Source organism: Nuphar pumila, chromosome 1 (genome assembly GCF_984573655.1).
Source record: "Nuphar pumila chromosome 1, dmNupPumi1.hap1.1, whole genome shotgun sequence".
Taxonomy (NCBI): domain Eukaryota; kingdom Viridiplantae; phylum Streptophyta; class Magnoliopsida; order Nymphaeales; family Nymphaeaceae; genus Nuphar; species Nuphar pumila.
Window position 1 is genome coordinate 51,524,726 of NC_143249.1, and position 144,179 is coordinate 51,668,904.

A 144,179-nucleotide genomic window follows, 5' to 3' on the forward strand; every position below is an offset into this window, starting at 1 on the left:
GCCACAAACAACCTATACTCTTAGGCATTTTAAAAAACCATTACATATTTTCAAAGTTTTTTAAATATTTTATCCTTTTAGAATCAAATGGATTAGATTTAATCCATATTTGTGGCCATAGTAAGGGATATGAGGCGAATATATTTTATCAAAATTCTATAAGGCACATCAACTTTCTTTTTCAAATAATTTTCTAAAAAATTCTTCAGAAAACATTTTTTACAAAATAACATCCATGCATCACTTAGGTTTAGATTGCATCATGAAAATATTTCATAGGGCCACACGCCCCTTATTCTGATTTACTTCACAAATTCATCTTAGAGAAATCAATTTTCTCAAAGTTGCTAGATTTTCCTCAGAAATCGATTTTCACAACATATCAAGATTTCTTCAGAAATCGATTTTCTTTTCTTCAGAAATGTTCTCTCAACATGGTTCATGATTTTCAAGGTGTCCCCTTTTTCAAATATTTTCAATTATTCCAAGCAAACATCATGTTTTTAAATCTACATTTTTTGAAATCCATAGCACATAACTGATTCTTTGTGTATTTAGGACTAGAACATCAATTTAGACAAATTGAGCAAAGCAAAGCACATGATTGATCCTTGGTTCGATTACCTCTGGTTGTGATGCTAGGAACGATTCAACCTCGTACCAACAAGCGAGTCCCATTTTTCAGAAATATCCTGCATTTTAAAACGGAGGTGAGTTATTTTCAAAATCTTTTTCAAAGGTCAGTTTGACTTGCAAAAGTAAAATTTTGCATTGATAACAACAGTTGATATGCGGCTGGATCGATGTCATCCTTGTCAGTCTAACTCTATCATCTGGCAAATCTTGGAGAGTTTATTTCTTGCTCAGATGTGGACTAGTAGTTGATCTGTTGGACGGGTGCAGTTTTCTTGCTGAACCTTTTCTAAACCATGTGAAAGTACGAGTGCTCACTGCAGAATAAGATAAATGATTAGAATCTAAGGATGATGATTTTGGATAAAAAGAATAGAGGAAGAATATCAAGTGAGAATCAGGTCGACAATTTGAAGAATATCCCTTTACTAGGGATGGAATCGTCGCTGGAATTGTGAAAATTGCGTTGCTATTTTTGTAAGGAAATAAACAACTAAAATATGCTTTGTTACCTAGGCAAGGTCGTCGAACCATGATGAGATGAAAAGTTATTAAAAGGAAATGATTTGATTTAATAATAGACTTGACAAAAAGGGGGTGAGCAAATAATCTGCCACCACTCGAGATAATCAGAGGACACTCGAGGACTCAGGAAAATAGTAAGAACGACAAAAGAATCTCAGTTGTATTTAGCAAAGTGATATGTTCCGGACCACTGATAAGACTTCAGATCAAACTCTGTCATAATGCCTGACAATAATCGAGCCTCAATGCGCTTCTGCCTCTGCGAGAGCTGCCTAACACATCGATCTAGCTAGTAATAAACAGAGAAGAATGGTCTGAGTAACTTGAATCGCTTGCCATATGTATAAGTGTATCGAGGGGGTGACTCCTGATGGTCGAAGTAGTCCCACACAATTTCTTCTTCATGGAGGTTCTCGATCAAAAATCTGTACCGAGAAGTAGGTAGGCGTTCTTGCTATTATATCTAAATGAGCTAGCTCGAGTTGGCACATGCCGGAAGAACCAAGACTGCAAGGCGTAGATGCACCTTTCTACTAAGATCGAATCTTTGAGTGCGAAATGGGTCAATCCACGGTATAAAAAGACAAGTGTGGTCCTGGCGATCGAGAGATGGTTGGTCTGCCGACTTCTCCATCTTCACAAAAGTTGTACTAGTCTGATATCAATGTAGTTCTATCCATCCTGGAAGAAGGCTAGCCCTACTGTGCACAAGACCATTGCATGTTGAATCCTTTCTCGCACTGCTTTGGATAAGGAATTGACTTCTTCAAATACTCCATACTGTCGGTATAACTCAAACAAGTTGACACACTGAGTCTCATATACTTTTATCAGCGACTAGGATCTACGCCCAGTCATTTAGTCTAAAGCATTTCGGGTGTCCAATCCCTTGACATTGATAAAAAATTCTTGCTCTAATGGATCCTTAGGCTGACCAGCTGGCTTTGGTAGACCCATAATCTTTGAAAATTCATCCAGTAATAGAGCCATCTCTTCCCACGGGAACCATAAGGTACAGGTGCGTGGATTGCACCATTCTTCCAGTGCTTGAATCAAATTGCCATTAATGATCTGCTCTCCCACTGATGATGCCAGTTCCAATCCGCAGTCGCTCAAATAGTTCAGGAACATACGAGAGAAGTTCTTAAGCCAATAATAGTACCACTGAAGAATGAAAGATTCAGTGTTCAGAGTCTGATGATCAGAAAGACCTTGTTGCACCTCAAAAGAGATATGGCCCTCAGAAAAAACCGAATTGAGTTGACTGGATGCCATCAGGATATACTAGAAACAAAGAGGAAATCAGGACCAGACTTAAGGAAAAACACACGATTTTTGAAAGCTGCAGGCATGATCAAAATAAGGCTGAGAATTCAAGATCTAGACGAACAAAATGATGGGAAATCGCCTGGAGTTTTGAGAAAAAGTAGAGGATTTTTCTGAAAATCATCTAGGGTTTGAAAAGTAAAAAGGGGATGCAAGATATTTCATGAAAAGTAGAGGATTTAAAAATTATCTAGTATTTCTAGAAAATTTATTGAAGAAAATAAAGAAAAATAACTAAAATACATCCAATCACATCCTCCACAATCAAGTATGCATATTCAACATTCCCTAAGAAGCTGACTCTAAATGCATAAATTTTGAAATAGCTATAGGACCCTATCCCTAACTCTAAAGCTTAGATCATCTGTGTCCAATCATGTATGCCGATATTGATGTATGTGGCATAAAAAGAATTTCTCTTATTCTAGGCTCATGTTTTCCAACATCCTTGAGTGTCTGCCAATATACTTTGGACTATGGCCTTCAGTACGTGGCAGGGGGGATCAACCCAAATAGGTGACCCAATTGTGAGGATTTGTCCCGAACTATGGTTCTGGAAGAAAGCCCAACAATATGGTGGCTAGGTAAAAGTAGGTGGGGCTGTTTTTGAAATATGATCAGCATGTAAAAAAACAGAAGGCTCTAATAACCTAAAGAAGTAGAATTTTAAAAATTATAAGAATCAATCATTATTTTCAATCAATTTCTAGATTGAGGAGGATTGTGTGAGACCTAAGTCTAAGTGAGTATGAATAATGCATCCTCAATCGGTCCTACCAAACCATGCCTAAGTCTGCATGCAATCCACGTCAGCTGGGTTTGATTCTAGGCTCCTAGGTTGACAAGAAATAGAGCTGACATTGTAGAACACGATTTTGACAATTTGAACAGAACAAAGCACAAGATTGATCAGGCAAAGACAGGTCCCATCATGGTCGCCAAACCTGTTTTCATTGCAAAATTTTACTTTTGCAAGTCAAACTGACATTTAAAAAGGATTTTGAAAATAACTCACCTCCGTTTTAAAATATGGGAAAATTCTAAGGAATGGGACTCGCCTATCAGTACGAGGTTCAATCGTTCCTGGCACCATAACTAGGGGTAATCAAACCAAGTATCAATCTGGTGCTTTGCTTTGCTCAACTTGTCTAAATCGATATTTTATTCCTAGATGCACAAAGAATTAGGCATGTGCTATGAACTTTGGAAAATGCAGATTGAAAACATGATGCATGCTTTGAATATTTGGAAAATACTTGGAAAAGGGATGATTTAAAATCGTGAATCATATTTGAGAAGTCTTTTTGAAGAAAGGAAAATCGATTTCTGAAGAAAAGGAGATCTTTTAAGAAAATCGAATTCTAGAGAAAGACTTAGAGAAAATCGATTTTTGTTGTGATTGAATTGGAAAACATCAAAGGGTATGGGTGTGTGGCCATGTAAAAGTCTTTTCATGATGCAATCTAACTTAGATGAATGAATGCAATTTTGAGAAAATATTTTTTGAAGAATTTGAGGAAAAACTTTGAAAAAAAAAATTGTGCCTTATAGAATTTAGATGAAATAAATTCTTTACATATCATTGACTATGGCCACGAATACGTATTGAATATATCTCATTTGATTCTAAAAAGGGTAAATACTTCGAAAGTTTGGAAAGTGTGCTATGATTTTTGAAAATGCCTAAGAGTGTGGGTTGTTTGTGGCTTAAAAGAAGATGATAAATCTGGATATTATTCATATTCTGACTATGGCTACAAATACGAACTTAATCGAGTTTATTAACTCCTTAAAAGTGAGTGCACATGCCATTAGTGTAGACTATGGTGGATTTGAATATACATGAATCATCATCCATTACACATTGACATTATTGAAAAATACACTACATGCAATGCAACCCTATTCTAAGCAGAAAATTAAATTATTATTCCAAAGTTTACAATTTATATTAATAATAAATTGAAAAAGAGAAAATGAAATAAAGAAAATACAGTCTTGAGTGTCCCTACAAAACTAGCAAACTTGTTAGTGAAGATATGTCGGCTTTTCTGGATTTATCCAACAATATTGGAAATTGAGAGATTTATCCAGATATATCTTTTTTCATATTTTTCTAAAATAAATATAATAAAAGAAGATGCAGAATTGAATAAGTAATAAAAATAAACAACTTTGAAATTTTGAATTTGGGGGAAAATGACCAAAATGCCCTTGAAAACAAGACTATGGGCTTGAAATCAAGGTTTTTAGAAAAGATTTTTGTAAAACTTTTAATTCAGGAATCAAACGGATTCAAATCAACACCAAATCGAGTGTAGAGAACCCTAGCATGATTATGAACATGATAAAACTTTAAAAATATAAAACTTTTCATGAAAAATTTGGAATATCATAAAAATATCAAATTTTGCCCGTGTTTCAGTTGAATGGGGACTCCAGGGGCATCCTGTTTTCATGATTTAACCAAATAATATGTCAAATGAATTCCAAAATTTACAAAAATCGACATGGACACTTTTAATAACTCTAAAATTAAAGTGCAATCAAAAAAATATATTTTTGATATTATTTTGATATGAAAATTAAATAAAAACCAAAAAATATGTGATTTTGCCTGCGGGCATGTACCTGTCACAGTATCAGATCCAAATCAAACATAAAACAGTAATGAAAAATTGTAACATTTCACATGGAAAAACTAGAAAAATGAACAAAAATAATCCTATTTCTAGATCAGAAAAATCACTTTCGGTTAGGGAGATATTGTTTCGACAATGTATGCTTGATTTCGACGAACACGTAACGGCTCTAGAAAATATAGTTCTGATTTTGGTTCAAGTAAAAATAACAGATAGAGTTCAAAAATTATAAAAATTATAATGATAAAACTAGATATGTTGCTGAATTCGTGGCATCTTACGGATCAGAAAAATAATCTCTAATTAGGGAGATATGATCCGCGTAAGTTGACCTAGGGCTTAAATGGTGCATAACGGTCTCTTTGAAACAAATTCTGATTTCCAACAGAGTAAAAATAGCAAACGACCATATAAAAATCTAAAAATTTCACATAATATACTACACATCCTGATGAATACACTTATTTTTACAGATCATCGATCGAATCTTCGATGAGGAAGATATTGCTGATTCTATACAATATTTTTATGGTACAGGAAAAAGGTTTCGGTTTTTTATTTGTTTAGCAGAGTTACAAATCTAAAAATAATCTGATTTTTTTATGAAAATTCACTGACAAATATATGATTCAACCCTAAAAAAATCAGATTTTATTGATAGAAAAACATATATGAAATAACACTATTCCCGCACACCCAGAATTGAGATTCACATATTATCGATAAAGCACATGATTAACCCTAATCTAGGCATGTAAAATCAGTAAAAAATATGCAAATGATGTAACAAATTATGATTTGATGCTTGAACAAATAAAATAAACATTGATATGATAAAATAAATAAAAAAATATTTAGGGAAATACTATTAGAATTTGATTTAGCCGTTAAAAGAGGGATTCAACCTATAAAAAGGTCGAATCTCAATCTTTTTCGGGCATTTAGCATAATAAACGTATTTTCAATGAACAACGAATCAAAAGTATGAAAACAACCATGGATGATCAGTAGATTATCATCTTAGGTCATAGTGCATGGATCTTGAACAAAAAAAAAATAAAGAAAAAGCTCACACATAGGGACGACAATGATGAAAATCAATAAAAAAATAAAATAAAGCAAAAAGAAGAAGAAGAGAAGACTCACCTTTGTTGCAGAAATGGAGGAAGAGGAGGAACATGGAGGAGAGATAGAGCCACAAATTTAAGAGATAGAGATAGAAAGAGGAGAGCAAAAACATGGTTGACCCCCCTAGAGTTCCCTATTTATAGTTTTTCAAAACCTTCTTAATTAAGGTTAATTAAAGAGTTTATTTTTTAAAACTCTTTCTAATTAAATCAATTAAGAGGGGAAATTTTTTCAGCTTGGTTTGACTTTTTAAACTTTCTAATTAGACTCTAATTAACCTAATTGAGTCCTAGTTAGCCTAAAACAAGTCCAAATGTGGCGCCACCTATTGTGGGCCCACATTTGATTTTAAAACTTTAAATAAAAGCTAAAAACAAAGTTTAAAAATATTAAAATGAAAATGGGGTTTTAAAATCAATTTTGACTTTTCTAAGACTTCTAATCTAACTAGAACACTAACTAAATTTGAACTAACCTATTTCAAATATGGTGCCACCTACTGTGGGCCCCATTTAAGTCTTTAGAAAATGATTTTTTTAAAGTTTGAAAATAAAGGGGTTAAAAACAAGATTTTCAAAAAGGGTTTAAAACAAAAGGTGAAAATCAAAATTCTAAATCCTCTAGAGTCCTAAATGAATTAAAAATCTCTCGAATGTGGCAACAAGTATGTGGTCCCCGTATCTGAGTTTTTGAATAGGTTAAAATAGAGGTTAAAAAAGTTTTTGAAACAGATGAGAATAAAAGCAAAGGATAAAATTCAAGAAAATTAGAGTCCTAAACCAACTGAAACTCTTGGCTAGAGTCCTAAAATTTTGAAACTCTTAAATTTTGGTTTTTGAAAGGCAAATGAAGAGGTTTTGAAAAACTTCTTAGAGATTAGTAAAAATGAACAAAAAGATGAAATCAGGGTCAGAGTCCTAATCAACTGAGACTCTAGAATAGAGTTCTAAAATTTTGAAACTCTTATAATTGAACCTATTTTCAAAAAATAAGTTAAATAAAAGTAAAAAGAGGAAATCAGAGTAGAGTTCTGAACCGACTGAAACTCTGGGGCAGAGTCCTAAAATTTTGAAACTCTATAATAAAGTCCTGAGATTTTAAATTTTGAATTTTTGAAGGATAAATGAAGAAGTTTTTGAAAGATTTTCTAAAAAATGAAGTCAGGGTTAGAGTCCTGATCCAACTGGAACTCTGGAACATAGTCTTGATCTAACTAAAATTCTAAAATTTTGATTTTTTTCGAAAGATTTTGAAAGGTTTTCTTGAAAATGGCTAAAAATAGGGATGGAAAGTAGAGTCATCATTTAACTGAAACTCTGTAATAGAGTCCTAGTCTGACTGAAACTCTAAAATTTTGGTTTCTTTTAAAAGATCTTGAAAGATTTTCTTGAAAGTAGGTAAAAATAGTAATGAGATCAAATCCTAATCTGACTGAAACTCTGTGATAGAGTCCTAGTCCGACTGAAACTCTAAAATTTTGGGCCAAAATGAAAGAAATTGATGAGGGATAAGACTACCTCTGGCTTAAAACCAAAATAGAATTTTGAAAAAGATTTAAAAAGTAAAAAGATAAAGTCCTAAGTCAACTAAAACTCTGAAATTTGAGAAATTTAGATGAAAGAAGGGGTCCAGAAGCAACACCACCTAGATGGGTCTCATTTGAGAATTAAGATCAATTAAAAATTGAGTTTAAAATGAATCCAGATTGCTTTCTAAAGAAAATATTTTGAAATAAAGGAATATAATATCCTGAGGGTTGGTAAATAGTAAATATTGATCTAAAATCAGGGTTTTTGAAATTAATTTAGAAAGAAAAGTTTTAAAACTCGAATCTGGATTTAAAGATTTTGAAAAACAAGAGTGTTGGATCTCAGAAATGATATGCAATGCAATGAAATGATGCGAAATGATACAAAATGAGATGCAAAAAGCAAACCCTGAATGAGGGATTTGAAGTCCTGAACCCCTGTCGGAGACAAATAATTGAATATTTCTGTTTGTGGGCAAAAATTGATGATTGAAATTGAGCCAAAATGAAGATTGAATTTTGAAATATTTGAATTTAGGGTAAAATTCAGGCTCTGAATAGCCCTAGCTCAGATGCCGACTTATTGGTTTCTTGAAGGACTTAGAGAGTGTGCATTAGTGGCAAGAGAAAAGGGTTTGTGAGTGAAGGTGGAAAATTTGGGGTGTTTACAGTAGGCTTACCTAGTGGGGCAAGTGGGTTCCTAAGGACTACGTTAACTACAAAGAAAATTGGTAGTAGTATGCAAAAAAATGCATATAATATGGCATGGTGATGTATGATCAAATGTTTTGATTAGACTCTTTCTGATCAAGCTGGTCATGAAGCAAGTTCTAAAGATGAACTTTTTGACTCATGAAAAATCATTTTTTTGAGAAAACAATCCAATAGATACATGAACTTTGCTTTCTTCATATAATAATGATAGTTTTGATGAACAAATGATTGTTGACAAGATGCATTGCCAGATGGTCCTCACTCTTTGGTTCAATGACTAGCTGTTCAAGGTGGGAGGGTCTTGTTGATGATCAACCAGCATTCTCAAGATAAAGTAAGTAGGAACCTTGTTTTACATGAAGACCCCCCCCGGCTTGATAAAAACCATTCAAATTGAGAGGTCTTGCCGACGAGAAACCATCAATCCCAAGATGAAACAAACAAATAAACAAAATACATTAAGGCAATGACATATTTTAAAAAATTAACTCAAAATGACACTTCTTGCAAAAGCTATGACAATGATTGATAAAGTGAGAAATCCCAATTTTACATAAAATTAGTAAAACATTACAAAAAAAAATATCAAAATAGACTTTGTTGTAGGATCAACTTATAGAACTCTATAGGGTTAAATGAGGCAACTTAAATGATTGACTATAGTATGAACCCTCTTAATAATATAACCCAAACATGATTTCAAATAACTTTATGCAAAACAAATGACAAGACAAAAATGACATGATAATGGTGCATGGCATAATGCTAAGTGCCAAAGTGGGACTTATGAAATGCATGTGAATGATGACCTAAGTCTAAAAATGATTCTCCAAAAAATTATTTTTTTGAAAAGAAAAAAGAGCTAACCCTTGCTAAAAATTTTAAAACAAATGTGGAGAATGTACTTTTCATCACTTGATCAAATGCTTGCTAAAAAAGTGTTGCAAACATGAGAGAAGTGAGCACAAAATGAGTGTGCAACTTATATTATTTAGCAACAATTTGATTCTTTGTCAATGTTGATTCAATATCATTATCCAATTTTTGTCCTTAATTGAAGTCATCATAAAATAAACAAGCTCACACTTTTTCAATAGGATAATTCCTTTATTTGACCCTCAAATTTCAAAACAACATCTATAAGTTCATGCTTCAATAGCTACCAATCTAATGCCACAAAGATTGAGACTCTGAAAACTTTCAAATGAACAAGACTCAGCCATCTAGGCTCGAGAATGAGAGCTCCAAATATACAAAAGTCTAGGACTTTTCATTCTGATGAACTTTAACCTCCTCGTTTGAAGTTTGAATCAAACTTATCCATATTGAATATTTTTAAGTGGCCAACCATTTTTCAAATGCTTTGAAGAAAATAATAGGATATAGGTCATTGGACTAGGAAAATAATGGGAATAAAATGGTAATGAAGATGGTAAGAGATGAAAGGGTAATGCCAATCTCTTTGTTTTGAGGTAAATTAGTTTTTTTTTTAAACTTTGGGTATTATGTGGCTCAAAAGAGATAACAAAGAAAGTTGGACACAACATTTTTTAATGTGAGGCTTAAGAAAAATCAGGTTGGATACAACAAGCTAAAGAAGGCTTTGGTGGGCTACAAGAACAAAGAAGCATGGTTGAGTAATTGGCTCTGTGAGAGATGTGCATTTCTAAATTTCACACAAAGAAAGAAGTGCAGATCCTACAACAATCTTTGGTCTCATAATAACCCAAATTTGGTGGAATGTTATTCAGCAATCGCACCCAAGGACAGATCTCCAATTTATAGAATGCATCATGATAAAATGATTGTGAGGGCTACATATAACAGGAATACTAAAGGGTGACCAGTTCAAAAACCTTATCATACATCCTCATCATTCAAGGGGTGGGCAAAGCCCATAGGGCTTAGGAGTGTCTGATGATTTATACATTGGTCCCATTCCCATCTTGCAAGGAGGAAGGTTGATCCATGTAAACAAACAATTTTCACATCGAGTAAGAGAAGGAACAGGGAAGGACATTGTGATCACATCCCCCATCAAGAATAGTGCAGCTGAGTGTATGACCTCATCAAATGAAGCTAAACATGAAGGACCCCTGAATGGGGAACTGCTCGTGGCCTCTTCTTCAGAGACAGAGGTAACACAACTACATCTCGTATTTTTTTGTTAATGGTATCACCGAAAATGGTGCATTTTAGTCGTTGAAAAGATGTTTTTTTGACAGAATGATTAGCAGCCAAGGGGTGAGGGGCCCAACACACAAGGTTTGGTTCCCTAGAAATCCCATTATGGCAATCTTTGAATTGCCAAGGAGGATTCTGATTGGGTAGGTGAAGAGGTAGTTTTGAGTCCCAAAAAAGTGTGTGTGTGTGTGGGTGTGTGGGGTGTGTGGAAGAGGAGACATTACAACTCGTTATCCTATATCTTTTGTTTACCCAAAATGCAAGTTTTCTTGAGGGAGTGGGCCATGCTATGCTGACGTGGAATCTCTCATGATGCTAGACCCATATTTTATGGTGAACACTCAACTCGGATCAACTTGTGCCTATTCTGAGGATTTCCCAAATCTCTCCTCTCGTCAGGAACAATTTGGGAGAGCCTATCATGTTCCTCACTAACGTCCACTATAGCATCCTCACCCAACCAAATTCGATGCGGTCATGGAAGTGAATTTTAGTGATGAGCATTGGGTGGACATGGATGATCATATTCCTCAAGTGCCCCAAGTGACCATATACCAACAACAATGTACTCTGATCTCATCCCTTTGGATCAATCTAGGCCTCAAATCAGATCTTATCAAGGGACAACAACATGCCCATGTGGCAGCATGGGTCCCACAATCTCAGAAATTGGCCTACCAAACCCTATCAAGGACCTGCTATCATAGGTTGGCAGTGTGCTTGGTATACATTTGACCCAATCTACATCAAATACAATGTTGGTTGCCTTAAAGCCTCAAGTTAAATATATAACGGATTTAGCTCTCGACAAGAGAATAAACTAAGGTCGATGACTTTGGATGAACATCTACAAGTGTTACCATTGTTATCATTGCAAAATTTTACTTTTGCAAGTCAAACAGACCTTTGAAAAAGTTTTTGAAAATAACTCACCTCCGTTTTAAAATGCAGGAAAATTCTAAGGAATGTGACTCGCCTGTCGGTATGAGGTTCAACCGTTCCTAGTGCCATAACCAGGGGTAATCGAACCAAGGATCAATCGTGTGCTTAGCTTTACTCAATTGTCTAAATTGATGTTCTATTTCCTAAATGCACAAAGAATCAGGCATATGCTATGACTTAGAATTTTTTTGACTGAAAACATGATGTATGCTTGAAATATTTGGAATTTTCTTTGGAAAAGAGGACACTTTGAAAATTGTGAATTGCATTAGGAAAGTACTTGTGAAGAAACGGAAAATTGACTTTTGAAGATAGCCTAATGTTTTGAGAAAATCGATTTTGAAAAAAACTCAAATGACTCTGATAAAGTTGATTTCTGTGAACTTGAATTCTGAAATTGAGAAGTATTGAAACTTTGGAGAATCATGAATTGAAAGATTGAAAATTTCTTGAAAAACCAAGGGTTTTAAGAAAATCGATTTTGAGAAAAACTCAAGTGACTAAGAAAACCAATTTTTCTAAGATAGAATTGGAAAAAGGGATGGGCATGTAGCCCTGTGAAATCTTTTCATGATGCACTCTAAACCTTGATGATGCATGAATGCAATTTGAGAAAATATTTTTTGAAGAATTTTTTAGAAATAATTGATAAAAAGACTTGGTGCCTTATAGAATTTTAATAAATTCAGCACAATATTCCTGACTATGTCCATGAATATGTATTGAATATACTCCAATTGATTCTAAAAGGGGCAAATACTTAGAAAACTTTTGAAAATACAATGATTTCTGAAAATAGCATAAGAGTGTAGGTCGTTTGTGGCTTAAAAGAAGATGATAAATCTGAATATTGTTCATATTCTGACTATGACCACAAATACGAACTCAATCAAGTTTATTAACTTCTTAGAAGCGGGTGCACGTGTCATTCGTGTAGACCATTGTGAATTTGAATATGCATGAATCATCATCCATCATACAATTGATATTATTAAAAATAAACTATATGCAATGTAACCCTAATCTAAGCAGAAAAGTAATTTCTTATTCCAAATTTATAATTTACATTAATAATAAATTGAAGAAAGGAAAGGAAAATAAAGAAAAACACAATCGTGAGTGTCCCTTCAAAATTAGCAAACTTGTTAGTGGATAAATATAGACTTTTATAGATTTATCCAACAATATCTAGAATTGAGGGATTTATTCAGATCTTAGCCTTTTTCCATGCTGCATTGAAATAAAAATCATTAAATAACATAATGAATGATGTATAACTGAATAAATAACAAAGTTAAACAACTTTAAAATCTAGAATTTAGAGAAAATTGACCAAAATACCCTTAAAAATTGACCTTTATTGCAAAATAGGGTTTCTCAGAAAATATTTTTGTAAAATGCTTAATCTAGGGATCAAACGAATTCAAAACAACACCAAATCGGGTGGAAAGCACTCTAGCATGATTATGAATATGATCAAACCCTAACAATATCAAGCTTTTCATGAAAAAATTGAAATATTTTAAAAAAAATCAAAATTTTGCCCATGTTTCAGTTGAATCAAGACTCTACGATATCCTGTTTATATGAAATAACTAAATAATGCATCAAATGAATTCCAAAATTCATAAAAAATGACATGGATACTTTGAATAACTCTAAAATTAAAATAAAATCAAAAATATAATTTTTGGGATCATTTTGATATAAAAATTAAATAAAAAACATGAAGATATGCGATTTGTCTGCGATCATGTACCTGTCACAGTGTCAGACCTGAATCAAGTATCAAACAACAATGAAAGTTTTTGAATTTTGACAATGAAAAACTAGACAGATGAACAAAAATAACCCCATTTACATATCATAAAAATCATCTATGGTTAGGGAGGTATGATTCTGACATTACGTACCTGATTTTGGCCTATACATAATGATGAGAAACAGATAGATCTGGTTTTGGGTGCAGGAAAACATAACAAATAGTATTAAAAAATTTATAAACTTTTATAGAAATATACTAGAGATTCTGATAGAAATAACCCTTTTAACGGATCATCTATCATATCTTCGGTTAGGGAGAAATTATGCTGAGAAGTTGGCTTTGATTCTAAATAATGATTGATAGTTGCAGAAATATAGATCTGATTCTTAACTAAAATAAAATAGCTATCTACCATATAAATTTGTAAATATTTCACAGAACAAACTAGAAATTCATACGGAAACAACCCTTTTTACGGATCATCGATTGGATATTGAACAAGGGAGATATGACCTCGGAAAGATGCTCTTGAATTTCCATAGTGTTTTCCTGACTCGGAAAATAGGTTCCGAATTTGTTTTTTGAACACAGAGTTACATACCTTTAAAAATCCCAATTTTTTTATTGGAAACCATATACATATGCATGATTTCATCATAAAAAATTTAGAGTTTTTTAATGAATATAAACTAGTGAAATAAATATATTAACAGACGGCCAGAATCACAAATATCAAATCTAAAACCCTAGAATGAAATAACATGGATTATTTATGATAAAAATATAAAAAAAATGTGTAAATAATGCAATGAATCATGATTTGATGTTTGAACAACTAAAATAAACATGAATTGAGTCCTAGTTTAACCTTAAAACCATTTCAAATGTGGCGCCACTCCCTGTGGGCTCACATTTGGTTTTAAAAAAACTTAATTACAAAATTTAAAAATGAAGTTTTAAAATACCAAAATAAAGGTAGAGCTTTAAAATGAATTTTGACTTTTTCAAACTTTTAATTTAATTAGGACACTAACTAAACTCTAAACTAACCTAAATATCTTCAAATGTGGTGCCACCAACTGTGGGCCTTATTTGGTTTTTCAGAAAATGATTTTAAAACTTAAAAATAAAGGGATTAAAAATAAGGTTTTCAAAAAGGGAGTTTGGAGCAAAAGATAAAATTCAAAGTTCTAAATCAACTAGAGTCCTAAATGAACTGAAAGTCTCTCAAATGTGGTGCCACCTATGTGGGCCCCACATTTGGGTTTTGAAAATGTTTAAAATGATGGTTAAAAAGGGTTTTTAAAATAAGGTTAAAATCATCAAATAAAAATCAAAAGTTTAAACATAGTCTTAAACTAACTAAAACTCCAGACTGGAGTCTTAAACTGACTGAAACTCTGAGATAAAGTCCTAAAACTTTGAAATTTGGTTTTTTGAAAGATAAATAAAGAGGTTTTTGAAAGATTTTCTGGAAAATGAAGTCAGGGTTAGAGTCCTAAACCAACTGAAACTCTGGAATAGAGTCCTAATTTGACTAAAACTCTAAAATTTTGGTTTCTTTTGAAAGATTTTGAAAAGTTTTCTTGAAAAAAGGTAAGAGTAGAGGTAAAAGATAGAGTCCTAAACAGACTGAAACTCCAGGATAGAGTCCTAATCTGACTAAAACTCTAAAAAAAAGGCCAAAATGAAAGAAATGAGCGAGGGGTAAGGCCACCTTTGATTTAAAACCAATAAAATGAAAGTTTGAAAAGGTTTTAAAAGGTAAAAAGACAAAGTCCTAAATCAACTAAAACTCTGAAATAACTAAAATTTGAGAAATCTAAATGAAAGAAGTGATCCAGAAGCGACACCACCTAGATGGGTTCCATCCGAGTATTGAGTTTAGTTAAAAATTGAGTTTAAAATGAATCTTGATCACTTTCTAGGGAAAATATTTTGAAATAAAGGAATATAAGATCCTGGGGGTTAGCCAAATGACAAATGTTGATTTTAAACCCAGGTTTTTTGAAATTGATTTTAAAATAAGGTTTTAAAATCGAATCTGGATCTCGAGAATGACATGCAATGTGATGTGATAAAATGACATAAAATGATACGAAATGACATAAAATGATACGAAATGATGTGAAATGAACCAAAATGATTATAAAATATAAACCCTGAATGAAGGATTTAAAGTCCTGGACCCCTGGCAAAGACAAAAAATTGAACATTTCCGTTTCGAGGATGAAAAATGGATTCAGATCTATCATTGGATCCTATTCAAATATGAAATGGGTCTCGAATATAACTAAGATTCTTAGAAAAGGAATTGATTTGAGCCTAGACTGGGAATTGTACCAGCTGGGGGAATGATAAAATGGATTTCTGGACAAGAATGATTTGAGAAATAATTTTGGCCTTGAAGGCCATGGAGTGACACTGAAAACAAGGTTTGTAAAGGTCTCAAATGGTTTACATTGAATCTTAAGGTTTTTGAACTTAAAGGAACTAAAATAACACTGACTCAATCAAATCCTAGGTTGGATGATCGAGAAATGGTACAATTCTCAAAGAAATGGTGAGAAATGACCACTAGAGTGAAGTGGGTGACAAAAATATACTAGGTTTGAGCTAGAATGAAGGTCAGTAATACTGAGATAAACTAAATTTGAAGCTCAAACACTAGCTCAACTGATTGGATTTAGCTCAATTTCAGCTGAAATGGGCTAAAATGGACTCCTAGACTGCGGGAAATGAAATTGAATTGAAATTGGAGCAGTTGAACTCCTGGTGAGATCAAGCTAGACTCAAGGGAATAGGATCGACTGGAATTGACTAACTTAGAGACAATCAACTACAATTCGACCTGGAATTGAACTCATTTATGAGGTAATAAACCAATTTTAGCCAAAATGAATAGGATTCGCTCATCGTGAGCTTAGGTGAGCTAGAAACAAAAAACATTTTAACTGTTCTGAACTTAAAAATGAGCTTGGTCGACTCTGACTGGCAAGGATCTAAGGTGACCTAGGGGTAAAATGAGAATTTTCTGACAAAAGAGGAAAATGACACCTAAACTGGACTGACTTAGGGTTAGACTCCTATACTGACCTACAGGGGATTGGCGTCTGCTGAAAGGGGGTGTCTAGAAATGTATGAGAAAGATTTGGGGTGTATATAAATGCCTCTCTTTGCTACTAAGCTGGTTGAGAGCCGAGCTTAGTGGCAAAGAAAAACACACCAAATTTGGGCTATGAAAATGCCCTGGTTAAAAGAATCTGTCTGGGTATGAAAGAATTAACTCTGGTGACAATGGTAGATATGAAATGGAGAACAGAGAAGAAGATTTACTTCATCGAAATGAGGCTCAGGCTTGACCCTTAACCTGAATGGGAAGCTAGAGTGGAGTCCTCAGTAGTAAAGATTGAGGAAACCACGAAAAATACCTCATAGAAAAATGAGAGACTACAAAGAAGGCAATGAAAATGGGGTTCCCTAAAAGCTTTGGAAATGAGAGTGATCTTGGGCACCTCGTGACTAAGACTAAATAGCTTTTAAAAGTTGGCCTTTTTGCAAAAGATGATTCAGGTTTAACCTTTATCCTGAAAGGGAAAAAATAACTCATAGAAGAACGAGGTTCATGCTTGACCCTTAGCATGAATGGGGAAAATACCTCATGGAAGAATGAGGTTCAGGCTTGACCCTTTACTTGAACTGGAAAATGGAAACCTTGAAAATAAAAACCATGATGGATCCTTCGGATTTTGCATAATAAATTCAAGAGGGGTTTGCAAAAGGAAGAAAATGGGGTTCTCTACAGCTTCAAAAAGGAATTGATCTTGGGTGCCTCATTGCTGAGACTAAATAGCTTTTGAAATAACCTTTTGCTGGAAAAATAAATGTTGGCTCGACCTTGAACTGAAAATAAACAAAAAAAAACTGTCTATGGTGGGACAATAGGGAATATATGGAAGTGTGCGAGTCTGAGAGCCCAGGCACTCAGATTAAAAGGAAGGGAAGGATCTTGAAAACTTTTGTTATCAAGTCCTAAAGAGGGATAACAACAATACCAAGATATATCAAAATAGACATCAAGCTCTCAGTTCATGTCAGGATAACTTAAAAAGACTCCCAATAAGATAAAAGTTGTAGTTGATTCAAAATGATTGAAAATAAGCATATTTGTTTGAAAGATAAATTTTCTCTTCTACCTAGAGTATTACCTCCAACTAGGCTAACTCTGTAGAATCTAGAATCAAAATCAAATTGTTGCTATTGAGTTGCTTCAAAGAAGCTATCATTTTCCTTGATATGAAAAAAAAGGAATTTGTTCTCAATGTCATAAAAATGACTTATGAAAGGATATTAATAAAAGAATTTTACATGAATAAAGATAATTGTTGGCCGTTTGGTATCTGGGGTTTACCCGTGATGATCTTTTGCACTCTCTTTGAGAGATAGAGATTAAGCTTTCTTGGAGTTTGGCGAGAATTTCATTGCATCAGCCTTCAACTTGGTGATGTTCTGATTTTCCCAAGAAGGACATGTCACAAGTTCCTTAACTTGGAGATGATCTGAGTCTTCTTTGGTCCAAAGAATTATATTAATAGTATTATCTCTTTTATTGAGGTCTCTTGATGATCTATTGCACTCTTTTGAGAACTAAAAAGTAAGCTCTCTTGGGATTGGGTGAGAATTTCATTGCATCAACCTTCAAACTTGGTAATGTTCTGATTTTCTTTGGAAGGACACGTCACATGCTCCTTCAACTTGGAGATGATTCGAGTCTTCTTAAGTCCCAAGAATTAAATTGATAAAATTGTCTCTTGGGTTGAAAATCTCTTGACGATAACAGTGATCAAATATCTTTTAGGGATTGACGAGAGGCTCACCACATCAGCCTTCAACTTGACGATGATTTGAACTTTCTCTAGAAGGCCACATCACCTATCCTATCAACATGGAGATGATCCGAGTCTTCTTTGGCCCCGGGGGTCTAGACCCTCCATCAATCTTCAACTTGACAATAGGTGAGAGATCCCTTTTGCAGATAGTTAATTACAGCTTGATTGATTGAAGATATATGAAATTGAGTGAATTCTTTTTATCGCCCAGGATATTTCCACTGCCTTATTACTAAAAGAATGATCTTTAAAAATATGCCATAGCTATGATCAATATCAGTTCACTTATGACTTTTCAATATCATTGAATTTTTTCTTTGTGAGTCATATCGAAGATTTTTCTTCATCCTTTTGGTTGACTATAAACACCCCAAATTTTCACTCTCATTCAGTGTCTACATTTCTTGTGTCATTGCATATCACTGCATGACTTCGGCATACCATTTCATTGCATTGCATAGCATTGCATGTCATTATATCTCATTTTCGAGATCCAGTACTCTTGTTTTCAAAATATTCAATCCAGAATTGAGTTTTAAAGCTTTTCTTTCAAAAATCAATTTCAAAACTTGGGTTTTTATTTAACATTCTGTCATTTTCTAACCCCAGGACTTTATATTTCAAAATATTTTCTCAGAAAACAATCTGGATTCATTTTAAATTCAAATTTCAATGGATTTCAATGCTCAGATGAGACCCATTTAGGTAGTGTCGCTTCTGAATTCCTTTGTTTATCAAATTTCTCAGAAATCTAGAGTTTCAGTCGGATCAGGACTCTGTCCCGGAGTCCTAATTCAGTCAGGAGTCTATTTTGAAGTTATGTTTTACTTCCATTTTCAATCTCTTCTATTCATTTTCAAAATTTAGGTCATTTTACAAAGTCCAGTTAATTCAGGACTCTATTTTTGAGTTTCGGTCGAGTTAGGAGTCTAACCCTGACTGTATTTTTCGAAAGGTTTTACCAATTTCTGATAAATTCTTTCAAAAACTTTTCATTTGGCTTTTAAAATCCAAAATCTCAGAATCCTAAGAGTTCAGGATTCTAACCCGGAGTTCCAGTTCGCTTGAGACTCTATTTTCAAAATCTTGAATTTCAATTATTGATTTTAACCCCTTTTCAAAGCTGTTTTTAGTGTTTATTTCAAAATTTTCAAAAATCGATGTGGGCCCACTCAGTTGGCACCTTTTCTAGAGGAGTTCTGACCCAGTTAGAAACCTATGCCATTTCAAAAAATTTAATTTCAAAGTTTACTTTTGAAAATCTTTTGAAAACTTTCTCAATTTCAAGTTTTTAAATCGTTTTTTTTTTAAAACTCAAATAGGGCCCACTCGGGGTGGCGCCATATTCGAGTAAGTCAGGGCTAGACTAGAGTTAGTCAGTGTCTTGGTGAGTGTTAGAGGTTTAGAAGAGTCAAAAGTTATTTTAAAAACTCATTTTGAAGTTTGGATTTTAAAACTAGTGTTTTTAAAGGTTTTTAAAGAACTTTAAAAACCCAAATGTGGAAAATGCCAAGTGGCATCACATTTGAGGATTTTCTAGGATAGGCTAGGGGTCAATTAGGCATTAATTAGGATAATCTAGGCTAGGAGTAGTTAGGTAACTCCACCCCAAAATCGCCCCCCCTTGTTAGAGTCCAAAAAATTCAAAATTCCCAATTTTTAAACCTAAAAAAATTCTATAAATAGTCTCCATACGGGTGTCAATTTTCCCAACTCTCTCTCCTTTGATTGTTGGAGCTTCTCTCTCCTCTCCAGCCCCTCCTCCATTGCAGCCACCTCAAGGTAATTATTTGTTTTAATTTTTAGCTTTTATTTCATGTTTTTAATAGTTTTAAATCAATTTTAGCCATTAATACCATCTATTCCATTGATTAAACCATGGATTCAAGTCCAAGAACCTCAAGAGAGGTTCAAGAAAGAGATCTAACTCTGTTTTATGGTGTTTACAGGGATTCTAATCCATTAAAATCAATTTTAGTATTGGTTTTTACATTATTAACCAATAAAACATGTGATTTACCCTTTTAATGGGCTAAATCCATGCTTTTAAAGGTAACATCAAATTTCACCCATTGATTCCCTGATCTTTATTTATTTATTTGTTTATTCATGTTTATTATAAGTTTTTCAGCATAAAAATAATTTTTATTTTACTGTTTTAGTGTTTATTGTATTGTGTTTCATTAGTTAATGCATGATTTCCTAAGTTTCTTAGATTTTTGTGTGTATTTTATTTTAGAACAGAAAAGAGCATGCTGTTTCAGACTAAAATATTTACTGTTAATTCTTGATTTTTTTATATGTGATACATGCATATGTAATTGAACTACTGTAAAAAAATAAGAGGTTTTGGGATTCAGATTCTTTGTCAGAAAAATCAGACATTAAATCGGGGTTTTAAAACTTTAAAATCGTTGTTAAAATCAAAAGGGTAATTTGCTGTTATGATATTTTTCTCATCCTATATCCGATTTAAAATCTGTCAAATGCCATAGATTAATATTGATTAGATCTATGTACTGTGAAATTTTGAGATTTTTTGATATCTGTCTATTATTTTTTGCTTTGACAGAAAGTGTGATTTTAAATTTAAAACTTGTTAGGGTTTACCAAAACCCTAATCAGATTTGTGTTGTTCATAGATCCCAAACCACAGATCCGATTCATAATCTGTAAAAAGTGAGTATTGTTATTTTCATGTCTAATATTTACTTCTAAAATTTTAGAAATTTTTGACTAAGTTTGCTATTTATGTCTGTATTTTCAATCTGAAGTAGCTGTTTTAACCCCTGTTAGGTTTGTTAGATTTTAGTTCAGATTGTCGGAAGGGTTTCTCCCTAACTGAAGATGGTTTTTCCGATCTGTAAATTGAGAAATCTCAATTTTTCTTCCTAGTTTATCTCTGTAAAAATGTAAAAGTTTTCATGGAGGATTGACCCCTGATTCGGGTCTAACTTTGAAACTGGTATGTAGCCTAGGTTAAAAATAGCTTATTTTAGGTTGTTAATGCAATTTTTGGATTAAAATAATGTCAAAAAATTATTTTTGCAATTCCAATCTGATTTTAGGGTTATAATAAGTGTCTTTGCCAATTTTTATGAAATTTAAAATTCATTTGATGTCTGAATTAATAAAATTGCAAAACGGGATACTTGAAAGATCCAAAAACACTAAGAAAATCACAATTTTGGTGATATTTCTTGATTTTCATGCATAAGTGTGTAGTTTTAGGGTTTGTTCATGTTTAGAATCATATTAGGATGTTTCATGTTTGATTTTATGCTTATTTCAATCATAAATCTCAAATTTTTATCAAAATCTATTTTAGAAAACCCTGATTTCAAGGCCATAGTCTTGCTATCAGGGGTAATTTGGTCATTTGACCTCAATTTCGAAATTCTAAAACCTAGTTTTCACATTTTTAAGCATGTCATATCATATTTAGTTTGATTTATTTTCATTTTAATTTTAAAACTTGCATTTTACAAAATATCTTTCTGAAAACCTTGATTTCAAGGCCATAGTCTTGCTATCAGGGGTATTTTGTTCATTTTAACCCCAATTTCGAAATTTCAAATTACATTTTCATGTTTATTCTATCTTATTTCATATTTTATTAAGTTTATATCAGGGAATCATGGAAAATGGCTTATGTCTAGCAAAATCCAGTAATTTTTAGATATTACTGGATACATCTAGAAAAGCCAACATATTTTCACTAACCACTTTTTCTAGTTTTGCAGGAACATTAAAGACTTTATTTTTCTTTATTTCCTGTATTTAAATTTTATTAGTGATGTAAATTAAATGTAAATTTGGAATAAGAATTTCAATTCCTGCATAGAATAGGATGCATTGCATATAGTTTTGAACTTTGTTACATAACTGTTATGCTTGTCATTCATGCACATATTTCAAATTCACTATGGTCTACACGAATGACACGTGCACTAGCTCTTATGGAGTTGACAAACTCGGTGGAATTTGTATTTATGGCAATAGTCAGAATACGAATGAGACCCAGATTTGTGATCTTCGTATTAGCCACATTCAACCTACACTCTTAGGCTAACTTCAAAATGCACTGCATTTCTCAAAAATACAAAAGAATTTTCTCAATTCCTCAAAATCAAGTCTTTCAAGTTCATATTCATTCATTTGCAAGTTCAAATTCCAAATTCAGAGAAATCGATTTTTTCAAAATTTTTTGTCTTATTCAAAAATCGATTTTCTCAAAATATTGATTTGCCAATGATATTTCAAGTATTTCTCAAGTTCCAAATTCGATTTTCTAAGTTATATTTTCAATTTCAAAGTTTGAATTCAAAGAAATCAAGTTTTCCAATGTTATTTCACATTTCTCAAAATTGATTTTCATAAAATCCTTATATTTCTTCAAAAATCGATTTCCACTTTATCAAATACAGTATCTCAATCATGATTCATGATTTTCAAAGAGTTTATTTTCCAAATATTTTCCAATCTTTGAAGCAAACATCATGTTTTCAATTATGCATTTTCAGAAATTCATAGCACATGGCTGATTCTTTGTGCATTTAGGAATTAGAATATGGTTTAGACAAGTTGAACAGAGCAAAGCAATAGATTGATCCTTGGTTCAATTGCCCCTGGTAAAGGCGTCAGGAATGATTGAACCTCGTACCGACAGGCGAGTCCCATTTTTCGGAATTATCCCGCATTTTAAAACGGAGGCGAATTATTTTCAAAATCTTTTTCAAAGGTCAGTTTGACTCGCAAAATTAAAAATTTTGCGATGATAACAGGTTTGGCGACTGAGATAGGACCTGTCTTCGCCTGATCAATTGTGTGTTTAACCTAGTTTAAATTGTCAAAATCATGTTCCATGGAATGTCAGCTTTTATTTCATGATATCATGTGAACCTAGGAGCCTAGACTTGAACCCAGCTGACATGGATCTCATATAGACTAAGTATGGTTTGGTAGGACCATATTGAGGAGGAAATTTTCATGCTCACATAGACTTAGGTCTAATACAACCCTCCTCAATCTAGGTTTGATTGAAAACAATGTTTGCTTCAAATATTTCAAAATCTCTATCTCTTTAGGACTTAGAGCCCTCTGTTTTCTTGCATGTGCTCATATTTCAAAAATCACCCTACCTATATTGTCCCGGTCTTCACGTTGCTGGGCTCTCTTCCGGAACCATAGTTCGGGACAGAGCCTCACAACTGGGCCACTTATTTGGGTGAAAACCCCCCTGCCACGTACCAAGGGCCATAGTCCAAAGTATATCGGCAGGTGCTCAAGGATGTTGGAAAACTTGAACCTAGAACAGGAGAAATTGATTTTATGCCACGTACATCGAGCCTTGGCTCGAGTATATAGGCATAACATGATTGAACACAGTTGATCTGAACCTTAGAGTTAGGATTAAGGTCCTATAGCTATTTCAAAAATTTGTGCATCTAGAGTCAGCTTTTGGAGAATGCTGTATGTGCATACTTGTTTGTGCAGGATGTGATTAAATATGTTGTAGTCATTTCTTTTTATTTTCCATATTTTCCCAATTTTCCAAAATATTGGATGATTTTTTCAGAAATCCACAATCCATTTCCATATACTGTCCACCTTGGATGATTTTTTTCAAATACTTCATTCTCCATTTTATGAAGTATTCCTTCATATTTCATTAAACCCTGGACGATTTTCATAAAATTTCTCTATTTCCTTCAAAACTCCAGGTGATTTTCATCCTTTCGTTCTTCTGCATCTCGAATTTCCAACTTCATTTTATCCTGCCTGCATTTTTTTTTAAAATCTCTATATTTTCCTAAGTCTTATTCTAAATTTTTATGTCTTCTAGTCTGATGGCATCCAGTCAACTTGATTCAGTCTTCCTTGAGGGTCACATCTCCTACAAAGTGCGACAAAGTCTTCCCGAGTATCGAGTCCTCAGCACCGGATCCTTCTTTCCCCGGTGGTACTATTCATGGTTCAAGAACTTCTCTCGTATGTTTCCGGACCACTTGGACGATTGTGGGTTAGAACTGGCGTCCGTAGTGGGAAAGCAGACAGTTAACGACAATTTGATCCACGCACTGGCAGAGCGGTGGAATCCGAGCACTAGTACCTTCTGGTTCCCATGGGGGGAAATGACTTTATTGATGGACGAATTCTCGGAGATTATGGGATTGCCCGAGCCAGCCGGTCAACCTGGAGATCCATTGGAGAAGCAGTTTTTGATTAATGTCAAGGGTCTGGATCCCCGAGACGCTTTAGCTCGCATGACAGGACACAAGTCCTGGCCCTTGATCGAAGAGGATGAAAATGAATATGTAAACCTGCTCGAGATCTACAGACAATATGGACCATTTGTGGAAGTCAGCTTGTTATCCCGAACAGCTCGAGAGAGAATCCAACATGCGCTGATCTTATGCACTGTGGGATTAGCTCTCTTTCCAGACGGACGGAATTACATGGATATCAGGATAGTTCAACTTCTGCGAAGGTGGGAAAGTTGACAGACTAGCCGCCTCTCCATAGCCATGGCCGCACTCGCTTTTCTATACCGAGGGTTGACCCACTTCACACTTGGAGAATCGATTCTAGTCGAAGGGTGCACATATGCATTGCAATCTTGGTTCCTCCGACATGTGCCAGCCCAAGCCAGCTCATTCAGATACAATGGTGAAAAGCTCCTTCCAGTTGCGCGATACCGGTTCTTGATCGATAACCTTCAGAAGGAAGAAGTCGTATGGGACTACTTTGATCGTCACGAGTCACATCCCAGATATACTTATGTATACGGCAAGCGGTTCAGGCTACTTGGTCCTTTCTTCTGCGCATACTACCATCCAGAGCGGTGTGTTAGGCAGTTCTCTCAGAGACAAAAGTGCGTAGAGATCCGTCTATTATCAGGGATCTTGCCAGAGTTCGATCTCACATCAGATCAGTGGTCCGGAGCATACCATTCTGCCAGACATGGCTGGGATTCCTTTGTCACTCTCACTATTTTTTTCCTGGTCCTCAAGTGTCCTCTGATTATCAGGAGTGGTGGAAAATTGTCTCTCCCCCTCCCCTCTGTCAAGTGTATTATTAAAATCATATTTTCAATAAAATCCATTTAATCTTCATTTCACCTTGGTTTAACGACCTCACCTAGGTAACAAGGCATATTTTTAGTTGTTTATTTTGCAAAGAATAGCAGCGCAATTGCGTAACTCCAGCGACGACTCAATCCCTAGTAATGGGATACTCTTTCAAATTGTCTACCAAAATTCTCAACAAATATTTTTCTCCAATCAAATCTCTTTCAAAAGCCTAACCATCAATTTTGCCCTGCAGAGAGTATTCGTGATATTAAATGGTTCAGACAAGGCCCGGAAAGAAAACTGCCTCAGTCGAAGGTATTGCATATCCAACAACTTCAGAAGAAAAATGGACTCACCTCGATCAATCCAAAATTAGAATCAGCAAGCGGATGATGGCATCAATCCCCAAATGTATGTCATGTTCAAAGAGATTATGACCAAAATGTTGGCAGAACAAACCGAAGTTAGTACAGAAAAGATTCAGGTCAGGCAGAGGGCAAAAGGCCAGGCAGTCAAGAAAGTTCTGAAGCTATCCAAGAAACATATCCAGCAAGAGGATACATCTAATGAATCAGGATCGGTAGGTGACACTGATGAAGAGTATGAAGTTCAACAAGCACTTCAAAGATCCCCTCATAGACAAGGGACAACCTATAAATTGAAAAATCAAGCAATGTATGATCCAGTCCAAATACAACTGAAGAAAAGGGCAAAGAAGATTAAAGTTTTGCAAGCCCACGACAAGAGCAAGGAGGTCTTCAGGAGCAAAGATTTCTACAAGAGCATCACCCCCGTCAGGAATAATCAAGATTCAAAGAAGAAGATGAATTCTACCTTCTTCGTCAATGCCAACCGCGATGGGTGCAAAGATAACAAAGGAAATCATACAAGTCAGAAAGAGAAATCTTTAAAGCAGAGTGGAAAATTGAGTCAACAGAAAGAAAAGATAAAGCAGGATGGCTGGGGTTGCGATCGCCAGTTTACTCCTCTCGAGCAGTCTCTCGATGAAATCCTTGAATATATGTTGGCCAAAGAATTGGTAAAGCTCCCAAGAGTCACAAATCCTTCCACAATCATGGGAAGATTCATGGACCAGTTCTGTAAATTCCATAGGGCAGTAGGACATGATACCGACCACTGTTTCGTCTTCAAGAACATTGTCCAAGATTATATCGACAAGAATTTCTTCGTTGAGAATAAGAAAGAATACCAGTCGACTGTCTTACCCAAGTCTCAGCAGAAATCAAGCACTCGACAAAAAGTGCAGCGTGATGATTTGAACCAGGATTGCAAGATGGCCCCATTGGATCAAATACTTGAGACCTTTTTGGAATATATGCTCACAAAAGACACAGTCGGATCTCTGAAGGCTCACTCCACATTTTCTACCAATTCCACCAGAAATAGCAATGAACAAAACAAAAGAGGAGGTAGAAAAAATCATGCTGGAGGTTTGGGAGACCCAAACCCAGAGAGAAATGACCTCGCGAGTCGAAAGGATAAAATGGATAAGCGAAATGGCAACTCTTCCTCAAGTGTCCAATTAGAATTAAAATTCCAAGGAAAACCAAAGCATGATGGTTGGGGATACGATCACAATTTTACTCCCTTAGAACAGCCACTGGAGCAAGTTTTGGAATATATGATAGCCAAAGGGACGGTTAGACTCTCCAAGATAGCGGATCCTGCTGTGACCATGGGAAGGTTTAAAGATCAGTTCTGCAAATTTCATCGGACAATGGGTCACGAGACCGAGCATTGCTTTGTCTTTAAAAATATTGTTCAAGACGGCATTGACAAGAATCTCCTCGTTGGAGATGAAAAGGAGGACCGAAAAGGAGGACCGATCATCCTGATCACGCTTTTCCTCAATCATTCAAAAAAATTTATAATACTAGTGCTTTTCCAATTTCTTGTCTTGTTTTTATGGGATGATACAATTCTGTTTGTCTTTCCTTGAGTTGTCACTTTCCTTCAATATATCAATAAAGTTTTCTATTTTTCCCGCAAGCTCGGTGCCACTTTTATTCTCCTTCTCTGCAAAATGTTTTTCAGGAGGAATGATCCTCTTTAGAGTCTCTGAATCAATCAAAAGTCAGAAAGCATTCTTCAAATATCAACTACTTATCCTTTCATCCAAACTCTCACTCCCCAGTTATACTGGGGCATTATTTTGAAAATTGGCTTCAAAACTTTTTGTATGCAGGCAGGATCAAACAAATCTCTCATTTTGCACACATATGCACCCACTTACATTCATTTGCATTTGCATGCATTCATTCACATTCATCTGCATCAATTTGCATTGAGTTACCCATTCAGGATAAGGGATAAATCCTGAGGCCCCGACAGTTGTCCAAGTCGTCGTGTGGGTGAAGACTGAAAATCTTCTATCAAAATCAATTAGTAATTCTTCAAAATCCAGTGTTCGTGCTGGTAATTTTTCAAAAAAAAAAAAAAACAGTGTTCATGCTAGTAATTTTTTAAAAAATCCAGTGTTCGTGCTGATAAATTCCCAAAACCCAGTGCTCGTACTGGTAACCATTTAAAATCCAGTGCTCGTACTGGGAATCTTCCAAAACCCAGTATTCATACTGGTAATTTTTCAAAACATAATGCTTGTACATTTTCAAAATTCGGTGTTCGCACTGGTACACTTTCAAATTCAGTGTCCACATTGATCTAGTTTTCCTTCGGGATTCGAGTTCCGACTCGAATTTTCTTTCCTTCTATTTAATCTAGTTTTCCTCCGAGATTCGAGTTCTGACTCGAATTTTCTTGTCTTCTAACCGGTCTAGTTTTCCTTCGGGATTCAAGTTCCGACTCGAATTTTCTTTCCTTCTATTTAATCTAGTTTTCTTTCGAGATTCGAGTTCCGACTCGAATTTCACTTGCCTTCTATCCGGTCTAGTTTTCCCTCGGGATTCGAGTTCCGACTCGAATTTTCTTTCATTCTAGTTAATCTAGTTTTCCTCCAAGATTCGAGTTCCGACTCGAATTTTCTTTCCTTCTAAACGATCTAGTTTTCCTTTGGGATTCGAGTTCTGACTCGAATTTTCTTTCCTTCTAGTTAATCTAGCTTCCCTCCGAGATTTGAGTTCCGACTCAAATTTCCTTTCCCTCTAACCAGTCTAGTTTTCCTTCGGGATTCGAGTTCCGAATCGAATTTTCTCTCCTTCCAAGTTGATCTATTTTTCCTCCAGGATTCGAGTTCCGACTCGAATTTCTTTTCCTTCCACAATGGACCTAGTTTTCCTTCGAAGATTCGGGTTCCGACCCGAGTTTTCTTTTCCTTCAGAGTTGGTCTAGAAAATTAGAGTTCCGACTTGAATTTTCTTCCAAATTCAATCCGCCTAGCTTTCCTTTAAAAGTTTGAACTTCTACTCAAACTATCCTGCAAATTGGTCTAGAAGATCCGAGTTCCGACCTGAACTCTCTTTCAAAATCCAATTCATCTAGTTTTTCCTTAGAGACTTGAATTCTGATTCGAATCTTCCCTCAAAAACCCAGTTTAGCACTTGGTTCATTCAAAGCTCACAAGTTCAACTCTTCCTTCTTAAACTGTGATCCTTAGGTTAAATCCCTATGAAATTGATAGTTCGTAGGTCGAACCCCTGCGAAACCGATGTGATCCTTAGGCTAAATCCTTATGGAATTGATAGTTCATAGGTTGAACCCCTTTTAAACCAATCTCATTCTCAAAAATTCGATCTATAGGTTGAATTCCTATTGATCCCTGGTTCTTAGGTTGAACCCCTTTGGAACTAATCTCACTATCAAAAATTTGATCTGTAGGTTGAAGTCCTCTTGATCCAGGTTCTTAGGCTGAATCCCTATTGAACCCATGTCGTTCCCAGTGAACCAATGTCGTTCTTAATTGAACCTATGTCGTTCTTAGGCTGAATCCCTATTGAACCCATGTTGTTCCCAGTGAACCAATGCCGTTCTCAATTGAACAAATGTCGTTCTTAGGCTGAATCCCTACAGAACCCATGTCGTTCCCAGTGAACCAATGTCGTTCTCAACTGAACCAATGTCGTTCTTAGGCTGAATCCCTATTGAACCCATGTCGTTCCCAGTGAACCAATGTCATTCTCAATTGAACCAATGTTGTTCTTAGGCTGAATCCCTACAGAACCCATGTCGTTCCCAGTAAATCAATGCCGTTCTCAATTGAACCTATGTCGTTCTTAGGCTGAATCCCTACAGAACCCATGTCATTCCCAGTGAACCAATGTCGTTCTCAATTGAACCTATGTCATTCTTAGGTTGAATCCCTATTGAACCCATGTCGTTCCCAGTGAACCAATGTCGTTCTCAATTGAACCAATGTCGTTCTTAGGCTGAATCCCTACAGAACCCATGTCGTTCCCAGTGAACCAATGTCGTTCTCAATTGAACCAATGTCGTTCTTAGGCTGAATCCCTATCGAACCCATGTCATTACCAATGAACCAATGTCGTTCTTAGGCTGAATCCCTACAAAACCCATGTCGTTCCCAGTAAACCAATTCACAATTTTGACCTCCAGGTCATCCAATTTCCAATTTCAAATGTCGACCTTTTGAGTCAATCAATTTCCAATTTTTAAATTCCCAATTACCAAATTTCAAATTTCCAAATTTCCAAATTTCCAATTTCCAATTTCCAATTTCCAATTTTCAATTTCCAATTTCCAATTTTCAATTTCAAATTTCAAATTTCAAATTTCAAATTTCAAACCTCAAATTTCAAATTGCCAATTTCGATCTTTAGGTCAATCAATTTCCAATTTCAAATTTCAAATTTCAAACTTTCAAATTTCCAATTTCCAGATTTCCAACTTCCAATTTCAAATACCAAATTTCAGAATCCAAAAATCAAATTTCCAATTTTCAATTTCGAACTTTTGGTCATCCAATACCAATTCCAATAATTTTCTCTTGCGAGAGACCCTTTGTATAGGGAGAGTTCGAGGGAGCTCATTCTTTTCGCATGTTATCCAATTCGTTCACTTAGCCCCTTTCCAGAGAGAGTTTGAAGGGACTCGTATCTTTGTGAACCGTTTGCAAAACAAAATTCCAATTTCATACAAGGAACCCTTAGTTCAGGGAGAGCTTCGACGGAAGTTCGCTTTCCTTATGACCATAATTTCAGAATAGGCCATTTCATCGGGAAGGACCCTCTTTTCAGGGAGAGTGTGATGAACAATTCACTGACCTCACCAATACCGACCCCCTTTCCATAAGAGAAGCCTAATGTTAGGAAGTTTTGACGAAAGCTTAATTTCTCTTCGAAAGTTCATTTTGCAAACACCTCCTCTTCAGGGAAGAGAGGAGTAATTTCTAATTCCAATTTCTAAATCTTCTCCTTTGGGGAAAGGAGAAGAGAATTTCTGTCATGGATGTGTTGCGTTGTGCCTCAAATGCTCGCTTTCACAAGGGATGTCAAGAAACTTTTGCCAATTTGTCATCAAATATTTGTTGATTTCAAAAATCTTTAGTGCAAAAAATTATTACCTCAGAATACCCTCAGTATTACTTCCGAAAGGACAAAGCTTTCGCGAAAAAAGATTCAAAATTCAAAATCTTTCTATTGGCCAACCAAAAGGATGAAGAATAAATCCGCGATATGGCCAGCAAAGAATATTCAATGTTGTTGCAAAGCCATGAGTGATTGATATTGATCCCAGTCAATGGCACATTTTTAAAGACCATTCTTGAAAAATAAAGCAGTCGAAATATCCTGGGTGACACAGAAAAATCCATACCATCTCTATATCTCCTCAATCACCTAAGCTGCAATTAAATATCTGCAAAAGGGATCTCTCAACTGTCGTCAAGATGAAGGCGAATTAGGCGAGTAGACCCCCGGGGCCAAAGAAGATTTGAAACATCTCTAAGATGATGGATTTTGTGACGGATTCTTCCAGGGAAAGTCCAGAGCACTGTCGAGATGAAGGCAGATGCGATGAGCTTCCCGTCAAACCTTAAAGGATATTTAATTTCTGCTATCACCAAGAGATTTTCAACCAAAGAGCCAATAACCATCAATATAATCCCTGAGAGAAAAGAAGGATCGAAACATCTCCGAGATGAAGGAGTTTGTGACGTACCCTTCCAAAAAAGAAAAGAGAGAAAAGTCAGGACATCTCCAAAATGAAGGATGATGTAATTCCCGAAAAGTCCAAGAGAGCTCTAATTCTGTTAAAAAGAGAGTGCAGAAAGATCATCATGAGAAAAGAATCCCAGGATATCAGACTGCCGAATCTATCAAGAATCTTTTTTAAATTTTGTGAAATTCTTTTATCAATATTCTTTCACCAATAGCTCTCTCAATATCAAGAATACTTTCTTTTCTGCTCATATAAAGGAAATTGATAACCTCCTTAAAAGAAAGCCAATCGCAGACAATTTGAATTCGAATCTTGATTCTACGGAGTTAAGCCCAGTCAGAGGTAATACTTCAGGTAGACAAGAAGAAATATTTTCGCACCAATGTGCATCATTTTCCAATCATTTTGAATCAACAATAATTTTCAACATTTTGACAATATTTTCTAGCTATCCTGGCATGAATCGAGAGCTTGAGGTTCATCTTTAGCGCATTCTGACATCATCCCTTTTAGGACATGATAACGGGAGTTTTCAAGATTCCTTTCCTTCTTCGGTATAATCTGGGGCACCTGGGATCTCATATTCGCACACTTCCCTGTGTCCCCACTGTCTCACCATAGACAGTCCAATTTCGGCTTGAGGTTAAGCCACCAATTCTAGCAAAAGGCAATTTCAAAAGTTATTTAGTCTCAGCAATGAGGCACCCAAAATCAAACCCCTTTTTAAAACTTTAGGGACCCCAATTCCATCATTTTGTAAAACCCCTATTGGATTTATTGTGCAAAATTCGAAGGTTCCATCACGGTCTCTTCTTTCGAGGATTCTGTTCATTTTTGCCCGATCAGGTTAAGGGTATAAACCTGAGCCTCCTTTGATGAGGTATTTCATTGCCCGATCAGGTTAAGGGTATAAACCTGAGCCTCCTTTGATGAGGTATTTCATTTTTCGGTCAGGATAAGGGGTTAAACCTGAGCTTCACTTTGATGAGATATTTCATTTCCCGGTCAGGTTAAGGGTCAAACCGAAGCTTCGTTTCTACACGAGGTATTTTCTGTCTCATCCAGGTTAAGGGCAAAACCTGAATCTCACTTCTTTTTGAAGTAAAATTTTCTCCTTATTCTCTATTTCATATCTACCATCATCACTTGGAATAATTCTTTCATACCCAGTTAGATTCATCTAACTGGGGCATTTTTATAATCCAAATTTGGTGTGTTTTCTTTGCCACTAAGCTCGGCTTTCAACCGGCTTAGCAGCAAAGAGGGGCATCTGTAAACACCCCAAATTTTCACTCTCATTCAGTGTCTACATTTCCTGTGTCATTGCATATCACTGCATGACTTCGGCATACCATTTCATTGCATTGCATAGCATTGCATGTCATTACATCTCATTTTCGAGATCCAGTACTCTTGTTTTCAAAATATTCAATCCAGAATTGAGTTTTAAAGCTTTTCTTTCAAAAATCAATTTTAAAACTTGGGTTTTTATTCAACATTCTGCCATTTTCCAACCCCAGGACTTTATATTTCGAAATATTTTCTCAGAAAATAATCTGGATTCATTTTAAATTCAAATTTCAATGGATTTCAATGCTCAGATGAGACCCATTTAGGTAGTGTCGCTTCTGAATTCCTTTGTTTATCAAATTTCTCAGAAATCTAGAGTTTCAGTCCGATCAGGACTCTGTCCCGGAGTCCTAATCCAGTCAGGAGTCTATTTTGAAGTTCTGTTTTACTTCCATTTTCAATCTCTTCTATTCGTTTTCAAATTTTAGGTCATTTTACAGAGTCCAGTTAATTCAGGACTCTATTTCTGAGTTTTGGTCGAGTTAGGAGTCTAACCCTGACTGTATTTTTCGACTTGTTTTACCAATTTCTGATAAATTCTTTCAAAAACTTTTTATTTGGCTTTTAAAATCCAAAATCTCAGAATCCTAAGAGTTTACGACTCTAACCCGAAGTTCCAGTTCGCTTGAGACTCTATTTTCAAAATCTTGAATTTCAATTATTGATTTTAACCCCTTTTCAAAGCTGTTTTCAGTGTTTATTTCAAAATTTTCAAAACTCGATGTGGGCCCACTTAGTTGGCACCATATCCAGAGGAGTTCTAACCTAGTTAGAACCCTATGTCATTTCAAAAATTTTAGTTTCAAAGTTTACTTTTGAAAATATTTTGAAAACTTTCTCAATTTCAAGTTTTTAAATCATTTTTTTTTAAACTCAAATAGGGCCCACTCGGGGTGGCGCCATATTCGAGTAAGTCAGGGCTAGACTAGGGTTAGTCAGTGTCTTGGTGAGTGTTAGAGGTTTAGAAGAGTCAAAAGTTATTTTAAAAACTCATTTTGAAGTTTGGATTTTAAAACTAGTGTTTTTAAAGGTTTTTAAAGAACTTTAAAAACCCAAATGTGGAAAATGCCAAGTGGCATCACATTTGAGGATTTTCTAAGACAGGCTAGCAGTTAATTAGGCATTAATTAGGATAATCTAGGCTAGGAGTAGTTAGGTAACTCCACCCCAAAATCGCCCCCCCTTGTTAGAGTCCAAAAAATTCAAAATTCTAAATTTTTAAACCTAAAAAAATTCTATAAATAGTCTCCATAGGGGGGTCGATTTTCCCAACTCTCTCTCCTTTGATTCTTGAAACTTCTCTCTCCTCTCCAGCCCCTCCTCCATTGCAGCCACCTCAAGGTAATTATTTGTTTTAATTTTTAGCTTTTATTTCATGTTTTTAATAGTTTTAAATCAATTTTAGCCATTAATACCATCTATTCCATTGATTAAACCATGGATTCAAGTCCAAGAACCTCAAGAGAGGTTCAAGAAAGTGATCTAACTCTGTTTTATGGTATTTACAAGGATTCTAATCCATTAAAATCAATTTTAGTATTGGTTTTTACATTATTAACCAATAAAACATGTGATTTACCCTTTTAATGGGCTAAATCCATGCTTTTAAAGGTAACATCAAATTCCAGCCATTGATTCCCTGATCTTTATTTATTTATTTGTTTATTCATGTTTATTATAAGTTTTCCATCATAAAAATAATTTTTATTTTACTGTTTTAGTGTTTATTGTATTGTGTTTCATTAGTTAATGCATGATTTCCTAAGTTTCTTAGATTTTTGTGTGTTTTTTATTTTAGAACAGAAAAGAGCATGCTGTTTCAGACTGAAATATTTACTGTTAATTCTTGATTTTTTTATATGTGATACATGCATATGTAATTAAACTACTGTAAAAAAATAAGAGGTTTTGGGATTCAGGTTCCCTATCAAAAAAATCAGACATTAAATCGGGGTTTTAAAACTTTAAAATCGTTGTTAAAATCAAAAGGGTAATTTGCTGTTATGATATTTTTCTCATCCTATATCCGATTTGAGATCTGTAAAATGCCATGGATTAATATTGATTAGATCTATCTACTGTGAAATTTTGAGATTTTTTGATATCTGTCTAGTATTTTTTGCTCTGACAGAAAGTGTGATTTTAAATTTAAAACTTGTTAGGGTTTACCAAAACCCTAATCAGATTTGTGTTGTTCATAGATCCCAAACCACAGATTCGATTCATAATCTGTAAAAAGTGAGTATTATTATTTTTATGTCTACTATTTACTTCTAAAATTTTAGAAATTTTTGATTAAGTTTGCTATTTATGTCTGTATTTTGCAATCTGAAGTAGCTGTTTTAACCCCTGTTAGGTTTGTTAGATTTTAGTTCAGATTGCCGGAAGGGTTTCTCCCTAACCAAAGATGGTTTTTCCGATCTGTAAATTGAGAAATCTCTATTTTTCTTCCTAGTTTGTCTCTGTAAAAATGTAAAAGTTTTCATGGAGGATTGACCCCTGATTCGGGTCTAACTTTGAAACTGGTATGTAGCCTAGGTTAAAAATAGCTTATTTTAGGTTGTTAATGCAATTTTTGGATTAAAATAATGTCAAAAAATTACTTTTGCAATTCCAATCTGATTTTAGGGTTATAATAAGTGTCTTTGCCAATTTTTATGAAATTTAAAATTCATTTGATGTCTGAATTAATAAAATTGCAAAACGGGATACTTGAAAGATCCAAAAACACTAAGAAAATCACAATTTTGGTGATATTTCTTGATTTTCATGCATAAGTGTGTAGTTTTAGGGTTTGTTCATGTTTAGAATCATATTAGGATGTTTCATGTTTGATTTTATGCTTATTTCAATCATAAATCTCAAAATTTTATCAAAATCTATTTTAGAAAACCCTGATTTCAAGGCCATAGTCTTGCTATCAGGGGTAATTTGGTCATTTGACCTCAATTTCGAAATTCTAAAACCTAGTTTTCATATTTTTAAGCATGTCATATCATATTTAGTTTGATTTATTTTCATTTTAATTTTAAAACTTGCATTTTACAAAATATCTTTCTGAAAACCTTGATTTCAAGGCCATAGTCTTGCTATCAGGGGTATTTTGTTCATTTTAACCCCAATTTCGAAATTTCAAATTACATTTTTATGTTTATTCTATCTTATTTCATATTTTATTAAGTTTATATCAGGGAATCATGGAAAATGGCTTATGTCTAGCAAAATCCAGTAATTTTTAGATATTACTGGATATATCTAGAAAAGCCAACATATTTTCACTAACCACTTTTTCTAGTTTTGCAGGAACATTGAAGACTTTATTTTTCTTTATTTCCTGTATTTAAATTTTATTAGTGATGTAAATTAAATGTAAATTTGGAATAAGAATTTCAATTCCTGTATAGAATAGGATGCATTGCATATAGTTTTGAACTTTGATACATAACTGTTATGCTTGTCATTCATGCACATATTTCAAATTCACTATGATCTACACAAATGACATGTGCACTAGCTCTTATGGAGTTGACAAACTCGGTGGAATTTGTATTTATGGCAATAGTCAGAATACGAATGAGACCCAGATTTGTGATCTTCGTATTAGCCACATTCAACCTACACTCTTAGGCTAACTTCAAAATGCACTGCATTTCTCAAAAATACAAAAGAATTTTCTCAATTCCTCAAAATCAAGTCTTTCAAGTCCATATTCATTCATTTCATTCATTTGCAAGTTCAAATTCCAAATTCAGGGAAATCGATTTTTTCAAAATTTCCTACCTTATTCAAAAATCGATTTTCTCAAAATATTGATTTGCCAATGATATTTCAAGTATTTCTCAAGTTCCAAATTCGATTTTCTAAGTTATATTTTCAATTTCAAAGTTTGAATTCAAAAAACTCAAGTTTTCCAAAGTTATTTCACATTTCTCAAAATCGATTTTCACAAAATCCTTATATTTCTTCAAAAATCGATTTTCACTTTCTCAAATACAGTATCTCAATCATGATTCATGATTTTCAAAGAGTTTATTTTCCAAATATTTTCCAATCTTTGAAGCAAACATCATGTTTTCAAATATGAATTTCAGAAATTCATAGCACATGCCTGATTCTTTGTGCATTTAGGAATTAGAATATGGTTTAGACAAGTTGAACAGAGCAAAGCAGTAGATTGATCCTTGGTTCAATTACCCCTAGTAAAGGCGCCAGAAACGGTTGAACCTCGTACCGACAAGCGAGTCCCATTCTTCGGAATTATCCTGCATTTTAAAACGGAGGCGAGTTATTTTCAAAGGTCAGTTTGACTCACAAAAGTAAAAATTTTACGATGATAACATTGACCAACAAAAAAGAGCTTGAATTTTCTTCTTTCTTTGCAAGAGCTTTATCCTTTTTGGAAAGAAGATTAAAGGTAATTTAAGGTAATATTTTGTGCAATAAAAGTTTTGAAATCAACAATTATTTTTCATGACAAATTGGCAAAATATTCTTGAGATCCTTGGTGAAAAAAATCGCTTGACATCCAATCGACACATCCATAACTAAATTGTCCTCTCCTTTCCCCAAAGGAGAGACTCAGGCTTGACCCTTACCCGAATGGGTAATAAAAAGATACATGTCTCTTCCCTGAAGAGGAAGTATTTGCAAAACAAACTTTTGAAGAGAGTAAGTTTTTGTCAAAACTCTCTAACTTTAGGCTTCTCTTATGAAAAGGTGGCTGATTGGATAAGGTCGATGAATTGTCATAAAGGAGTGAGTCCCTCATACTCTTCCCAAAAAAGGGTCCTCGATGACGGGATGGCCTAACAAAAGACATTGGGGGGCCACAAAGGAAATGATCTTCCATCAAAACTTTCTCTGCAAACAGGGTTCTTTGTGTGACAATAAAAAATTGTTTTGCAAATTATTCACAAAGACACGAGTCCCTTCAAACTCTCCCTGGAAAAGGGGTTCAGCGAACAAACAAAAATTGCATGTGAAAGGAACGAGCTCCCTCGAACTCCCCATGAAAAAAGAGCCCTTCGCAAGAAAAATGATTGATAATTGATATTCATCCAATTGGCATAATAGTTCGACATGAAGGTCGAATCTTGAAAGACCATGATTGGCAAAAGTGACCCGTAGGTCAGAAAATGATTGACTTTGATAGAATTGGTAACCTAAAGGTTTGCTTGATAAAATTGGTTGACCCGAAGGTCTATCTGACAAAATTGATTGACTCGAAGATTTGATTGGTAAACATGGGTGACTCGAAGGTCTGCCTGACAAAATGATTGACCCGAAGGTCTAAAAATTGGCATTGAGTCTGAATCTTGATGCGAAATCAGTATAAAGATTGGATCAGAAAGAGCAACCAGTACGAATACTGAATTTGGTAACAGAACCAACGCGAAGTCAGATTTGGTAACAGAGCCAACGCAAAGTCAGATTTTGTAAAAGGACCAACGCAAAGCTGGATTTCGTAAAAGGACCAACATGAAGTTGGATTTTGTAAAAGGACCAACATGAAGCTAGATTTTATAAAAGGACCAACACGAAGCTGGATTTTGTAAAAGGACAAACACAAAGTTGGATTTTGTGGGACCAATTCAAAAATTGGATTTTAAAGGACCAGTGTTAGAACTAGATTTGGCAGGACCAATTCAAAATTTGGATTTTAAAGGACCAGTGTTAGAATTGGATTTGGCAGGACCAATGCTAAGCTGGATTTAGCGGGACCAATTCAAAAATTGGATTTTGAAGGACCAGTGTTAGAACTGGATTTGGCAGGACCAACGTAAAAATTGGATTTTGAAAGACCAGTGTTAGAACGGGATTTGGCAGGACGAGTGCTAAGCTGGATTTAGCAGGACCAATTTAAAAATTGGATTTTGAAGGACCTGTGTTAGAACTATATTTGGAAGGACCAACTTGAAAATTGGATTTTGAAGGACCAGTGTTAGAACTGGATTTGGCAGGACCAGTGCTAAGCTAGATTTGGAAGGACCAGTGCTAAACTAGATTTGGAAGGAAAGTCTAACTCGAAAGTTTGGATTTTAAAGACGTTCAAATCAAAACTTGAATCTTCAAAGGAAGACTAAAATGATTCTTGAATTTGAAAGAAAAATTGAGTTGGAACTCAAATTGTAAAAAAAAAAACTAAAAAATTCGAGTCGAAACTCAAATCTTTGAAAGAAAACTAGACCAATTCGGGTTTTAAGAAAAGAAAATTCGAGTCGGAACTTGAATCCCGAAGGAAAAACTAAACCAATTTGGATTTAAAGAAAAAAAATTGAGTCGAAACTCGAATCCCAAAGGAAAATTAGACCAATTTGGATTTAAAGGAAAGAAAATTCAAGTCGAAACTCGAATCCCGAAGGAAAAACTAAACCAATTAGGACTTAATAGAAAGAAAATTCAAGTCAAAACTTGAATCTCGAAGGAAAAACTAAACCAAATTAGGAAGTTGGGTTTGAACGAAAACTCAAGACGGGGCACGAATCATTGAAGGAAAACTAGACTGTTATCATCGCAAAAAAATTACTTTTGCAAGTCAAATTGACCTTTGAAAAAAGATTTTGAAAATAACTCGCCTCTGTTTTAAAATACGGGATAATTCTGAAGAATGGGACTCGTCTGTCGGTACGAGGTTCAACCGTTCTTGGCGCCTTTACCAAGGGTAATTGAACCAAGGATTAAAAGTATGCTTAGCTTTACTCAACTTGTCTAAATCGTGTTCTACTTCCTAAATGCACAAAGAATCAGGCATGTGCTATGAAATTTCTGAAAATGCAGGTCAAAAACATGATGTTTGCTTCAAAGATTGAAATACTTGGAAAAATCTTGGAAAAGCTCTCGCTTGGAAAATCATGAATCAGAGTTGGGAAAATATTTTTGAGGAAAATGAAAATCGATTTATGAAGAATCCAAGTGGTTTTTAGGAAAATCAATTTCTGAGGAATTTCAAGTAACTTTGGAAAACTGGTCTTCTCTGAATTCAAACTTTGAAATTGAAGATATTATGACTTGAAAAATTAAATTTTGAACTTGAGAAATACTTGAAATATCCTTTGAAAACTCAATGTTTTTGAGAAAATCGATTTCTGAATAAGACTTAGGAAATTTTGAGAAAATCAATTTCTCTGGATTGGAATTGGAATTTGAAAATGAATGAAATGAATGAATATGGATTTGAAAGACATTTCTTTGATGAATTGAGAAAATTCTTTTGAGTTTTGAGAAATGCAGTGCATTTTGAAGTTAGCTTAAGAGTGTAGGCTTAATGTGGCAAATACGAAGATCACAAATCTGGGTCTCATTCGTATTTTGACTATGGCCATAAATATGAATTCCACCAAGTTTGTCAACTCCCTAAGAACTTTTGCACGTGCCATTTTTGTACACCATTGTGAATTTATAAAAATATGCATGAATGATACATTCATCAGATATTGAAATTACAAAAGCAAACTATATGCAATGCATCCTAATTCTAAGCAGGAATTGAAATTCTTATTCCAAATTTAATTACATTTTACATCACTAATTGAATTTAAATACAGGAAAATAAAGTCTTCAATGTCCCTGCAAAACTAGAAAACTTGATAGTGAAAATATGTTAGCTTTTCTAGATTTATCCAGTAATATCTAGAAATTACTGAATTTTGCTAGATATAAGTCTTTTTCCATGATTCCCTGAGATAAACATGATGAAATATAAAATAAAGTTGAAAAAATAATAGAAACGGGATTTGAAAATTTGAAATTAAGATCAAAATGACCAAAATGCCCCTGATAGCAAGACCATGACCTTAAAATCAGGGTTTTCAGGAAGATATTTTGTAAAATACAACTTTTGAAATTCAAATGAGGATAAATTAAACCAAAGATGATATGATATGATTAAAAATGAGAAAAACAAAGTTTGGAATTTCAAAATTAAGGTTAAATGACAAAAATGCCCCTCAAAACAAGACTATGGCCTTGAAATCAGGGTTTTTCAGAAAATATTTTGGTAAAAACTTTGGATTTAGGATTCAAATAAAATCAAATAAACACAAAATTGATCATGAAGCATCCTAATATGTTTCTAAACATGAACAAACCCTAAAAATATGAACTAATATACGAAGATCAAGAAATATCATGAAAATCATGATTTTGGATGTGTTTCGGGATCCTACGGGTACGCTGTTTCGCAATTTGATTGATACAAGCACCAAACAATATCCAAAATTCATAAAAATTAACATGTGAAAACCTTGTAACCCAAAAATTGGATTTGAAACATAAAAAATCAATTTTGACAAAAAATTTAATTCGGAATTTGCATAAAACCCTAAAATTTGCTATTTTTGACTGCAGATACATACCTATTTCAGTGTTAGACCCTAATCAGGGGTCAATACACAATGGAAATTTCTGACATTTTACAGAGACAAAATAGACAGAAAAATAAAGAATCTCCATTTTATAGATTGAAAAAATCATCTCTGGTGAGGGAGATATTGTTCTGGCAATCTAGATTTGAATATAACGAATATAAAATTGATTAAAACAGGTACTTCTGGTTGAAAATACATAAAAAAATAGCATACTTCATCAAAAAAATTTGAAATTTCAGCAATTAATAGCAGATAGATAAATTATGAACTTTCTTTTTTACAGATTATGAATAGGATCTACGGTTAAATATCTATGATCAGTACAAGTCGGAGTAGGATTTTACTAAATCATAGCGAGTTTTAAAATATGGATCCCACTTTCTGACAGAGGAAAAATATCAAATCGAGGCAAAAAATTATGAAAATTTTACAGTAAATAGCCTACATCAACACGAAGCTACTGCATTTTACGGATCTCGAATCCAATATTGGATGAAAGAAATAACACAATTGCAAGTTACCTATGAATTTCAATAACGATTTTAACGATTGAAAATCACGGTTCGATCTTTTATTTTTCTGACAGAAATCCCAAATCCCAAAACCTCTATTTTTTTATAGTACTTCACTGACATAACCATTAATAACATATAAAAAATCAGAAATTTTTAACAAATATTTCAATACGAACTAACATGATTTCTATGAATCCAAGATTAAAATATACAAAAATCTAAGAAACCCTAATAAAACATGACTTAATCAATGAAAATCAATAAAAAAACACTTGAACAGTAAAACAAAGTCTATTTTGATGCTGTAGTACATGAAAAAAACTTTAATATGATGATAAAAAAAATAAAAAGTATAGGGAATCCACGGTTGGAATTGATTTTGCCTTTGAAAGTGCGGATTTAACCCATTTAACGGGTAAATCACGTATCTTATTGGCTAAGAACACAAAAAACGTGTTCCTAAACGATCATAATGGATTAGAATCACTGAAAAAACAGTAAAACAGGGTTAGATCATCTTCTTGGACCAATCTTGAGGTTCTTGATTGTGATTCCATGGTTTAATCCATGAAAGGGAAGGCGCCAATGGTGGAATCTATGTTAAAACATGGAAAAGTATTAAGTATAGTAAATTTTTTTTTGAAAAACCTTACCTTGAGGTTGCAGCTGCAATGGAGGAAGGAGGAAGGGCTGGAGAGAGGAGAGAGAAGCTCCAATAATCCAAAAGGAGAGAGATAAGGGGGTCGACCCCCCTATGCTGAATATTTATAAAAAAAAAGTTAGGTTTTAATTTAAGAGTTTTAAAAAAATTGGACTCTAAAAGGGGAAGGGGGGGGGGGATTTTCCTAAAGGATTACCTAATTAAGATCTAATTAGACTTCTAATTATCCTAGAAAACCTCCAAAGGTGGCACCACCTAGCGTGAACCCACATTTAGGTTTTTAAAGCTTTAATTAAAACTTTTAAAACCAATAGTTAAAAGCCAAAGTTAAAAATGGATTTTCAAAATGGATTTTGATTTTCCTAAACCTCTAAACTAACTAGGACATTCACTAACCCTAGTCTAACCTTGACTTTGTCGAACGTTGTGACACCTAGACTGGGCTCCGCTCGAATTTTCAAAAATGATTTTAAAACTTGAAATTGAGAGTTGTTCAAAATATATTAAAAAATAAGTTTGGACTTTGAGATTGAAGGTTTTGAAATAGTACAAAGTTTTGACTGGGTCAGAACTCCTCCAGATATGGCGCCAACTGAGTGGCCCCACATCGAAGTTTTGAAAAACTTGAAACAAAGACTGAAAATGATTTGGAAAAGGGGTTAAAATCAATAAATGAGATTCAAAGGCTTGAAAATAGCGTCCTAATCGAACTGAAACTCTAGGCTATAGTCTTGAATTTTTAGGACTCTGAGATATTATGATTTTGAAAGCCAAATAAAGGAGTTTTTGAAAGATTTTATCAAAAATGGTAAAATAAATCAGAAAACACAGTCAGAGTTAGAATTCTAACTCAATCAGAACTCTAAAATAGAGTCCTGAATTAACTGGACTCTGTAAAATGACCTAATTTTTGAAAAACAAATGGAAATGAATTAAAATAGAAGTGAAAACAAACTTCAGAATACACTCCTGACTGGACTAAGACTCTGGGATAGAATCCTGATCGGACTGAAACTCTAGATTTTTTTTGGTATTTTTTGAAAAACAAATGGAAGAACTTGTGAAAATAGTGAAAGCAATAACAAATATTGAAATAAAACAGAGTTCTGATTCAACTGGGACTCTGAGGACAGAGTCCTAATTGAATTAGGATTCTCAGATTTTTGGATTTTCTGAGAAACAACTGAGGAGATATTAAAAAGCAGATGAAAGTAGGCTAAAATTTAAGTTTTGGTTCAGAGTCCTTATTTGACTAGGACCCTGAGGAAAAGCCCTAATTTGACTAGGACTTTAAAAATTTTTGGTTTTCTAGAAAGTAAATGATGAGATTTAAACAAAGCTTTTGAAAACCAGTGAAAATGAAGTGAGAAAACGAACTCAGGATAGAGTCCTGATTCGATCTGGACTCTGGGATAGAGTCCTGATTTGATCAGGACTCTAGGATAAAATCCCAGAATTTTGAAACTTAGTGGTAGAAGTGTGACAATCTTGAAATTTGAAAAGATAAATGAAGAGATTTTTGGAAAGATTCTCGCAAAATTGAAATCAAGGTCAGAGTCTTGGTCCAACTATGACTCTCTGAAAAGAGTCCTGGTTCAACTAAAACTCTGAGTTTTTGACTCATTTTGAAAGATTTGATTGAAAATGGATAAAATAGCTGCAAAAGATTAGAGTCCTAATCCGACTGAAACTCTGAAGAAGAGTCCTAATCTGACTGGGATTCTCGAAAAAGAGTCCTGATCCAACTAGGACTTTGAAATTTTTGAGATTTTTGATAAGTAAAAGAATCTAGAAGCGACAACACCTAAATGGGTCTCATCTAAGAATTGAAATCCATTGAAATTGAGTTTAAAACAAATCCAGATTATTTTATCAGAAAAACATCTTGAAATATAAGACCCTGGGGTTGGCGAATGGAAAAATATTGATTTAAAACCCAGGTTTTGAAATTGATTTTGAAAGAAAAGTTTTTAAAACTCAAATCTGGATTAATATTTTGAAAACAAGACTTCTGAATCTCGATAATGAGATGCAATGTATGCAATACATTGAGATGACATGTCAAATGCATGCAATGATATTGCGATGAAATGTAAACATTGGATAAGGGTAAAAATTTGGGGTGTTTACAGATGCCCCTCTTTGCTGCTAAGCCGGTTGGAAGCCGAGCTTAGTGGCAAAGAAAAATACACCAAATTTGGACTATAAAAATGCCTTAGTTAGGAGAATCTGACTGGGTATAACAAAATTGATCATGATGGTAATGACAGATATGGAACAAAGAGTAAATAAGAAGATTCACCTCATCGAAATGAGGCTCAGGCTTAGCTCTTAACCTGGATGGGATAAAAAATACCTCGTAGAAGAACGAGGTTCAGGCTTAACCCTTAACCTGAAAGGGGACGATACCTCGTAGAAAAATGAGGCTCAGGCTTAACCCTTAACCTGAAAGGGGACAATAAATTGAATCCTCAAATGATGAAGCCATGATGGAACCTTTGAATTTTGCACAATAAATCCGAGAGAAGTTTGCAAAAGAAAGAAAGAGGGTTCCCTAAAACTTGAAAAGGGGATTGATCTTGGGCGTCTCATTGCTGAGACTGAATGGATTTTAAAACAGATGACCTTTTGCAGAAACAATTCAGGTTTAACCCTTAGCCTGAACGAGAACTGTCTATGGTGGGAAAGTGGAGAACACAAAGAAGTGTGCAAATCTGAGAGCCCAAGCACTCAGATCAAAACAAGAAGGGAAGGATCTTGGACAACTCCCATCATCCGATCCTAAAAGGGATAAAAACAACGCCTGTATACATCAAAATAGACATCAAGCTCTTACTTCATGTCAGGATAACTTAAAAAGATTGCCAATAAGATAAAAATTATAGTTAATTCAAGGATGATTGAAAATAAGCAAACATATATGAAAAATACTCTCTCTTTTTGCCTAGAGTATTACTTCCATCTCGACTTAACTTCGTAGAATAAACATTCGAATTCAAATTGCTTGCAATTGACTCTCTTTCAAGTAGGCTATCAATTTCCTTGATATGAATGGAAAAGAAAGAATTCTCATTGTGAAAGCAATTGTTGAAAGGATATTGATAAAAGAATTTCACAAAATTAAAAAAGATTCTTGGTAGATTCGACAGTCTGATATCCTGAGATTCTATTCTCATGATGGTCTTTCTGCACTCTCTTTTTGACAGAATTGGAGCTCTCTTGGATTTCTGGGGAGTTTATTACATCATCCTTCATTTTGAAGATGTCCTGACTTTTCTCTCTCTTCTCTTTTTTTTGGAAGGGTACGTCACAAACTCTTTCATCTTGGAGATGCTTCGATCCTTCTTTCTTTCAGGAATTATCTTGACGGTATTGGCGCATTGGTTGAAAATCTCTTGATGATAGCGGAAATTAAATATCTTTTAGGGTTTGTCAGGAGGCTCATCGCATTCGCCTTCAACTTGGCGATGATCTGAACTTTCATTGGAAGGATTCGTCACAAACTTCTTCATCTTGGAGATGATCCAAATCTTCTTTGGCCCCGGGGGTTTAACTCGCATAATTCGTCTTCATCTTGACGATAATTGAGAGATCCCTTTTGAAAATATTTAATTGCAGCTTGGGTGATTGAGGATATATGGAAATTGAATGGATTTTTTCTGTATCACCCAAGATATTTGATTGCCTTATCTTTACAAGAATGATTTTTTAAAAATGTGTCATAACTTCGATCAATATCAATTACTTATGGCTTTGCAACAACATTGAATTTTCTTTGCTGGCTATATCGAATATTTATTCTTCATCCCTTTGGTTGGCCAATAGAAAGAATTTGGATTTTGAATCCTTTTTCACGAAAGCTTCACTCTTTTTGAAAGTAATACTGAAGGTAATCTGAGGTAATTCGTTTTATGCAATAAAAGATTTTTGAGATCAACCACTATTTTTCATGAAAAATTGGCAAAATATTCTTGGAATCCTTTGTGAAAGAAATCGCTTGAGGTCTAAATGACACATCTATGGCTAGATTCTCCTCTCCTTTCCCCAAAAGAGAGACTCAGGCTTGATCCTTACCTAAACGGGTAATAAAAAGATACTCCTCTCTTCCCTGAAGAGAAGGTGTTTTCAAAATGAACTTTCGAAGAAAAATAAAGTTTTAATCAAAACTCCCTATTTCTAGGCTTTTCTTAAGGAAAGGCGGCCGAAAATGAAGTTGAGAAAGTATCACAGAGGAACGAGTTCATCACACTCTCCCTAGAAGAGGATCCTCTGTAAAGGGGTTGGCCAAAATGAGAAATTAGGTGCCACAAAAGGAAAATGAGCTTTCGTCAAAGCTCTCCCTGGAAAAAGGGTTCTTTTATGTAAAGTTGGTTTGTTATTTTGCAAACAGTTTGCAAAGAAACAAGTCCCTTCAAACTCTACCTGGAAAAGGGTTCTTGCGAACGAAAAGAATGGTTGCATGCGAAAAGAACGAGCTTCCTCGAACTCTCCCTAGAAGGTCCTTCGCAAGAGAAAATGATTGATTTGATTTTGGAATAGTTCAATACAAAAGTTGAATCCTGAAAGATCATGATTGCCAGATGCAACCCAAAGGTCAGAAAAATAATGATTGACTTTGATAGAATATGATAACCTGAAGGTTTGCTTGACGAAATTGTTGACCAGGGATCCGACAAAATTGGTGACAACAGATCAGATTGACAGAATGGAGTGACTCAAGGTTCTGACAAAGATTGTTTAGTTTGCAGATCTGAAGATTAACATTGGGTCTAAACCCTAGTGTGAGTCTAGTGTTTGGATTGCGACTAGTATGAAGGCCAAACTTTTGACAAAGTACCAGTACGAGCATTGGATTTTAAAAGATTGCCAGTACGAGCACTGGATTTTAAAAGATTACCAGTACAAGCACTAGATTTTAAAAGATTACCAGTACGAGCACTGGATTTTGAAAGACTGCCAGTACGAGCACTGAATTTTGAAAGATTACCAGTACGAGCACTGGATTTTAAAAGATTACCAGTACGAGCACTGGATTTTAAAAGATTACCAGTACGAGCACTGAATTTTAAAAGATTACCAGTACGAGCGCTGGATTTTGAAAAATTGCTAGTACGAGCACTAGTTTTTGAAAAATTGTCAATACGAGCACTGGTTTTTAAAAGATTACCAGTACGAGCACTGGTTCTAGGTTCAAGAAAAAAAAAATTGAGTCGAAACTCGAACCCCAAAGGAAAATTAGACCAATTTGGATTTAAAGGAAAGAAAATTTGAGTCGAAACTCGAATCCCGAAGGAAAAACTAAACCAATTAGGACTTAAAGGAAAGAAAATTCACGTCAAAACTTGAATCCCGAAGGAAAAACTAAACCAAATTAGGAAGTTGGGTTTGAACGGAAACTCAAGATGGGGCTCAAATCGTTGAAGAAAAACTGAACTCTTATCATCGCAAAAATTTTACTTTTGCAAGTCAAACTGACCTTTGAAAAAAGATTTTGAAAATAACTCGCCTCCATTTTAAAATGCAGCATTATTCCAAAAAATGGGACTCGCCTGTCGGTACCAGGTTTAACTGTTCCTGGCACCTTTACCAGGGGTAATTGAACCAAGGATCAAAAGTGTGCTTAGCTTTGCTCAACTTGTCTAAATCGTGTTCTATTTCCTAAATGCACAAAGAATCAGTCATATGATATGAATTTTTTGAAAATGCAAGTTGAAAACTTGATGTTTGCTTCAAAGATTGAAATACTTGGAAAATTCTTGGAAAAGTTGTTGCTTGGAAAATCGTGAATCAGAGTTGGGAAAATATTTTTAAGGAAAATGAAAATCGATTTCTGAAGAATCCAAGTGTTTTTTAGGAAAATCAATTTCTAAGGAATTTCAAGTAACTTTGGAAAACTGGTCTTCTCTGAATTCAAACTTTGAAATTGAAGATATTATGACTTGGAAAATTGAATTTTGAACTTGAGAAATACTTGAAATATCCTTTGAAAACTCAATGTTTTTGAGAAAATCGATTTTTGAATAAGACTTAGGAAATTTTGATAAAATCGATTTGTCTGGATTGAATTTGGAATTTGAAAATGAATGAATATGGATTTGAAAGACATTTCTTTGAGGAATTGAGAAAATCCTTTTGAGTTTTGAGAAATGCAGTGCATTTTGAAGTTAGCTTAATAGTTTAGGCTGAATGTGGTTAATACGAAGATCACAAATCTGGGTCTCATTCGTATTCTGACTATGACCATAAATACAAATTCCACCAAGTTTGTCAACTCCCTAAGAGCTTGTACACGTGCCATTCGTGTAGACCATGGTGAATTTATAAAAATGTGCATGAATGATACATTCATCAGATATTGAAATTACAAAAGCAAACTATATGCAATACATCCTAATTCTAAGCAGGAATTGAAATTCTTATTCCAAATTTAATTACATTTTACATCACTAATTGAATTTAAATACAAGAAAATAAAGTCTTCAATGTCCCTGCAAAACTAGAAAACTTGTTAGTGAAAATATGTTGGCTTTTCTAGATTTATCCAGTAATATCTAGAAATTACTGAATTTTGCTAGATATAATCCTTTTTCCATGATTCCCTGAGATAAACATGATGAAATATGAAATAAAGTTGAAGAAATAATAGAAATGGGATTTGAAAATTCGAAATTAGGATCAAAATAACCAAAATGCCCTTGATAGCAAGACTATGGCTTTGAAATCTGGGTTTTCAGGAAGATATTTTGTAAAATACAGCTTTTAAAATTCAAATGAGGATAAATTAAACCATAGATGATATGATATGATTAAAAATGAGAAAACCAAAGTTTTGAATTTCAAAATTGAGGTCAAATGACTAAAATGCCCCTAAAAACAAGACTATGGCCTTGAAATTAGGTTTTTTTAGAAAATATTTTGGTAAAAACTTTGAATTTAGGGTTCAAATAAAATAAAATAAACACAAAATTGATTATGAAGCATTCTAATATGATTCTAAACATGAAAAAACCCTACAAACATGAACTTATACATGAAGATCAAGAAATATCATGAAAATCATGATTTTGGTAGTGTTTCGGGATCGTGCGGGTACCCTGTTTTGCAATTTGATTGATTCAAGCACCAAACGATATCCAAAATTCATAAAAATCATCATGTGAAATCTTTGTAACCCTAAAATTTAATTGGAAACATAAATATTCAATTTTGACAAAAATTTTAATTAAAATTTTGCAGAAAACCCTAAAATTTGCTATTTTTGCCCACGGATACATACTTATTTTAGTGTTAGACCCTAATCAGAAGTCAATACTCCATAGAAATTTTTGAAATTTTACAAAGACAAATTATACATAAAAACAGAGAATCTCTTTTTTACATATTGGAAAAGTAATCTCCGATGAGGGAGATATCGTTTCGGCAATCTGGACTTGAATATAACGAATATAAAATTAATTAAAACAGGTACTTCCGGTTGCAAATGCAGAAAACAATATCAGATTTCATCAAAAATTTGTGAAGTTTCAGTAGTGAATAGAAGAAAAGTAAATAGTGAACTTTCCTTTTTACAGATCATGAATCAAATTTACGGTTAAAGATCTATGATCAGTACAAGTCAGATTAGGGTTTTAGTAAATCATAACGAGTTTTAAAATATGGATCTGACTTTTTGACAGAGGAAAAATATCAAATAGAGGCAAAAAATTATGAATATTTTACAGTAAATAGTCTACATCAACACAAAGCTAATGCATTTTACGGATCTTGAATCGAATATTAGATGAAAGAAATAACACAACTGCAAGTTACCTATGAATTTCAATAACGATTGAAAATCACGGTTCGATCTTTTATTTTTCTGACTGGGTTACCAAATCCTAAAACCTCTGATTTGTTTACGTAACTTCACTGACATGCCCATGAATAACATATAAAAAAATAAAAATAAAAAAACAAATATTTAAATACGAACTAACGTGATTTTTATGCATCCAAGATTAAAATATACAGAAATCTAAGAAACCCTAATAAAACATGATTTAATCAATGAAAATCAATAAAAAAACACTTGAACTGGAAAACAAAATCTATTTTGATGTTGTAGTACATGAAATAAACATTAATATGATGATAAAAAAAATAAAAAGTACAGGGAATCCACGGTTGGAATTGATTTTGCCTTTGAAAGTGCGGATTTAACCCATTTAACGGGTAAATCGCGTATCTCATTGGCTAAGAACACAAAAAACATGTTCCTAAACAATCATAACGGACTATAATGCCTGAAAAAATAGTAAAACAGGGTTAGATCATCTTCTTGGACTGATCTTGAGGTTTTTGATAGTGATTCCATGGTTTAATCTATGAAAGGGAAGGCGCCAATGGTGGAATCCATGTTAAAACATGAAAAAATATTAAGTAAAGTAAAAAAATTTATGAAAAACCTTACCTTGAGGTTGCAGTTGCAATAGAGGAAGGAGAAAGGGCTGGAGAGTGGAGAGCTAAGCTCCAAGAATCCAAAAGGAGAGAGATAGGGGGGTCGACCCCCCTATGGTGACTATTTATAAAAAAAGAGTTAGGTTTTAATTTAAGAGTTTTAAAAAAATTGGACTCTAAAAGGGGGGGCGATTTTCCTAGAGGATTACCTAATTACCCCTAACCTTATTAACCTAATTAAGATCTAATTAGACTTCTAATTATCCTAGAAAACCTCCAAATGTGGCGCCACTTAGCGTGGGCCCACATTTAGGTTTTTAAAGATTTAATTAAAACTTTTAAAACTAATAGTTAAAAGCCAAAGTTAAAAATGGATTTTCAAAATGGATTTTGATTTTTCTAAACCTCTAAACTAACTAGGACATTCACTAACCCTAGTCTAACCCTGACTTTGTCGAACGTTGCGCCACCTAGAGTGGGCCCCCCTCAAATTTTCAAAAATGATTTTAAAACTTAAAATTGAGAGTTGTTCAAAATATATTAAAAAATAAGTTTGGACTTTGAGATTGAAGGTTTTGAAAAAGCACAGAGTTCTGACTGGGTCAGAACTCCTCCAGATATGGCGTCAATTGAGTGGGCCCCACATCGAAGTTTTGAAAAACTTGAAACAAAGACTGAAAATGATTTGGAAAAGGGGTTAAAATCAATAAATGAGATTCAAAGGCTTGAAAATAGAGTCCTAATCGAACTGGAACTCTGGGCTATAGTATTGAATTTTTAGGACTCTGCGATTTTAGGATTTTGAAAGCCAAATAAAGGAGTTTTTGAAAGATTTTATCAAAAATGGTAAAATAACTCAGAAAACACAATCAGGGTTAGAATCCTAACTCAATCAGAACTCTGAAATAGAGTCCTGAATTAACTGGACTCTGTAAAATGACCTATTTTTTTAAAAACAAATAGAAATGAATTAAAATAGAAGTGAAAACAAACTTCAGAATACACTCCTGACTGGACTAAGACTTTGGGATAGAATCCTGATCGGACTGAAACTCTAGATTTTTTTTTGGTATTTTTTGAAAAACAAATGGAAGAACTTGTGAAAATAGTGAAAGCAATAACAAATATTGAAATAAAACAGAGTTCTGATTCAACTGGGACTCTGAGGATAGAGTCCTAATTGAATTAGGATTCTCAGATTTTTGGATTTTCTGAGAAACAACTGAGGAGATATTAAAAAGCAGATGAAAGTAGGCTAAAATTGAAGTTTTGGTTCAGAGTCCTTATTTGACTAGGACCCTAAGGAAGAGCCCTAATTTGACTAGGACTTTAAAAAAATTTGGTTTTCTAGAAAGTAAATGATGAGATTTAAACAAAGCTTTTGAAAACCAGTGAAAATGAAGTGAGAAAACGAACTCAGGATAGAGTCCTGATTCGATCTGGACTCTGGGATAGAGTCCTGATTTGATCAGGACTCTAGGATAAAATCCCAGAATTTTGAAATTTAGTGGTAGAAGTGTGACAATCTTGAAATTTGAAAAGATAAATGAAGAGATTTTGGAAAGATTCTCGCAAAATTGAAATCAAGGTCAGAGTCTTGATCCAACTAGGACTCTCTGAAAAGAGTCCTGGTTCAACTAAAACTCTGAGTTTTTGACTCATTTTGAAAGATTTGATTGAAAATGGATAAAATAGCTGCAAAAGATTAGAGTCCTAATCCGACTGAAACTCTGAAGAAGAGTCCTAACCTGACTGGGATTCTCGAAAAAGAGTCCTGATCCAACTAGGACTTTGAAATTTTTGAGATTTTTGATAAGTAAAAGAATCTAGAAGCGACACCACCTAAATGGGTCTCATCTAAGAATTGAAATCCATTGAAATTGAGTTTAAAACAAATCCAGATTATTTTATGAGAAAAACATCTTGAAATATAAGACCCTGGGGTTGGCGAATGGAAAAATATTGATTTAAAACCCAGGTTTTGAAATTGATTTTGAAAGAAAAGTTTTTAAAACTCAAATCTGGATTAATATTTTGAAAACAAGACTTCTGAATCTCGATAATGAGATGCAATGTATGCAATACATTGAGATGACATGTCAAATGCATGCAATGATATTGCGATGAAATGTAAACACTAGATGATGGTAAAAATTTGGGGTGTTTACAGATGCCCCTCTTTGCTGCTAAGCCGGTTGGAAGCCGAGCTTAGTGGCAAAGAAAAACACACCAAATTTGGACTATAAAAATGCCCCAGTTAGGAGAATCTGACCGAGTATGAAAAAATTGATCACGACGGTAATGACAGATATAGAACAGAGAGTAAAGAAGAAGAATCACCTCATCGAAATGAGGCTCAGGCTTAGCCCTTAACCTGGATGGGATGAAAAATACCTAGTAGAAGAACGAGGTTCAGGCTTAACCCTTAACCTAAAAGGGGACAATACCTTGTGGAAAAACGAGGCTCAGGTTTAACCCTTAACCTGAAAGGGGACAATAAATGAAATCCTCAAATGAAGAAGCCATGATGGGACCCTTGAATTTTGCACAATAAATCCGAGAGAAGTTTGCAAGGGGATTGATCTTGGGCGTCTCATTGCTGAGACTGAATGGATTGATCTACAGATGACCTTTTGCAGAAACAATTCAGGTTTAACCCTTAGCCTGAACGGGAACTGTCTATGGTGGAGAACACAGGGAAGTGTGCAAATCTGAGAGCCCAAGCAGTCAGATCAAAACAAGAAGGGAAGGATCTTGGACAACTCCCATCATCTGATCCTAAAAGTGATAAAAACAACGCCTGAATACATCAAAATAGACATCAAGCTCTCACTTCATGTCAGGATAATTTAAAAAGATTGCCAATAAAATAAAAATTGTAGTTAATTCAAGGATGATTGAAAATAAGCACACATATATGAAAAATACTCCCTCTTTTTGCCTAGAGTATTACTTCCATCTAGACTTAACTTCGTAGAATTAAGATTCGAATTCAAATTGCTTGCAATTGACTCTCTTTCAAGGAGCTATCAATTTTCTTGATATGAACGAAAAAGAAAGAATTCTCATTATGAAAGCAATTATTGAAAGGATATTGATAAAAGAATTTCATAAAATTAAAGAAGATTCTTGGTAGATTCGGCAGTCTGATATCCTGAGATTTTATTCTCATGATGGTCTTTCTGCACTCTCTTTTTGACAAAATTGGAGCTCTCTTGGATTTTTGGGGAGTTTATTACATCATCCTTCATTTTGGAGATGTCCTGACTTTTCTCTCTCTTCTGTTTTTTTTTTTATCGGTACGTCATAAACTCTTTCATCTTAGAGATGCTTCAATCCTTCTTTCTTTCAGGAATTATCTTGATGGTATTGGCGCATTGGTTGGAAATTTCTTGATGATAGCAAAAATTAAATATCTTTTAGGGTTTGTTAGGAGGCTCATCGCATTTGCCTTCAACTTGAAGATGATCTGAACTTTCCCTTGAAGGATCCGTCACAAACTCCTTCATCTTGGAGATGATCCAAATCTTCTTTGACCTCGAGGGGCTAACTCACATAATTTGTCTTCATCTTGACGTCAATTGAGAGATCCCTTTTGCAGATATTTAATTGCAGCTTGGGTGATTGAGGAGATATGGAAATTGAATGAATTTTTTCTGTATCACCCAGGATATTTTGACTGCCTTATCTTTACAAGAATGATTTTTTAAAAATGTGCCATAACTTCGATCAATATCAATCACTTATGGCTTTGCGACAACATTGAATTTTCTTTGCTGGCCATATCGAGGATTTATTCTTCATCCCTTTGGTTGGCCACTAGAAAGAATTTGGATTTTAAATCCTTTTTGTGAAAGCTTCACTCTTTTTGGAAGTAATACTAAAGGTAATCTGAGGTAATTCTTTTTATGCAATTAAAGATTTTTGAGATCAACCACTATTTTTTAAGGCAAATTGGCAAAATATTCTTGGAATCCTTGGTGAAAGAAATCGCTTGAGGTCTATATGACACATCTATGGCTAGATTCTCCTCTTCTTTCCCCAAAGGAGAGACTTAGGCTTGACCCTTACCTGAACGGATAATAAAAAATAATCCTCTCTTCCCTGAAGAGGAGGTGTTTACAAAATAAACTTTCAAAGAGAAATAAAGTTTTCGTCAAAACTCCTTATTTCTAGGCTTCTCTTATGGAAAGGCAGCCGAAAATGAAGTTGAGAAAGTATCACAGAGAAACGAGTCCATCACACTCTCTCTAGAAGAGGATTCTCTGTAAAGGGGTTGACCAAAATGAGAAATTAGGGGCCACAAAAGGAAAATGAGCTTCCGTCGAAGCTCTCCCTGGAAAAAGGGTTCTTTTGTGTAAAGTTGGTTTTTTATTTTGCAAACAGTTCGCAAAGAAACGAGTCCCTTCAAACTCTCCCTAGAAAAGGGTTCTTGCGAACAAAGAGATTGGTTGAATGCGATAGGAACAAGCTTCCTCGAACTCTCCCTAGAAGAAGGTCCTTTGCAAGAGAAAATGATTGATTTGATTTTGGAATAGTTCAACATAAAAGTTGAATCCTGAAAGATCATGATTGCCAGATGCAACCCAAAGGTCAGAAAAATAATGATTGGCTTTGATAGAATTTGATAACCCGAAGGTTTGCTTAACGAAATTGATGACCAGGGATCTGACAGAATTGGTGACAGCAGATCAGATGAACAGAATGGAGTGACTCAAGGGTTTGACAAAGATTGTTTAGTTTGCAGATCTGAAGATTAACATTGGGTCTAAACCCTAGTGTGAGTCTAGTGTTTGGATTGCGACTAGTATGAAGGCCAAAGTTTTGATAAAGTACCAATACGAGCACTGGATTTTAAAAGATTGCCAGTACGAACACTGAATTTTGAAAGATTCCCAGTACGAGCATTGAATTTTAAAAGATTTCCTGTACAAGCACTGGATTTTAAAAGATTATCAGTATGAGTACTAGATTTTGAAAGACTGCCAGTTCGAGCCCTGAATTTTGAAAGATTACCAGTACAAACACTGGATTTTAAAAGATTAGCAGTACGAGCACTGGATTTTGAAAGATTACCAATACGAGCACTGGATTTTGAAAGATTACCAATAGGAGCACTGGTTTTTAAAAGATTACCAGTATGAGCACTGGATTTTAAAATATTACCAGTACGAGCACTAGATTTTAAAAGATTACCAGTACGAGCACTGGATTTTAAAAGATTATCAGTACGAGCATTGGATTTTAAAAGATTACCAGTACGAGCACTAGATTTTAAAAGATTACCAGTACGAGCTCTGGATTTTAAAAGATTACCAGTACGAGCACTGGATTTTAAAAGATTACCAGTACGAGCATTGGATTTTAAAAAATTGCCAGTACGAGCACTTTATTTTAAAAGATTACTAGTACGAGCACTGGATTTTAAAAGATTACCAGTACGAGCGCTGTATTTTGAAAAATTGCCAGTACGAGCACTGGTTTTTGAAAAATTGCCAGTACGAGTACTGAATTTTAAAAGATTACCAGTACGAGCACTGGATTTTAAAAGTTTACCAGTACGAGCACTGGATTTTAAAAGATTACCAGTACGAGCACTAGATTTTGAAAGATTACCGGTACGAGCACTGGATTTTAAAAGATTACCAGTACGAGCACTGGATTTTAAAAGATTACCAGTACAAGCACTGGATTTTAAAAGATTATCAGTACAAGCAGTGGATTTTAAAAGATTACCAATTGATTGTAATGGAGGATTTTCAATCTTCACCCTCATGATGACCTGGACAAATGCGATGGGTCTCAGGATTCATCCCTTATCCTGCATGAGAATTTGATATAGATGCAAAATGGATGCAAGCGAATGCAAACAAATGTAAATGAATGCAAATATTATGTGGATAAATGCGAATGAATACGAGTAAGCAAATGATGAAAGATTTTATTTGATCCTACCTGCACACAGGCATTTTGAATGAAAGATGAGTTTATAACAAAAATGCCCCAGTGTATTCTGAGAAGAAAAGAGTATTTTGATAACAACATAATCGATCATTTATTAGAGAAAATTCATTGAAGAATACAGAGGATAAAATATAAGTTTTCTAAGTGTAGAATTTTTTCAAATGTCGGACATTGATAGGATCGGGTAATTCTACCCCATCTGCATTATCAAACGATATGAATTACGTGATAATGCTTCTTTTACCACGTAGGGTCCTTACTAGTTTGGTGACCATTTGCCTCGTGGACGATACTTGAGATGAGTCGTTGATCTAAGGACCCGATCATTAACTTGGAATCTTCTTTTGATGACTTGGCATATTGCCTTGCTATCCTCTGACGATAAGACTGGGCATTTTCTGCTGCTTTGAGTCTTTTCTCATCGAGTAGATCCAGTTGTACCAATCTCTGTTGCTAATATTGATCGAGTGCTAGCTCTAGAAGAGATGCAAATTTAAGAGCAGGTTTTGAACATGAAAAGGTAGCATCACTTCGGTCCCATAAACAAGTTCTGAAGGAGTTGCATTGGTCGGGGTTTGAATGGTGGTTCGATATGCTCAGAGTGCATCATGGATTTTCTCATGCCAATCACGACCCGTCTCAACGGTTCTTTCCAAGATGCAGATCAAACTTTTATTTGTCGCTTTTGCCTGACCATTCCCTTGGGGATAATAAGGAGCTGAAAAATGATGATGAATTCTGAATTTTGAACAAAAGATCTTCATTCTCTCATTCTTGAAATGAGTACCATTATCTGACACAATGTCGCGCGGTATACCGAAACGACAATTGAATGTTCTTATGAATGAACGAGACCACATGTCGACCTTTCACCGTACGCAAAGTGACGGCTTCGACCCATTTGGTAAAATACTCTATTGCGACAAAGAAATATTTATGACCATTGGAAGCAGAAGGAGTGATGAGACCTACGACATAGAAGGCCCACATAAAGAATGGCCATAGAGACACAACTGATTGCAAGTATGTGACTGGCGAATGAATGGAAGGTGCGTGTATTTGACACTGAATGCACTTCTTTACAAAACGATGGCAGTCTTGTTGCATGATTTTCCAATAATATCCTGCTCGAATGATTTGCTTAACAAGAGTTTGGTAGCCAACATGTCCACCGCAAATGCCTTCATGCGCTTCTCACACGACTTCTTTGGCTTCTTCTTTATCTAAGCACCTGGAATACTTAGAGTTGAACCCACGACGATAAAGAACATCGGCCAAAATAAAATAACGGGTAGACATATGCTGAATCACTTTTTGTTCCCTCTTTGACAATTCTGGTGAAAGCTCACCAGTTTTAATGAAGTTTTTAATATTTTGATACCAAGGCTTCTTCTTTTGTTCCACCTGGTTGACTTGCATTACTGGAATGAAGGCAGGTTGATCAAGTCTGCCAATTTCAAAAGAACGGCAGGATTCTCCGCTCCTGAAAGACATAATGTAGCCTAGGCTGGCTAAACCGTCAGCTATTTGATTAAACTCTCTTTTGATATGGAAAAGCTGAAATTCTTCAAAATTGTTGACGAGGGCTAGAACGATCTTTTGATAAGGAAGCAACTTTTGGTCTTTTACCTGCCATTCGGCTTTGACTTGGCTGACGACAAGCAATGAATCACCGAAAGCGTGTACTCTCTTAACATTGAAGTCTTGCAGAATTCTCATACCTTGTATTAAAGTTTCATACTCAACCATATTATGGGTACATTGAAAATCCAGTTTCAGAGAGAAAGGGATCATCTCTTTCTCTGGTGTGATTAGCAAGATTCTGATTCCTATGCCAGCCATATTCTTGGAACCATATTAAAATAGATTCCAAACTTGAGACTGTTGGATATTATGGATGCGTTCATCAGGGAAATCATCCTCTGTCTTTACATCTTCTGTCAAAGGAAAATTGGCTAACTGGTCAGCGATAGCCTGACCTTTAATGGACTGCTGAGAAACATATTCCAAGTCATACTGCATTAATCGAACTTGCCACTTGGCAATTCGGTCACTGAGAAACGGTTGCTCGAGAATGTACTTGAGAAGATTAAGCTTTGAGAGAATCTTGACTTCTGATGCTAACAAGTAATGCCTAAATTTCTAACACATCCAAACCAGTGCTAGACATGTCTTCTTTATCTGAGAGTACTTCTTTTCATAGTCAATAAAAGTCTTGCTTACATAGTAGATGGCATGCTCGATCAGACTGCCGTCCTCATACTGTGCCAAGAATCCGCCACAAAAGGCTTGGTTAACTGAAACATACAACAAAAGAGGCTTTCCCAATTCTAGTGGCTTCAGAACGGGTGGGTTAAGAAGATATTTCTTGATGCGTTCGAACGATTGCTGACATTCTGATCCTCATTCGAACTTTACTCCTTTTCTGAGTAAATGATTGAAAGGCTAATATCTCATGGCAAGATTGGATATGAATCGCCAAATTGATTGCATACGTCCCTGAAGGCTACACAACTCTTTGAGAGTAGTTGGAGGAGGCATGTCAACGATGACCTTTGCTTTAGAAGGATCCACTTCTATCCCCTTTTTGCTGACCAAAAAGCCTAACAACTTACCTGATTCAACTCCGAAGACACATTTCTAAGGGTTGAGTCTTAGTTTGTAAAGAATGAGTCACTTGAAGACCTGATTTAGAGCATCGATATGATCTTCTTCTTCCTTGGATTTGACTAGGATATCATCAACGTATGCATCCATGGTCTTGTGCATTTGGTCATGAAAGATGGCGGCCATTGCGCGTTGATAGGTTGCTCCGGCATTCTTGAGCCCAAACGACATGACTGTATAACAGAAAGTGCCCCATGGCGTAGTGAAGAATGTTTTGGATTGGTCACGAGCGGCCAATTTGATTTGATTATATCCGGAGTATCCATCCACAAAGGAGAACATGGCATGACCTGCCATGCTATCGACCAAGAGGTCGATATTTGGGAGCGGATAGTCATCATTTGGAGTAGCTTTATTGAGATCATGAAAGTCGATACAGATTCAAACTTTGCCATTCTTTTTGGGAACTACTACGATATTTGCCAACCAATCCGAATAATCTATTGCTCGAATGAATCCAGCTTTGAGCAAGTCCTCAAGTTCTTCTTTGACCTGCTGCTCGATTCAAGGATCCATCTTCCTCAACTTCTGCTTAACTGGTTTCGCATCAGGCTTCAAAACGAGGCGATGTTCCACCAAATTAGGATCTAACCCTGGCATATCCTCATAAGTCCATGCAAACACTTCTTGGTACTGCTTGAGAAAACCGATGAGCCTTTCCTTCTCATTCATGCTTAGACTGGTGCCGATCTTGAGAACTTTAGGACTATCCTCTGAACCAATATTGATATATTTAGTTGGATCCTGAACTAGGGTTGATGGCTCATCTTGTTTCTGAATTGCTGCAAATTCTGGCAACTCTGGAAGCGATGAATCAAATTCTACCATTTCTTCTGACTGCTTTGTGGCCTTACTGTCCTCTGCTCTTACCCTGACCCAATAAATTTTTGTAGGTTTCGACACGATTGAAGAATTGACAACTTATCTCTTTATTGATTGGGAAGACATTCTGAAATTTTGAAAAGGAATAGCTTTTTAGAAAAAGTTTATTCATTATGGCATAAATCACATGAAATAATAAAAAAAAGGATAAGAACGACGAATTTTTAAAACAAATTATAGAGGAGTAAGAGAGAGATGACATCCAAATAGACAAGAAAATTGATAGCTTTATTGAAGATTTAAAATGAAATGATGACATTTAAAATGAACCAGAATGGGACATCGTCCCTACAAACTGTAGAAATAAAAAGGAGAAAGACAGATGATAGAAGCTTTTAATGAATCTCCTTAATGAAGATAATATTTTTATGAGATCTTTTTCCCATGAACCCCAATCCTGCCCTGCGCGGATGATGGTCAAGGATCACTGGCTCTAGCTGGCCATCTTCGTTCTTGCCCAAGCCTTAGAAAGGCTGATAACCATGCTTCAGTAATAGGTCAAACCCTTTCTTGGTTCTTATAAACTGCAGGAAAAGAGGATGGTCCCTGAAAGTGTTGTAATCGAGACGAGCTTCGATTTTGAAGAAATGTGGCCCTTGCCATCAAACCATTGTTGCAGTATTCTTCACCTCTGGAGCTGCCTCTAATTTTAACATTTCGAGACTTTCACTGAGGATAACTTCTTCGCTTTCCCTGATGCTAGGGATGTCAGCAGTATAGGTTGGCCTGAGAATCATGGGTTGTGGTAGCCTTTCTTCTGGATCTTCCCCCAGGACATTAGTGATCATGTCGCCTTTAGACCACTTAATATACTGGTGTAGGGTGGATGACACTACATTGGCATTGTGAATCCACGTTTGCCCCAGTAGAAGATTATACGTTGGTGGCACATTGATAACGTGAAAAAGCACTGTGTGAACAGAGTAGTTGATAAATATTTCCAGGAAAATCTTGCCCTTTGTTGTCTGTCCGTGATTATCAAATCCATAAATGGTGATCAGATCTGGCGTGTATTCTTCTTCTTTGATACCCAGAGCCTTGGCAGTCATTTCAGGGCAAATGTTGAGGCTACTACCTCCATCTACAAGCACATGGGGTACAATCATTCTCCGGGTTTGCACTATAATATACAAAGCATTGTTATGAAATGTGTGAGGATTGGGCAGATCCTCATCTGAGAAAGTTATGGGAGCAATGGTCATGGCCTGATTAACGATCTGAGCCATGTCTTTGGGAGTGGTGCCTGGTTTGACCTTGGTTTTCCGCAATAAATCATCCAGGACTTGCTGATGCTTGGGAGAGACACGTGCCAACTCAAGAATTGGGATGTTGGAGAGGGCAGTGATTGGTCTTTGCACTGTATCGACCTTTTCTTCTTATGCTTTCTCTTTTCCTGAAACGGGTTTGATAAAGCTCTTGGGGAACCATGACATTATTTTGGCCACATCAGAGGATACTCCGGTAGGTTCCTTCAAAATTTTTAGCTTGTTGAAGGTGGAGACAAGGTCCATCTTCTGAGAATTGGACTGGGTCTTATGTAGTACTAATACCTGATGTTGTACATCAATATCGTTGCTAGGACATGGTTGGATATGATCTTGTGGCTGAAAAGGATGATCAGATATCATTGCAGTTGAATGCTGAAAGAAAGGTTGATTCAGTATTCCCATTTTCTCATCTTTGACACCTTCTACTAGCAGATTTTTATCAATATAATCTTGTATGATGTTTTTGAGAACAAAACAATTCTCCGTATCATGTCCCACTGTTCGGTGGAACTTGCAGAATTTGTCCTTCATCTTCCCCATGACCACTAGTGGATCAGCTACCCTGGGGAGCTTAATCATATCGCTGCCCAGCATGTATTCTAGCACTGTTTTGAGAGACTAATCCAGGGGAGTAATTTTGCGATTATAACTCCACCCTTCGTGCTTCGGCTTTTCTTGAAGTCTCAGACTCTGTTCAAGGGTTTGCTGAGGTTGTCTATCGTATTGAGGGATCAACTTACCCTTCTGATCATTTTTGTTGAGATTTGACCTTCTTGACCCATTGTTATCGTCACAAAATTTCTTCCCTTCCCTGCAGGAGAGAGGGGAGAACCTTTCCGCGAGTCAAACTTGACAAAAGTTTTGAAATACTCACCTCTGTTTTGAAATATAGCGGGAAATATTCCGTAGAATGGGACTCAACCTATCGGTACGAGGTTCGACCGTTCCTGCCGCCTTTAACAGGGGTAATCGAACCAAGGACCAAATGTGTGCTTGACTTAACTGAATTATCAAAATAATATTTTATCCTAAATGCATAGAGAATTCAGGCATGTGCTATGAGATTTTGTAAAATGCAAGTTGGGAAAACATGATGTATGCTTGGAAAATGTTTTGGAGTTGGAAAATGTTTCTAAGGCAAAAGGATGGAAATCAATCTCTCAGGAAAACTCTGATAAAAAGATTTGAAATCTCAAGAAAGTTTATAAAGATTTGAGAAAATCATGAAGGAATGAGAATCCTGGGAAAATAGAGCGAATTCTTGAGAAAAGATAAATGTTGAAAGAGAAGATGCTTGCCAGGAAAACTCCAGCTTTGAAAATTTTCTTTGGAAAATGATTGAAAATTCGTTGGAAAACTCTTTGGAGAAAGAAAATCAAAACTCAGGAAACTGAAATCTTAAGAATCTCAGCCTTGAAGTATTTGAAAATCGATTTTGATTCTTGAGAATGATGAGAAACTCCTTTTGAAAATGAATATTAAGAAAAGAACATTTTCCAGGGAAAATCGTGGAAAACTTGACTTGAGAAATCCAACTTTGAAAGTTTTCAGAGTTTCTTGAGGAATCAATTTCCATGGAGTGAAATTTTTCTTGAGAAAAGTTTGAGAAATGCAGGCGATTTCATGATGCAAACTATCCTGAATGAATGAATGTCTTTTCAGGAAAATATGCAGTTTTAGAATTAAACTAAGGTAATATTATCACATATTCTGACTATGGCCATAAATATGTTTGTAATTTACTTATTCAATTCTAAAATATTTTGTAAAATTGAAGATATGCAGCGAATCTTTGGAAGATAGCCTAAGAGTGTAGGCTCAGTGTGATTAGTAGAAAGATGCTGAATCTGGGTCTCGTCCATATTCCGACTAGGGCCGTAAATATGGACTCCACCAAGTTCATCAACTCTCTAAGAGTTGGTGCATGTGCCATTCGTGTTCATCCATAGTGATTTTGAAATACAATGCATGAATCACATAATTAGGATATTGCAGGAATTCAAACAATATGATATGCATCCTAATCTAAGCAGAAAAATAAATATTATTCCAAATTTTACAATCGATTGTTACATTGTTGACAAATAAATAAATAAATAAATAAATGATAGTGCCAAAAGAGGCCACATCTTCCAGATTTTCCTGCAACATGAATTAATACGAGCAATACGGTATACAAAAAGAGAGATGGAGAATTTCATGTTGATGACAATGCGCAAATGACTATACATGAACTACAATGGAAATGTACCATTTAATGAAAATATAATGTCATAGGTACGACTGGGATGCTTATAGAAATGCCTAGATGCAATACTCAAATTAAATGAAAATTTGCATTATCTCTAAATGCATGAGAATATGACTATTTAAATGTAGATACATTTATCTAAGGCAATATAGATATTCAATAAAGAAGTGACCTATCTATGTTTAAGGAGAAGATGCATGGGGATATGCATATACAAAACTAATGAGAAGAAGGAAAATAGGTATAAAATTAACTAAATATGAAAGCCTAAACTTTATGAGGGAATGCCTAATAGGTTATATATGAGTTCATCTAAGTATATTCACACTTTATTGAAATGGAGAATGCATATGTGGCTTGAATGCATGTATTGCTACAGTTGCAATATGTATGATCACAACTTGGTTTATGTACAGAGATGACCTAAATGAATCTAAGGAATTATATGAATAATAATGAATGACGCCTTGATATGAATTACTTGACTACTCGACTAATTTTGACCTCTTCATTTTTTTTTTTACTATAGCTATCAGTCACAGTAAATCAAACAAACAGAAAATGACCTTTGTTTAGTCTATTTCAGCAAGTTAAGACCCCATATCTAACACTATTACAATTGGATTATAAATGGCAGATGTGCAAATGCTGACAACATTGGGTAGATATGTAGAGAGGTATGAGGTAAACATGCAAACAGTGTGGTGGGGATGGATTACGGAAAACAAATGAAGTGGCATAGGAGGTCGTGGTACTTAGATGTACTGTTGTGATTAACATAGGGTCACAATCTTGAACATACCTAGGTTGCGGATGAAAATGCAACAGATGACAGGGTATAGAGCATACAGTGAGCAAGTTACATGTTAATATATAAAGGTTAGTCTACCATGATGTGTAGAAATGGGTACTAATATATGTAAATATAACCAGTATGTATATATACTTCAAATAAAACTCACAGAGGAATAGTCACTTTACTGTAGTTGAATGTTAATACAAGATAACAACATGATTTTTAGAAGTATGTATGTTGTTAATATTAGGTATACAAAATAGGTACGTAGGTAGTGATGTTAATAAGCAGGGGATGAGTGACAATATGGCAATGGCTATGAGGTGGCAAAGATGTGTTGGAGGTATGGCAATGTGTTGAAGGGCGTCCAGCTAATATTAACGAGAGGCATTTGCAGAGAAACCTACAGTAGGTATTGTACTAAAAAGCAAATCAAACATTATGATGAATGCAGGAATGTAAATCAAAAGTTGCAGTGAATCGATGCATAATGTATGTGGAACATTGCAGAGTATATGCATAACATTGCAGAATATATGCAGGAAATTTGCAAAACAAGGATAATAAACTGACACAAATTTAGAAAGCAAATACAGAGCATATGCTATAAAAAAAATGTGAGATGTAATGTATGCAAAAGTGATTAATAGACATTACACAAATGAACAGGTTACCCTTTATAAACTGACCCTGCTTTCTTTCTGATGGCAAACACACATAGGTAACGTAGAAGCTTTTATTGAATCCAACTGGATTTCAACCTGGCCATCATCAAGTTAGCCTTCATCACTTCGGTGGTCTTAACATCAACAAAATTTGTCCTCTTGCTTGTACAAATTGGGTAGTAATAATACAAGACCCACCTGATGGGTTCACTACTAACAAAGAGGGACTATAGCAATATGGAAACACAATGTGCAAATAAGATAAAAAAAAAATTGTTGAGATATAAGTGATATAAGAATGGGATAGCAATGAAGCAAAGCTAATTCTAAAATAGATAAAACTTCATGGTTCAGAAATTGCATAAGATTGGCATAGTAAACAAATCTCTTACAGATACCCATCATCATTGTCGATATCTTGATGGTATGGAACTGTAGCATGACTCAATTCACAGGGGACGAATCTGTTCTTTTATATACAGATCTTATGAACAATTAGATGCTAACTTTAGTGAAACATAATGGCATATTACCAACATAAGACCTTGCCTGATTAAATACCCGAGTGCTTGAACTACACATCCTCGGATGACAGTTCTTCAAAATATGCAGATTTGTTGGAATTTCTCTATTCTTCTGTTGAAGGAGAACAGAGGAAAGAGATCGTAAAGGGGAGCATCAAAGAGGAACAAATGGGGATTCGAGATAGGGAGAGTCGCCCGATTCTTTGGCTTAAGGAAGATGGGATATAGAAAGTTGTGAGGGGAAAATGGGGAGTCATGCGATAGGAAGGGGAAAGAGGGAAAGTAAAGGGGGAAGAGAGATTGAGAGGGAACGGGGGTCCGATCCCCTGCTGAGAAGAAGGAAGAGAGGTCGTAAAAAAAAAGGGAATTCCAGAGCTGGGGGAGTAGTCGTCCCTTCTGCGACTAATGAGGGGCTTTTTAAGGATTTCAGAGGAGGCCTTTCAGAAAAATTGGAGATTTTGAAGTTTCATAACAAATTTTTGAAATCGTTTGAAATCTAAAAAAAATGAAATTTGTAAACTTATGAAAGCTCGCCGTTTTCAGAGGGGAACAACTTCTTTGCTTGCAGAAATTTTGAGTTTATTTACCTAAAACTTAGGTAAAGTGAACTTTTAGGGTTTTACAGTGGCACCATTTGGGAGCTACGTGTTAAATAAAAAAATAAAAAAAATGAAAGTATAATAAATAATTTTTTTTTTAAGGTGGTGCCACCTCAGCCGGATTTGAAAACTTTTTGAAATAAAAAAAAATTATTTGTTTTTCTTTACAGAAAGCTCTAGTGGGGCACCACCTATGCATGGGACCACTGATTATTATGTAAAAATAAATAAAGACTAAAAATTAGAGAGAAGGATTTATAAATTTGTGCCACCTCAGGGTGGGCCTCGCTTGAAATCAAGATTGAAACAAGAGAAATACCTGGGAATTTGATTGTGACGCCACTTCAGGGTGGGTCCCACGTCATTTCGTCATTTGAAATAAAAAGCAAAATCAAAATAAATAAATTCTTTTTTGGGATTTTTATAATAGGCTAATTAGAAAATATGAAGTAAAATTTGGTTTGATTTCAAAAATTTAGAAGAAAGATGGTCCTTCAGGGCAAAACGTTAAAAAATGCAGAGATTTTGTAAAGAACTTTAAAGTCTTTTTGCAAAAGTTTGAAATAAAATCTTCTCAGTTTAAAGTCGTGTCCCCTCCTTTCCAACTAACGAAATTTGAAAATCAATATCAAAACTGTCCAAATCGTTTTCCTGAGAAAACTTTTGTAATTCGGAGTCCTGGGGGTTAAGACGAGGGGAACTGACTATTTTGAAAAACCCAGGGATTTGAAATCAATTTTGAAATATTTAAAACTTAAATCTGGATTGATAATTTTGAAAATAAAAAATTCTGGATCTCAAGATGACATGCTGTGCAGTGAAATGATATGAAATGCTCATGCGATGATATGCAAAGACATGTCTCATGAAATGCCACTTTGAATTAGAAATTGGAAATTCTAGCTTCTTGTTAAGAGTAGGATTCTAAAAATTTGCAGTTTGAAGATGTTTCTGAGCCCAAATAGAGAAATTTTGAGACTTGGGAATGAATTTTTGGACTTTTTGCAAGGTCTAATTTCAGAAAATGACCATTTTTCCCTCCAGTGATCTCGAAGAACCAAAATATTGAAAGTGCGCTAGGATCGAGGCAACAAGCACTAGAGGGGGGGTGAATAGTGCTTTTAAAAATTTCTGCGGAATATTGAATGATTTTGCAAATCTCAAAGCAAACACACAAAGAACACAAGATTTTATCCTGGTTCGGTCAAACCCGACCTACATCCAGTCCCCAAGCAAAACCCGCTTGAGATTTTCCACTATCAACCTTGTAAACTACAAGATCACACAGACCATAACCGGTCCCACTTTCAGTAACAATCCTACTGAAAGCAAACAACTCCTTTATACCAAGGAGTCCTTTTTACAGAAAAGAAATAACAACTTACAATACAACCTATGAGCCTTCCTTTTGAATGCAAATGAGATACAAATGGCTTTTGAGGTTGTTGAAACACTCTACTCACGAATTCACTATCTCTCAAAGTGATTTGAGTGAAAAACTGAAGTGAAAATATCACGTGAGTGAGAAAACAAATACTTGAATGAATAGGAGTGAAAAGCAAGATTCAAATCGATTGAATTGTTGATTTTGAGTATAAAATGCACTCATATTTATAGTTAAAAGATTCCATACGTTGAGAGTATGAAAGGGTGTCAAAACGGTCCATTTCGAACGATCAAAACGTTTGAAAAATGGAAATACACGCCTTTTTGAAGTTTCAGGAAAACGACAAAATTAGTCGACTGAAACATCAGTTAGAAGACTAATAGTTAGTTATTAGTAGACTGACAGTTATCGTCGGTCGACTGATCTGTTAATCGAGCCGTTTGAAAATCTGAACTTTTGAAACTTAGTCGACTTGAGAAAAGTTAGTCAACTGATAATATCATCAGTAGACTGAAAAACCTTTTAGTCGACTGCTGCTAAAAACTTCTGAAAAACCAACATTCTGTTCGGTCGACTGATAAAAAGCATTAGTCGACTGCTGCTAAATTTTACAGAAAACACATGTTTTGTTCAGTCGACTGAAAAGCCATTAGTCGACTGCTGCTAATTTTCCAGAAAACAGACATTCTGTCCAGTCGACTGATAAAACCTTCGGTCGACTAATTTGACACGAATGACTTTTTAGAAAATATGGCGCAAAAGGATTAGTCGACTGATAAGTCTATTGGTCGACTAATAAACATGAAAATTTAAGAAAAGAGTTTTCTAAAAAGATTTTCAAAAGAGTTTCTTTTAGAAAAGTTTTTCTAAAGACTTTTAAGGTGAAATGCAACCTAAATATGCACTCTAAGTAAGGCTCTTACAAGAATCTAAGACTTTTAATGATTTAAACATTTGCACACTAGTCTTCAAGGATTCTTCACCGAATTCTTCAATTTCTTCATAGCCTTAGCTGAAATGCAGTTGATTCCACTTGCTCATCATCAAAACCTTGTACTTGAAGTATCATGTATGGCTTCATTGTCGTAACAATCTCCCCCTTTTTGATGATGACAAACTTAATCAAAGATGAAGCATTTAGATGCATAGATGGAGATTTTACTCCCCCTATCAATATGCTGCAAAACATTAAAAGTTAGCACATTTAAATCACATATATCACATATCGATTGGTTTGCATTTCCATTCATCATTTCTTCATGTATTTAGAAATACATTCATTCAAAGCTTTCTTTTTCTCTTAATTTTGCATTTCTCATGCAAGATCTCCTGTAATGTAATTGCTATCATCTTTTTCTCAAGATCTCCTGCAATTTCAATGTAATGCTATCTTTATCTTTTTCTCCCCCTTTGTCAGAATAAAAAAAAGTAAGGGCAAAAATAGCATAAGCAGAAATAGACTTTTAACTCGTATCTCTATTTTAAAACACGGCAAGAGAGTTCCGGCGTGTTTTGAAGATGCGCCAGTCACTGCAAGAGGGTTCCAGCGTTTCAAGATCACGGCCACAAGATTCCGGCGTCTCCCTGTTACGGTAAGAAAATCCCGGCGATGATGGAGTCGAACGACACTCCGAGGGTTTTTCGGAAGAGAGAGAGAGAGGCAAAAGAGAAAGAGGGGTTTTTGGTTTAAGGGTTTCGTTTTTAAGAAAAAATGAAAAGGTACGAAGTGAAACGATGCCTCTTTTTAAAAAAAAAAAAATGGGTTTTAAAACAAATCCAAGGGGTGTCGGGTCCCTTCATTTAAAAATTAAAAAAAATTTAGTCGACTAAAACTTTATCGGTCTACTAAAAAGTGCGACTTATTCTAAAAATATCACCAGTCGACTAGAAATATATCGGTTGACTAATATGGTGCGATACATTCCAAAATATAAAACATCAGTCGACTGAAATTTTATCGGTCGACTAATATAGTGCGATTTCGAGATTTTGTTCAAAAATCAGCATTTTTATAAATCTAAAAACGAGCAAATACCTCGTTCTCTCCTAATTCTCATAAAATCTTCAGTTTTAAGAGGTTTAGTGAAGATATCGGCATGTTGTTCTTTAGTGGAAATAAAATTTAACGAAATATCTCCTTTTAACACATGATCTCTTAAAAAATGATGTCTAACTTCAACATGCTTAGTTCTTGAGTGCTGAATAGGATTTTTCGAAAGGTTTATAGCACTAGTGTTATCACAATAAATAGTTGTTGTGGAGTAGTTTAAACCAAAATCTTTTAAGGTCTGTTTCATCCAAAGTACTTGTGAACATGCTAAACTAGCCGCTATATATTCAGCTTCAGTTGTTGAGAGTGATACTGAATTTTGCTTTTTACTAAACCAAGAGACTAAGGAATTTCCCAAGAAATGACAAGTTCCACTAGTACTCTTGCGATCAGATTTACTTCCTGCAAAATCTGCATCACTATAAGAAACTAAATCAAAGGAAGATGATTTTGGGTAAAACAAACCGAAATCTGAAGTATCTTTCAAATAACGAAGAATTTGTTTTACTGCAGTTAAATGAGATTCCTTTGGATAAGCTTGAAATCTTGCACACATACAAACACTAAACATAATATCAGGTCGACTAGCAGTTAAGTATAATAGAGATCCGATCATACCTCTGTAGAGCTTAGTATCTACACTTTTACCATTTTCATCTTTATCAAAAGAAGTAGTTGTACTCATAGGATTTCTTCTTGATTTCGATGAGTCCATCCCAAATCTCTTGAGAAGTTCTTTTGTATACTTAGCCTGATTGATGAAGATTCTTCTTCAGTTTGCTTTATTTGAAGTCCAAGGAAGTAGTTTAATTCGCCCATCAAGCTCATTTCAAACTCTTCCTGCATAGCTTTAGCAAATTCTTTACAAAGAGAATCATTAGTAGAACCAAATATTATGTCATCAACATAAATTTGCACAATAAGAATATCTGAATTAAAATGTTTAATAAATAAAGTGGAGTCTACCCGACCAATGGAAAAACCAGATTGTTCTAGAAAATTTCGTAGTCTTTCATACCACGCTCTTGGTGCTTGTTTGAGTCCATACAGAGCTCTTTTCAATTTGTAGACCTTTTCTGGATATTTCTCATTTTCAAAGCCTGGAGGTTGCTCTACATAAACTTCTTCATTGATGTGTCCATTTAAAAATGCACTCTTAACATCAATTTGATATAACTTGAAGTTCATGTAACTAGCAAAAGCAAGCATCATACGAATTGACTCTAATCGAGCCACTGGTGCATAGGTTTCATCAAAATCTATGCCTTCTTCTTGATTATAGCCTTGTGCCACAAGCCTTGCTTTGTTACGAATGACTTCACCATTTTCATCCAGCTTATTTCGGAAGACCCATCTTGTTCCAATTATTGGATGATCCTTTGGTCTATCAACTAGATCCCAAACATCATTCCTAGTAAATTGGTTAAGTTCTTCAGACATGGCTAAAAGCCAAAATTCATCATCACATGCCTCATTGATATTCTTTTGTTCTAATTTAGATATGAAAGCAACATTTGCAATATATTTTTCTAACTGCCTTCTAGTTTGAACACCACTCTTTATTTCACCAATAACTTGTTCATGTGGATAATTAGGAACTTCTTTCCAAACCGGTTGAAGAGGAATATTTTCTTGAGAAGTACTCTCTATCAAGGGTTCTTCTTGAAGTATTCCTTCTTCTTCTTCGCTTAGAGGAATAACCTGCTCACAATTCTCATCAAATGCAACATGTAAAGATTCTTCAATACAAGATGTTCTTTTATTGAAAATACGATATGCTTTACTTCTAGAAGAATATCCAAGAAATATTGATTCATTTGATTTTGAATCAAACTTATCAAGATTTTCTTTGGTATTTAACAAGAAACATTTACTACCAAAAATTTTGAAATATGAGATCTTTGGTATACGATCATAATACAATTCAAAACATGTCTTATGTAAAATTGGTCGAATAAGAACACGATTTAAGACATAACATGCTGTATTAATTGCTTCAGCCCAAAAATATTTTGGTAAATTTTTATCTTGAAGCATGGTTCTAGCACATTCTTGCAAAGTTCTATTCTTTCTTTCAACAACTCCATTTTGTGGAGCCGCTCTAGGAAAAGCAAAGTTGTGAGAGATACCATGTAAATCACAAAACTTTAGAAAAGATTCATTTTCAAATTCGCCACCATGATCACTACGAATTTTAATAATAGATGTAGATTTTTCATTTGTAATTCTTCTACAAAGTTTAGAAAATTCTAAAAAAGCATCATTTTTGCTTTTTAGAAAAATCACCCATGTAAACCGAGAATAATCATCTACTATAACAAAAGCATACTTGCTACCATTCAAACTTTGAATTCTAGATGGTCCAAATAGATCTAAATGTAAAAGTTCAAGAGGACGTTTTGTTGAAACTATATCTTTAGCTTTAAAAGAACTCTTGATTTGTTTACCCCTTTGACAAGCATCACATAAGTGATCCTTTTTATATGGTATTCTAGGTAGGCCTCTTACAAGATCATTCTTGGATAATTTTGAAATAATTTTAAAATTAACATGTCCAAGTCTCTTGTGCCATAACCATTGAATTTCATTTGAAACAATAAGACATTTTTCATTAAAAGAGGGTAATTCATCTAGATATAGTTCATACACATTGTTTCTTCTTTTACCTTTAAAAATGATCTTTTTAGATTGAAAATCAGAAATTAAGCATAAATTATTTTCAAAAGAAACATGAAAACCTTTATCACATAATTGACTAATAGATATTAAATTATGCTTTAAACCATCCACTAAAAGAACATTTTCTATCAAGGGAAATTTTGGATTACCAATATTACCAATACCTATCACTTTTCCCTTGTTATTGTCACCAAAGGTGACGGTTCCTCCATCCTTATTTTGGAGGGTGGAAAATAACTCCGGCCTTCCAGTCATATGTTTGGAACAGCCGCTGTCCAATATCCATTTGCTCCTTATGTTGTGTACCTACAACAAAATCAGAAAATAGAGCATTTGACCCCTTTCTATTTTCGGGTCCATGAGAGTTAGTCTTAGGAACCCATATCCATTTGGATTTTGGTTTCCTTTGATAATAAATATTCTTTCTATAAAAGGATTTAGAATAAACATTTCTAGAATAATCATTTCTAGATGCATTTCTATTAGAACTAGAAAGTTTAGTTTTATGAACAAAAGGTTGAGAATAATGTCTTTGATTTTTCACCACAAGGTTTGGTCTATTTTGAGTATCAAAGAAGCTATATCCCAAACCGGTTTTATTAACCGAGCATCTTTGAGAACCAAGAAGTTTTTCTAGATTCTCTTGACCATTTGTGAATTTGGTCACTATAGAAAGAAGATCTTTTGACTTTTCTTTAAGACTAAATATTTCATTTTGTAAGATATTGGTTCTAACTCCAATTTCTTTTATCTCAAGTACTTGGCAAGAATTTTTCTTCTTGAGATCTTCTATTTCTTGAAGTAACACTTTATTTTGAGAGTCAAGAGTTAAATTTTCAGTTTTTAACTCTTTATTTTTAGAACTAAGACTCTTAAATTTAGCATATAAATCATTAAATGCTTCAAATAACTCATCATAGTCAAATTGACTTACCGAATCTTCTTGTGCTACAAAACACATGTTGGCGACTTCTTCATTAGATTCTTCTGCCTTTGACGTACCTTCGTGTGTCATGAGAAGAGTATGTCAGATTTCATTTGCTGTAGAGCATTGAGAGATGCAATTGAACTCTACCTTGTCAACGCCACAATATAAGGCATTCATTGCCTTGGCATTAAGTGAAGCAGTCTTCTTTTCATCATCGATCCATCGGCTGAAATCAGTTGATGGAGTTTGGTACTTTTCTGAAACAACTCTCCAGATATCGAGATCCATGGATTGCAGGAATATTGTCATTCTTACTTTCCAGTATCCATAGTTTGTTCCATCGAAGAGAGGAGGACGAACAGAGGAGCTTCCTTCTTTGTGCTGAGATGTTGTAGTTGCCATGCTAGATGATAGTCAAATCAAAGTAATAGCAAACCTGTGCTCTGATACCAAATGAAAGTGCACTAGGATCGAGGCAACGAGCACTAGAGGGGGGGTGAATAGTGCTTTTAAAAATTTCTGCGGAATATTGAATGATTTTGCAAATCTCAAAGCAAACACACAATGAACACAAGATTTTATCCTGGTTCGGTCAAACCCAACCTACATCCAGTCCCCAAGCAAAACCCGCTTGAGATTTTCCACTATCAACCTTGTAAACTACAAGATCACACAGACCATAACCGGTCCCACTTTCAGTAACAATCCTACTGAAAGCAAACAACTCCTTTATACCAAGGAGTCCTTCTTTTTACAGAAAAGAAATAACAACTTACAATACAACCTATGAGCCTTCCTTTTGAATGCAAATGAGATGCAAATGACTTTTGAGGTTGTTGAAACACTCTACTCACGAATTCACTATCTCTCAAAGTGATTTGAGTGAAAAACTGAAGTGAAAATATCACGTGAGTGAGAAAACAAATACTTGAATGAATAGGAGTGAAAAGCAAGATTCAAATCGATTGAATTGTTGATTTTGAGTGTAAAATGCACTCATATTTATAGTTAAAAGATTCCATACATTGAGAGTATGAAAGGGTGTCAAAACGGTCCATTTCGAACGATCAAAACGTTTGAAAAATGAAAAGACACGCCTTTTTGAAGTTTCAGGAAAACGGCAAAATTAGTCGACTGAAACATTAGTTAGTCGACTAATAGTTAGTTATTAGTAGACTGACAGTTATCGTCGGTCGACTGATCTGTTAATCGAGCCGTTTGAAAATCTGAACTTTTGAAACTTAGTCGACTTGAGAAAAGTTAGTCGACTGATAATATCATCAGTAGATTGAAAAACCTTTTAGTCGACTGCTGCTAAAAACTTCTGAAAAACCAACATTCTGTTCGGTCGACTGATAAAAAGCATTAGTCGACTGCTGCTAAATTTTACAGAAAACACATGTTTTGTTCAGTCGACTGAAAAGCCATTAGTCGACTGCTGCTAATTTTCCAGAAAACAGACATTCTGTCCAGTCGACTGATAAAACCTTCGGTCGACTAATTTGACACGAATGACTTTTTAGAAAATATGGCGCAAAAGGATTAGTCGACTGATAAGTCTATTGGTCGACTAATAAACATGAAAATTTAAGAAAAGAGTTTTCTAAAAAGATTTTCAAAAGAGTTTCTTTTAGAAAAGTTTTTCTAAAGACTTTTAAGGTGAAATGCAACCTAAATATGCACTCTAAGTAAGGCTCTTACAAGAATCTAAGACTTTTAATGATTTAAACATTTGCACACTAGTCTTCAAGGATTCTTCACCGAATTCTTCAATTTCTTCATAGCCTTAGCTGAAATGCAGTTGATTCCACTTGCTCATCATCAAAACCTTGTACTTGAAGTATCATGTATGGCTTCATTGTCGTAACAAATATAATGATTGGTGGAGATATCAGGAAGGAGAGTACAATTTGGGGTGTTTACAGATGCCCCTCTTTGCTACTAAGCCGGCGTGTGGCCGAGCTTAGTGATAAAGAAAACACACCAAATTTGGGCTATATAAAATGCCCTAGTTAGAGGGATCTGACTGGGTATAGAGATATTAGCCTGGTGAAGATAGTAGATATGAAATGGAGAACAAAGAGGAATAGATTCGATCTATGGCAGTGAAGTTTAGGTTTTTGCCCTTAATTAACCTGGATGGGACAGAAAATGCTTCGCATGGGAAAAGCTCAGGTTTGACCCTTAACCAGATTGGGGAATGGAATATCTCATTGAAATGAGACTCAGGTTTGTACCCTTAACCTGATTGGGCCGAAAATGAAATACCTCATCAAATGAGGCTCGTGTTTGTACCCTTAACCTGATCGGGCGGAAAATGAAATACCTCATCAAATGAGGCTCAGGTTTATACCCTTAACCTGATTGGGCGAAAAATGAATGGAATCCTCGAAAGAAGAGACCATGATGGAACCTTCGGATTTCGCATAATAAATCCGACAGGGGTTTTGCAAAAGGAAGGAGAATGCGGTCCCTAAAGCTTGAAAAGGGATTGATCTTGGGCGCCTCATTTCTGAGACTAAAATCAGCTTTTGAAATTGCCTTTTGCGAGAAAATGATTGGTGGTTCGATCTCACACCGAAATTGGACTATCTGTGGTTGGACAGTGGGGACACAGGGAAGTGTGCGAATTTGAGAGCTCACGCTCTCAAATTATAAAAAGAAGGGAAGGAATCTTGAAAACTCCCGTAATCAAGTCATAAAGAGGGATTTAAATGGTGTTAGGATGTATCAAAACAGACATCAAGCTCTCACTCCACGCCAGGATAGCTAGAAAATATTTTCAAAATGTTGAAAATTTTGTTGTTGATTCAAAGTATTTAAAATTGATGCACATTGTTGCAAAAATATTCTTTCTTTTCTACTTGAAGTATTACCTCCAAACGAGATTCACTTCCTAGAATCAAGATTTAGCATCCAAATTGCTTGCGATTGACCTTCTTTAAGGAAGCTATCAATTTCCTTGATATGAACAGGAAAGAGAGAATTTAATATTACGAAAGCAATTGATGAAAGAATATTGTTAATAGAATTTCATAAATTTAAAGAAGATTCTTGATAGATTTGGCAGTTTGATATCCTGGGAGCTTCTCTCATGATAATCTTTCTGCACTCTTTTGGGTTTCGGCAGAGTTTATTACATCATCCTCTATCTTGGATATCTCCTGACTTTTCTCTCTTTTTTTCCCTCTCTATCTCTCTTTTTGGAAGGGTACGTTACAAACTCCTTCAACTTGGAGATGTTCTGATCCTTCTTTGCCTCAGAGATTATGTTGATGATATTTGGCTCATGGGTTGGAGATCTTTGGATGATAGCGAAAATTAAATATCTTTTAGGGATTGTTGGGAGGTTCATCACATCTGCCTTCATATTGACAGTGCTTTGGACTTTCCCTGGAAGGATCCATCACAAACTCCGTCATCTTGGAGATGATTCAAATCTTCTTTGGCCCCTGGGATCTAACTCGCATAATTCACCTTCATCTTGACGACAATTGAGAGATCCCTTTTATAGATATTTAATTGCAGCTTAGGTGATTTTGAGGAGACAGGGCTTGGGTGAATTCTCTCTTTTTCTAGCGCTCAGGATATTTCCACTGCCTCATTTTTACAAGAATAGTCTTTAGAGATGTGCCATAACTGCGATCAATATCAATCATTTATGGCTTTGCAATAACATTGAATTTTCTTTTCTGGCCATATCGTGGATTTATCCTTCATCCTTTTGGTTGGCCAATAGAAAGAATTTGAATTTTGAATCCTTTTTCGCAAATGCTTTTCCCTTTTGGAAGTAATGCTGAAGGTATTCTGAGGTAAAGATTTGTGAAATAAAGATTTTGAAATCAACAAGTAATTGATTGACAAATTGACAAAATATTCTTGAAATCCTTGGTGAAAGAGAGCATTTGAGGTCCGGCTCAACGCATTCATGACAAAAATTATCCTCTCCTTTCCCCAAAGGACAAGACTCAGGCTTAGCTCTTACCTGAATGGGAAATGGAAATTACTCCTCTCTTCCGTGAAGAGAAGGTGTTTGCAAAATGAACTTTTGAAGAGAAATTGAGCTTTCGTCAAAGCTCCCTAACATTAGGCTTCTCTTATAGAAAGGGGGCCGATAGTAGTGAGGTCGGTAAATTGGGTCATGAAGGAACGAGTCCATCACACTCTCCCTGAAAAGAGGGTCCTCCATGATGAAATGGCCTAGTAGAAAAATTGGGGGGGACATAAGGAAAGCGAGTCTTCGTCGAGTCTCTCCCTAAAAAAAGGGTTCCTTGTGTGAAATTGGAAATTATTTTGCAAACGGTTCACAAAGACACGAGTCCCTTTAAACTCTCCCTGAAAAGGGGCTAAGTGAACAAATTGGATAGCATACGAAAAGAACGAGCTCCCTCAAACTCTCCTGTTATCATCGCAAAATTTTTCCCCTCCCTTGCGAGAGAGAAACGAATTTGCGAGTCAAACTCGACCAAAGTTTTGAAAATGATTTTGAAAATTTACTCGCTTCCGTTTTTAAAATTTGCGGGAAAATTCCGTGGAATGGGATCCGCCTGTCGGTACGAGGTTCAACCGTTCCTGGTGCCTTTACCAGGGGTAATTGAACCAAGGATCAATTACGTGCTTTAATTTGACTCAAATAGCTAAATTATGCTCTATTTTTCCTAGAATGCACAAAGAATCAGGCTTGTGCTATGAAATTTTAAAAAAATGCAAGTTTGAGAAACTATGATGTTTGCTTTGGAAAATTGAAATGCATTTGGAAAAATGATTGGAAAAGTGCTTGAAATTGGAGTTTTTGGGAAAATAATTGAATTTCATTGGAAATCAGAAATTTGCATTGAAAAGTGATTTCTCAGGAAAGCTTGAAAAACTGAGAAAATTGGTTTTGAGATTGGAAACTTGGAATTGCTTTTATGAGAAAATGGATTTGAGAATCTTGAGAAAATCTAAGAAATTTATTGGAAAATGACTTTTAAAATGGAAAATGAATTCTCAGGAAAACTGGAAAATATGAGAAAATCGATTTCTGAAAACTTGGGATTTTAAAATTTGAGAATTTGAAAACATAGGAAAATATTGATTTGAACTTGGGAAATGCTTTGAAATGTCATTTGAAAACTTAGGATTTTGAGAAAATCAGATCCTGAGAAAGACTTGGAAATTCTTGAGAAAATTGAATTTTCTGAAATTGAAATTGGAAAATGAGTTTGAAAATAATGCAATTTGAATAATATGAATGAATGAATATGAATTTGAAAAGGGAATTTCATTGAGGAATTGGGAAATCCTTTTGAAACTTTGAGAAATGCAGTGCATTTTTGAAGTTAGCCTAAGAGTGTAGGCTGAATGTGGCTGATATAAAGATCATAAATCTTGGTTTTCTTCGTATTCTGACTATGGCCATAAATACTGTTTTCGTCGCGAAATTTTTCCCCGTCTTCCCTTCCTTGCGGAAGAGAGAAAGAGGAAACGCTTTCGCGCTTCAAACTTGACCGATTTTGGAAAATGCTTTTGAAATACTCGCCTCCGTTTTTGAAAATTGCGGGAAAATCCATGGGATGGGGCTCGACCTGTCGGTACGAGGTTCGACCGTTCCTTCCGCCTTTAACAGGGGTAATCGAACCAAGGACCAAAACTATGCTTGACTTAGTTAAATCATCAAAATCGTGTTCTATCCTAGATGCACAAAGAATTCAGGCATGTGCTATAAGATTTTGGAAAATACAAGTTGGAAAACATGATGTATGTTTAGAAAACATTTGGAGTTGGAAAGAATCTCTCAGGAAAAGGGTCAATTTCTCAGGAAACTCAGATAAAAAGGGTTTTTGAAAACATGAGAAAGCTTATAAAGATGTGAGAAAATCAGGAATAGTTGAAAATCCTGGGAAAATGGAAGTGATTCTTGAAAAAAGGTGAACCTTTGAAAAGGGAAATACTTCTTAGGAAAACTTGGACCTTGAGAGTTTTCTTAGGAAAATAATGGAAAATTTATAGGAAAACTCATTAGGGAAGGAAATTCAAAACTTGGGAAATTGAAATCTTAGGAATTTTTACCCTTGAAATACTTGGAAATCGATTTTGATATTGGAGAAAGATTGGAAAACTCTTTTGAATCTCTTAAGAAAATATCATTTTCCAGGGAAAGCTGTGGAAAAACTTGTCTTTGGAAAACCGATTTTGAAAAATCCTTAGAGTTTCTTGAGAAATCGATTTCTTGAGAATGAAGTTTTCTTGAGAAAATCTTGAGAAAATCAATGATTTCATGATGCAAATGACATGAGTAAATGAATGCCCTTTGAAAAGATTTTCTGAGGGATTGGTTGGAAAATGTGCATTAAGTCCAAATAAATCCTTCACATATTCTGACTGTGGCCATGAATATGTTCAGAATTTAGTTGATTTGATGCACATGATTTTGAAAACTTTGGAAATATGATGTGCATTTTCAAGATAGCCTAAGAGTGTAGGCTCAATGTGACTAATAGAAAGATGATGGATCTGGGTCTCGTCCATATTCCGACTAGGGCCGTAAATATGGATTCCACCGAGTCCATCAACTCCCTAAGAGTTGGTGCACGTGCCATTCGTGAACATCCATAGTGCTTTTGAAATAAAATGCATGAATCATATAAGCAGGATATTGCATAAATTCAAACTATATGATATGCATCCTAGTCTAAGCAGGAAATTAACTCTCTTATTCCAAAATTTACATCATTACATCACTAAATAAAGGAAATAAAAGAAATTTGCAGACTTCAGCTCCTTCTTTTGAATGTCCCTGCCAAACTTGAAATAAGGTTAGCTCAAATATGTGGGTTTTTCCAAAATTTTCCAATAATATTATGAAATTATTGGATTTAATTGGATATAAACCCTATGATCATGCTTCCTTGATATTTAAAATGATGTAAATGCAGGGAATTCAGTGGAAAACAGTTTGAAATTTGGAATTGGGGTCAAAATGACCAAAATACCCCTAAAATTAAAGTTACACCTTTAAAATCAAGGTTTTTTGAAGGAAAACTTAGTAAAATTGGGATTTCGAAATTCAAATTGAATTCAATGATGATGAAATGCAGTATGACATGCTGCTAAACACATTAGGACTGTAAAATCAGAATTTGGCATTTTGCAATTTACTCAAAATAACGAATTTCGCTTGTTTTTCACTTGGATTCGGGTCCTGCGGGACCCTGTTTTGGTATTGTGGCTAATCCGAACCTCAAATGGATTTTAAATTGCACCAAATTCGGTATGAAGCATATACTTACTCTGATAAACAGCCTAGAATGCTAAAAATCACGAAATGATATGATTTAAATGCTACAATTCAAAGAAAGTCCTAAAATGGTGGATTTTGCCTATGGATCCGAACCAAATGCAATGCTTAACATGATAATGCAAGATTTACAACATGAAAACTTTTGATATTTTTCATACTGCTAAAAGACCCGAAATGGAACATTTTTTGTTTTTACAGCCTCGGGATTGGAGCCATGGTGAGTTCAATAACAGGGATTTAGTTCTGACAGAGGTAAAAATCACCCTAATCTGATGTAAAATGCCAAACAAATATAAAACAGCCATAGAAATTTATGAAATTAATCAGAGATATGCAATACACCTACATGAACAGCTTTCATGTTTATGACTTTGGCATTTGATCAACAGAAACACAGATACAAATATAACTATTCCTGCCTAAACTAACAGAACAGACAAATGTAGCAAAACAGGGGACTGACAAAAAAAATCCGAAGCAGGTATCAACACTGTTCTAAAAATCACAGGCTTTTAGATGCAAACAAAGGACATCTCGGAAACAATTTTCACTTTTTATAGTTTTGGATTTTGAGCAACACACAAAGCGAAACCATAGCCCTAAGTCGATCCAAGTTCTCAGAAGCCCAAATTAGGCTCTGACACGTGTCCCAAACTCTCGGATTTTTGTCAGACATTAAAAGAAATCAGAAAAATCTTAAAACATCAAATTAAAAACTAGACATACTCCCGAGTTCATAACATTTTTCGGATCGAAAATCGGATCTTTCATGAGGTATATCTCGATTTTACAAGTCGGCAAATGATTTTCAAAACGCATCCCGGGTAAAAAAACTCGATTTGCCATTTTGAATATTTACCGCAGTAAACAAATTCAAATGCCTCCGATTTTTTGGCAAAATTTCAGGGACACCTAAAGGCGCATTCCGTGATTTTTTTGGGATTTTTAATAAAAAACAAATGCATGAAATGACGTGTGGACTGATTGACAAAAACAGAGACCTACTGAAAATAAGCAGAATTGAAATAAATGCTAAATTAATTCTAATTAATTCATGAAATATGCTAAATGAATGAAATAAAATGCAAATTAAATCTAGCTAACTACATGCATGTTAAACTCATCAAGGAAGCATAATGAAACATTTGATATATGTCGTTTTATGAGAATAGCTCAATCCATCCCTCGGATGAGCTCTTTCTTCAAACGACTCCCGATTCGAATTATAGAATCAAATCAATGGAAAAGAAGTGCACCTTGTTTCGTTACGCAGCGTAGGAGCTCTTGAAAGGGGCGGCTATCACGAGCTTCCTTCGTTCTTCGCTCCAGGCTTCAGATGGTTCACAAAAATCGACCTCTGTTGGAATCGAATTGGCCACAGCACGAGCTCTACTCCACCTTCTTCAATGCGCCAAAGGGGGCACGATTTTCACAGTTCAAAATCTGATTCTAAGAAGGCTAGGTCGGATTTTCCAAGTTCACCAGAGCTAAAAAAAAGGTCCTTCTATGCTGGGCATGGAGCCTTGTTTTTATAGATTTTCTGAAAAATTTGAATTTCAAACAGGCTCAATCTGAGCCCTCCATGTGGCGCCATCTCAGAGGGTGCTATCTGGGGGTTTTGAAATTCGAATTTGGCTTTTGCAGGGAGCCCTCAGGTGGCGCCACCTCATGGTGGGCTACTTTTATTAAAAATAAAATAAAAATAAAATTTGAAGCCAAGTGGGACTTTGGATTGGCGCCACCTCAAAAGGTGTTCTGAGGTGTAAAGTTGGAAGCAGTAGGAGCATGCCATGTGGCGCCATCTCTGGAGGTGCTTGACATGTGTCAGAGGGATAGGAGTGGAGGAAGCAGACTGTGCCACCTCAGAAGAATTCAAATTCTACTTTTCTGCAGGAAAGGAGAGGCTGACATGTGGCATTTTCTCAGAGTGGCTCCTATGATGCCATGTGGCAGGAGAACATGAAGGGAGGAAGCAAAATGCACCACCTCATAGGGGGGGGGTTTCTACTTTTTCTGATGCAGAGAGGTCTGGACATGTGGCAGACAAGTGTCAGCTGTCTGGAGAGGCCTGCTCAAATGGTGCCACCTCAGAGGAGAATTTGAATTTCAAATGGAGGTTGGCCCTGGAGGAATGGAGGATGGACATGTGGCGCCACCTCAGGGTGGCTCCTACAATGCCATGTGGCAAGAGGGAGGAAAAGGAGGGAAAGGGACACGTGGCACCATCTCACACAAAATAGAAAAGGTGAAGTTCAGGATTTGCGCCACCTTAGACTGGAGTTTGAACATTTGAATTCCAGCTTTCTCTGAAGGAGGCAGAAAGTGACATGTGTCACTTGCTTTTTCTGAAGAGAGCAGAGAGAGACACATGTCCCTTGCTTTTTCTGAGAAGAGCAGAGGGTGACATGTGTCACTTGCTTTTTCTGAGAAAAGCAGGGAGTGACATGTGTCTTCTACTTTTTCTAAAGGAAGCTGGAGATGACATGTGTCATCTACTTTTCTGAGAAAAATAGGAGGGAGACATGTGTCCTCTGTTTTTTCTGAAAGGAGCAGAGATTGACACGTGTCGCTTGCTTTTCCTGAGGAAAGGAGAGAGTGACATGTGTCACCTGCAGGAGACATAATTCAAATGGTGCCACCTCAGGGGAGACAAGTTCTACTTTTTCTGAACAGGACAACACATGACACATGGCATCTCATGGTGACCTTGGAATGACACTTGGCACAGGGTGAAGATGGTAGACATTGACACGTGGCATAAAATAAAGAGGATGACTAATGACATGTGGCGGCATCTTAAGGTGGTCCCACACTGACACGTGTCAAAGGATGGCAGAAGAGAGAAGGTGACATGTGGCGCCAACTTTAGGTGAACCCTATGCTGACACATGGCAGGTAAATGGGAGGAGAGAGAAAGGACAAGTGGCACCAATCTAGGGGACAAGGTTCCTATTTTTTTGGGTTTTTCAAAGTTCAGGTTTTTCAAAAGAAAAGTCTATGTGACACCACCTCAGTGTGGGTCCCACATTGCTTCTTTATTGAAATAAGAACAAGACAACAACCTCTTTTTGGAATTTTCATAAAATCTGGGCTAATTGGTAAAACAGAAATTTTTGGAAAGAGTTGGCCCCTGTAGGGCAATTTTGTAAAAGGAAGATATTTGAAATTGTCAAAAGGGCAAAATCTAAGATAAGGTGGCTGAAATCCATATTAAAACTATCCAGATCATTTTCCTGAGGAAATATTTTAAAATTCAGAGCCCTGGGGGTAAAATGGGAAGAACTGATAATTTTGAAGACCCAGGGTTTTGAAATCAATTTTGAAAAGAGTTAAAATTCTAATCTGGATTGAAAATTTTGAAATCGAGAGTTCTGGACCTCGAAATGACATGCTGTGCAGTGCAGTGATATGAAATGCTCATGCAATGCTATACAATGACATGTCTTATGCAATATAATCTTGAACCAAGACTTGGAGATGCCTGTCTCCTGTCAGGAATAAAATTTTGAACATCTGAGCTAAAATAGGGAGACTTTGAGAGTTCCAGATGAAATTTGGACTATTACAAGGTTCGAACTCAGAAAATGACCATTTTGCCCTCCGGCGATTTCAAAGGCTGAATGATGATGTTTGGTGAAAATGTCGGGGAGGTGAGTGAAAATTTGGGGTGTTTACAAATATGAATCCCACCGAGTTTATAAACTCTATAAAAGCTTGGGCACGTGCCATTCGTGTAAACCATAGTAGATTTGAAATAAATGCACATGAATCATACATCAAATATCGAAATTTGCATAAATTAAACTATATGCAATGCAGCCCTATTCTAAGCAGAAAAGTAACTCTTATTCCAAATTATTACATTTGAGGTTACATTGAATTGAAATAAAAAAATAAAATCTAAGTCTTCTTCTTGAATGTTCCTGCAAAACTAGAAAACAAGGTTAGCACAAAAATGTAGGTTATTCTGAATTTATCCGAAAATATGAGAAATTATCGGATATTATTCAGATATAAACCCAAATTCACACCCCCCTTTGATATAAACATAATAAATAATGAATAAATTTTGAAAATAAACTTGAAAATTCGAAATTGGGGTTCAAAATGACCAAAATACCCCTGATGACCTTGAAATCAGGGTTTTATGAAAGAATTTTTGTAAATTTTGGAATTTTGAAAATCAAATGAAATAAATCAAACATAATATGATAAAATATGATGATATGCATGAAATTTTGGAGAATTAGAAATTGAAATTTCGAAATTTAGGTCAAAATGACCAAAATACCCCTGATAACAAGACTATGGCCTTGAAACCAGGGTTTTCTGAAATAAATTTTGCAAAATTGAAAAATATGAAATTCAAATGAGATTAAAATTAACCCTAATATGATTCTACATGCTTATGTACATGATAAAAAACCTTAAAATAACGAAAATATCATAAAATATCAAATTTAACCTGATTTTCGCCTGATTTTCGCTTCTGAATTTAAATATAAACTAACACATGGAGCAAATGAACTTGTAATTAATCCAAATTTGGCATGGATACCTAAAATAACCCTAAAAACAGAATGAAGCTCGAAAATATATTTTTTTTGTATTTTCTTAATATGGAAAATAGTTAAAGTCCTAAGAAAATCAAAATTTTACCTAAAATGCTGATTCTAAAGGGAATTTCGGATATCAAAATTCCATAAAAATTTCCCAAATTTTATGGGATGACAGAGGACAGTAATTCACGGATTTTTTATTTTTACACTTTCTGGTTTTGACCTATGGTCGGAGCTGTACCACTCTGGCAAGTCGGATCGGAATCCGGCGACTCTAGTAAATGAAGGAAACAGACAGGTTTCGGTAGAAAATGTGGGAAAAATAACAGACAGATGGGAAAATGGCTTAAATTGTGGTAAAATGTCCCTGACAAACAGAGGAAGATTTGATCTTTTGACACCATTGGGATTAGGGTTACGGTTTGGAAAAGGCCACACTGTTATCAGAGACCTAAATCTCTGGAATTTCTGGACATTTGAATCTGTTAGACAGAAAGAGAAAATCCGGAAAAAAATAATGAAACAGATCAACATATTCCCAAATTTTGGGAAATGATAGAAAATTATGTTAGGAACAACTTTCATGTTGAAAGGTTTTGTAGACAGGTTACATATTTGGCGGACTTGATGCATTAGGGCCTGTCTATACCCTGACAAAGGAAAATCGAGATTTTCCCAGGGGTCTGGGAAATTCGATTTTTGTAAGAGGGAAAAACTGCTTGGAAAAACATAAAAATTACCAGATCACAAGTAGATTCAATTATGAATCCACTGTGATTTTTGTGAGATGATTCGGATCTCCCACAAGGGCGGTACCGTAGGTTCTTTTCTGCTAAAGCAGAAATTGAAATTTCTGGATGACAGAAAACCCGATTTAGGGTTTGATTTATTTAGAGGGGTTCCGAAACTCGGATTGAATCAAATTTTTGACAGTGAGACAAAGACATATGAACCTAATTACTCTGAAATATACAGAATTTATTGACGAAAACTGAACATATAATGATAACTAGACTATCATATACAAATCAAGAATTTATTAACAAATGGACAAATAACAACAATCATGAATTGGACATGCTATTTCTATGAAATGAACTAACTATAATGTTTAAAACAAATAAACAATATAAAAATAAAACTTAAAACGAGAAAGAAAAGGGAGATATGAACTCTTTTTTTTTTTTCTTTTGACTCTCGAAGTGAGAGGTTCGATCCATCGAATGGATGAACCTCATCACTCGTTTAGTCCCCATACATAAGATTATAATCTTTCTACAGTTATTAATTTAAAACCATGGCAAAAAAAAAAACTTTCATGTAGCTGTAGATCTAATCCTTGGTCTGATTCAATATTTCCTATTACGAAAATGAGATTTAAAAACTCATATCAAGAGGCGACAAGGGTGAATATCATAGAGCTTTAACAAGGACTAATGAAAAGGGTAAACACTCACCTTGGGGTCTTGCTGCAGCAAATGGAGAAGGCTGTCTTGTTGCTGCTGAGAATCGATTTGAGATGGCTGCAAGGTGTTGAAGTGGTGCTGCCAAAGTGAAAGGCTGAAGGAGGTGTCTTGCAGCTGCACCAAAGAAGGAGGATGATGGTGGCTGGAATGGAGTTGGTTGCTGCCGGCTGGAGGCTGCTTCAACGTAGACAGATCGGCTGGAAGTGGTCTTGCGTTGTGGCTGCAGCTGCTACAAAGGGAGGATGATGAAGGTATTGGTGCTGTAGCAGCAAAGGAAGTGGCAAGAGAAAACCAAAGGGCATCAATGGGCTGGAGAAGCCAAAAGTGCCCAGCCGTATGAACCTTTTGGTTGAAGACTTAGGAAAAATAATGATTTTTCTAAGTTTTCATGGAGAGATAACCTTGATGAGGAGGGAGAGAAAGAGAGAGAGAGAGAGAGAGTTGGAGAGAGATGGCAGATGAAGCTGCCAAGGAGGTTGGTAATGGCTGGAGCTTGAATGGCTGGAAGTTCAACTTCTATTGGTGGTGATGAAGGCTGTTGGCAGTGGCTGAGAGAGATGGCAGATGAAGCTGCCAAGGAGGTTGGTAATGGCTGGAAGTGCTGTGGCTGTTGGCTGGATGAAGATGCAGCAAGGAGGGCTGCAGCCAAAAGAGAGAGAGAGAGAGAGAGAGGAGGCGTGAATTCCTTTTCTTTGGGCAGCCGTAGGTTCCCCTTTTTCCTTTTGATAACTTAGGTTTTAATAAAATTAAAACCTAAGTTTCTCATAATAATCAATGACCTTTTTGGGCAGCCTTACGTGAATGGCTGGAAGAAAAAAAAAAGAAGGAAGGAAGGAAGAAAGGGAAGAAGAAAAGAAAGGGAAGAAAAGAAAGGGAAGAAAGAAGAAAAAGAAAAGGAAAGAAAGGGAAAGAGAGAGGGAAAAAGAAAAAGGAAAGGAGAGGGGGCTGGAGGTTTGCGTGACCACCTTGTGGGTCCCACCTTAGGAAGAATAACATAATAAATAAAATAAATAAATAAAATAAAATAAAACAAACAACAAAAAATAAAGAAAAAGATAATTTTTTTTCTTTTCTTATAAATTAAAACAAGAGAATGCAAATGGATGGGCCATCTCAGAGCGGGTCCAAATTTTGATTTTGAAATTCATTTTGACGATTAGAGGGGTAAAATAGTCTTTTCAGAAAGTTTCCAAACGAAACGAGCTATTTTTGGCAGTTTTTGAAACGAGCTCGGATTTTGAAGTTCAATACTCCGTTGCGAAGCAAATCCAATGTAGAATTTGAAAATGTAATTTTGAAAGAAATCCAGATTGTTTTTCTTGAGAAAATGCTTCCAACAAAATGAGCTATTTTTGGCAGTTTTTGAAATGAGCTTGGATTTTGAAGTTCAATACCCCGTTGTGAAGCAAATCTAGTGTAGAATTTGAAAATTTGAGTTTGAAATAAATCCAGATTATTTTTCTTGAGAAAATATTTCTAAATTTAGACTCTCGGGGGTAAAAATATCAATTTTGGAAACCCAAGGTTTGAAATTGATTTCTGAAAAATTTTAAAGCTCAATCTGGATTGAAATTTATAAAACTGGAGTTCTAGACTTCGAAAATGAAATGAAATGTTATGAAAGGCTGAGAAATGATATGAAATGATGAGAAATGACATGCGAAATGCAGAATTTTGGATATTAGACCCCAATTGGCAGTTATACCAGTTTAAAAAGCACAAAAGCTGATAAAATTTGCAAAATGGTTGAAGAAATGATTTTTGGACTCTACTGGATTAGAGTGACACTGAAAATCAGGGTTTGAGCTGAAATGAACTGAAACGAGTTGGATTGAACTGGGTTTTATAGTTTTAGAACTCAACTGAACTGACCAGACACTGACTCAACTGACCTTTCTGACTAAATTTTCAAGAAAAACTGCCATTTTTAGAGAAATGGTACGGAATGGTCACTGAAGTGAAGTGAATTACAAATTTGAGCTAGATTTGAGCTAGAACAAAGGTCAATAATACTGAGATGAACTAAAATCGAGGCTCAAATACTAGCTCAACTGACTGAACTCGGCTCAATTTCAGCTGAAAGAGCTGAAATGGACTAAAATGGGCTCCTGAACACTTGGAAATGGTTTTGAACTGAAACTGGAGTGCTTGAACTCCTGATGAGCTCAAGTTAGACTCTGGGGAGTATGACTGACTATAAATGACTGACTTGGAGACAATTGGCTTGGATTTGAGCAAGAAATGAGCTCATTTCTGAAGAAATGATCCAATTTTGGCAGGAATTGTCAGAAATGAAAATGGTCTGTTCATTGTGAGCTCAGATGAGCTTGAGATGACTGATATTTTAAATGTTCTAAACTAACCAATGAGCTTGGTTGACTCCGACTGACTGGTGTCTGGGATGACCTAGGGATAAAATGATAATTTTCCTAATGAAAGATGGTAAAATGGTGATTTTCTGAAACTGACTTGGGGTTTGACTCCTACACTGACCTAACAGGGTTGGCACTGCACGAGGAGGGTTGTTTGAGGATGGATGAGGAAAATTTGGGGTGTTTACAGATGCCCCTCTTTGCTACTAAGCCGGCTTGAAGACGAGCTTAGTGGCAAAGAAAAACACACCAAATTTTGGCTATAAAAATGCCCCAGTTAGAAGGATCTGACTGTGTATGAAGAAATTAGCCCTGATGAAAATGGTAGATATGAAATGGAGAATGAAGAAGAAAAATTTACTTCAAAAGAAGTGAGATTCAGGTTTTGCCCTTAACCTGGATGGGACGGGAAATACTTCGCATAGAAACGAGGCTCAGGTTTAACCCTTAACCTGACCGGGGAATGAAATACCTCATCAAAGGAGCCTCAGGTTTGTACCCTTATCCTGATTGGGAGGAAAATGAAATACCTCATCAAAGGAGGCTCAGGTTTGTACCCTTATCCTGATTGGGCGGAAAATGAAATACCTCATCAAAGGAGGCTCAGGTTTGTACCCTTATCCTGATTGGGCGGAAAATGAAATACCTCATCAAAGGAGGCTCAGGTTTGTACCCTTATCCTGATTGGGCGGAAAATGAAATACCTCATCAAAGGAGGCTCAGGTTTGTACCCTTATCCTGATTGGGCGGAAAATGAAATACCTCATCAAAGGAGGCTCAGGTTTGTACCCTTATCCTGATTGGGCAGAAAATGAAATACCTCATCAAAGGAGACTCAGGTTTGTACCCTTATCCTGATTGGGCGGAAAATGAAATACCTTATCAAAGGAGGCTCAGGTTTGTACCCTTATCCTGATTGGGCGGAAAATGAAATACCTCATCAAAGGAGGCTTAGGTTTGTACCCTTATCCTGATTGGGCAGAAAATGAAATACCTCATCAAAGGAGACTCAGGTTTGTACCCTTATCCTGATTGGGCGGAAAATGAAATACCTCATCAAAGGAGGCTCAGGTTTGTACCCTTATCCTGATTGGGCGGAAAAATGAAATGGATTCCTCGAAGGAAGAAACCATGATGGAACCTTCGGATTTCCGCACAATGAATCCGATAGGGGTTTTGCAAAAGGATGAAATTGGTGTCCCTAAAGCTTGAAAAGGGGTTTGATTTTGGGTGCCTCATTGCTGAGACTAAATAACTTTTGAAATTGATGACCTTTTGCGAGAAAATGATTTGTGCCTTAACCTCAAGCCGAAATTGGACTGTCTATGGTGGGACAGTAGGGACACAGGGAAGTGTGCGAATCTGAGAGCCCATGCGCTCAGATTATACCAATAGAAGGGAAGGAATCTTGAAAACTCTCGTTATCAAGTCCTTAAAAGAGATAACAACTGATGTCAGGATGCGCCAAAGATGAACCTCAAGCTCTCGCTTCACGTCAGGATAGCTAGAAAATATTGTCAAAATATTAAAAATTATTGTTGATTCAAAATAATTTAAAATGATGCACATTGTTTTGAAAATGTTCCCTCTTTTCTACTTGAAGTATTACCTCTGACTGGGCGTAACTTCGTAGAATCCAGATTCGAATTCAAATTTCTTGCAATCGACTTTCTTTCAAGGAGGCTATCAATTTCCTTGATATGAATAGAAAAGAGAGTATTCTTGATATTGTGAAAGCAATTGGTGAAGGAATATTGATAATAGAATTTCACAAATTTTAAAGAAGATTCTTGACAGATTCGGCAGTCTGATATCCTCGGATTCTTTTCTCATGATGATCTTTTTTTTTCTTTTTTTTTTTCTTTTTTTTGGCAGAATTAGAGCTCTCTTAGGCTTTTGGGGATTTTATTACATCATCCTTCATTTTGGAGATGTCCTGACTTTTCTCTCTCTCTTTTTTTTTTTGGAAGGGTATGTCACAAACTCCTTCATCTTGGAGATGTTTTGATCCTTCTTTTTCTCTCCGGAATTATATCGATGGTTATTGGCTCATTGGTTGGAAATCTCTTGATGATAGCGGAAATTAAATATCTTTTAGGGTTTGTCGGGAGGCTCATCGCAGTCGCCTTCATCTTGACGGTGCTCTGAACTTTCCCTGGAAGGATCCATCACAAACTCCGTCATCTTGGAGATGATTCAAATCTTCTTTGGCCCCGGGGGTCTACTTGCCTAATTCGCCTTCATCTTGACGACAGTTGAGAGATCCCTTTTGCAGATATTTAATTGCAGCTTTAGGTGATTGAGGAGATATAGGGATTGAATGGATTTTTCTGTATCACCCAGGATATTTCGACTGCTTTATTTTCCAAGAATGATCTTTAAAAATGTGCCATTGACTGCGATCAATACCGATCACTTATGGCTTTGCAACAATATTGAATTTCCTTTGCTGGCCATATCGGGGATTTATTCTTCATCCTTTTGGTTGGCCAATAGAAAAATTTTGAATTTTGAATCCTTCTTCGCGAAAGCTTTGTCCTTTCGAAAGTAATACTGAAGGTATTCTGAAGTAATGTTTTTGTACAATAAAAATTTTGAAATCAACAAATATTTAATGACAAATTGGCAAAATGTTCTTGAAATCCTTGGTGAGAGCGAGCATCTGAAGCACAACGCAACGCACCCATGACAAAAATTTTCTTCTCCTTTCCCCAAAGGAGAAGATTCAGAAATTGGAAATAGGAATTACTCCTCTCTTCCCTGAAGAGGAGGTGTTTGCAAAATGAACTTTCGAAGAGAAAATAAGCTTTCGTCAAAACTTCCTAACATTAGGCTTCTCTTTTGGAAAGGGGGCCGGTAATGATGAGGTCGGTGAATTGGTCATGAAGGAACGAGTCCATCACACTTTCCCTGAAAAGAGGGTCCTTCATGATGAAATGACCTAGTTTGAAATTGCGGTCACAAGGAAAGCGAGCTTCCGTCGAAGCTCTCCCTGAATTAAGGGTTCCTTGTATGAAATTGGAAATTTGTTTTGTAAACGGTTCATATAGACACGAGTCCCTTCAAACTCTCCCTGAAAAGGGGCTAGGTGAACAAAGGATAGCAAGCGAAAAGAATGAGCTCCCTTGAACTCTCCCTGTACAAAGGGTCTCTCGCAAGAGGAAATGATTGGAATTGGTATGAAATTGGAATTTGAAAATTTTGAAATTTTGAAATTTGGAATTTGAAATTGGAAATTTGGAAATTTGGAAATTTGGAAATTGATATTTGGAAACTGGAAATTGATTGACTCGAAGGTCAAAATTGGTTGACCCAAAAAGTCGAAATTGGAAATTTGGAATTTAAAAATTGGAAATTGGGAAATTGATTGTACCGAAGGTCGAAATTGGAAATTTTGGAAATTGATTGTATCGAAGGTCGAAATTGGAAATTGAGTGACCCGAAGATCGAATTTGAAAATTGGTTGACCCGGAGGTCGAAATTGGAAATTTGGAAATTGGGTGGCTCGAGGGCCGAATTGGCAATTGGAATTTGAACTTTGATGAATGATCAGCACAAAGACTGAACCCGAGAGGTTGACTGATACGACCCACCAGTGAGACACTAACACAAGTGCTCAATCTTGAAAGAACACCAGCATGAATACCGGGTTTTGAAAATATGTCAACATAGACATTGGATTTTAAAAATATATTAGTTCGAGCACTGGATTTTGGAAGTGTACCAGTTTGAGCACTGGATTTCAAAATTGTACCAGTTCAAGCACTGAGTTTTGAAAATATACCTTGTTTTTAATTTGAAATTTGAATTTTTAAAAGAGACCTATGCTCTTAAAGTATTTGGGAATTGTAACGAGAATGATTGTCGGGGTCTCAGGATTATCCCTTATCCTGAATGGGTAGCGAACTTGATGCAAATGCATGCCAATGAATGCAGATGTATGCAAATATGAAAATGATATAAATGAATGCACATGCGTGCAAAATGAGAGTTTTTATTATCCTGCCTGCATACAGGATATTTGTAGATAAAAACAAAATTTTAAAAAAATGCCCCAGTATAACTGGGAAAGGAGAATTTAACCATTATTGAACAAAATTTGGAGGAATTACAAAGAATAAGACATGGTTTAAGTATAGAATTTTTTCAAATGTCGAGCATTGATGGGATCTGGTAATTCCACTCCGTCGGCATTTATGAGCCGATATGAATTACGAGGTAATGCCTCTTTGACAACATAGGGACCTTCCAAATTTGGTGATCACTTGCCACCTGAGCGGTGCTTGAGATAAGCCGTTGATCTGAGCACTAGATCATTGACTCGAAATTTTCTTTCAATGACTGATTTTGCATATTATCTGGCTATCCTCTGACGATATGATTGAGCGTGCTCTGCTGCTCTGAGTCTTCTTTCATCTAGCAAATCAAGCTGTACTAGCCGCTGTTGTTGATACTGATCAAGAGGTAATTCGAGAAGTGATGCAAATTTCAGAGCAGGTTTCTAAACATGTAGAGGCAATACTACTTCGGTTCCGTAGACAAGTTCTGACGGAGTAGCATTAGTTGGAGTTCGAATGGTGGTTCGATACGCCCACAATGCATCATGAATCTTTTCATGCCAGTCACGGCCTGTTTCCAAAAGTTTGCTCCAGGATTCGAATCAAAATCTTATTGGTGGCCTCTGCTTGGCCATTTCCTTGAGGATAATAAGGAGCGGAGAAATGATGATGAATTTTGAACTTCAAACAAAAAGTCCTCATTCTCTCATTCTTGAAATGACTGCCATTATCTGACACAATATCATGTGGTATGCCGAAACGACATAGGATATTCTTATGGATGAATGAGACCATATGTCGACCTTCTACTGTGCGTAAAGTGACTGCTTCTACCCATTTAGTAAAATATTCTGTTGCAGCAAGAAAATATTTATGGCCATTTGAAGCAGAAGGAGTAATGGGGCCAACAACATCAAAAGCCCACATAGAAAACGGCCATGGCGAGACGACAGATTGCAAATATGTCGCTGGCACATGAATGGAAGGTGCATGCATCTGGCATTGAACGCACTTCTTCACAAAACGATAACAATCTTGTTGCATAGTTCTCCAGTAATAGCCTGCTCGGATGATTTGTTTGACAAGAGTTTGGTAGCCAACATGACCACCGCAGATACCTTCATGTGCTTCTTGCACAACTTCTTTGGCTTCTTCTTCGTCCAAACATCTGGAATATTCAGAGCTGAACCCACGACGATAAAGGACGTCAGCAAGAATAAAATATCGAGCAGACATGCGCTGAATTGCTCGCCGCTCTTTCTTTGAGAGTTCTGGAGGAAATTCGCCAGTTTCAATGAAATTCTTGATGTCATGATACCAGGGCTTCTTCTTTTGCTCAGCTTGGTTTACCTGCTCTACTGGGACGAAAGCAGGTTGATCAAGTCTGCCAATTTCAAAGGAGCGACAAGATTCTTCGTTCCTGAAAGACATGATGGATCCCAGATTGGCTAAACTGTCTGCAATTTGATTGAAGTCTCTCTTGACATGGAAAATTTGGAATTCTTCGAAATTGCTAACAAGAGCTGAGACGATCTTCTGATAAGGAAGTAACTTCTGATCCTTCACTTGCCATTCAGCTAAGACTTGATTGACGACGAGCAAAGAGTCGCCATAAGCATGCACTCTTTTGACATTGAAGTCTTGTAAAATTTTCAGACCTTGTATCAAAGCTTCATACTCGGCCATATTATGAGTGCACTGAAAATCTAATTTGAGAGAAAAGGGGATCATCTCCTTCTCAGGTGTGATCAACAGAATCCCGATTCCTATGCCTGCCATATTCTTGGAACCGTCAAAGAATAAATTCCAAATTGGGGATTGTTGAATATTGCAGATCCGCTCATCGGGGAAATCATCCTCGACTTTAACATCCTCTTCTAAAGGAAAATCTGCTAATTGATCTGCAATTGCTTGGCCCTTGATAGATTGCTGAGAGACATATTCCAAATCATATTGCATCAATAAAACCTGCCATTTGGCAATCCGTCCACTGAGGAAGGGTTGCTCTAGAATATACTTGAGAGGATTTAATTTGGATAGGATCTTGATTTCAGATGTCAACAGATAGTGTCTCAATTTCTGACACATCCAAACCAGAGCTAGACATGTCTTCTCTATCTGAGAGTATTTCTTCTCATAATCATTGAAGGTTTTGCTCACATAGTAAATGGCATGCTCTATCAGACTGCCTTCTTCGTATTGCGCCAAGAATCCGCCACAAGCCACTTGATTAATTGAAATGTATAGCAGTAGGGGTTTCCCTAATTTTGGCGGCTTTAACATAGGAGGATTGAGCAAATATTTCTTGATGCGTTCGAACGATTGCTGACACTCTGGTCCCCATTCGAATTTCACTCCTTTTCTGAGCAAATGATTGAAAGGCTCACATCTCATGGCCAAATTGGATATGAATCGCCAAATTGATTGCATACGTCCCTGAAGGCTACGCAATTCTTTCAAATTAGTCGGAGGAGACATGTCAATGATAGCTTTGGCCTTAGCGGGATCAACTTCTATCCCCTTTTTGCTGACTAGAAAGCCTAACAATTTGCCAGATTCGACTCCAAAAACACATTTTTGTGGATTGAGTCTTAGCTTGTAAAGAATGAGCCGCTTGAAAACTTGATTGAGAGTTTCGATGTGATCTTTCTCTTCTTTGGATTTTACCAAAAAATCATCGACATAGGCATCCATGATTTTGTGCATCTGATCATGGAAAATAACGGCCATAGCACGCTGATAAGTGGCTCCAGCATTCTTAAGCCCAAATGGCATGACTGTATAACAAAAAGTGCCCCAAGGAGTAGTGAAAGATGTCTTGGACTGATCACGAGCGGCCAACTTGATCTGATTATATCCGGAATATCCATCCATAAAAGAGAACATAGCGTGACCTGCTATGCTATCAATCAAAAGATCAATATTAGGAAGTGGATAATCATCCTTAGGAGTCGCTTTATTGAGATCTCTGAAGTCGATGCAAATTCGAACTTTACCATTTTTCTTGGGAACAACAACAATATTTGCTAGCCAATCTGGATAGTCAATGGTTCGAATGAACCCTGCTTTGAGTAGGTCTTCTAGACCTTCCTTAACTTGTTGTTCCACTCGAGGATCCATCTTTCTCAGTTTCTGCTTAACCGGCTTGACATTTGGTTTTAGGATGAGACGATGCTCAACCAATTTGGTATCTAGACCTGGCATGTCCTCATACGTCCACGCGAACACTTCTTCATGTTGCTTGAGAAAACGGGTGAGCCTTTCTTTCTCTTTCGGGCTCAAACTGCTGCCAATCTTGAGAATTTTAGGATCGTCTTCTGATCCAATATTGATATCCTCTGTCGGATCCTGAACTAAGGATGATGGCTCATCTTGTTTGTGAATTGCTGCAAATTCTGGTAATTCTTGAAGAGCTGAATCAAATTCTGCAGGTTCTTTTGACTGCTTTGTAATCTGACTACATTCTGCTCTTATTTTAACCTGATGAATCACTGTTGGCTTTGAAAAGGCCTTTGGATTAAGAACGAGCTTCTTGATAGATTGGGAAGACATTCTGAAAATTGGAGAATAAATCAATTCAGGAAAATCTCCTATCATAAAACAAATTACTTTTGTTAAGAAAATAATTTGAAAGATAAAAGAGAAGAATAATGGCAAATTTTCAAAGATTTGATAACGAGAAGTAAAGAGACAAATGGCATTCAGATAGACAAAGGAAATTTGCAACTTTATTGAAAGATTGAATTGAGGACAATGATTGAAATGAAACGGGATATCATCCTAAATGTGAAAACAAAAGAATAGAAATGAAAGACAAGCAGATGCCCTTAGTGCGTCCCTTTGATAAAGATAGTGCCCTTCTGAGATCTTCTGCCACTAAAGCCCAATCCGGCCCTATGAGGATAATGCTGAGGAATTACCGGCTCGAGACGACCATTCCCATTTTTTCCCAGGCCTTGAAAAGGCTGATAACCATGCTTTACTAACAGATCAAATCCCTTTTTGGCCTTCATAAATTGGGAGAACAGTGAATGATCTTTGAATGTACTATAGTCAATTCGTCCTCCAATCTTGAAAAACTGTGGGCCTCTCCATCGAGTCATGGCCACTGTATGTGCTGGTTGTTCAGCCGTCTGCAGTATTCCTGAATTTTCTTCAAAGCTGACCTCATCAATGCCCCTAATGCTAGGGATATCAGTAGTGAAAGTGGGCCTAGGAACCATAGGTTGTGCAAGCCTCTTCTCCGGATCCTCGCCCAAGACTGTTGTGATCATTCCACCTTTTGACCACTTGACACACTGATGCAAAGTAGACGGCACCGCGTTCGTGTTGTGAATCCACGGTCGTCCCAACAACAGATTATACGTTGGGGGTACATTGACCACATGAAAGAGGACAGAGTGGACCGAGTAGTCAATGAAAATTTCCAAGAAAATTTTCCCTTTAGCTGTCTGGCCATGATTATCAAACCCGTAGATGGTGATCGGGTCCGGGATATATTCCTCTTCTCTAATGCCCAAAGCTTTGGCTGTCATTTCTGGGCATATATTGAGGCTGCTGCCTCCATCTATCAGCATATGAGGAACAATCATTCCTCTGGCTCGAATCACAACATACAAAGCGTTGTTGTGAAACACATGCGGCTTAGAAAGATCTTCATCTGAGAAAGTGATTGGAGCATTTGTCATGGCCTGATTGACTATCTGGGCCATGTCTTCAGGAGTTATGCTCGGTTTTACTTTGATTTTCCGCAACAGATCATTCAACACCTGCTGGTGTTTGGTGGAGGCTTGAGCTAAGTCCAAAATTGAGACATTGGATAATGCAGTTATCGGCTGTGGTGTGGATGTCTCATTTTTCGCCGGGGCGGGCTTAATAAAGTGTTTGGGGAGCCATGGCATTCTTTTAGCCACCTCAGGAGATACCCCAGCGGATTTGTCAGATACTTTCATTTTTCCAAAGGCTGCAATGAGGTCCATCTTCTGAGCTTTGGACTGAGCCTGTTGCAGCACAAGGACCTGATGTTGGACTTGTATATCCTTTTTAGAGCATGGCCTGATATGCTCCTGTGGCTGAAAAGGCTGTTCAGAAATGACCGTTGTAGAATGATGGGGAAAGGGTTTCTTCAGAATATCCATATTTTCATCTTCGACACCCTCTACCAGAAGATTCTTATCGATGAGATCCTGAACAATATTCTTGAGAACGAAGCAGTTCTCAGTATTGTGCCCCACTGTTCTGTGAAATTTACAAAATTGATCTTTGAATTTCCCCATGGGAATAGGGGGATCAACCAACCTAGGCAGTTTGACCATCTCCTTGGTCAACATATACTCGAGCACAGTCTCGAGGGATTGGTCTAGTGGAGTGAATTTCCTGTCATAACTCCACCCTTCATGCTTTACTTTTTCTCGGGGCTTCGGTCCCTGTTCTAATTGAAGTGGCTTATTGAATTGAGGGACTGACTTGCCTTTCTGATCGTTCTTGTTGGAACTTTCTGCCCCATAACAGAAATCTTTGTTCTGCCCCTTACAGTGGTTCCAATTATTATTTCTGACAGAATGAGTGAAGTGAGTCTTCTTCTTCTGCTCATTTTGGCCGTTGTTCTTGGTGAAAGTGAAGCCTTCGTAGAAACCATTTTCCATGCTCAACTCGAGCCATTCGGCTCGCTCTGTCAGTTCAATGAATGTCCTTGATGGTGCAGTAGAGATGAGACCTCTTAGAGGCTGTGAGAAGTTACTCAGAATTACGGACAAAGCATGTCCCTCTGATATGGGGTCCCTCATCTTGTTGCAAGCTGACCTCCATCGGTGGATAAAATCTCTGGCCTTCTCATTTTCTCTCTGTTTAAGGCCGCAAAGATGGCTGAGGGTGGGAAGTGCCTCAGCATTGAAGAGAAATCGCTCAATGAACATGTTTACCACTTTGTCAAATTCTTTCAATTCAATTGGATTTACATGCTCCGAGTACCATTTAGCTGCGGTTCCCTCCAGACTGCGAGGGAAACATAGGAAAAGTGCACGGTTGTCTCGCTTAAATCTGGAGCATTCAGCGAAGAACATGGCGAGATGAGCTTTAGGATCGCCAGAACCATCAAATTTGATAAACTTTCTGGGGAGATTCTCGAGATTGTCGTCCCCATCCAAACCATCATAGAAGTCTTCACTAGTGAAGACTTTCTTGCCCTTGTCGCGGGCCTGCAGGTCTCGAAGCATTCTGACCACATCTTTGAACTGCGGCTGGTCAGAGTCATTGACAGACTGCTCTTTGAATTTGTGGGCTGACCCCTGCCCCTGGGCAGACTTGCGGAATGCCTGATGGATCTCAAACTCTTCATCTGAATCTTCCGCTGATTCCTCTTCATCAGTTGCATTAACATGCTGGGCGGGCTTCTTGGATATCTTCAAGGCTTTCTTGACTGCCCAGCCTTTTGTCTTTTGCTTCACCTGTGCTTTCTCTGTACTGGCTTCAGCTTGTTCTGTCAGCATCTTAGTCATCATCTTCTTAAACATGGCATACATTTGAGGATAAATGTCATCCTCAACCTGTTGCCCCTGATTTTTGCCTGAGCGCGGGGAATCCATTTCTTCGTCCGAAGCTGTTGAATATGTGATGCCTTCAACTAATGCAGTTTTCTTCCCTGACCTTGTCTGAACCATTGAATGTCACGAATGCTCTCTACAGGGCAAAATTGAGGGTTAAGCTTTCGAAAGAGCTTTTGACTGGAAGAAAGATATTTGCTGAGAATTTCGGTAGACAATTGAAAGAATATCCCATTACTAGGGATTGAGACGTCGCTGGAATTACGACAATTGCGTTGTCATTCCTTTGCAAAGAAAATAAACAACTGAAAATTAAGCCTTGTTACCTAGGCAAGGTCGTCAAACCAAGAATTGAAGAATTTGCAAGATTTTTATTTATTGAAAGAAAACATGATTGCATCAATAATAAACTTGAGAAAGAGGGGGCGGACAGACAATTTGCCACCACTCTTTATAACTAGCAGAGACACGAGGACCGGGAAAAAGCGGAAGAGTAACAAAAGAGTTCCAGCCATATCTGGCAGAACGGTATGCTCCGGACCACTGTGCTGATGTAAGGTCGAACTCTGGCACGACTCCTGATAGCAGCCGCATCTCTATGTGCTTTTGTCTCTGAGAAAACTGTCGAACACACCGCTCCGGATGATAGTAAGCACAGAAGAATGGACCAAGCAACTTGAATCTCTTGCCATATGCATAGGTGTATCTGGGAGGCGATAATTTTTGATCAAAATAGTCCCACACCACTTCTTCTTCCTGCAGATAGTCGATCAGGAATCGGTACCGCGCAACTGGAAGGAGCTCCTTGCCGTTGTATCTGAATGAACTAGCTCTGGTCGGTACATGCTGAAGGAACAAGGATTGAAGAGCATAAGTACATCCCTCGACTAAGATGGACTCTCCAAGTGTGAAGCGGGTCAGTCCTCTGTATAGAAAAGCAAGCGCGACCATGGCTATCGAGAGACGGCTGGTCTGTCGACTTCCCCATCTTCTCAAAAGTTGAACTATTCTGACATCCACATAATTCTGTCCATCTGGAAAGAAAGCAAGTCCCACAGTACACAAAACCATCGCATGCTGAATTCTCTCTCGAGCTGTCCTGGACAACGAGCTGACTTCTGCGAATTCTCCATACTGTCGGTAGATCTCGATCAGACTCACGTAGTCATTCCCATTTTCTTCAATCAGTGGCCAAGACTTGCGCCCTGTCATGCGAGCTACGACATCTTTGGGGTCCAGACCCTTGACATTGATCAGAAACTGCTGCTCTAACGGATCTCCAGGCTGACCGGTTGGCTCAGGAAGTCCCATAATCTCTGAAAATTCATCCATCAGTAGTGTCATCTCGCCCCACGGGAACCAGAACGTGCAAGTGCGCGGATTCCACCGCTCTGCCAGTGCATGAATCAGATTGTCGTTGACTGTCAACTTTCCCACTGCAGATGCCAATTCCAACCCACAATCGCTCAAGTGGTCTGGAAACATACGAGAGAAATTTTTGAACCAGACATAGTACCACCGGGGAAAGAAGGGTCCGGTGCTAAGAGATCGATGCTCAGGAACACTTTGTCGCACCTCATAGGAGATGTGACCCTCAGGAAAAACAGAATCGAGCTGACTGGATGCCATTGGACTGAAAGACAAGAAGACTGAAATTAGACTTTGGAAAAATACAAGAAATTTGAAAATTGCAGGCAGGATAAAATGAAAGCTGGAAATTTGAAGTCCAGAGGAACGAAAGAATGGAAAATCTCTTGGAGTTTTGAAGGAAAAGGTGGATAATTTAGAAAAATTGTCCAGGGTTTTTTTTGTTTTTTGAGAAAAAGGAGATATTTCATAAAAGATGAAAAATGAGGTATTTTGGAAAATTGTTCGGTATTTTGGAAAAATATGATAAAATAAGGCGAAAATGAATATCATACATTCAATTACAAGCAATTATACACATACAGCAATCTCTAAGAAGCTGACTCTAAATGCATTGATTTTGAAAGAGCTTTAGGACCCTAATCCTGACTCTAGGCTTAGATCAACTGTGTCCAATCATGCTATGCCGATATACTCGAGCCGAGGCTCGATGTACGTGGCATAAAACTCATCTCCGGGTCTAGGCTTGTGTTTTCCCAACATCCTTGAGCGCCTGCCGATATACGTTGAACTATGGCCCTTGGTACGTGGCAGGGGGGCGTTAGCCCAAATAAGTGGCCTAGTTGTGAGGCTCTGTCCCGAACTATGGTTCTGGAAGAGAGCCCAGCAACGTGAAGACCGGGTAGACATAGGTGGGGTGGTTTCTGAAATATGATCACATGCAGACAAACAGAGGGCTCTAAATCCTAAAGAGATAGAATTTTGAATTTTTTTGAAGAAGCAAACATTGTTTTCACACAAGTCCTAGATTGAGGAGTGTTGTATTTCAGACCTAAGTCTATGTGAGCGTGCATAATTCTCCTCAATATGGTCCTCCCAAACCATGCCTAGTCTACATGCAATCCATGTTAGCTGGGTTCAAGTCTAGGCTCCTAGGTTCACATGATATCAGAAAATAAAGCTGACATTTTGTAGAGCATGATTTTGATAATTGAACTAAGTCAAAGCACAAAATTGATCAGACAAAGACAGGTCCCATCTCGGTCGCCAAACCTGTTATCATCGCAAAATTTTTCCCCTCCCTTGCGAGAGAGAAACGAATTTGCGAGTCAAACTCGACCAAAGTTTTGAAAATGATTTTGAAAATTTACTCGTCTCCGTTTTTAAAATTTGCGGGAAAATTCCGTGGAATGGGATCCGCCTGTCGGTACGAGGTTCAACCGTTCCTGGTGCCTTTACCAGGGGTAATTGAACCAAGGATCAATTACGTGCTTTAATTTGACTCAAATAGCTAAATTATGCTCTATTTTTCCTAGAATGCACAAAGAATCAGGCTTGTGCTATGAAATTTTTAAAAAATGCAAGTTTGAGAAACTATGATGTTTGCTTTGGAAAATTGAAATGCATTTGGAAAAATGATTGGAAAAGTGCTTGAAATTGGAGTTTTTGGGAAAATCATTGAATTTCATTGGAAATCAGAAATTTACATTGAAAAGTGATTTCTCAGGAAAGCTTGAAAAACTGAGAAAATTGGTTTTGAGATTGGAAACTTGGAATTGCTTTTATGAGAAAATGGATTTGAGAATCTTGAGAAAATCTAAGAAATTTATTGGAAAATGACTTTTGAAATGGAAAATGAATTCTCAGGAAAGCTGAAAAATATAAGAAAATCGATTTCTGAAAACTTGGGATTTTAAAATTTGAGAATTTGAAAACATAGGAAAATATTGATTTGAACTTGGGAAATGCTTTGAAATGTCATTTGAAAACTTAGGATTTTGAGAAAATCAGATCCTGAGAAAGACTTGGAAATTCTTGAGAAAATTGAATTTTCTGAAATTGAAATTGGAAAATGAGTTTGAAAATAATGCAATTTGAATGATATGAATGAATGAATATGAATTTGAAAAGGGAATTTCATTGAGGAATTGGGAAATCCTTTTGAAACTTTGAGAAATGCAGTGCATTTTTGAAGTTAGCCTAAGAGTGTAGGCTGAATGTGGCTGATATAAAGATCATAAATCTTGGTTTTCTTCGTATTCTGACTATGGCCATAAATACGAATCCCACCGAGTTTATAAACTCTATAAAAGCTTGTGCACGTGCCATTCGTGTAAACCATAGTGGATTTGAAATAAATGCACATGAATCATACATCAAATATCGAAATTTGCATAAATTAAACTATATGCAATGCAGCCCTATTCTAAGCAGAAAAGTAACTCTTATTCCAAATTATTACATTTGAGGTTACATTGAATTGAAATAAAAAAATAAAATCTAAGTCTTCTTCTTGAATGTTCCTGCAAAACTAAAAAACAAGGTTAGCACAAAAATGTAGGTTATTCTGAATTTATCCGAAAATATGAGAAATTATCGGATATTATTCAGATATAAACACAAATTCATACCCCCCTTTGATATAAACATAATAAATAATGAATAAATTTTGAAAATAAACTTGAAAATTCGAAATTGGGGTTCAAAATGACCAAAATACCCCTGATGACCTTGAAATCAGGGTTTTATAAAAGAATTTTTGTAAATTTTGGAATTTTGAAAATCAAATGAAATAAATCAAACATAATATGATAAAATATGATGATATGCATGAAATTTTGGAGAATTAGCAATTGAAATTTCGAAATTTAGGTCAAAATGACCAAAATACCCCTGATAACAAGACTATGGCCTTGAAACCAGGGTTTTCTGAAATAAATTTTGCAAAATTGAAAAATATGAAATGCAAATGAGATTAAAATTAACCCTAATATGATTCTACATGCTTATGTACATGATAAAAACCTTAAAATAACGAAAATATCATAAAATATCAAATTTAACCTGATTTTCGCCTGATTTTCGCTTCTGAATTTAAAGATAAACTAACACATGGAGCAAATGAACTTGGAATTAATCCAAATTTGGCATGGATACCTAAAATAACCCTAAAAACAGAATGAAGCTCGAAAATATATTTTTTTTGTATTTTCTTAATATGGAAAATAGTTAAAGTCCTAAGAAAATCAAAATTTTACCTAAAATGCTGATTCTAAAGGGGATTTCGGATATCAAAATTCCATAAAAATTTCCCAAATTTTATGGGATGACAGAGGATAGTAATTCAAGGATTTTTGATTTTTACACTTTCTGGTTTTGACCTATGGTCGGAGCTGTACCACTCTGGCAAGTCGGATCGGAATCCGGCGACTCTAGTAAATGAAGGAAACAGACAGGTTTCGGTAGAAAATGTGGGAAAAATAACAGACAGATGGGAAAATGGCTTAAATTGTGGTAAAATGTCCCTGACAAACAGAGGAAGATTTAATTTTTTGACACCATTGGGATTAGGGTTACGGTTTGGAAAAGGCCACACTGTTATCAGAGACCTAAATCTCTGGAATTTCTGGACATTGGAATCTGTTAGACAGAAAGAGAAAATCCGGGAAAAATAATGAAACAAATCAACATATTCCCAAATTTTGGGAAATGATAGAAAATTATGTTAGGAACAACTTTCATGTTGAAAGGTTTTGCAGACAGGTTACATATTTGGCGGACTTGATGCATTAAGGCCTGTCTATACCCTGACAAAGGAAAATCGAGATTTTCCCAGGGGTCTGGGAAATCCGATTTTTGTAAGAAGGAAAAACTGCTTGGAAAAACATAAAAATTTTCAAATAACAAGTAGATTTAATTATGAATCCACTGTGATTTTTGTAGGACGATTCGGATCTCCCACAAGGGCGGTACCGTAGGTTCTTTTCTGCTAAAGCAGAAATTGAAATTTCTGGATGACAGAAAACCCGATTTAGGGTTTGATTTATTTAGAGGGGTTCCGAAACTCGGATTGAATCAAATTTTTGACAGTGAGACAAAGACATATGAACCTAATTACTCTGAAATATACATAATTTATTGACGAAAACTGAACATACAATGATTACTAGACTATCATATACAAATCAAGAATTTATTAACAAATGGACAAATAACAACAATCATGAATTGGACATGCTATTTCTATGAAATGAACTAACTATAATGTTTAAAACAAATAAACAATATAAAAATAAAACTTAAAACGAGAAAGAAAAGGGAGATATGAACTCTTTTTTTTTTTTTTTTTGACTCTCGAAGTGAGAGGTTCGATCCATCGAATGGATGAACCTCATCACTCGTTTAGTCCCCATACATAAGATTATAATCTTTCTACAGTTATTAATTTAAAACCATGGCAAAAAAAAAAAAAACTTTCATGTAGCTGTAGATCTAATCCTTGGTCTGATTCAATATTTCCTATTACGAAAATGAGATTTAAAAACCCATATCAAGAGGCGACAAGGGTGAATATCATAGAGCTTTAACAAGGACTAATGAAAAGGGTAAACACTCACCTTGGGGTCTTGCTGCAGCAAATGGAGAAGGCTGTCTTGTTGCTGCTGGGAATCGATTTGAGATGGCTGCAAGGTGTTGAAGTGGTGCTGCCAAAGTGAAAGGCTGAAGGAGGTGTCTTGCAGCTGCACCAAAGAAGGAGGATGATGGTGGCTGGAATGGAGTTGGTTGCTGCCGGCTGGAGGCTGCTTCAACGTAGACAGATCGGCTGGAAGTGGTCTTGCGTTGTGGCTGCAGCTGCTACAAAGGGATGATGATGAAGGTATTGGTGCTGTAGCAGCAAAGGAAGAGGCAAGAGAAAACCAAAGGGCATCAATGGGCTGGAGAAGCCAAAAGTGCCCAGCCGTATGAACCTTTTGGTTGAAGACTTAGGAAAAATAATGATTTTCCTAAGTTTTCTTGGAGAGATAACCTTGATGAGAGAGAGAGAGAGAGAGAGAGAGAGAGAGAGAGAGAGAGAGTTGGAGAGAGATGGCAGATGAAGCTGCCAAGGAGGTTGGTAATGGCTGGAGCTTGAATGGCTGGAAGTTCAGTTTCTATTGGTGGTGATGAAGGCTGTTGGCAGTGGCTGAGAGAGATGGCAGATGAAGCTGCCAAGGAGGTTGGTAATGGCTGGAAGTGCTGTGGCTGTTGGCTGGATGAAGATGCAGCAAGGAGGGCTGCAGCCAAAAGAGAGAGAGAGAGAGAGAGAGAGGAGGCGTGAATTCCTTTTCTTTGGGCAGCCGTAGGTTCCCCTTTTTCCTTTTGATAACTTAGTTTTTAATAAAATTAAAACCTAAGTTTCTCATAATAATCAATGACCTTTTTAGGCAGCCTTACGTGAATGGCTGGAAGAAAAAAAAAAGAAGGAAGGAAGGAAGAAAGGGAAGAAGAAAAGAAAGGGAAGAAAGAAGAAAAAGAAAAGGAAAGAAAGGAAGAAGAAAGGGAAAGAGAAAGGGAAAAAGAAAAAGGAAAGGAGAGGGGGCTGAAGGTTTGGGTGACCACCTTGTGGGTCCCACCTTAGGAAGAATAACATAATAAAAAAAATAAATAAATAAAATAAAAAAAAACAAACAACAAAAAATAAAGAAAAAGATAATTTTTTTTTCTTTTCTTATAAATTAAAACAAGAGAATGCAAATGGATGGGCCATCTCAGAGCGGGTCCAAATTTTGATTTTGAAATTCATTTTGACGATTAGAGGGGTAAAATAGTCTTTTCAGAAAGTTTCCAAACGAAACGAGCTATTTTTGGCAGTTTTTGAAACGAGCTCGGATTTTGAAGTTCAATACTCCGTTGTGAAGCAAATCCAATGTAGAATTGGAAAATGTAATTTTGAAAGAAATCCAGATTGTTTTTCTTGAGAAAATGCTTCCAACAAAATGAGCTATTTTTGGCAGTTTTTGAAACGAGCTTGGATTTTGAAGTTCAATACCCCGTTGTGAAGCAAATCTAGTGTAGAATTTGAAAATTTGAGTTTGAAATAAATCCAGATTATTTTTCTTGAGAAAATATTTCTAAATTTAGACTCTCGGGGGTAAAAATATCAATTTTGGAAACCCAAGGTTTGAAATTGATTTCTGAAAAATTTTAAAGCTCAATCTGGATTGAAATTTATAAAACTGGAGTTCTGGACTTCGAAAATGAAATGAAATGTTATGAAATGTTATGAAATGTTATGAAAGGCTGAGAAATGATATGAAATGATGAGAAATGACATGCGAAATGCAGCCCCTGAATGCAGAATTTTGGATATTAGACCCCAATTGGCAGTTATACCAGTTTAAAAAGCACAAAAGCTGATAAAATTTGCAAAATGGTTGAAGAAATAATTTTTGGACTCTACTGGATTAGAGTGACACTGAAAATCAGGGTTTGAGCTGAAATGAACTGAAACGAGTTGGATTGAACTAGGTTTTATAGTTTTAGAACTCAACTGAACTGACCAGACACTGACTCAACTGACCTTTCTGACTAAATTTTCAAGAAAAACTGCCATTTTTAGAGAAATGGTACGGAATGGTCACTGGAGTGAAGTGAATTATGAATTTGAGCTAGATTTGAGCTAGAACAAAGGTCAATAATACTGAGATGAACTAAAATCGAGGCTCAAACACTAGCTCAACTGACTGAACTCGGCTCAATTTCAGCTGAAAGAGCTGAAATGAACTAAAATGGGCACCTGAACACTTGGAAATGGTTTTGAACTGAAACTGGAGCGCTTGAACTCCTGGTGAGTTCAAGTTAGACTCTGGGGAGTATGACTGACTATAAATGACTGACTTGGAGACAATTGGCTTGGATTTGAGCAAGAAATGAGCTCATTTCTGAAGAAATGATCCCATTTTGGCAGGAATTGTCAGAAATGAAAATGGTCTGTTCATTGTGAGCTCAGATGAGCTTGAGATGACTGATATTTTAAATGTTCTAAACTAACCAATGAGCTTGGTTGACTCCGACTGACTGGTGTCTAGGATGACCTAGGGATAAAATGATAATTTTCCTAATGAAAGTTGGTAAAATGGTGATTTTCTGAAACTGACTCAGGGTTTGACTCCTACACTGACCTAACAGGGTTGGCACTGCACGAGGAGGGTTGTTTGAGGATGGATGAGGAAAATTTGGGGTGTTTACATCTCCCTATAAAAAGGGTCTCTTGCAAGAGAAAATGATTGAAATTGAATATTGGGCCAATAGGCGGAATGAATACGACCTAGATTGGCAAATGTGACTCGTAGGTCAAAAATGATTGAAATAGACTTGGTAACCCAAAGGTTTTAAATTGGATGACCTAACGGTCGAAATTAAGAATTGATTGACCCAAAGGTCGAAGTTGTGTGACCCGGAGGTCAAAATTGACAATTGAGTGACTTGAAGGTCGAAATTGGAAATTGAATGACCTAGAGGTCAAAATTGGAAATTGAATTTGAAAATTGGAAATTGGGTGACACGGAGGTCAAAATTGTAAATTGGATGACCTAACGGTCGAAATTGAGATTTTGAATGATACAAAGATTTAAATTGGAAATTGGAAAATTGATTATTGGAAATTGGGTGACCCGGAGGTCAAAATGACTTGGATCAACAAAGGAAAATAATGAGCTCGAGTCAAAGCTCGAATAAAGTAAAGAGATCACGAGTCGTAACCCGGATCAACAAAGGAGAATGAAGAGCTCAAGTTAGAGCTTGAACAAGGTAAAGAGATCTCGAGTCGAAACTCTGATCAACAAAGGAGAATGAAGTGCTCTGGTCAGAGCTTGAATATAGTAAAGAGATCACGAGTCGGAACCCGGATCAACAAAGGAAAAATAATTTGAAGGAAAACCCGAGTCAGAACTTGGATCTTCAAAGGAAAAATAATTTAAAGGAAAACCTGAGTCGGAACTCTGATCTTCAAAGGAAAAATAATTTAAAGGAAAGCCCGAGTCGGAACTCGAATCTTCAAAGGAAAAATAATTTAAAGGAAAACTCGAGTCGGAACTCGGATCTTCAAAGGAAAAATAATTTGAAGGAAAACCTGAGTCGGAACTCGGATCTTCAAAGGAAAAATAATTTAAAGAAAAACTCGAGTCGGAACTCGGATCTTCAAAGGAAAAATAATTTAAAGAAAAACTCGAGTCGGAACTCGGATCTTCAAAAAAAAAAATTGACAGAAAACCCGAGTCAAAACTCGGATCTTCAAAGGAAAAATAATTTAAAGGAAAACCCGAGTCGGAACTCGGATCTTCAAAAGAAAAATAATAAACCAACTTGAAAGTTGGATTTTGAAAAGAAAGAAATCTGAGTTGGAACTCGAATTTCTAAAAGAAAAATGGATCAACCTGAGAGTTGGGTTTGAGAGAAAAAGAAGTCTGAATCGGAATTCAGATCTTCAGAAGAGAACTCGATTAGAGGATCAAATTTTGCAAATCGCTAGTGCGGGGACTGGATTTTGGAAAGAAGATTATATCTAAAGAATTTTGAGAAAAAATCGACAGAGATTGTAAACTGAAGTTAGGGATTGATGATTAGGATGAGAAATCATTCATAGTCTCAGGATTTATCCCTTATCCTGAATGGGAAGTGAATTGGGTGCATAATTAATGCAACTGAAATGCACATGCGAATGAAATGCAAATGAAGTGTAGATGAAAGATGATAGATTTTATTTGATCCTTCCTGCATACGGAATGTTTGAAAACAAATTTTCAAAAGATGCCCCAGTATAATTGGGAAGAGGGAATAAAATTTAAAGAAGGCTCTTTTGAGAACGACAAAAGAAGAAAATCAGAGTTAGTAATGAGTATTTCTGTGGATTCGGGAAAATATAAAAAGAATTTTGCGAAAGAAGAAAGGTAAACAAAAGTTTTTAAAAAAAAAAATTATTTACAAGAGATATATTACATGGGAATTTAGAGAAATCATGAAAAGAATGTGACACCCCGAAACGAAAAAAAGGTGATGATTTTATTGATGCCTTAAAAGGGATGACAACTTAAAAAAGGAAAGCAATTAGAACTATATCGTCCTGACAAAAGTAAAAATGACAGAAATGAGAGGGCATTGGCATTGACATTGTCATTCTTCTGAGTGATCTGGGAAAGGCTTGGTCAGGACTGCAAGTTGTCCCTCTCTTTCTACTGGCACCAAAAGCTCTTTATTGATGTAGTCTTATATAATGTTTTTGAGAACAAAGCAACGTTCAGTATCGTGCCCAATTGCATGATGGAACTTGCAGAAACAATCTTTTCATTTTCCCATGGTGATGGGAGGATCAGCAATCCTTGGAAGTTTGATCATATTCTTCATGAGCAGATATCCAAGAATTTCTTCGATTGGCTGACCTAAAGGAGTAAACTCGCGATCATAACCCCAACCATCATGCTTTATCTTCTTCGGATTGCTTGATTTCTGTTGAGTGTTGACTTCTTTCTGGGAACTGGACTGAACTTGCTTGGTTAGGGCTACTTGATGTTCTTCTTCTCTGTCTTCAACAAAGAGGTTCTTATCAGTGTAGTCTTGCACAATGTTTTTGAAGACGAAACAACGATCAGTGTCATGCCCTACCGCCCGATGGAATTTGCAGAACTGGTTCATGAATCTTCCCATGATGGTGGGAGGATCTATGGCTTTTGGAAGCCTGACTAATCCCTTGATCAACATGTATTCAAGGACTTTGTCGAGTGGCTCGTCTATAGGAGTGAAATCTTGATCATCGCTCCAGTTTTTATTGATTTTTTTCCTTTTGATGAGGGCTGGATTGAAAAGGTCTATCCTGGATTTTGGAATACTTTCCTTTCCGTTCCCTATACTCTTCTAAATTGCTGCTTTGATTGCCTCTGTTTTTGTTGTTGCTGGGTTTAAAACTCTTTGTGCTGCTGTGGTTGCCAATGATGCTTATAGGGATGGTGATAGATGCCTCTTCTTTAACAAGAACGTTTTTGAAATTGGCCTCAGCTTGCTCGGATAATATCTCGATCATCATTTTTTTGAACAACAGATATATAGCGAGATCGATCTTATCCTTACTGGTCTGAGATCTCTCTTTGGCAGACTTTATGGAATTCATTTCTTACTCAGTGTTTGTAATTAATGTACCTAAGTGGCACAGTCTTTGATCTCGTCTGGATCACACAACCATGCCAATACCCTCTGCAGAACAAAATGGGATGTTTAGTGATGATGCATGAAATGCACATCATGTTAACACGTTTTTCATGTATTTTGTAACGAGTTTAAGGTTTTAAACCCATGTTTAGATGCATTTTGATAGTAAGGGGTTATGGTTCGAATTTCAGAGAAATCAGAGTTAAAATGAGAGAGTTATGACGATTTCAGTGTTTGGGCATGGATTTCGAGGTAGATCGGATCCATATCCGACCCAATTAGGCTGTTCGGACCTTGGATCAACCTTTAGAAAACCCAAAATCCAACCCACACGCCTATCCATATCCATTTCAAAAAGTTTTGCAGAAAACCCCCTGTTATCGTCGCGAAATTTTTCCCGTCTTCCCTTCCTTGCGGAAGAGAGAGGGAAATGCTTTCGCGATTCAAACTTGACCGGATTTTGGAAATTGTTTTGAAATACTCGCCTCCGTTTTTTGAAAATTGCGGGAAAATCCATGGGATGGGGCTCGACCTGTCGGTACGAGGTTCGACCGTTCCTGCCGCCTTTAACAGGGGTAATCGAACCAAGGACCAAAATTGTGCTTGACTTAGTGAAATTATCGAAATCGTGTTCTACCCTAAATGCACAGAGAATTCAGGCATGTGTTATGAGATTTGGTAAAAATGTAAATTGGAAAATATGATGTATGCTTAGGAAACATTTGGAATTGAAAAGCATTTCTCAGGAAAAGATGGAAATCAATCTCTCAGGAAAACTCAGACGAAGAAGGTTTGAAATCTCGAGAAAGTTTATAAAGAGTTGGAAAATATTGAAGAAGTGAGAATCTCGAGAAAATCTTGAGAAAGATTATAAGGGACTTGGAAAACCATGAAGAAATGAAAATCTCGAGAAAATCTTGAGAAAGTTTATAAAGACTTAGAAAAATGAGAATCTTAGGAAAATTTTAAGAAAATTTGTAAAGACTTGGAAAAATGAGAATCTCAGGAAAATTTTAAGAATTCTGGAGAAAATATGAACTTTTGAAAAGGAAAACACTTGTTGAGAAAATGCAGACTTTGAGAATTTTCTTAAGAAAATGATAGGAAATTTATAGGAAAGATTCATTGGAGAAGGAAATTTAGAACTTAGGAAATTGAAATCTTGAGAATCTTGTCTTTGAAATGTCTGAAAATCAACTTTGATTTTTGAGAAAGATGAGAAATTCCTTTTGAAAAGAATCTTAAGAAAATAACATTCCAAGGAAAATCATAGGAAAAACTTTGATTTGGAAAATCCAACTTCGAATATCATCATAGTTTCTTGAGAAAAATCGATTCCATGAAGTGAAAATCTTTTGAGAAAATCATGAGAAAAACAAATGATGCAGATGATGTGAATGAATGAATGCACTTTTGAAAAGATTTCTGAAAATTTTATTGGAAAAATGTGGATTAAGCCAAAGTAAATCCTTCATATATTCTGACTGTGGCCATGAATATATTCAGGGTTTATTTGAGTTAATTCACAATATTTGGAAAACATTGGAAATATGAGGTGCATTTTCAAGATAGCCTAAGAGTGTAGGCTCAATGTGACTGGTAGAGAGATGATGGATCTGGGTTTTGTCCATATTCCGACTAGGGCCGTAAATATGGACTCCACCGAGTTCATCAACTCTCTAAGAGTTGGTGCACGTGCCATTCGTGTTCATCCACGGTGAATTTTGAAAATTTGAGATTTATGCATCATAGAATCAGGATACTACTGAAATCAAACTATATGAGATGCGGCCTAATCTAAGCAGTAAAAGTAAATCTTATTCCAAGGTTTACATTGGATTATTACATTGCATAACATAAAGTAAAAGAAAATTGAAATGGAGCCAAGGAATCTACATCTTCTAGATTTTCCTGCAAAATGAGAGTTAGTACAAAATAACCAAGGAAATGAACATATATACTATATATAACAAAGATATACAAGCAAATGTAGAAATACTTGAATTTATGATGAATGATATATGATAATGAAGATATATTTACAAAAAATAAGAGAAAAGAAAATATATGTGATGACAAGTGCACATGAAGGGATATATACATATATATATATATAAGTATATATATACATATATATATACATATATATACATATATACATATATACGTATACATATAGGTAGATATACGATAGATATACATATATATAGATATATATATACATATAATGAGAAAATATATAGGTTTAATGGAAATTCCATATAATGGGTAAAACCAGAAATTACAGGTATATATAGTTTCTGTAGGGGATTTCACAAGGCTGTAATTCCCAAATTACATGACAATTTCCAATAAAAATGGGTATGGAGCTTCCCTATATATCAATAATGACGCGTGCAAAAGATGGCCAGGAAATCATGAACGGATATTAAAATATCCATCCATGAAAGTGGCCGAATATCAAGACTGCACACTTGCAGCAGAAAATGGACAGCTTAACAAATTGTTTACAAGGGGTTGATGGATTTCCCTTTTTGTAGATATCAATGAATAGTTCTATCTACCAATCAATCTATGCATAGATCCGAGGTATATCTTCTTGAGCACGCGTATATTGGCCAGACTTGGCCTTCAAAAGAAATGCTTCATTAAAAAAAAACAAATTTTCCATAGCTTCTTGAAACAGGTTTTTGGCAGCAACTTAATCAGCTCCCAGGTGCAGCCACTTCCAGTTAAGGGTTGAGATCTCTATGTTTGAATGATATCAAACATTAAGGGATAAGATTAAAATCTACGAAAACCTCACAAAGACAGAAAGTAAACATGTAATTAGAAAATGACGATCAGCAGGAAATCAAACATTTCAAAAACTGAGGAAATCAAAGACATGACACTGCGAAAGTAAATGAACACAGAAAATTAAAAAGCAAAGAATTAACAAAATCAGAATTACAGGAAGATCAATGTCAAATAGGAAAATAACTGCAATGTAAAACAGAAATTTAAAGAACGAAACAAACAACAAATCAGAATAGAAACAGACAAGGCATTCAAAAATAAAAACAGGAAATTCAGATTGAAAACAACTAGGGAACTTAGTATTACAACAATAGGAAATGACTTGAAGCAATCAGGCAATACACAACTGGAAATGAAAAAAAAAATTGGAAAACAGGAAATTAATTTCAAAACTGGAACGTGAAATAACTAAAGACAGAAAATTATTTTGTAAGAAAACAAGAAGTGATTAAATGACAGGAAATCGTGTAACAACTAAAACTTGAAAAACTGTATATAATATGATAACACGGAAATAAAATTTTTGCAGAACAGGACATCCTATAGTGAATAGAAAGCAAAGCAAAATTACTATGAATTAGAATAAAAGATCAAATCAACACTTGAATAATCAAAAGAACGAGGAAAAGAAAAATCAAAATAGCAAAAACAGAAAAAACAATGAGAATCAAATCTCAAAATTGGAAAGAGGAAGGAAGAACATGCGATATACTGTTTTTATTTGCTATAAAAAGTTTTTTTTTTACGCTGGATGGAGGAAAGGGGCGATATAAAGAATGAAACAAACCGTAAAAAGATTTTTGGCCAGTGCTTCCTGCGATAAGACCTAAAGGTTGCTGGATCTCTTGCACCAATGGACGCTATAGACAACAGAAAAGGGGCGTTCTCTGTTGTGGCTGGAATGAAGAAGAGCTCCTTCACGTTGGATAGAGGATGGCGCTCCTGGTGATGGAAGACCACGGCAAAGGCACTCCTGCGGCTGGGGCTTCTGTTGGTAGGGCTGAAATAAGCTGGAGGTGGAAGACCGAGATGGCTGGGCTGAAGAGGAGGCAGAACACGTTGGCTAAAGAAGGATGGGCTCTTGTTGGTAGGTTGGAGATGGCCGGTTCTTCTGCTGGATCTGGTATATCCCTTGCGGCTGGGCTGAAAGAGGGCTGGGCAGCAGCCGTTGGACCTCCTGTTGTGGCTGAAAGAGATGCAGAAGTTGGCTGAAGAAGATTAAGATTGGGTGGTGGACGACCTGTGGCTGAAGATGGGCTGAAGAAGGTCTGAAAACGCCTATTCCCTTTCCCCTTTGAGCTCCCTACCAAAAACCGAAAATCCAAATCAAAAGATCCTCCTCCCTCGTGAATGCCCTGTCCCCCTCTTTTTAAAACTTTCCTTCCTCCCACAAAAAAAAAACGCATCCCCTTCCCCCTTAATCAGGTTCGGTTAATTTTTTTTTGAAAATTTTGTTGACAATTTTGCAAAGGCGTGAAACCGATGCCTCATTGCTTTGAAAGCTTGCTATTTTTAAAAGAGGCGCCTCTTTGGTTTTTCCAAAACCTTGTTTTATTTCCTAAGTTTAGATAGAAATCAAATTTATTACTTTTTTTTATTTTTTTTGGAAGTTCGGCTGTGCCATTTAAGGCTGCCTCCTTCTAAAAAAGAAATTTTATTTAAACAAATAAAAAGAAATAAAAAAAAAATGAGAGGCTTTTATGGAAATGCCACCTCAACCCACTTTTAAAATCCTTTTGAAAATAAAGTTTTTGTTTTGTTTTTTAAAGTCTTTTATTTTCAATTGGGGTGCCACATGTGTGTGGGCCCACTAACTAAAAAAAATAAAAATAAATAAGAAATAAAAAAGACAAATTTGCAAATTGGTATGAACTCCAGGTGGGTCCCGCTTGAGAATAAACAACTTACCTGAGATTCTGAGTATGATGCTAGTTCAAAGGCGGGTCCCGCTCCATTTATTTGAAAATACGAGGTAAAACATTATTTGTTTTTCAAGAATTTGGAAAAAATGGTTTTTCAAGGCAAAATATGGATAAAAGTAAAAAAAAAAAAAATTGTAAAGAGATTTAAAATCTTTTGCAAACAGTTCTGAGATAAACTCTTTAAAATAAATATCCAGATATCCAGATTGTTTTCTTGAGAAAAATTTTGTAATTCAAAGTCCTGGGGGTAAAATGGGAAAATTTGGTAATTTTGAATACCCAGGGTTTTAAAAATCAATTTGAAAAAGTTTAAACATCAAATCTGGATGGACAATTTTGCAAATCAGGAGTTCTGGATCTCAAACTGATATGCTATGCAATGAAACGATGCAAAGTGTTCATGTAATGCGATGCAAAGACATGTTTCAGTGAAATGTCACTCTGAGCTCGGACTTGGAAATTCTAACTCTTTGTCCAGAAAGAGGATTTTGAAATTTTGCCATTTGAAGATGTCTCTGAACCTAAATATAGAAATTTTGAGGCTCAAGAGTGAAATTTAGGACTTTCTGCCAGGTTCAATCTTTAAAAATGACTATTTTGCCCTTCATTGCTTCTGGAGAACTGAAATGTGCCGATTAAGGGCAATGTCAAGAATGTGAGTGAAAATTTGGGGTGTTTACAGATGCCCCTCTTTGCTACTAAGCCGGCTTAGGGTCGAGCTTAGTGGCAAAGAAAACACACCAAATTTGGGCTATATATAAAAAAAATGCCCCAGTTAGAAGGATCTGACTGGGTATGAGGAAATTAAGCCCGAGGAAAATGATAGATATGAAATGGAGAATAAAGAGAAAATAGATTTGCTCTGTGAGAGCGAAGTTCAGGTTTTTGCCCTTAACCTGGATGGGACAGAAATACCTCGCATGGAACGAAGCTCAGGTTTTAACCCTTGACCTGATTGGGGGAATGAAATTATCTCATTAAAATGAGATTCAGGTTTGTACCCTTAACCTAATCAGGCAGAAAATGGAATACCTCCTTGAATGAGGCTCAGGTTTATACCCTTATCCTGATCGGGTGGAAAATAGAATACCTCTTTGAAGGAGGCTCAGGTTTATACCCTTATCCTGATCGGGCGAAAAATGGAATACCTCCTTGAATGAGGCTCAGGTTTATACCCTTATCCTGATCGGGCGGAAAATGAATTGGTATGATGGAACCTTCGGATTTTGCACAATAAATCCTACAGGGTTTGCAAAAGGAAGGAAAATGGGGTCCCTAAAGCTTGAAAAGGGGTTAATCTTGGACGTCTTATTGCTGAGACTAAAATCAGCTTTTGAAATTGCCTCTTGCGGGAAATGATTGTTGGTTCAACCTCTAACCGAAATGAGACTGTCTATGGTGGGACAGTGGGGACACAGGGAAGTGTGCAAATCTGAGAGTTCATGCTCTCAAAGAAGGGAAGGAATCAAATCCTTAGGAGGGATTTAAAATTGGTGTCAGGATGTATCAAAGACGGATATCAAGCTCTCACTTCACGTCAGGATAGCTAGAAAATGTTGTCAAAATATTGAAAATTCTGTTGTTGATTCAAAGTTTTTTGAAAATGTTCCACATTGTTGCAAAGATATTCCTTATTTTCTACCCAAAGCATTACCTCCAAACAAGGTTCACTTCGTAGAATCGAGACTTGAAATCCAAATTTCTTGCAATTGACCTTCTTCAAGGAAGCTATCGATTTCCTTGATATGAACAGGAAAGTGAGAATTCAATATTATGAAAGCAATTGATGAAAGAGTATTGATAATAGAATTTCACAAGTTTAAAGAAGATTCTTGATAGATCTGACAGTTTGATACCCTGAGGGCTTCTCTCATGATAATCTTTCTGCACTCTTTTGGCTCTCTTGTGTTTTGGCTGCATTTCTCCTTCATTTTGGAGATGTTCTGACCTTTTTCTCTTTTCTTTTTCCTCTGTTTCTCTCTTTTGAAAGGGTACGTCACAAGCTCCTTCAACTTGGAGATGTTTTGATCCCTTTTTTTTTTTTACGATATTGGCTCTTGGGTTTAGAGATCTTTGGATGATAGCTTAAATTAAATATCTTTTAGGGATTGTCGGGAGGTTCATCGCATCTGCCTTCATCTCGACAGTGCTTTGGACTTTCTCTGGAAGAATCTGTCGCAAACTCCGTCATCTTGGAGATGTTTCAAATCTTCTTTGGCCCCGGGGGTCTACTCGCTTAATTCACCTTCATCTTGATGACAAGTGAGAGATCCCTTTTGCGGATATTTAATTGCAGCTTAGGTGATTTTGAGGATACAGGGCTTGGATGAATTCTCTCTTTTTCTAGCGGTCAGGATATTTCCACTGCCTCATTTTCACAAGAATGGTCTATAAAAATGTGCCATTGACTGCGATCAATATCAATCCTCTATGGCTTTGCAAAAATATTGAATCTTCTTTTCTAGCCATATCGAGGATTTATCCTTCATCCTTTTGGTTGGCCAATAGAAAGAATTTGGATTTTGAATCCTTCTTCGCCAAAAGCTTCACTCTTTTGGAAGTGATGCTGAAGGTAAATTGAGATAGAGATTAGTGCAATAAATATTCTGAAATCAACAAATAATTTGATTGACAATTTGACAAAATTTTCTTGAAATCCCTAGTGAAAGTGAGTATTTGAAATCCGGCTCAACACATCTGTGACGAAAATTCTCCTCTCTTTTTCCCCAAAAGAGAGACTCAGGCTTAACCCTTACCTGAATGGGAAATGTGAAATACTCCTCTTTTCCCTAAAGAGGAGGTGTTTGCAAAACGAACTTTCGAAGAGAAATTGAGCTTTCGTCAAAGCTCCCTAGTGTTAGGCTTCTCTTATGGAAAGGGGGGCGATAATGGTGAGGTCTGAAAATTGGGTCATGAAAAGAACGAGTCCATCAAACTCTCCCTGCAAAGAGGGTCCTTCATGACGAAGATGGCCTAGTATGAAATTGGGAGGTTACAAAAAAAACGAGTCTCCGTCGAGCCTCTCCCTTTAAAAAGGGTTCCTTGGGAATTGTTTTGCAAACGGTTCACAAAGACACGAGTCCCTTCAAACTCTCTCTAAATAGGGGCTAAGTGAACAAATTGGATAGCATGCGAAAAGAACGAGCTCCCTCGAACTCTCCCTAAACGGGTCTCTCGCAAGAGAAAATGATCGAAATTGGATATTGAAATTTGATTGACGCAAAGGTCGAAATTGGAAATTGGAAAATTGCTTGTTTGGAAATTGGATGACCCGGAAGTCGAAATTGGATAATTGAATGACCTAACGGTCGAAATTCAGAATTGATAGACCAAAAGGTCAAAATTGTGTAACCCGAAGGTAGGAATTGAGAATTGAGTGACCCGAAGGTCGAAAATTAGAAATTAAATGACCTGGAGGTCAAAATTGAGAATTGAGAATTGAGAATTGAGAATTGAGAATTGAAATTGGAAATTGGGTGATCCCTAGGGGTCGGAATTGGAGAATTGCCTGATCCAAAGATTGAAATTGGAAATTAGTGGGCAAAATGTCAAATTTGAGCAATTGACAGACCGTGATGGTTGAAATGACTTGGATTGATCAAAGGAGAATGATGAGTTCGAGTCAGAGCTCGAATAAAATATAGAGATCACGAGTCGGAACCCGGATCAACAAAAGAAAATGATGTGAAATAAAAACCCGAGTTGGAACTCGGTTTTTCGAAAGTTTGGGATTTTGAAAATGTACCAGTTTAAACATTGGATTTTGAAACAATACCAGTTCGAGCACTGGGTTTTAGTTCAGTATTGGTGATTACCTTCCAATTTTGAATCATTAGAATATGTGATGGGACTGTTTATTGAAATCCCAATACTGACTGGGATTGTTGTTAATGTAGTTGAATGCAAATGAATATGAATTGATGCACATGAATGCACAAGTGCGTGAAATGAGGAATTTGTTTATCCTGCCTGCATACAGAACAAAATTTTAAAAATGCCCCAGTGTAACTGGGAAAGAGAGTTGAATCATTATTTGAAGGAAACGAGAAGATTACAAGAGGAGACTAAATGTTTCAGGTGTAGAACTTTTTCAAGTGTCGAGCATTAATGGGATCTGGCAATTCTACACTATCGGCGTTGATGAGCCGAAATGAGTTGCGGGGTAATGCTTCTTTGACGACATATGGGCCTTCCCAATTTGGCGACCATTTACCGCCAGGATGATGCTTGAGATAGGCTGTGGATCGAAGCACTAACTCATTGACTTTGAATCTTCTTTCGATGACAGACTTTGCATACTGCATGGCTACTCTCTGGCGCTAGGATTGAGCATGTTCTGCTGCTTTCAGCCTTCTCTCATCGAGCAAGTCTAACTGTACCAGTCGCTGTTGCTAATATTGATCAAGAGGTAGTTGCATAAGCGATGCAAATTTCAAAGCGGGTTTCTGAACATGTAGCAGCAATACTACTTCTGTTCCATAGACCAATTCTGATGGAGTAGCATTCGTTGGGGTGCGAATAGTGGTCCGGTAGGCCCATAGTGCATCGTGGATCTTCTCATGCCAATCACAACCTGTTTCCACAGTTCGCTCTAAGATACGAATTAAGATCTTGTTGGTGGCCTCTGCCTGACCATTCCCTTGAGGATAATATGGAGCAGAAAAATGATGATAGATCTTGAACTTTGAGCAAAATGTCTTCATCTTCTCATTCTTAAAATGACTGCCGTTATCTGATACAATGTCATGTGGGATGCCGAAACGGCAAAGGATGCTCTTGTGAATAAAAGAGACCACATGTCGGCCTTCTACTGTGCGAAGAGTGATAGCTTCTACCCACTTGGTGAAATATTCTGTTGCAGCAAGAAAATATTTATGGCCATTTGAAGCTGAAGGAGTGATGGGACCTACAACATTGAAGGCCCACATAGAGAACTGCCATGGAGAAACAACAGACTGTAAATAAGTTGCCGGAGCATGAATAGAAGGTGCGTGTATTTGGCATTGCACACACTTCTTCACATAATGATAACAGTCTTGTTGCATAGTCTTCCAATAGTAACCTGCTCTGATGATCTGCTTGACAAGGGTTTGGTAGCCGACGTGGCCACCACAAATGCCTTCGTGTGCTTCTCGCACGACTTCTTTGGCTTCTTCTTTATCTAAACATCTCGAATATTCTGAGCTGAATCCACGATGATAGAGGACATTGGCCAAAATGAAGTATCGAGTAGACATACGCTGGATTGCTCGCTGCTCTTTCTTTGAGAGTTCTGGAGGAAATTCACCGGTTTCTATGAAAGTTTTGATGTTGTAATACCAAGGTTTCTTCCTTTGCTCAGCCTGGTTTACTTGTTCTGTTGGAAGGAAAGCAGGTTGGTCAAGTCGGCCAATTTCAAAAGAGCGACAAGATTCTCCATTTCTGAATGCCATAATGGAGCCTAAACTGGCTAGACTATCGGCCACTTGATTAAAATCTCTCTTGATGTGGAATAACTGAAATTCTTCAAACTTACTGACAAGAGCTGAAACAATTTTCTGATAGGGGAATAACTTCTGATCTTTCACTTGCCATTCGGCTCGAACTTGATTGACAATGAGTAATGAGTCACCGTAGGCATGCACTCTCTTAACATTGAAGTCTAGTAGAATCTTTAAACCTTGAATCAGGGCTTCATATTCAGCCATATTGTGGGTACATTGAAAATCTAACTTGAGAGAAAATGGAATCATCTCCTTCTCAGGAGTGATTAATAAGATTCCAATGCCTATTCCAGCCATGTTCTTAGAACCATCGAAAAATAAATTCCAGACTGGAGATTGCTGGATATTGCAAATTTGCTCATCAGGGAAGTCATCTTCGGCTTTCACTTCTTCTGCTAGAGGAAAATCCGCCAATTGATCCGCGATTGCTTGGCCTTTGATTGATTGCTGCGAGACATATTCTAAGTCATACTGCATCAATAAGACTTGCCATTTTGCGACTCATCCGCTGAGGAAAGGCTGCTCTAAAATATACTTGAGAGGATTGAGTTTAGACAAGATTTTGACTTCTGATGCTAGTAGGTAGTGTCTTAGCTTCTGACACATCCATACCAGAGCTAGGCAGGTCTTCTCTATTTGAGAGTATTTCTTTTCATAATCTACGAAAGTCTTACTCACGTAATAGATGGCGTGCTCTATCAGGCTGCCTTCTTTGTATTGTGCCAATAATCCACCACATGCGACTTGATTGACTGAGATGTATAACAGAAGAGGTTTTCCCAACTCTGGCGGCTTCAGGATTGGAGGATTGAGAAGATACTTCTTGATCCGATCGAACGATAGCTGACACTCTGGTCCCCATTCGAACTTCACTCCTTTTCTGAGCAAGTGGTTGAAAGGTTCACATCTTATCGCCAAGTTGGAAATAAATCGCCGGATTGATTGCATGCGTCCCTGAAGGCTACACAACTCTTTGAGATTTTTCGGGGGTGGCATATCAATGATAGCCTTGGCTTTGGCTGGGTCAACTTCAATTCCCTTTTTACTGACCAGAAAACCCAACAGTTTGCCTAATTCGACTCCAAAGACACATTTTTGCGGGTTAAGCCTTAACTTGTAAAGAATGAGTCTCTTAAAGACTTGATCAAGGGCTTCGAGGTGATCTTCTCCCTCTTTAGATTTCACGAGAATATCGTCAACATACGCATCCATGATTTTGCGCATTTGATCATGAAAGATAACGGCCATTGCCCGTTGATATGTTGCTCCAGCATTCTTGAGCCCAAAAGGCATAACTGTATAGCAGAAAGTACCCCAAGGCATAGTAAAGGAAGTTTTTGATTGGTCGCGGACGGCCAACTTAATCTGGTTGTAGCCGAAATATCCATCCATGAAGGAGAACATGGCATGCCCTGTTGTGCTGTCAATCAGAAGATCAATGCTTGGCAGTGGATAGTCATCTTTCGGAGTTGCCTTGTTAAGATCTCTGAAGTCTATGCAAATCCTGACTTTGCCACTTTTCTTTGGGACAACGACGATATTGGCTAACCAATCTGGATAGTCAATAGGTCGGATAAATCCTGCTTTGAGCAGATCTTCAAGTCCTTCTTTGACTTGTTGCTCTATTCTAGGATCCATTTTTCTCAGCTTTTGCTTAACTGGCTTTACATCTGGCTTCAAAATGAGTCGGTGTTCGACGAATTTGGGATCTAAACCCGGCATATCTTCATATGTCCATGCGAACACTTCTTCATGTTGCTTGAGGAACTTTGTAAGCCTTTCTTTCTCTTCCGGACTTAGACTGGTACCGATCTTGAGAATCTTGGGATCTTCCTCTGAGCCGATATTGACATCTTCAGTAGGATCTTGTACTAGAGCGGATGGTTCATCTTGCTTCTGAACTGAGGCGAACTCTGGTAATTTCTGAAGAGACGGATCAAATTCTGCATAATCATCTAACTGCTTTGCAACCTTGCTATCTCCTGTGCTTGCTTTGACTCGGTGAATTGTTGCCAATTTCTGGAAAGCCTTTGGATTGATAAGGAGTTTCTTGATTGCTCGGGAAGACATTTCTGAAATTTTGGATAAGAAATGGGATTCAGGAAAAATCGTCCATCATACGACAAACCATCATTTAAAAAGAATTATGCATAAAATGACATTGAGTTATAAAATGAGGATGTAGAGACAAAAGAGGCAGATGACATCCAAATAGACAAAGAAAATTGACATTTTATTGATTTGAATTGATAAAAGACATTGAGACATTTATTTTGAAAGGAATAGAAAGGAAATGCAACAACGATTCTCAATGTGCCCCTTTAACAAAAATAGTCTTCTTTGGTGAGCTTCCGCCGGAAAACCCTAATCCTGCCCTGTGGGGACGATGCTTTTGGATCATTGGCTCGACACGACCATCTTCATTTTTGCCCAGTCCTTTAAAGGGTTGATAACCATGCTTTAGAAGTAAATCAAATCCCTTTCTTGCTTTCATAAATTGGGGAAACAATGGATGATTTTTGACAGTGTCGTAGCTGACACGACCTCCAATCTTGAAGAACTTGGGACCTTTCCACCGGGTCATGGCTACAGTGTGCAGGGATAATTCTGATGTTGCCTGGAGTATCTCCTGACTTTCTTTGAGACTGATTTCTTCATTCTCTCTGATGCTAGGAATATCTGCAGTGAATGATGGTCGAGGTATCATAGGCTGTGGGAGCCTTTCTTCCAGGTCCTCTCCGAGCACAGTTGTAATCATTCCACCTTTGGACCATTTTACGCATTGATGTAAGGTGGAAGGTACTGCATTTGCATTATGAATCCATGTCCTTCCGAGCAGCAAATTGTAGGTGGGTGGCACATTGACTACATGAAAAAGCACTGAATGCACTGAATAGTTGATGAACACCTCCAGGAATATCTTGCCTTTTGCCGTCTGACCATGGTTGTCAAACCCATAGATGGTGATAGGGTCTGGAATGTATTATTCTTCCTTAATGCCTAGCGCCTTTGCGGTCATCTCAGGACATATATTGAGGCTGCTGCCTCCATCTATTAGCACATGGGGTACTGTCATTCCCCTTACCCTAACGACGATGTAAAGAGCATTATTGTGAAAGAAATGAGGCTTTGGAAGGTCCTCATCTGAGAAAGTAATCGGCGCATTAGTCATAGCTGAATTCACAATTTGTGCCATGTCTTCAGGAGTAGTACTGGGCTTAACTTTGATTTTTCTGAGCAGATCGTCCAGTACTTGCTGATGCTTGCAAGAACTCTTGGCCAAATCAAGAATGAAAACATTGGACAGAGCGGTCAGAGGCTTCTGACTTGAATTCCCCGGCTTGGGCTTGATGATTTGATTGAGAAAATCAGGAAGTCCCTTTGATTTGGGGGCTGACTTTACCGATGCTTCAGAGACTTTCATCTTGCCCAATGCTGAAATTAGATCCATCTTCTTAAAATCAGGAGTTGCTTGTCGAAGTACTAACACCTGGTGCTGAACCTGGAGATCTTGTGCAGAACATGGCTTGATGTGCTCATGCGGCAGGAATGGTTGGGCAGATACTACTGCTGTGTTGTGTGAAGGAAAAGGCTGCTTAAGAATGTCCATTTTTTCTTCTTCTTCTCCTTCTACCAATAGATTTTTATCGATAAGATCCTGCACAATGTTCTTGAGAACGAAATAGTTCTCAGTGCTATGTCCCACTGTTCTGTGAAACTTGCAGAATTGATCCTTCCATTTCCCCATAGGCACAGGGGGATCGGCGAGTCTAGGCAACTTGACCATCTCTTTCGACAGCATATACTCGAGCACATCTTCGAGTGATTGGTCGAGAGGAGTAAATTTTCGGTCATAACTCCATCCTTCATGCTTAACCTTTTACGCAATTTCGGCCCTTGGTCTTGCTGCGAAGCCTTGCTGTATTGAGGAGCAGGCTTTGTTTTCTGATCTCCTTTATTGTTGGAATTGTTTGTGCCATAGCAGTAATCTTTCTTCTGCCCTTTATACTGATTTTTGTTGTTGTTGTTGGCAGAGAAGGTGAAGTGAGCTTTCTTCTTTTGCTCACCTTGGGGATTACTCTTGGAAAAGGTGAAGCCTTCATAGACTCCATTCTCTATGCTCAGCTCGAGCCATTCGGCTCGTTCAGTCAGCTCGATGAAAGTCCGAGATGGTGCGGTGGAGATCAATCCTCTTAAAGGCTGCGAAAAGTTGTTGAGGATTAAGGACAGTGCGTGCCTTTCCGAGATAGGATCTCTCATTTTGTTACAGGCTGACCTCCACCTGTGAATGAAGTCCCTTGCTTTTTCATTCTCATTCTGCCTCAGACTGCAGAGATGACTTAATGTCGGGAGCGCTTCTGTATTGAACAAAAAGCGTTCAATAAATAAATTCACCACTTTATCGAACTCTTTGAGCTCGATGGGATTGATATGCTCAGCATGCCACTTAGCTGCAACTCCTTCCAAGCTGCGAGGGAAACACAGAAATAATGCTTGGTTGTCCCTTTTGAACCTAGAGCATTCTGCAAAGAAAGTGGCGAGATGAGCTTTCGGATCGCCAGAACCATCGAACTTGATAAATTTTCAGAGAAGGTTTTCAAGATCATCATCCCCTTCGAGGCCGTCATAGAAGTCCTCACTGGTAAAGACTTTCTTGCCCTTGTCACGGGCTTGGAGATCCTTAACAACTCGGGCCATTTCCCTGAATTGCGACTGCAGGGGTTCCTCTGTAACTTGATTCTTTGCTTTGCGGCTCCTCCTTTGTTCTCGGCCACGTTTCTGAAATGCCGGAGGCACCTCATATTCTTCCTCAGTGTCTTCAGTTGATTCAGATTCATCTGAGATTTCTTCTGACTGAATCTGCTTTTTGGGAGCCTTCTTATTCTTGTGCCCGTGGAACTTTTCTCTGGATTGATTTTTTTCTGCACTAGTCCCAGCCTGTTCACCCATCATTTTATTTATCATCTTTCGAAACATAGCATACATTTGAGGGTCTATGCCGTCATCCTCTTGTTGCTGCTCTTGACTCTTCTCGGATCGGGGGGAGCCCATCTCTTCTTCTGAGGCTGACGAGTACTGCAATACCGTTGTTCTTTTGCCTGATCTTGTCTCAACCATCAAATGATATAGATGCTCTCAGATTTTGCTGCGGATGCTATCTGCAGGGCAAAGACCTGATTAGATTATGAAGGAATTGGCTTTTGGAAGAAATATTTATTGAAAAATATGGTAGACAATTTGAAGAAGATGTCCCATTACTAGGGACTGAATCGTCATTAGAATCACGACAATTGTGTTGTCAATTCTTAGCATGAGAAACAAACAACGAAAATATGCCTTGTTACCTAGGCGAGGTCGTCAAGCCATAATAGAAAAAGAGAGAATTTTATTAAAATGAGAAAACATGATTTTATTGATCTTGACAAAGAGGTGGAGGACAAACAATTTGCCACCATTCACGATAATCAACAGACACTCTAGGACCAAGGAAGATTTTAAGAGAGACAAAGGAATCCCAGCCGTAGCGGGCAGAATGATATGCCCCGGACCATTGCGCGGAAGTGAGATCAAACTCTGCCATAACTCCTGATAATAATCGGGCTTCGACGTACTGCTGTCTCTGGGAGAACTGTCGGACACATCTCTCTGGTTGGTAGTAAGTGCAGAAGAATGGGCCCAGTAACTTGAACCTCTTGCCATAAGCATAGGTGTATCTGGGAGGAGATAGTTGCCGATCAAAATAGTCCCAGACTACATCATCTTCTTGAATGTTGTTGATCATAGACCGGTACTGTGCCACTGGAAGAAGTTCTTGACCATTATATCTGAAAGAGCTTGCTCGGGCTGGAACATGCTGAAAGAACCAGGATTGAAGTGCGTAGATGCATCCTTCAACTAAGATGGATTCTCCAAGTGAGAATCGAGTCAGACCACGATATAGGAAAGCGAGCGCGGCCATGGCTATGGAGAGGTGATTGGTTTGTCGACTTCCCCATCTTCTCATAAGTTGGATTATCCTGATGTTCATGTAGTTTTGTCCATCTGGGAAGAGGGATAATCCTACAGTACATAGAACCATTGCATTCTGAATCATTTCTTTGGCTGTTCTTGATAGCGAGCTGACTTCGACGAAGGTCCCGTACTGGCGGTACAACTCGAGCAGATCGACATATTCATTCCCTTCCAACTGGATCAAAGGCCAGGATCGGCGGCCTGTCATACGAGCTAAGGAGTCTCGGGGGTCCAAACCCTTGACATTGATCAGGAATTGATGTTCTAATGGATCGCTTGGCTGACCAGCTGGTTCTGGTAATCCCATGATTTCTGAAAATTCATCCATTAAAACGGTCATCTTTCCCCATGGGAACCAGAAGGTACATGTTCGAGGATTCCATCGTTCTGCCATTGCGTGGATCAGGTTGCCGTTGATGGTCTGCTTTCCAACTGCCGATGCCAATTCTAATCCGCACTCGCTCAAATGGTCCGGGAACATTCGGGAAAAGCTCTTTAGCCAGGAATAATACCACCGGGGAATGAAAGTTCCGGTGCTAAGGGCTCGATGTTCAGGACGACCTTGTCGCACCTCGAAGGAGATGTGACCTTCAGGAAAGATAGGATCGACTTGACTGGATGCCATCGAACTGAAAACAGAAGAAGACTTAGAATGAGACTTAGGAAATTGTGAAATTTTGGAAAAATTTTGCAGGTAGGAAAAAAAAAATGTAGCTGGAAAATTCGAGATCCAGTGGAACGGAAGAATGAAAAATCACCTGGAGTTTTGAAAGAAATGGGATATTTGAGGAAAATCTTCCAGGGTTTGAGGAAATAAAAGAAAATGTGAGAAATATGGATATTTGAAAATATTTTGGGAAAATGTAAGGAAATAGAGGTAACCTACAAACAATCACATCCTGAACAAACATTTATGCACATACAGCACTCCCTAAAAGGCTGACTCTAGATGCATTATTTTGAAAACAGTTGTAGGACCCTAATCCTAACTCTAGGTTCAGATCATCTTTGTCCAATCCAGTTATGCCGATATACCCGAATCGAAATTCGAGGTACGTAGCATATAATTTCAACTCCGGTTCTAAGGTAAGGTTTTCCAACATCCTTGAGCGCCTACCGATATACTTCGGACTGTGGCCCGTGGTACGTGGTAGGGGGGTGTTAACCCAAATAGCTGGCCCAGTTGTGAGGCTCTGTCCCGAACTAGGGTTCTGGAAGAGAGCCCAGCAACGTGAAGACCGGGTAATGATAGGTAATTGGGGTTTTGAAAAATGATCACATGCAAGCAATAGATGGCTCTAAATCCTAGAGAGATAGACTTTGAAAATCTTTGAAGAAGCATACATTGTTTGCATTCAGATCCTAAATTGAGGAGAGTTGTGTTTAGACCTAAGTCTATGTGAGCATGAAAATATCTCCTCAATATAATCCTACCAAACCATGCCTAAGCTATATGCAGTAAATGTCAGCTAGGTCAGAATCTAGGCTCCTAGGCTCACATGATATCAAAAGTAAAGAGCTGACATTTTGTGAACACGGTTTCAATAATTGAACTAAGTCAAGCACTTTTTTGGTCAGACAAGGACAGGTCCCATCACGGTCGCCAAACCTGTTATCGTCGCGAAATTTTTCCCGTCTTCCCTTCCTTGCGAAACAGAGAGGGAAATGCTTTCGCGATTCAAACTTGACCGAATTTTGGAAATTGTTTTGAAATACTCGCCTCCGTTTTTTGAAAATTGCGGGAAAATCCATGGGATGGGGCTCGACCTGTCGGTACGAGGTTCGACCGTTCCTGCCGCCTTTAACAGGGGTAATCGAACCAAGGACCAAAATTGTGCTTGACTTAGTGAAATTATCGAAATCGTGTTCTACCCTAAATGCACAGAGAATTCAGGCATGTGTTATGAGATTTGGTAAAAATGTAAATTGGAAAATATGATGTATGCTTAGGAAACATTTGGAATTGAAAAGCATTTCTCAGGAAAAGATGGAAATCAATCTCTCAGGAAAACTCAGACGAAGAAGGTTTGAAATCTCGAGAAAGTTTATAAAGAGTTGGAAAATATTGAAGAAGTGAGAATCTCGAGAAAATCTTGAGAAAGATTATAAGGGACTTGGAAAACCATGAAGAAATGAAAATCTCGAGAAAATCTTGAGAAAGTTTATAAAGACTTAGAAAAATGAGAATCTTAGGAAAATTTTAAGAAAATTTGTTAAGACTTGGAAAAATGAGAATCTCAGGAAAATTTTAAGAATTCTGGAGAAAATATGAACTTTTGAAAAGGAAAACACTTGTTGAGAAAATGCAGACTTTGAGAATTTTCTTAAGAAAATGATAGGAAATTTATAGAAAAGATTCATTGGAGAAGGAAATTTAGAACTTAGGAAATTGAAATCTTGAGAATCTTGTCTTTGAAATGTCTGAAAATCAACTTTGATTTTTGAGAAAGATGAGAAATTCCTTTTGAAAAGAATCTTAAGAAAATAACATTCCAAGGAAAATCATAGGAAAAACTTTGATTTGGAAAATCCAACTTCGAATATCATCATAGTTTCTTGAGAAAAATCGATTCCATGAAGTGAAAATCTTTTGAGAAAAACAAATGATGCAGATGATGTGAATGAATGAATGCACTTTTGAAAAGATTTCTGAAAATTTTATTGGAAAAATGTGGATTAAGCCAAAGTAAATCCTTCATATATTCTGACTGTGGCCATGAATATATTCAGGGTTTATTTGAGTTAATTCACAATATTTGGAAAACATTGGAAATATGAGGTGCATTTTCAAGATAGCCTAAGAGTGTAGGCTCAATGTGACTGGTAGAGAGATGATGGATCTGGGTTTTGTCCATATTCCGACTAGGGCCGTAAATATGGACTCCGCCGAGTTCATCAACTCTCTAAGAGTTGGTGCACGTGCCATTCGTGTTCATCCACGGTGAATTTTGAAAATTTGAGATTTATGCATCATAGAATCAGGATACTACTGAAATCAAACTATATGAGATGCGGCCTAATCTAAGCAGTAAAAGTAAATCTTATTCCAAGGTTTACATTGGATTATTACATTGCATAACATAAAGTAAAAGAAAATTGAAATGGAGCCAAGGAATCTACATCTTCTAGATTTTCCTGCAAAATGAGAGTTAGTACAAAATAACCAAGGAAATGAACATATATACTATATATAACAAAGATATACAAGCAAATGTAGAAATACTTGAATTTATGATGAATGATATATGATAATGAAGATATATTTACAAAAAGTAAGAGAAAAGAAAATATATGTGATGACAAGTGCACATGAAGGGATATATACATATATATATATAAGTATATATATACATATATATATACATATATATACATATATACATATATACGTATACATATAGGTAGATATACGATAGATATACATATATATAGATATATATATACATATAATGAGAAAATATATAGGTTTAATGGAAATTCCATATAATGGGTAAAACCAGAAATTACAGGTATATATAGTTTCTGTAGGGGATTTCACAAGGCTGTAATTCCCAAATTACATGACAATTTCCAATAAAAATGGGTATGGAGCTTCCCTATATATCAATAATGACGCGTGCAAAAGATGGTCAGGAAATCATGAACGGATATTAAAATATCCATCCATGAAAGTGGCCGAATATCAAGACTGCACACTTGCAGCAGAAAATGGACAGCTTAACAAATTGTTTACAAGGGGTTGATGGATTTCCCTTTTTGTAGATATCAATGAATAGTTCTATCTACCAATCAATCTATGCATAGATCCGAGGTATATCTTCTTGAGCACGCGTATATTGGCCAGACTTGGCCTTCAAAAGAAATGCTTCATTAAAAAAAAACAATTTTTCCATAGCTTCTTGAAACAGGTTTTTGGCAGCAACTTAATCAGCTCCCAGGTGCAGCCACTTCCAGTTAAGGGTTGAGATCTCTATGTTTGAATGATATCAAACAATAAGGGATAAGATTAAAATCTACGAAAACCTCACAAAGACAGAAAGTAAACATGTAATTAGAAAATGACGATCAGCAGGAAATCAAACATTTCAAAAACTGAGGAAATCAAAGACATGACACTGCGAAAGTAAATGAACACAGAAAATTAAAAAGCAAAGAATTAACAAAATCAGAATTACAGGAAGATCAATGTCAAATAGGAAAATAACTGCAATGTAAAACAAAAATTTAAAGAATGAAACAAACAACAAATCAGAATAGAAACAGACAAGGCATTCAGAAATAAAAACAGGAAATTCAGATTGAAAACAACTAGGGAACTTAGTATTACAACAATAGGAAATGACTTGAAGCAATCAGGCAATACACAACTGGAAATGAAAAAAAAATTGGAAAACAGGAAATTAATTTCAAAACTGGAACGTGAAATAACTAAAGACAAAAAATTATTTTGTAAGAAAACAAGAAGTGATTAAATGACAGGAAATCGTGTAACAACTAAAACTTGAAAAACTGTATATAATATGATAACACGGGAAATAAAATTTTTGCAGAACAGGACATCCTATAGTGAATGGAAAGCAAAGCAAAATTACTATGAATTAGAATAAAAGATCAAATCAACACTTGAATAATCAAAAGAACGAGGAAAAGAAAAATCAAAATAGCAAAAACAGAAAAAACAATGAGAATCAAATCTCAAAATTGGAAAGAGGAAGGAAAAACATGCGATATACTGTTTTTATTTTCTATAAAAAGTTTTTTTTTACGCTGGATGGAGGAAAGGGGCAATATAAAGAATGAAACAAACCGTAAAAAGATTTTTGGCCAGTGCTTCCTGCGATAAGACCTAAAGGTTGCTGGATCTCTTGCACCAATGGACGCTATAGACAACAGAAAAGGGGCGTTCTCTGCTGTGGCTGGAATGAAGAAGAGCTCCTTCACGTTGGATAGAGGATGGCGCTCCTGGTGATGGAAGACCACGGCAAAGGAGCTCCTGCGGCTTGGGCTTCTGTTGGTAGGGCTGAAATAAGCTGGAGGTGGAAGACCGAGATGGCTGGGCTGAAGAGGAGGCAGAACACGTTGGCTGAAGAAGGATGGGATCTTGTTGGTAGGTTGGAGATGGCTGGTTCTTCTGCTGGATCTGGTATATCCCTTGCGGCTGGGCTGAAAGAGGGCTGGGCAGCAGCCGTTGGACCTCCTGTTGTGGCTGAAAGAGATGCAGAAGTTGGCTGAAGAAGATGAAGATTGGGTGGTGGACGACCTGTGGCTGAAGATGGGCTGAAGAAGGTCTGAAAACGCCTATTCCCTTTCCCCTTTGAGCTCCCTACCAAAAACCGAAAATCCAAATCAAAAGATCCTCCTCCCTCGTGAATGCCCTGTCCCCCTCTTTTTAAAACTTTCCTTCCTCCCCCCAAAAAAAAACGCATCCCCTTCCCCCTTAATCAGGTTCCGTTAATTTTTTTTTGAAAATTTTGTTGACAATTTTGCAAAGGCGTGAAACCGATGCCTCATTGCTTTGAAAGCTTGCTATTTTTAAAAGAGGCGCCTCTTTGGTTTTTCCAAAACCTTGTTTTATTTCCTAAGTTTAGATAGAAATCAAATTTATTACTTTTTTTTTTATTTTTTTTTGGAAGTTCGGCTGTGCCATTTAAGGCTGCCTCCTTCTAAAAAAGAAATTTTATTTAAACAAATAAAAAGAAATAAAAAAAAAATGAGAGGCTTTTATGGAAATGCCACCTCAACCCACTTTTAAAATCCTTTTGAAAATAAAGTTTTTGTTTTGTTTTTTAAAGTCTTTTATTTTCAATTGGGGTGCCACATGTGTGTGGGCCCACTAACTAAAAAAAATAAAAATAAATAAGAAATAAAAAAGACAAATTTGCAAATTGGTATGAACTCCAGGTGGGTCCCGCTTGAGAATAAACAACTTGCCTGAGATTCTGAGTATGATGCTAGTTCAAAGGCGGGTCCCGCTCCATTTATTTGAAAATACGAGGTAAAACATTATTTGTTTTTCAAGAATTTGGAAAAAATGGTTTTTCAAGGCAAAATATGGATAAAAGTAAAAAAAAATAAAAAAATTTAAAGAGATTTAAAATCTTTTGCAAACAGTTCTGAGATAAACTCTTTAAAATAAATATCCAGATATCCAGATTGTTTTCTTGAGAAAAATTTTGTAATTCAAAGTCCTGGGGGTAAAATGGGAAAATTTGGTAATTTTGAATACCCAGGGTTTTAAAAATCAATTTGAAAAAGTTTAAACATCAAATCTGGATGGACAATTTTGTAAATCAGGAGTTCTGGATCTCAAACTGATATGCTATGCAATGAAACGATGCAAAGTGTTCATGCAATGCGATGCAAAGACATGTTTCAGTGAAATGTCACTCTGAGCTCGGACTTGGAAATTCTAACTCTTTGTCCAGAAAGAGGATTTTGAAATTTTGCCATTTGAAGATGTCTCTGAACCTAAATATAGAAATTTTGAGGCTCAAGAGTGAAATTTAGGACTTTCTGCCAGGTTCAATCTTTAAAAATGACTATTTTGCCCTTCATTGCTTCTGGAGAACTGAAATGTGCCGATTAAGGGCAATGTCAAGAATGTGAGTGAAAATTTGGGGTGTTTACACCCCCCAGAAAGAGGCGCATAGAAAATTATTTTTTTATAACAGTGTTTTTGAAAACTATCAAAAGTATAAAATAGAGTTTTTAGCAAACCCTAGGCGTCTTTGTCTTGGATTTGACGCCCCCTACAGTGCCTATAGCTCCAGCATCATCTTCCTCTTCCATTTCATCACATTTTGGCCATTGAAGACCGGTTTATGCTTGGAAATCAAGCATATTTTGATCTCCCTTGTTATTTCTATACATCTCTTCTTCTTCCTTGCTGTGTTTTTCACCATTTTCTGTGTTTTTGCAGATGTAGCAGAGGTGCAGACTACTAACCTTGATTGGTAGTGCAAAACACACCATCAAGGTGAACCGACCCTACCTCCATCTGGTTTTCAGAGCCCTCCGTTCGAAAATCGGCGCCCATCCCATCCTCGGTGGATCTCCAATGTGTAGCAGCTGCAAAAGTTATGTTCTTGGTGAAGTTACAGCATATTCAAACCGTTCCAAACGTCAAGACCAAGCCACTGTCCGCTCTTCTTCTTCCCCACGATCGTCGGATCGCCCGAGAGGTAAGTCTTTTTCTCCCTTCTCTTCTAGCTAAAACCGAATTGTGTGTGTTGATTTTATTTTACTATTTTTCTGTGTGTTTCTTGTTTTTTTCTTTTTGTTTCACCCTTAGGATAGATCACGTGCACAGATCAGCACGTTAGATTAGGTTTATTTCATTGTTTGATCCGTTTGAATCTTGAATTTCAACATTTTTCACCCAAATCGTGAAAATCGGCTAGATCATCATCTAGCCGATTCTTCAAGTCTGTCCAAAGGTGTCTGTAGTTCTGTTCTACAGAAAATCCAATAAAGAAAAATTGTTTTAAAAAGATTAGCTTGATTTATTTTGGGCATTGGGTCTATATCAAAGGGCGTTTTTCATTGAAAACCCATAAATCGGCTAGATCCATTCTAGCCGATCTTGGTTCATTTTTAATTCTAGTCTTTGATCGGTTTCTGCAGTAAAACTGGGTTAGCAGTCCTCATTAACATCAGATTCCAGTGAGTTTACTGCAGATCTATTTTGGTTTGAGTCTATATTGTCGTGTGATTTGTTTTTCAAACCCTCTTTGATTTAGAAGTTCCTTTTTGTTAAGTGTGTGTATTTAGATCAAGCAATTCGTGTGGTTTGCTGTGTGTAGTGCGGTTCATAAGATTGTGTTGGTCAATAGCATTAGCTTAGTATTAGTTTAAATATCGTTTTAGTCATTTTATGTTTTGGGTGTTGATTGTTATTGAAAAAAAAATCGAGTTATTGTTTCTTAGTTGTGGTGTTATCTCTTCTTGGTAGAGTTTTTTTTTATAATTGTTATCATAGAAATTCATGTCCTTTTAGTTCTTCATGCTATGATAGTTTAGATCTTGTTTATAAAATTGATTTTTCGTAGTTTTAATTTTCTATGCTTTGCTCATTAGAATAATTGTTAGAAAAGTGGCTGTTTTATATTATTATGATTTCCAGCATCTTAGATAAAGTGTGTAGAATTTAGATAGTTTAGGCTGTTATTTTTATCTAGATGTTCATTTAGATGCACAATTTTCATGGTAGTCTTAGTATAATTGGTTCTTTGATATTTTGATTTTTTTTTTTAATTTTAGGTCTTCTTCTTCCTCAAGGAGGGGCGGCAGCCATTAGAGCTCCAATTGAGCTCTAGGCCGTTTTTAGTAAGTATTAATTGCAGTTATGTAGGTTTATTAGGGTGTCTACATTCAGTGTATTAGGTTTTAGTGTTGTAGACGTTTTTTGGAGTCCATTTAGGTAAGTCTTGAAGTAGGTGTAGCATTTATTTATTTTAGGAAGTTGTGTTGTCATTCAATTACTAACCTTTCACTACCCTAGGTCGAAATTAATTTAGTTAGCCTAGAACATCCTTAATTAGGTATTGGCGTTTTTTTAGGAGGGTAATTAGGCAATTACAGTTTTGAAACGTTTTTGGAAAAATTGAACTCCTCTAATTTCGTGAAAAGCAATTTAAGAAGGTTTGAATTTGGATATCCATCCAAAGTAGAGAGGAATTAATGTTTACAATTAATTCGGGAAACAAAATTTGAAGTTTCCAATTTCCTTCTAAAAGAGGTGCACACGATTTTGAGAAAGGAGTAAGAGCTATTTAAAGTTTTTTTTTTTGGAAGGCTAAAACCGTGCGAGACTCTAGGTTGGATTGCTTCAATTCCCAAATTGATTTGTAAAACCCAAGAGGGAAAAGTATTAAATCCTTTGAGTTGGACGGATTTACTTTCTCCACTTTCCAAGTTGATTTTTTTAAATGCCATTAAAGAGAGCAATTCCTCTCTAGGCTGGACGTTTTTGCCTCTTCAACTTTTTAAATTGATTTTTAATTACCATTAAGGAGGGTGTTGGTTTTTCCAAATCCGTGTCTAGTCATTAAAGGGCCCCTCTCTATAACTGTACCTAGTGAGCTAGCATAACTTAGAATTAAATAAATTAGTTAATGGTGTTAACCTTATGTTAGTAAATAGGTTATTAGTTAGGTAAGTTCTAATTAGGTTTTATATATGAGGCGTGTAAAGGGTATAGATTCATTAATGTTATTAATTAATTAGGTTTTAATTTTTAGGTTTTTATTATAGTAGTCAAACCTAATCAATCTAGTTAACCTAGTTAAAACCAAACCTAACCTAGTCAAAACCGAACCTAGTTGAGTCAACCGGACCCAGTTAGCTAAGTCAAAACCTAGCCTACCTCACCTAACCTAACCTAGTCAATCTGATTGACTTAGTTAGATGAGTCGCGTACCTAACCCAAACCGAGCCTAGCTAAGTCAAGACCGAGCCTAGTTGAGTCAACCGCGCCTAGTCGAGTCAACCCTAGTCGACCCTAGTCCTATCTTAAATCCGCACCTTATTGTTCTTTAGTGGCTTCATTCTCTTTAAATTTAATTCATAGTACCTTTAGAATAGCTAGTTTAGTTACTTAATCATTTTAGTTAAAGTTTATCATTGTTGGTTTAACGTGTGATTGTTAATTGATTTCGTTTATATTAGTAATTTAGTTAGTTCAGTTGCATTTAGTTTATAGTTATTGCATTACTTATTCATATAGTTAAATGCATGTTTTAGTACCTTAGTTATATTTGCATTATTAGCTCATTTAGTTTATAGTCATAAAGTGTATATCATATCTCATTTAGACTTCATTTAGCTTCATCGTAGTTAATATCAGCATATAATCTGTTATTTAGTGTCATTTAGGTCTGCATTACATTTATATTGCATTCATAGTGTTTAAAATAGATTCATAGGGTGAATAGTGTATTGAAAGAAAAACCTGATTTTTGCCCCATTGCACTGTCGTCATTTCATGTGCAAAAATCTGAGTTTTTAGAAAATTCTTTTTCTATTCACTTTATTCGCGTGTTATCTAACTGCAGACCAAATTTCAGCTCGATCCGAGTTAGTTTGGTCTGATTTTTAAGCGTTTTGTGAAAACCGCTTTTTCTGGTTTTTAAATTTCGGGACTTTCGATATCCTGATTTTTTCCAGTTTTGAAACGCTTATATCTGGAGTTCCAGATATCAGTTTTTCATTCTGTAAAAACTGTCAGATTATTTAATCTGTTAGTTACAGAACAGAATAAATTTCGGGAAAATCGGACCTCTTTTTCCCTGTCAAACAGTGGTTTTCCGACAATCTGCCAGAACTCTATTTTACACTAGTCAGGGGCATATTTGTAATTTCTTTAGTTTCGGCATTTTAGTATTGTTTTCAGTATTTTCTGCATCTTAGGAGCTGAATCTGCATCATACAGAATTGTTAGCCTTAGTTTAGCTGATTTTAGAATTAGTTTAATATTTTATTTACTTGTTTTCTTATAATTAGAATTTGTTTTATTAATTTCTTAAAAAATAGACTTAGTTTCATTTATAATTCACATTAGTAGAATTAATTACTAACTTTTCATTTTCCTTTGTTTTAGGTTGAAAAGCATACTCATTTTTCCAGGGTTCATTGTCCAAGCACGAGGATTGTCTAATTGGCGAAAGGACCAAAATACCCTTGGCGTGCAACTGAAGATTAGATTGCTTTTTCAATCCTTTTAGTGATTCATTGTATTGTTATTAGTTATGTAATTGTAGATTGTAATTTATAATTAATAAATTAAATTTTGAGAAATATTCTGAGTAATTCCTGTTCCATGAGGATTCGACCCGTACTTACGACTTTGTGGAAAGTCGGTTTTTATACTTTTGGTTGACGATTTTTCAAAGTTTTTATTGAAATTATTGTTTAAAAATACCATTTCAAAATATCAACCAAATTTTGGCGCCGTTGTCGGGGAACGGCGAATTACTTACTTTATTTCTTAGAGTTTAATTTATTAATCTGTTTTAGTTAGTTACTTAGTTGTTTTATTTTTTAGTTAGTAGGATTAGTAAGTGAATATAGGATTAACATAGTTAGTAAATATAGGATTCACGTACAGTTTTTTCTAGGATTCACTTATTATTCATTCTGCAAGGAGCGATTAGACAGGTGGGTTTTAGAAAAACTTAGTTTGTGATTTCCTGTATTTATCTTTTCAGTGTTTTAGAATAGTTTACTTTGTTAGTTTATTTATTTAGTTATATAGTTCTGACATAAGTAGTTAGCATAGTTGTTTTTTTTTAGTTGCTGTTATTTGTGTTATTTACATTTTAGTACCTGTGTTAGTTTAGATTTAGATTTAGGTCGTGTGCTTACATCTGGTCTTAGTACCAGTGTATGCAGGGGCGACGAGGTCTAGGAACACCCTTACATCCATTTGTTGATAACTGATGTCTTCTTTTAAATCGTTGTAATTTTGAAAAGATTTTTAAATGTAAAACATGTGAAAACCAGACATCAAATAATAAAAACCGGTTCTCACTAGTGGATGAGACCGGTACGAACTCAGGGAACGGGAATATTTTGTATTCAAACACACAAGTCTAAACTAATCTTTATTGCTGAATTATTTGAAATGTAAAATATTCAAGAAGAGTAAAACAACTAACTATTACAACAAATGAATACCCTTCGCAGAGGGCATAAAGTGCAATATTTACAAACCCAATTAAATTCCTAATTCTAAAAATAAAAGCAAAAATCTCTACTTGTGTGCTTCCTCGTGTCACGTAATCTCTTCAGCTCCACTCCTGTGCTATCCTGCACAATTCAAAGGAACACGAGCAGCACAAGAGAGAAATATAGAAACTAAACAGAATATACTAACTAAATACTAAAACAATGAAAGATATGTAAAAGAACATGCAATGACAATTTCATATGGCATTGATTACTACATACTAAATCATATGCTAAACATGTAATATTACCACTTCCTAACTACTTAATCTAAGAACAAAACAATTAACAATGCTAACTATTATCAAATGCAAAGTATGTTATCTAATGTTAATACTATATACGAATACTACTACTTCACACAGTAGATGCATCAAATTGTTGTTTATCAAATATTTGTTTATTAATCAAGAACAATCATGACTCAACCAAAGATTTAAACACAGGAGTTAATCAGGAATAGCTTTTGCTCAATTCAACCACATGTAAAGCTTTCACTGTTTAAAATTCAGCAACTCAAACAATTAGTAACTGTAAGACATGAATACTATTTGAATTTCTACTGGAAACAGTAAAAATCAATGCCATCAAAAACATTCACAAAATGAATTTCAATTGAAATTCCAAATACAGTTATTAGACAGAAACATTGATCTTTTGAAATCTATCTTCTGGAATTTCACACAGTCACAAAAAAAAACAATTTTATCAATCATGTATTAATCAAATTCAACTTTGATTAACTCTGAAAAATATTTTTTGATTAATTTTGAGTAATTTTGATTAATTCAAAACATAAAAACCTTGATTAAGTCAATCCTATTCACCGAAAATCAGGTACAGCAAATTTGGAACTCTGCTATCAGAACTTTTGATTTCATTCGGCTGATCAAATTCAGATGATCGATTGAAGATGCAGTGTCCACCGAAGAGGCAATATCCAAAGCATTAATGAAATTCCTAATCGATCATTTGCAGTGCAAGGGATCACCGGAAAATGAAAAATTTTACCAGCAAATGAAAGAGTTCAGAAACAACTCTAAACTGCCGGATAGATCAGGCTTACCTGTAGCAAAGATGCTGAGACTTGTGTTCACGAGTGTTGGATTTCATTCAGCCTTAGCCGCCGGAATGATATCGCCGGAAAACATTGAACATCCGTGAAGTTCAACAATTTCTTTTGTAAATCACGATTAATCTAGAGGAATCACGATTCCTCTGTAACTCATGGCTGAACTCATGATTTCACAGCTTATGCAGGAGATTACTGGAGATTCAATGCTTAAACCAATGCCAAATCGTCGGATAGATTAGGCGATCTATTTCTGGCAAAACATAGACGCCAAAAATCGGGATTCCGGCCAGCAACAGAGCTCAATAATATTTCAATTGGCTGGAGTTATTCCAGTTCTCTGATTAATACAAGAAATCAGTTTGATCGATCAATGCTCACACATGCTATGTTTCAATCATCGGAAGTCAGATGATTTTATTCCACCGTGAGACAGATTTTCATGGTGACTGGAAAAATTATTGTGAAAAAAAATGGATTTCGGTTAGCTGGAATGGATCCCGATTTTTGCTCAATATCAGATTACGATTCCGGTAGCTGGAGTTCCGTTGATCATCATTCAAATGCTCAAATGAAGTTCAAGCTTATCAAAACCAGAATCAATTGGATGTAATCGATGAGATGATCGATTTTTTTTTTTTTTTTCAAATTGCGATCGATCATAAGAAAAAGAAGAAAAACAGTAAATCGAAATCAAGAAAAACAGTAAATCACAATCAAGAAAAATTGGAATCAAATGCAATAGATCAAATGCAATAAAACCTGCAGAAAAAAAAAATATTAAACAATGCAATCTGGAAATTTCTGAATCTACATACAGTAAATCAAAACATGAAATATGCATTCCAAAACATGAGTTCAAATGAAAATTCAGAGAGGCGAGAAGAAGAAGAAGAAGAAGAAGAAGAAGAAGAAGAATTTAATACGTAACCTGGAAGGGTTAGAAGAGAGGTAGAATCCTCTCTCTTGCTTCAGCCTTTGTTGGAATTCTCCACCTGAAAGAAGATGAGAAAAAGAGGGGAAAATAGGGAGAAGGAGAAGAAGAGGTAAGAAGAGGTGGAGAGGAAGGGGAAGAAGAGAGGGCTTGGGCAAAAGAGAGAAGACAAGCTTCTCTTCCCCCTACGTATCATATTTAAAGATTTGAACTTTTCTCCATAAGTCCCTCTTCTTTGTAAAATTGCATTTCAAAAACTTCTCTTCAAAAAGTTATTTACAAAACAACTCAAAATGACTATGTTTTAGAAAATACAAAACTAAGTCTATTTTAACTCTAATTTTTTTTTATGATTTTCAAAAACTAAACTACTACAATTATGTCAAACACTAAAATAGGCATTAAAATGTAAAATAAAACTATTTTTCATGCATTTTCTATTTTTAAATCATTTTAGCACATTTACTCGAAACTAACATAAAATTGGGTTTTAAATCATTTTCTCATGAAATCATGCATATTTTTATATGAAATATCCCTAAAATATATGCATGATCAAATACCCCCATGCTTATGTTTTGCTAGTCCTCGAGCAAATTAGAAAAATGCAAGAAATCAAACTATCACCTAACTCACTTTCGTAGGAATCACGGTTGCATTTAGCTCATGCAACAAGCCCTTTCAACCCCTGGGTTACCCCAGTGGACGAGTAAGGTCTCGTGAGGGTTTGCAGTTGTAAACACCCCAAATTTTCACTCACCTCCCCGACATCTTCACCAAGCATCATCATCCAGCCTCTGAAATCGCTGGAGGGCAAAATGGTCATTTTCTGAGCCCGGACCTTGCAAAAATCCAAATTTCATCTGAAACTCTCAAAATTTCTCTATTTTAACTCAGATGTTCAAAATTTTATTCCTGTCAGGAGACAGACATCTCCAGGTCTTGATTCAAGATTGCATTTCATAAGACATGACATTGCATATCATTGCATGAGCATTTCAAATCACTGCACAGCACAGCATGTCATTTCGAGGTCCAGAACTCTCGATTTCAAAATTTTCAATCCAGATTAGAATTTCAACTCTTCTCAAAATTGATTTCAAAACCCTGGGTCTTCAAAATTATCAATTCTTCCCATTTTACCCCCAGGACTCTGAATTTCAAAATATTTTCTCAGGAAAACGATCTGGATAGTTTTCAATATGGATTTCAGCCACTTCACTTCAGATTTTGCCCCTTTTTACAATTTCAAATATCCTCCTTTTACAAAATTGCCCTACAGGGGTCAACTCTTTCCAAAATTTCCTGTTTTACCAATTAGTCCAGATTTTATAAAAATTCCAAAAAGAGGTTTTGTTGTTTTATCCTTATTTCAATAAAGAAGCAATGTGGGACCCACACTGAGGTGGTGTCACACAAGCTTTCCTTTTGAAAAATTTGAATTTTGAGAAAAACCCAAAAATATAGGAGCCTTGTCCCCTGGATTGGTGCCACTTGTCATTTCTCTCTCCTCCCATTTCCATGCCAAGTGTCAGTGTGGGGCTACCTTGAGAAGCCGCCACATGTCATCCCATTTATCTGCCATGTGTCACCCTATCCATCCTGCGCCATGTGTCATTTCAAAGACTACCAAGAGATGCCAAGTGTCATAGGTTGTCCTGTCTAGAAAAAGTGGAGTTTGTCTCCTCTGAGGTGGCGCCACTTGAAGTGTGTCTCCTGCAGAGGACACGTGTCAACCCCTCCTTTCCTGCAGAAAAGCAAAATTTCAAACATTTGAACTCCCTAGAGGTGGCGCCACATGGCATGCCCCTACTGTTCCAACTTTACACCTCAGAACACCTTTTGAGGTGGCACCATTCCAGGACTCCACTTGGCTCCATTTTCATTTTTTATTTTATTTTTAATAAAGGTAGCCCACCATGAGGTGGCGCCACCTGAGGACTCCCTACAAAAGGTGAGTTTGAATTTCAAATTCCAAGAGAGCACCCTCTGAGGTGGTGCCTTCTGGGGGCTCTCTGCAGAGAGAATCAAGCAAACTTTTGAAAAATTCTAAATCCCCCCTGCTGAGGTGTCTCACCCACAAAATTTCTATTTTTTTATTTTTTTTTCAAAAATTAAAACACCTTTTGAGGTGGCGCCACCTGAGGGCTCCCTGCAGAAGGCAAATTCGAATTTCAAACCCCTCAGGTGGCACCCCCTGAGATGGCGACACATGGAGGGCTCAGATCCAACCTGTTTGAATTTCAAAAATTTTCAGAAAATTTATAAAAACAAGGGTTCACGCCCAGCCTGAGAGATCATTTTTTTTTAGCTCTTGTGAACTTGGAAAATCCGACCTAGCCTTCCTAAAATCCGATTTTGAACTTTGGAAATCGTGCCCCCTTTGGCGCATTGAAGAAGGTGGAGTAGAGCTCGTGTTGTGGCCAATTCGATTCCAACAGAGGTCGATTTTGGTGGACCATCCGAAGCTCAGAGCGAAGGACGAAGGAAGCTCGTGATAGCTGCCCCTTTCAAGAGCTCCTACGCTGCGTAACGAAGCAAGGTGCACTTCTTTTCCCATTGATTGGATTCCATAATTCGAATCAGGGGTTGTTTGAAGAAAGAGCTCATCCGAGGGATGGATTGAGCTATTCTCATAAAACGACATATATAAAAATGTTTTGTTATGCTTCCTTGATGTTTTTTAACATTTATATAGTTAGCTAGGTTTAATTAGCATTTTATTTCATTCATTTAGCATATTTCATGAATTAATTAGGATTAATTTAGCCTTTTTTTCAATTCTGCTTATTTTCAGTAGGTCTCTGTTTTTGTCAGTCAGTCCATACGTCATTTCATGCATTTTTTTTTATTAAAAATCCCAAAAAAATCACGGAATGCTCCCTTAGGTGTCCCTAAAATTTTGCCAAAAATTCGGAGCCATTTGAATTTGTTTACTGTAGTAAACATTCAAAATGGAAAGTCGGGTTTTATTACC